A 107,955-nucleotide genomic window follows, 5' to 3' on the forward strand; every position below is an offset into this window, starting at 1 on the left:
ATCTTTCTAGATAAAAAGTAGTCCCCTAACTGCTTTTTGTGGTGGTTGCAAATTTTGCTATCTCTTCCACAAATTTCTGAAGTTATAACTCTGATCTAACTGACTGTACGGGCTGACCTCAGGGTTGCCAGATGTAAAAAATAAAAAAAGCCAAACTCACTCTAAAAAAAGGCCAAAAAAAGCCAATCTACTACAAACTCTAACAAGCCTATGTTTTTCCTTAAATATATAAAAAATGCAATAAATGGTCATGCTGGTACATTGAAGTTCTCTTTTTGTGGCAAATTTTCTTAATTTTTTTCTCTTTTTGGAATTTTTTCTTGGCAATTTTTTTTTGTTTTCGCAATTTTTTCTTAGCAATTTTTCTCTTTTTGCGATATTTTTTGGAATTTTTTTCACTTTTTGTGTTAGTTTGATCTCTTCTTAACATAACACTCATGACATTTTGGAATAAAACGAAAAAAGCCTAAAAAAGCCAAATTTCATTTGGATTTTTTTTTTGAAAAAATAAAATCCAAAGAGGTTCAAAAAAAGCCTAAATTTTCAAATTTGGCCTTAAAAAATCTTAACTGGCAACCCTGGCTGACCTATGGCAAGTGTTTATAATATTCAACACCTGTGTTGCAAAACAATGTGTCAAGATGATGTCACAATGTAAATTGAAATCAAACAGTAAGCATTAAAGTACAGAAAACAATGAAAATCATGCTTCATGAAATTCAGCATGAGAACTTTCATTGCAATACTTCTAGAGGGGACTGCTTTAACTTTATCTACAAAATTACTAGGACCAAATCTTTAAAGTTTAAGTAAAATCAAAAGGTCATATTTTATGACCTAAAACAGCGAATATGACCGTAAACCTTCTTACATGAAGCTCATAACAATATTTATTTGATTTTACACCAAAAAAGTATGACTTTTACTGCCTCTAGTTATCAGTTATAACTTTTTAGTGTTTTAAATTTTTTTTAACTAACACAAATTTAAAACATAAAAACCAATTACTAATTGCAAATAACCAAGAATCACTTTAAAAATTCCAAATACTATGATGTCTCAAGATTATTTTTCCAGCATAAAAATTGAAAAAAAATTGCAGAGAGCTTCGGAAAAGTCTTCGGAAGTCAGAAAACTTTAAATGTAAATTACATGTAGAAGAATTCATCACATATAGTTTTAATCATCATTTTTGAAATTAGCAACCCCATAAATGGTGGAATAGAATTTTACTGCAGGCTTCTACTGCAAAATTAAGCCACAACAGAGCAAAAAGTGCTCAAGCGGAACCATAAAATACCCATTTCCACCTAGTGGTAAAATATTTTAAACTGTCATATCTTCGAAACCGCTTATCACAGAACGCTCAGATTTTTTGCATTCTTATTTTTTAAAAGAGATCTTCAATTGTACTAAGTTTAAAGAAAATCTAAGAACATGGGTTCCGGGCCTTTAAATTAAGGATGGAATGACCCCATAATAGAATACATTGAAACATTCAATTTCTGATGAGCCCAATACATTTAATAATTAGCTGTAACTTTCAAAAACTACTTTTTTAAAGAACGTTTAGGCCAGCTTAGATTCAATAGAGGCTATTTGCCCCAAAGTCAGTAAACGGCTATAGAACTAGTTTGTAACTAAGTACCTTCTTGTACTATATGCTATGACAACGTTGCAACGATTAATTTAAAGCAACACTATTGTTTGGAATAGGGTGTCGGTTAGTGTTTGGGTGGGTCAAGTCAGTATGGCAGAATGCTGGCGACTTGGCGACTATGTCGGCCGAAGAATTAGCCAGAAAACCGAAGAAATTGGTGTAAAAAAATTCAAGTAAAAAAAAAAAATTATTTTTTTTTCAAAACATTTTTTTTGAAAGTTTTTTTCCAACATCCAATTTACAAAATACCTTGTGGTTGTTTCCACACATATATAATCGCATCTATTTTTGAACAGCGGAAATATGTAATAACATTACATACTACAATTGGCAGAAATTAATTTTGATTTGTGTCATTTTGAAAAAAGTTATGGTAGTGTGAAGTACATTGTTTGGTGAGAAAAAGCCAGTGTAAGGCATATAAGACTGTTTATTATTTTAAAAAGTACACATTTTTGATCATACTATTGTTATGTGTTGGCAGTTTTACTTTGAATTGGCAAGTACTTTTATATCATGGGTTTTCAACCTTTTTTTGCTCATGGCCCACTAAATTAGAAAAAAATGGCGTTGGCCCATCATTAACTTTTAATGAAAAACACAACTTTCAACAACACAATAAATTATTAAAGCTTTACATTATTTTAAATGTGTTACGTCCCCAATACTTAAATGGCGAGCGCCATGCGAGTAGCTCAATAAATGAAGTGGGGAAGAAAATATCAAGGGCAGCCATTAGAAAAGGAGCAGTCCATAATAAAATGCGCCGAACGCGCCGAAAATTTTATGTATTACATTCCTATATCTTCTGATTTTGCGGTTTTACAGATTTTCTGAAAACTTTAAAGCCAGTCAAAGTCCTAAAAATTGTACATTTCTCGCGTTAATTCGACTGATTAAAAAGTAAAAAATGAAACACAAGTCACACGGCACACCGGTTGCATAGCAGTGGGAGCACTGTCCTAAACCAGGCAAAATTACTGCTCGCAAACAAAACAATAAACGTAACAAAGAATAATACGTAAGCAAGGCGCTTGCTACGTTTGAACAACCTTCCCGGCATCCGACCACACTTTGGGTGGCGAGAAACCTAACATATTGCAAAAATAAATGATGTCACAAAGATAACAATATGTCAAGGTGTTTGGTATTTATCTTTTGTGTTCATAGTGACATGATTTCTGATATCACTTTATGCTAAGCTCTGTGGCCCACTACTGGGCCATGGCCCATAGGTTGAAAACCTCTGTTCTATATTGAGTTGATTTCCTGTATATTAAGTTGAATTCCCCATTTCTGTTAAATGTACAGGTATAACATTTGCATCAGCATATTAAGGATGTAGCAGGCTATGCTTCTCCATCTAAGGCCTAAAGTATATTTTTGGTTGTTTAATTACGCAAATGCAAAAAATTTTTGCGCTCCGCGCGATCTTTACCCTGGTTTTGCTACGTTTATGTGTCTTTGTTTTCAACAAATCTATCCCAAAGGTAATATGCACACTATGTGGCATGTTGCACTATGACTGTGACCATTTCTATTAAATTTTATTATAAATATCATTATTTCGAGCAATATTAAATTAGAAATTTATCCAAAGAATATTTTTTCGTGCTTTTCAATCTGGTTTTGAGCAGCACGTTTTCACACAGGTTTGCCTGAAAACAGCTATCTATTTAACACTTTTAAAGCAAACATGTACGTACTTCCCCAGGCCCCAGGTTGTACCTTCACATGTTCCTTGTGTACTTGTTAATGACCTCATGTCACAAAAATTTTTGCACCTGCGGCGCTACATTTTGTTGTCTAATTTACTTATTAATAGCCTTGTTTATCGCCAAAACATGGCAAGGTTTATGGATTCGTCAAACACATCATTAAAGTTTAGGAAAGCCAAAAAGTCGAACAATTTTCGCCAAAAATGCTTGTCACCAGAAGGCTGGCAAGATTCTGCCAGCCTGGGTCAAGTATTATTACTTAATACTATTGTTTAACCTACCAAGTCCCAAACCCTCATTCTAAACCAATTATTGTTCAGCGTGGTAGTATTCCAAACCAGCAAAGTTATTGGCGCTCTTTCACTATTGTACGTAAAAATTGATAAAAAAAAAATTTTCTTCAAATGCCGTATACCACAACACATATTGTTTGGGTTAGGTTGCGGGTTAGCGTTTGGTTGAGGGTGGGTCAAGTTATTATTAATAATAAACATAATATTACTTGACCCACCTTCACCCAAACGCTAACCCGCACAACATGAGTTGTGGTATGCAGTATTATTACTATATTTTTTTGCATAACTTTTCACGTACAATAGTGAAAGAGCGCCTAGAATCCTACCACAAAGAAACACCATTTGGGTTAGGGTGCGGGTTAGCATTTGGGTTAAGGTGGGTCAAGTAATGCAATAGTGAAAGAGCGCCAAGTTATTTCCCAGCTGTTTACTGAACTTCGAAATTCGAACTACTGTAAGCGGCTTTAGCAATAAATCGTACAATAACTTTGTAGATCCGCGTACAGTAGTGTGAATTTTGAAGTTTGGCAAACAGGCGAGCCTGCAAATAGCCTCTTCGATAAATATGTTTAATCGCCCTAATTCTTTTGAAGGCCAAGCAGAGGTAGTGACAGGAGTCATAACCTTTCTATATTTATACATAATTAATAATTAGTTAATGCGGGTTTTAAGTTACGACGTTTGCTAGCTGAGTGTTATTAGAATAGAAATAATACACTGGACAAAACGTTTCCTTGCGTTCTAGAACTCCGTAAAGAAGGCTAAAGTAAATTCCAGTGCTAAATATTGACGAAAACCTCACCACATATTTGTGAAAAATTGTTGTTGAGTTCTACAACAAAATCGAAAACAAATGAAAATATAATGCCATTCAGTTCACCATAAACTAATTGTATGCTTACACTAAACAAGTAAGTAGCCAAACGACCTTAAGGCAAAGTAGGAAAAGCAAAACGACAACAAGCCTTCAGTAACCCTTGTTGTTTCGCTATTTATTACTGAGTCTTGCACGTCATCGTCTTGTCCAGGGTTGGTCTTCAGTGAAGCATAACGAAAAATCTAAAGGATGGTAGAAATAGAATTTTGACTGGTTGTGATCGGCATAATAGAATCTTTACCCAAATCCGATATTTCAAGTCAGGACGAAAAGCATAGTGATGTTGTTTGGTTTGTCTAAACTCAGGTGACCCTGCCCGAAGCTTTTTCGTTTTAAGGGGCATACATTTTTTTCATAGATGACTTAGCAACAGAGGTGCGTCATAACATCTAAACGAGATGCCACATAAACACCAAACAGTCGTTTATTTTATTCAAGATTTAGGCTGGACAGGCGTTACTTTCAATGCATAAGAAAGGCATCACGCTTTGGTGCTAAATCAACTTTATTATAATGGGCCAGGACCGGGTCATAACTAGCACCGGTTTACAGAGAGTGTTTGCGGGAAACGCAAAATATATGTACCTAGACCTATTGTGTTTATTTCTTGTTTTTTTAAAAAGATGTTAGACAGTTAGACTAAATGAAAATTGCATATACTACATAAGTCTAAACATTATAATTATAGCTTTGTGCAAAGTCGGCACTATAGCAAGTTGTCACATTACAAATGTGTAGGCCTACCTATAAGAGAAATAAATTTTATTGTTTATGAAAGTTAGCAAAACTAGTACCTTTATACTTATGATAGTATATGTGTGTTTTTTCTTCTATGGTAAGGGTGGTATGATGCCAAACCAAAGTGTAGCCTACAACTTAACTTTCTACCTGTAGGTCTACCCAGGGGCTGTTGAGTCGGAGTCGGATTAGGGACTCGACGGAGTCGGTTTGTTTTGCTGGAGTCGGATTCGGGACTCGAGTAAAACCACGTAAAACTATCCAAGACCCGAGTCCGACCTGCGCATACGCAGTAGCCTCCCAAAGTTTAAAACTGATCTTGCCGCTAACTGTTTAGCCTATAGTAAAGGCAGCATTGGTGGATATTTTCCAACCATGCATTGTGGGTGGGTGAGTTATATAACACCGGTTGACGCCCTATAAGTGGATTGCTGACAGTCGATCTTAATTTAGTTTCGTAAATCGGTGAAATGCAGGCTGTAAAGTCGCAGCCGGACTCGGGACTCGACTATCGCACATTTGGCTGGAGTCGGACTCGGGAGTTGCACTCTGATTTTTTTTATAGGCCGGGGTCGGACTCAGGACTCGGGTTATTTTTTTACTGTCTTTTAGCTTTAAATTACATTAAAATTGCATGCCAAAACATTTGATTGAGTACATCTTCATTAGAGCAGTATTTTTCACCCTTTTTGAGCCACGGAAAATTGTACCGGTATAGGCCTACACTAAAAACTATAGAAAGAAGGGTGAACCTTAATCAGCCCCGAACCTGTCAAAAAGCGGTTTACTCCAGCATGACATAACAACTAGTAATTTCAAAGAGTCAATTTATACCATATTGATATTTGATGCAGTTTGCAAAGTAGTCCATTTCATATTATAGGTTTAAATTCTCCGAAACCAGAACTAAACCGGTGTCGGCAGAAACTGAGAACTTGAACCAAAGCTGACGTGAAAAAAAAAACGCCTCGACTACGTGATAATCAACTTTATAAAATAAAACAAAAACTAACATGCAATATTAGGCCTATTCAAAATATTAAATTTCTTGTGGAAAACCATTGCATCAGCGCTCGTGCTTCAAAACTTTTTTTCTATAGTAGCGGCCACTAAAATCGCTCAAACAATTGTTCGGGAGACAGATAGGCTATAAAAAATATATTAATAAAGGAAGCCAATAGCAAAAGAGGCGTTTCATTTAAAAAAATGATGTATTACATTGCTTTTTAGTTCTTAACGGTTTCCTAAAATATCTTAAACCGGACACAGTCCTCAAAATTGCATTCCCTCAGAGGATCAAAGCACTTTAGTGGCATTCGAAAAGTAAAACCTTACACATGTGTATTGTAGCGCCTAACTGATTTTTGGAAACCGTCAGCAGGAAAGTTTAATTTATACAATGCGAATAGGGAAGAATAATATTACAGGGGTTCTAGTGTATTGGATTATTTCCTTTCCACTTTAAAACCATTGTTGCATACTTTAGACGTGCTACTCATGTGGTAGTTTTTAGTTTGTTGAAAAACTATTTCGAAACTGGACTTCATACGATCGAACATAGCATCATCGGCTGGATTATTGCATACGGTAAAACTGCCGGCCTAGCTGTACAATTTTGTGTTAATTATTAAAAAGCTCCCTAAAAAAAAACACGTCGGGGAACATCGCGGCACACCGGAAGCAGAGTACTGCGTTGAATCAAATAATGCGGAATTACCCCTGTTGGCCGAAATTTTTGTGACCTTGATTCAAACAAGGGTTCCTACACACTGGTACGTGGACCATTAAGGGAGGCCTAATCGAAATATTGGTGTATATTTTGAATATTGGAATTAATTGGGTAAAAAGAAAAAATTGAAGAGAAAAAACAAACGCTTTGCGCCTTCTTGTAAGCGTTTAGACCTCATTTCACTTTCACATTTGTTGAAAAGAAAACAGTAGGTTTCTTTTAGGTTGTTTATAGAGAATCCGTGTTTAAAAAGTTTAGGAATACCTGGATTGAAGCAACAAAATAACTATTTTTATTCAACTTTTTATCTTAGGTATCCTGATTAATCTTCGGCAATACTTTCACTTATTGACTAAAAAGATTTTTCGGTCGAACTTAATAGTTCATCAGACCCACTTGGAGTGTAATCGCTAACGACATCATACATGCAACGCATCTGTAACATACCACAATATAACGGAAAGCGATAAGCGAAACGGGATGCCTGTTGTCAGTAATCTCGTCATTTTTCAGGGACGAAAAAGCAACCCATTTAAAATGTATCGCGATGTCACTAAATCGATAAAACTTTGAAGAGTATTTTCTGAAACCAAAAGTTGTAGGAATGGTCTGAAATAACGGTTTTGGTCAAAAGGCGAGTACGATTGACACATTCTTTTAGTATAGCGGTGTCTAACAATTAAACGGGTCGAGTTGCGCATTTCAATTAATCCAATCATTACTCAGGCTTATACAAAACCGAATTAAAAATGAATGCGCCAATTGGTGTTACCGTGACAAATTGTGTGTTTTTACAGCAACTAAAAACGCCTAAATAATAGCGGAACGCCAATGATTCTAAAAGCGAATTTTAAGAAAACGAGAGCTTGATTTTACAATATAAACTATAAAGTTTAAAACGCGAAATGCGTATAAATGAACAGAAAAGCACAACGTCGACTTACTCTTGAATGTGTTTTTTTTAAGCCGTGCGAAATTTTGCTAAACTGCGAACAATGCTGATCGCAAATCATCTGGTCGCAGTTTGCTCTAAAGTTAGAGTTTGCAAGAAAGGGGTGCGTTTCACTGTGTGAAGATATAACTATTGATAGACTGGCAGGTTTCACGCAAACAAAAGCTTGGTAGAAGATTCGAAGATTATTAACCGATTATAACCTGGCTCGTCAAGTTTTGTCCTAGAATTGAAGCATTCGACTTATCGCTAATTAAAGCAGTACGCTAATAAGAGAATACACTTTTACGCGGCAGTGATTGTGCGGCCTGGATATTGAAGTCAACTAGAAAGCAGCTTGCAAAAAAAAATTGCCAACTTCTATTAAAAATGCTTCAAGTAAATATTGGATTATTTTTTAATTTAAGAAACGGGCGATGGGGGGACTGCAGGCTGATAAAATTATGTGTTGAAAATGATTGCCAAAAATTTGCGTCTTTTGTGAGCGTGCATATTGGCAACTGCGTACGACTGTATAGTGTATACGTGTCAAACGAGGTGCTGTCTTTGTGTTTTCCGCCGCTCAAGAAGTCAAAGTCAATCGCCCCGTTTCGGAACTCGCTAATCGGAACGCAATTACAACAAAGTCGGTCGACGATCGGCCGTCGCATCTGAGTCTTTTCACGTCGCGCGGGGCGACACCTATCGACGAGGATTGGCGGCAAAGCTGGCCAGTGACCGTCTCGTCACTCTTCTATCATCTGCGAGCAATGCCCGGGGTTGCCGGTGCTGGTAATGGCCACTTCGATGCCGTGCGATTGCAGCATCTGTCGGAGGATGTTGTTCTCCTGCTTCTTTTCTTCGAGCTGTCAAGGCGAAATAAACGACGAAAGTTACTAATAGCGCCAGAAAAAGTCGTGTATTTTTGGGGGTGGTACAGAAAGGTATAAAGCTGTCAACAATAAAAGAATTACGTTGTTATAAGCCCTATTTAATAATTAATAAAGTCATAAAAAGTTAATTTTCTGTGATAGGTCATAGAATATGACTTTTCATTTTTAATTTAAAAGACAAAGATTGAGCTTTAGTAAATTCGTAAATGTAGTTTAAGCATTTTCAATACAAATATTAAAGCCTTTATAATCGACAAAATCGACATTCAGCAAAATGTTGATTTTATCGAATATAATGGCTTTTAAGATTTCTGTGTATTGTGCTCCATAGTTTAAGCAGCTCCTGAAGACAATTCAATTATAATAATTTGTGGATGACCATCACAAGAAACAAGATAGTTTTTAAGATAACGTTTAGATAAATGTGATTCTTGGTTAACGGAATTTCATTTCGCTAAAATTGGGATATAAATAAATCAAATATGGCACCATATTCTATTGTTGTTCAACAGGAAATAACGCACACGAGACAGTTTTATTAGCCAGACTTTGGACAGTAGGTTATAAGGGCTTGAGTTGTTTTGTGCAGCAAGCTAGAAATAATCTAATCACAGGTTGTCGAACGAAGCAAATGATTTTCTAGTATAAAACAACAACATCATACTTGTAGTCGAAGCACTTCATGGTCCAATTGAATTCTTTCAAATTCTTTTAGATTGTCAGAAAAACGTTGATTGGCTGTTTGAAGGTCCAAAATGTAGTCACACGTCTTTGCAAGAATTCCACCTTTGCTCTACAATGTGTTTAAGAGAGAACATGAAACAAAACTTTAATTAACTTCGTACAATAAAATCAGTTCCCGCGTGTTACACGGTAGTTTAAAACGTCAGTTATTCACACTATAACAAAACTCTATTGTATATACAAGATTTCGTACAGAATTGAGGTATTCGTTATTCATATTAAACGTAAGAAAAGAACAACAATACATTTACAGGATTGCTGCACAAATTTATAAAAACAGTCAAAGACTTTTCAAAGAATATTTTCTAGGATTTCAAATACCTCAAAAAATTGGATCGTTTAACGTTTTTTTAATTCAATTCAAAAACAAATCAGAATAAATGCCTAGGTCAACTAACAGTTTTTTAAGTTGTCTTTTTTCTGGCACATGACTTAAGTTGCACATAAAAGATTTTTATTTAAAGACACTTTATTTCAATACGTAAATCAATTTAAAGACTTTGTGGCAACACTGATTCAATGTTTGTTTAACAATTAAAAAACAGGTACACAGGTCCAATAAATACTATTGTGGCACTTTACTGAAAGTACAAGGCCTGATTTAAGCACTTGTACAATTTACCTGTCCTTGCTTGGTGTGGTCGCTCATGCAGTCAGGAACTAACTTGGAGAGCTTCGTAATCCAATTGTTGATTTTATCTCGGCGTCTTCTTTCCACTAAAAAGTTAAATACGATAAGTTTGGACTAGCATTCCAGACCTAAGAGAATCAAAAGCTCTTTGTACAAACGTAATAGTTCTTCTAATTTAAAGCATACAAAGGCAACATCACAAACAAATTAATGATAAGCGATTCTACTGAATACAAGGTGAGTTTTATAACACCTATTTTTTTATGTTTTAGTATTAACCATTTTATTACCTTCATTGTGCTGTATTCTTCGAGTACTGTCCCTTACCACAACACCACCGGTCCCAGCAGTAGAACTAATCTTCCTAAGAAACAGTATTAAGTTTGTAAAAATGTTATCTATTTTTAGGCACAATACTGGTTATAGTAGGGGTTGGGAACCTATGGCTCGCGAGCCATATATGGCTTTTTTCATGATTTAATCTTTCACGCAGAGACACATCTTCCCAATCATAATAAAACTGCAATGTTTGACAAATTTAGCCAGTGATTTTTTTAGCGGTTACAGTGCTGTCTTTTTAAAGGGCAAAATTTGAATTATTATTTTTGCCAACCTAAAGTATAGATATTAAAAAAATATATAATATGGCTCTCATGGAAATACAACCAAAAACATCCAATTATTATGGCTCAATAAGCTGCAAAGGTTCCCGACCCCTGATTATAGTTTGTTCCATATAATTAAAACCAAACCTACTTTTGATAAAACTAATATATATATAGGTTTTTGTTGTCTAGTTTTATGCATTTAATTAAATAGAAGTAGAAATTTATTTAAACAGTTTCAGGATGTCTTAAAATAAATAGTTTTCAAGCATTTTGCAAGGCAACCACTTCAGGGGACAACATCACACCAGCAAGTACCATTACATTCGAAGTACCCTTTTGTTGAAAACAAAACTTCGACTTACTGGCCAAACTGGTCCCTTGGTACAAGAGATCTGTTGCCGTGGGGTTGGATCATGTCCTGTGGCGACATCATAAAATACACTTGGCCTGTTTAGAAAGCAAGAATACAGCTATTATGAGAATATAATGTTATATAGTTGAATAGGATTAAACCGAGCTAAAAAACGAAAACAACTGTTCTTGTTTTTAAAGAAAACAGATGCTTTTGATAAAGATAATTTAACAGAAAATGTACCGAAGTTTTAAGAGTCATATGACACTACATGCCATTGTGTGCATAGCACTTTTGGGCAGACAAAAACGTAGTAAAATAGAGGTAATGGTTTGGTGGCCCAGAACCCGGCCATGTTTTTAAAAACTTGCTGTGTTATGTAAGTAATAAAACCAAAAGTGTTATAACATTATGGGCTGCATTAAAAGGTTGGCAGGCCAGACGCTGTGCAGGCCTGTTTCAAACAAATCACCTTTGAAGCTAAAAAAGCATGGTACCAGAAGTGAACATTTTGAAAGTGCAATAGAATCCCTATTTATAGTTCATTTACAAATGTTACTATAATTAAAATGGGCAAAACTAATGCAACATTGAGTAAACATGTGCTGAACAGATAGAAAGTACAAATAATTTCCAAAAACAAATTGGGAGACTGACTGTCAAAGTGCATATGAAAACAGCATACCAGCGGAAACATTCTGTTGGTCTCCGTTGTCATTAGATACGTTCAAGTCCGTACTCTCGCCAGTGCTGGTAGCAGTTGAGGGAAAATAAGAGAACTTTGTATTTTGTCCGGCTGCTACTGTGTTTGACGAAGACGCCTCGCCCTCCCCACTAAAAGGATTGCTAACCAAAGCAACCTAAGAAACGGCATAAAAAATACTTCACTAATAGTGCATTCTCAGTATTTGGTTTAAAAAAAATATTAATTGCTAAATAATTGACACTGATACACAGGGTTAAGATTTTGCACTTGCAAATAATTAGCTTTAAGTATTGAGTAACAGCCGTTAGGAAATATTAGTTGTTGGTATTAAACAGGCAGTTTTGGTTTGGTATTGACCAAATGCATTACATATGGTAAAAGTCCAATGATGCAATCAGTATTTCTAGAAACAATGAGGTGGTCTCCAGTTGCTTAGGAAATAGGTATTTTGCCAAGCATACAATTTGTTTTGACTGAGCTAGGAAGGAAATTGACATATGACATGCCAACATTTTTGGCAAGCATTAGTTCTTTCAGTCGAGTGATGATTTAAAAAGTTTACCATAAAATGACGAAAATTACTAATACTGATATATCTGTCAACCATTTTTGCAATTGCTTTTAAATTTGCATTAGCTTTTAAGTGGCTTAACTGAAGTACATTAAAAAATCATTGCCCCTTCAGACAGTGAGTTGAACCCTGACAGAAACTAACAAAAAAATATTGACACTTAAAAAGAGGAGGGTTCCTACCCCCAATCCCCTGGATAGCATAGCACATATAAACTTTTTACTAATAGTTTTATCTTGTTTCTAACCTGTTGTTGCCCTGTGGTATTTCCCCCGGTTGGAGACAATATGTTTGGGATGCCATTTGTTGTAACAATGCTTAAAGTTGCCTGCTGGTTGTCCTCAGAACCTCCCACCTGGACCACTCTGTAAGTTACCTTGAAAAAAAGTATTGCAATGGGTGGCACATTATGATCTAAATCTTATATATATATATATATAGTGCTTTATTGTGATGTTTAAAATAAAATATTGGATCCGTATGATTAGAATCTTGTTGTAGTATTTAAATACAAATTTTCTATTTAAAAAAATGTAATTCAATAAGCTTTAAAATAGCTTTTAATTGTATTTTTCAATGCAGAAGGTGGACTCTGATTTTTAAGGAGTGGATAGTTTAAACAGGTTCCTATTGGTGTGGTGAAATATTTATAATGCCTGCTTAAATATGGCCAGTTAGTGATACAGATGGACGCCAATGTAAGGGTCTGCGTAGGAACTTGGGGTGCTCACCTCTTAAATAATGGGGAATATAAAAAATATATTCTGTATTTATGTTGACTCACCATGTACTGGGGTTCATAAAAACAGTTTTAAGTTTTTCCTGTCTTATGCTTGATGTTCCTAATATCCTACCATTTCGTTACTTGTTCAGCCAAAATTTTTCCGCTTATTGTCAACTATTGATGTTCTTAGAGACCACCAAATGTTTATAAAGTCTGACGAATATATTTTAATTAAAACAGAAAATCTTATCTAGTTGTTTTTGTATTCCATGCGTTGAAAGGCCACTCGTGTTTGAGATTGAGTAATGTGGTGAGTTTTTACAAGCATATCATGTTTAACATTTTTTTTTAAGGTTGAGCACCATTGGCATTACTGGTTTGTTTTAAAGATGTCTGGAGAACAACAAAATGCGCAAACTGTAAAACATTTGTGGCTTTAATTTAAGTCATTCCACAGACATATGAATATTTAGCAAACTGCAAGATTGTAGAAAGATTAAGTAGTCTCTAAACATATTTTTGATAGACAGCATAAAAGGTCTAAATCGCATGAACACTAAAAATTGCTGAAATTTCATTTAAAACTGCAAAACTTCAATCATGTGATGTGATGCATTGGGCACATAACAGAGATTTGCATATTGCTTGCACTTATAGCCTAACTAAACAGAAATTGCACTTTATAGAGTTTATAATGTCAGTCATCTGGTGCAACATGGTATGATGGAGCTTTTGAGGTGAAAAGTTTCCTTGAAACCAATAAAAACGTATTAATATTTCAAACAGAAGTAGTAAACTGAAAATTGTCTTAAATTGTGGGCGTCATCAGGCAACCATAAAATGTTGTGCAGGCCGGATTTAAGAGTTTAATATCCAACCATACAAAAAAAGAGCCATAAAAAACTTAATATACTAAGATTCAATATTCTGGATTTGTCATTTTAGAATCAAAATGTACTATTCTAAACAACCTAGGGATTAAAATTCAGCTTGTCCTATGGGAAAAATTTGAGGGCTAATAATACAAATGTTAACAGACAACACAGAAATACTCCTACATTCCTTAAGCCTCTTACAGACCAGGAAACTGCTTTGCTTAACACTTACATTGGTAGAAGGACAACGGGGGTTTCTAAATAAAAGACAACAGGGGTTTCTAAAGGCAATGAGTAAATGGAAACTCACATTTGCTTTGTTATCTTTTGTGCAACAACCAAGATCAATTCGTGCAATGTAAACTGATGTGATGACAATAAAGCCAAAAATATTAAGGACAAAGCAAAAATAGTGTTTCAATAAAGCATAGATTGACATTTTGTTTGGTTTTGAAGCTGCATAACCTTTGCAAATAGAAGAAACCCTGCTTACTTGGCCGTTGTCACCAGATCGAAACTGGTAAGTCTGTATTCCTGACTGCTGCCCATCTCCTGACATGGCTGCCTGATCATCGGGACCAAGGTCTTCATTGACATTTACATCTATATATATATGAAAAAATATGAATAGTGAAAGATACATACACATATGTGTATAACCATTGTGACCTGGCCCTTCGAAAGTCGATTTTTGATCAATGACAATGGCTTATGCAATCAGTATTATAGCACACTGCAAGACTTTCATAAACTAACCAAATCAATTGATTTAAATGATTTTCATTCAAACAAAACAAGTTTTGCAAACAACCAGCCTGTGGTGAGGTTTGAACCCACAACCTCAGCCTAACCGGTATGAAACCATAATTTTTATTTTCATATTGCTTCTATAAATAGTTTAATAAGCACAGTAAAACAACTACTGTACTTTAAAACACTTTGGTTAAAACAATTATATGTAGTTAATTAGAAAAAAACAAAAACATGTTTTGCTTTTGTATTCGAGTAACAGTTATGCCTTTCAGAGGGATTCAAACTTCACTCCAACAGAGAGTACAACTGCATACAATCCCTGCAGTCCAAAATTTCAATCAGGGTGTGCAGCAACAAAATTTTGTGTATGCACTTTAAGTGTGCTCTTTTAACAGGGCAAAAATATTTAAGCGTGCAGTTTTGTAAAAACAGGTGTTAACACAAATTACATTTTCAAAAACTTGAGTACCTGACAGACAATTCAGCTGAGCCAGTGATAATGTGAAGTTACAATGGTTTCAATACTAACCGTGCATTAGGTCTGTTGATGTTTCCTCATCAAGGCTGTCCCTGTGTTTTTCACTGTACAAAAAGGATTGCAATACTCGTGAAAAAGGAGAATGAAACTAAACTGCTAATTAGCAATTCAACATTACAAAAATATGTATGTCATTATCTTACCTATTTTACTCTGATTTTAAAACAAACCAGCTTGTGTATCTGGTTAAAAAAATTGGCGCTGGTCTAGAATCCTACCACAACGAAACACCATTTGGGTTAGGGTACAGGTTAGCGTTTGGGTTAAGGTAGGTCAAGTATTATTATTAAATTTGGAACATAATAATACTTGACCCACCCACACCCAAACGCTAACCCGCATGCTAACTCAAATTTTGTGCATTGATTTTAGAACTGTGGTAGGATTCTAGACCAGCGCCAAAAGACTTACAAACAAGACAGAAAGAAACATAAATTAGGTAGGTTGAAGCCTTTTTTAAGAGTGCAAGTGTTAACTAGGTCATTTGGTAAAGAGTGTGGCAACTTCTTTAGCAACTGTAGTTTCGAATCATAAACAACCAATCCCCAAACTTAACTTAACTATTTGTTAACAAATTTACCTGTTTTCCAAGGCTTGGTCCAAAGAAATGTCCATTACAGCGCTTTGGACATTTAAATTGCACGCAAAAAATCACGAGTTTAGGTCACGGGAACAAACAAGATCATGTGATTTCTTGCTAAGGGAGTAGTAACGTTCGCTCAAAACGATCTTTACATATTCATCCGCCAATAAATTATTGGTAAAACATGCAAAGTAATACTAAACGGCGGTTACAAAAATTAAATTATGATATAGATAAATTTTTGGAATTTATTTATATTTTTTCGACAAAATTACTTTTTTTAATAAAAAAATTACACAAATTTAATATATCATACATGTTTGTAGGACAACCTATTTGAAGTCAAGGTAGGTGCATTTATTTTTCCTGTCCTGCATATAAATGTTTTTAACCAAGGAATTGTGTGCATTAAACCGCACATTATATGGCAATGTCAATGATTCTGAACTTGTTGAAATTTTACGCTGTTTGCAATTTGAACTTTTTTTTTCTAATTCGACGAGCACCTTTTCGAAGAGAATATTATTTTGGCGGATCGTATAATTTTGCTGCCAGCTGTGAAGATTACTGACCAACGCTACAACGTTAAAGAAAATTCAGAAAATTTTAGTTTAAACGCATTGCTTCGTGAATTACTTCAATCTGGTTCGTATAAACACGGCTCAAGCAACGTAAAAATCCTACCTGCTGATTTTGTGACATAAACAAACAAATAATTGTCCAGAAAGATTGAAAAATGTAACTCACCGTTTCGGATCTTTGCAAAACTAGTATAAAGAATTAAGAAACTTTTGGTTCGTTAATTGAACAAAAAACAAACAAACAAGTCATAAATGTATTACTCGATACCCCAGTGGTCCTCAAACTTTTATTTTCGAATTCCTCAATTACAAACCCGAATAATGTTAATTCCTCCCCAGGAAAAACACAAGGTATTCTATTGTTACTATGATGTGATTTGGACGCGCTAATCGTCGAAAAATTCTGTTTGTTTGATCGTATAACGTAGGTATTTATGTTAGACCTATATATTGCCTGCAGTGGTGTACATTGTTTTAAAGGCTGTAATTGTGAAGAAACAATAGACTAATTATGTAACTGTGAAGAAACAATAGACTAATATGTAACTGTGAATAAACAATAGACTTAGATAATGGGCTTAATAGACTTTTTACAACACCAACAATTACAGTTAAATATGTATTTCATTGCTTTAACTGATTAAATAACCTCCCCAATTTCTCCCTGGAACAAATTTCCTCCCCAAATTTAAAAGTTCCAACCTAAGAAAGATAAGTGGCTAACTTTGAGGACCACTGGTATACCCAATAATACTCTGACATCGTGTTTCGTTTGGTCTGCCAAAATTTCATAAAACTGCAGATGAGAATTAATTTTTTTTACACAAACTTAATCTTACGTAGCCTATATAAATTGTCAGACATCACATTTAAAAAAATAGCTTCTTTGGTAGTTATGTTTGTTATAGGGCTACCATATTTTCAATACCAAAAAAGAGGACATTTTTTTGCCTGAAAGTAGAACGACAGTAGAATTACGTTTGACAAAATCGTGCCATATTCACAAGTAATGCATTCAGCTTCGAAATTAATACATACCTTTCTGAAACAAGGATACTTCTGGCGTAGCACATCAGTAAACAGAGTTTTCCTCTTCGGCATTATAATTTACAGCTTTTTTTGCTTTATGGTTGTCTATATTTAAAGAATAATGGAAGCATCTGCTGAAAACCACCTAGTAATTCTTAACCTTTTTCAGCTGCGCCCTCATTTGGTAATTTTCCTATGCCTTGCGCTTCCCCTCCCCCATGTGAACCTACGAAAAGCAATTTGGCATTTTCAATTAAACATTACTGAGAAAAATTGAAAATAGTGAAGTTTGTTGTCGGTCGCGCTAAGCGAAAAAATGAGTTTAAAATGGTTGAATTGACGCTAAACTGTAAATTCATGAGGCTTTTTGCATTGGGCAAACAACAAATTGCTCGTGCACGAGCTAATTTTGACAAACGTGTTGTGAGAGTATATTTACTCCACAATTGTAAGGCTGTGATGTCGAGAGCAAATAAAAATGTTAAACGCAAAAATTAAGCATTGCGTTATCGTGTTTCAAAATATGTGATGAGTGACGACACACAATACAACGGAAATATTGCAAAAACATTATCGATTCGCGCAAAAAAGTTCAAGTCCCCCAGTTGCTATAGTCTGTTCTCATATATAAAATATGGATAAAAATAGTTCGAACGGTGGATGAGTTTTATCGTTTATCTATAAGTTAGCAAAAAATTAAATATGGCCGTTATACCTTCGATGATATGAAAACATGCAATGGCACTTAAAGAGACTTTGTGCTAAAAAAGTTAATAAACGTAAAAAACACAAGATTCGCGCGGAGCAGGAATTTTCTTTGCAGTTTCAATATTAAAGTTGGTAAAAAGAGTTTGTACAGCGCTAAAAAGAGTTTGTACGAGTGGTGTACAACCCAAACGAAACCATAGAATCATTACATAAAATTTAACTAGAGCTCACGGCCCCTAAGAATTGCTTGGCGCCCCCCGGTTAAGAACCGCTGTTATAGACTAATTAGACAAGCTTCAGTAAGAAATAAGAACATAGCCTAACACACAGTAACACTGATAATATAGGATAGGCTAAGCCTACAAAATTTCATAACTTTTATTAATGGGCGTTTTTAGATGTGAGGTTCTGTTGCCATTTTTCTGGTGCAATGTTTGCAATAACAATTAAGAAGGTAGGGCAATTTGTTGGAAAACCTATTTTAAACCAGCAATTCGGCATATTTCATGGCTACAGTATATTTTTTGAATTAAATACAACGTCTCGCCTAAAAGTCTTGTTAAAAGTAAGTACCGAAAATGCGAAAAAAAAGTAACTCGAAATGCGAAAATTTTTTTTACATTTTTGAGCGTCCTCGGAGGACCATTCAGTTTTTTTGAGAAAAGAGGACTAATCCTCCTAAAAGAGAAAATATGGTAGGCCTAGATGGTTATCTAACTTTTTGACCACCTATACCCGTTTCCTGTAGTTAGGTTTTCGTGTTATAACCGGCGCTCACTAAAATCAATATGGTTGGCTTGGTGTTTAGCCTGGCCTGAAGGCGCGTACTTTTATGCGTTGTTGTTGGCACTACGCTTTGGTGTTCCTTTCATACTTGAATGACCCTTCCAGTTCCGATATAGACTAACATACAATCGGAAGAGGGAATTGAATACACAGTGTTAAATTGGGCCTTTAATTTCGTTCATATTTAAAAGACACAACATAATTTAGCGCGAAAAAAAAAAACATCTGCTAAATTGGCAAAACTTTGGCTACAGAGTGCCATGATGTTAAATGGGATAAAATACGCAAAAATATAGCTAGGATTGGCGCGAAGCGCTTAAAGACACTATTACGTGATTCTAATATTAGAAAATCATCATTTTGAAGTTATATTCTTGCAATCATGCTCGGAAAAATAGCATAGGTTTATCTATGAGGTAAATTGCCTAATTTTAATAGTCAAAAGGAGTCATGAAAATACCCCAATATGGCTAGCGAGACATCAGTTCCCGACCGCTGTTTCAGGGAAAAGGTTGCTTCAAATCAGTGGTTGGAAATTTTTTTGTCGGGCCCAAAATATAGCCTACTCACTAAAGAGCTTTTGAAGGCCCATTACGTAAAACACTGCGAGACCTTGGGCTGATCAAGTATGTTTGCTTGGGGTTGCCATAAAAATGAGGTTCTTATTTCCTGGAAGTTTCTTGCATACTACAGTCGAAAGTTGACAAGCAGCCCTTTGGTTATTCTACGCTTTATCGCAAAATACAAGTGAGCACTCTACGTTTTTGCGGCCACAAAGCTCAGTGAGGCATGTTTTGAGATCTCAGTGAGATATGTTTCGAGCAGCTAGTGCTTTCTGAACTTTAACGGGCCTTGGCGTCCTGATTACATGGGGTTTATAAGGTAAATCCAACAAATGTGCAGTTATATGCTGAACTGATTGATGGACTCGGGACAATGCGTTGTCGGAGTCAAACTCGGGACTTGAGGAAAACTATACAGAATAGTCCCGAGCCCGCAATAACAAATTCGAAACCCCCAAATGGTAAACTGTAAATTGCAAAAGTGAAATGGCGTAAAATGCTGGGAAATCGTTAACACACGTGTTTTAGGTGTCTAAGTTATACAGCCAAACACCCCTAGAACTGAATTGATTACATATCCATCTACAAAACTGAATTGATTAAATATCAATCGACAAAACAAAAACCTGAAGCAATAAGAACTGTTTTATGATATGACAGAGTTCGTAAAATATAGCAATCTCCCAGTGTGGGCCAAATGGACACAGACATAACGGTTTTCAAATGCGCGTAATACTATTGAAATTTCTGCTGAATAAACTTTATTTGCTTTTAAGAACTGTGGTGTGTTTAAGCAGCATTTTTTGTAAATGAACGTTCCGGCCGTTATCCTCGTTTTTCTGAACGCTCTTCGCTTGTTTTCCGTCTTTGTTTCCCGAGAATCATTTGTAAAAACAATGGCAGTTTTTAAAGATGGCTAGAAAGTAAGTCTTTACACATCAACTGAGCCTTTGTATGTGGAAAAGGAGCCTTGGCAAAACCTTTTTTTCCGGTTACAGGGTCCTTGTAGTTTGCGTAGACAACCTCCTTTAAACAAGTGAATCCTGCATCTGAAAAGACTTTTACGGTGTAAGCCGATGAGCATTCGGCAAAGTAATACTTGCAATTCGCTTCTCTTGCCATGTCCCATGATCTTTAGAGAAAACAAAGAGGTTTATTATCCTGTTCAATCAAGTAACGATCATAACTAAATTAATACAATTTGTCTTTATACAGTGCCACCTGATTTCTCTAACTAAATTAAGAATCTCAGTGACGTTTTCTCTGTATAAAAAGTTAATCAGATAAAATTAAGTTACCCTGTCAAAAACAAACAATCGTGTGTTGGATTTAAAATCAGGGCTGCGGAGACGAAGTCTGATTCGGAACTTGACGGAGTCGGTTTGCTTGGCAGGAGTCGTACTAGTGATTCGAGTAAGACTATAAGACTATATACCCGAGTCCTGAGTCCGACGTGCACAGTATCACATTTCGCTGTGCACAGTATCAGAGGGCGCAAACTGTTTATTGTAAAGGAGGAATAGCGAATGATGGAATATTTCCCCATCGTTTTGTGGATGGATGAATTATATGAGACCATTATGAGTGGAATGCTAATTATCCACCTTGTTTTAGTAAACAAAATGGGTGAAATACAGGCTGTAAAGTCGGAGCCTTCAGACTCGACGACATCGCGCATTTGACCTGAGTCGGTAAGGAACTCAGGTTTGTTTTTGTTGGGCGGAGTCAGACTCGGGAGTCAGACTCTGGTTATTTTTGAACCGATTCCGAAACCCTGTTTACAACATTATAAGAGCTAAAACTTTATTAATAGTAACAGCAAACTATAGGCGCACAATCACAGTCATATACTTATGTATGAGAGCTTTTGCAATCCCCAAACGAAGGTATTGGCGACGGATGCAGGCGAGTTCCCCTCTCATGTACTTGTGACCACCGGCTTTGGCTGCCAATGCGTTGTCCGGGCCGTTGGAAAGAGACTGAAGAAGCTGTCAATATCAAATGCAAACAAAGTGTACATTAGAAACAGGACAAGTGGTCGCCTTTGATTTAATGGTACTTAGTACTGAATACATATCATGTTTGGGTGTAAAATTACAGTTTTTTTTTATAGAGAAAAACATTTAACATGCATTTAAAGGGCGCACTGTAAATCGTAAAGGTGGAAATTATTGCCCTTACAGGTGGTTCACCAATTCTAACCCTAGGGCATGTTTTATGATTTCCACCCCGGGGTAGAAGTGTTTGTTCTAACCTAATGGGTTAAAAATCTGTTTTCCACCCTTTACATACCACCCTCTCAGAGGTTCTTTTCTATTAATTCCACCCAATCTAAGCTTTTCCACCCTTCACATTTCACTCCTCCTAGAGGTGCTATTCTATTAATTCCACCCAATCTAAGCTTTTCCACCCTTCACATTCCACCCCTCCTAGAGGTGCTATTCTATTAGTTACACCCAATCTTGGCTTTTCCACCTGTCACATTCCACCCCTCATCAAAGGTGGAATTAAATTCATTCCTGTCAAGCTTTACTGCACCTACAAATATACTACCCTAGTAATATTTTTTTCACCCTGAATAGAACAATTCAATTCATGCAAAGTAGATTCTGCAAATTTCTTGTACAGCATTAACAAAAGGGTTGCCTGCACAATAAGGGAGCATAAATGCACAATAAAAATTGAACAGTAATTGAAATTAGTATCCACAAGTTTGTATTAGTCATGAGCATGCAATAATAACAAATACCAAAAATATGAGCTTGTGCTAAAAATCAGGTAGGGGGCATTTTTCTCAATTACAAATTGAAGAGGTTTTACACACAAGACTATGTTATAAAAGCAAAAACGAAAGAATCGCAAACTTCTGATTCTAGTGACCACAAAAATGCTGTTCCTTGGATATTATGACAAATCATATTAAATGTTAAAGTTTCATTAATAAAATAAGCACAATATTTGAATAAATATCCGTTAGTTAAATGACATGATGAGAACATAATATGTTATGCTTGTTTAAATAAACTTATTCTAATGGTTTATACTTCGTTTACACCAGAAGAGCGTTTTGTATCTATTGATATGTTGCCTGGTGGAGCTAACTCTACTTTTAAACTTATTCTAATGCCTGAAAAATACTTTTCTATGATGTCATGGGAATAACTTAACCACTCATAGTAACAACATTAAACAGAAAATTAACGAATAACAACTAACATGAAAGTATCTGATAAGTATAAATAGTTGGTAAAAAAAAAACTAATTCAAGAAAAAGTGCATGCATTTTCCACCCGATCCGTTAGAAATTAGTGCATTTCTAAGCAAAAAGGTCTACGACAATTAGTGCATCCAAAGCAGGGGCGAGCAACGTACTGCCCGCGGGCCGGAGGAATGTTGAGCGGCCCGCAGACAGTTCCGGCCTTAAATGATATTGTGGCCGGCGGCCACATTTAGCCATATTTCGCTACTAAAATCATTATACTTATGATGCTTATCTTATAACATCAAATTCCAAACAAACTGATTTTGGGTTTACTAAGTTTTGCACTTAGTTTATTCTTCAAGTCGGGAAGTAATCAGTATGTTTAATGTGCAATGTTATTGTGGCTGTGTTTAAATAATACAACTTTAGCCGCAATTATGCGACAAAACATGCAAGATTTGGCAGTACTTAATCCGGCCCGCCAAGTACTTCATTTTCCCATATCTGGCCCGCCAACCGGAGAAGTTGCCTGCCCCTGATCCAAAGGATCATAAAGTCCGACTTTTAGACTTTGAGGTCTCTGACAATGCACTAATTTGATTTAACAATGTGCTTAAGATTAAGTTTAATAATACTTGACCCACCTAAACCCAAACGCTAACCAGCACCCTAACCAAAATAATGTGCGCTGAATTAATAATTATATAATAGCTTTAGGCAATTTTGAGCGAATATTTTCAATTTATCTACGCCGGGAGTTTACCTAAAGGTCCAAATTAGTGCATTGCCATGACCTCAAGGTCTAAAAGTCTAGACTTTTCTGCCATTGGATGCCCTAATTGTCGTAGATCTTTTTGCTTAGAAATGCACTAATTTCTAACGGATCGGGTGCATTCTCTTATTACCTCATTTTTGAACAAACAATGTATGCCTAAATGGGTTTTAAGTTTTCTTTGAGGTAAATTTTTTAACCACCAATTTATACTTGTCGGACATAGCATTACATATCAAATGCAATTTACAGGCTATTAATAACACAAAGAACACTATTTTCAATTTTGACATCTTTTAACCTTAGTATGTATCCACATAAAAAAGATAGAGTGCGAGAACATTCTGGTGGTATTACAATATTAAATACCCAATAAGCAGCAATAAGTGTTGCAATGGCATGAATAAAATTACAACCTACAGAAATGTAGCTTCCGTCAACATGTATCTCAATAATTTTTTTGATTTTATCAACTTTAATGACAGGATATGGTGATGTTACTTCCTACAAAAGTACAATTATACAGGTTAACCAAAATTGTTTAATTTATTAAAAATCTCTTAGAAATGAAAAATTAACATAACTATGCACTTCAAGACATTTGCATCGATGATTATTGTAAGTTTAAAACAACAATTTATTAAATTCTTTGCAAAACTGTAAATCTTACCTTATCAACCAAAAAAAAATGATGAAGTTTTTCCTTAAAGACCAAGGGTACAAGTAAAATCCATGCAGAGTCATGTAGGTCTACAACAAAAACATTTGTACATTATTTTGTTATTTAGTCATGTTAATCCTAAATATTCAGTTAACTCATGAATAGGGATGTTCATTACTTGCTGGTGACCTTTGCCTAGTCGTTATCTAGTATAAACCGTGCATGCTTCTGGCATAAACCCAAACATTCTTGCAAAATTTAAAACATTCTTTTGTAAAAGATAAAGTTTGTTAAAACCAAGTTACTGGAAATAAATCAGACTAGCATATGATCCCACAAAATATATTTTGTTAACTTTTTTTTGAGAAATAAAGACAAGTTTACATTTATCCAGAGTACTGTTAGAGTGCAGTGTCATTTTAGTAACTGAGTAAAAACTAAAAGGATTCTTTCCAAATGTAATAAAACAAACTTAAAAGCCAAAAATTACAATTGACTAGACAATGTAAAATTAAAAAATAGATTTACCGGCAATACTCTCATATGATGCTGGAACTTTGTTCCAAGGAACACGTCCCTTTAAGTTTAGTAATTTTTGTTCCAATATCAACTGGTTTTGTACATTTTGTGGTTTCATCAATCATAAATAACTAACAACTTTTTTAATTCTACAGGGTATATTGCATTTCAATAAGGGTTATATTTAGAGTTAACATTAGCCCACTACTTATTTTAAGTCGCAAATTCACGCTTGTGCAACTGGTACAACGAATTAACAAGCACATCACACACGGTAAACCCTACGCATTTAATATACGGCTTCAAAGTCCTATTTAATATTGAGGCAAACCGTGGTCTCTATAATGGTTAGAGGAATAGGTGTTTTGCTAAGCATTGAATTTCTTTAATATATTTCTTATGGGAGATGTTTCGCTGTAGATATGTCATAACAAAAATCACTATTAAGTGGTTTATATGGGCCAATTAAAGTGGATAAAAAATCTAACCACATAACATGCCTTGCAAAACATTAGTGTGATAAAGATGTCTCTCTATAACTTTTTGTTTTTGCCCCTTTTTATTTTTAGAGTTAGATTACCATAGCAGAGTATAAATTGCTTAATGTACGCAGTTAGAGGGACCAATCTGTTTTTTTAGCGAATTGCTTAACATGCGATTTTCCGATAAAATGACTTAAGAAAATAGCAATGGAAATTCACAGACAGCATGCAGGCATTTTTGACAAGTGCAAATTTTAATCTTGGCCAACCCTGTGATTGCTATATAGTTGGGAATTCAACCATAATATAACATTTAGTAATAAAACAGCAATAGATGGCAAAACAATTTGCTAACATTTTCAACACAAATGACTGTTTGAAGGAATTAAATGCAAAAATGATCCTACTTTCAACATCTCAAACTATTATAAGGTATTATTCCAATTATAATTAAAATATAAAAAAAATAACGATATATCGGTTTACCGATATCGGCCAATATTTGACTTCTAACGATATCGGTAAATTTAGGCCGAGCGGTGATTAGGCGGTTGCGGCAATAAGCACCAACGTGTTTTTAATGCCAGGTGAAATGTTGCCTATGTAACATTGCAGGAAATCACGCTATTCGTTTTATGATATTTGTTTACTGAGATTTCGAAGGGGGGGTGTCAAGACTTCTAGATCCCCCCCCCCCCCCACGCTACGCCCCTGAGTACAAGAATATGATACAATTTTTCCTGTAGAACAAACAACTTACCCATTTTTGGATTAAAAAATTGGGTTTTAGCATCACGCCAAGTTAATATGCAAAATGATAGTTTATTAATCAATAAATATATATATATAAACTAAAACATTATTTGGATTTTATTTTTAAATAATTCAAGTTTTGAACATTTCCCCGGTATATAAAAAAATCGGTATCATTATCGGCTATCGGTTGATAAAAATTGTTAAAAATTAAGTATCGGTCAAAAAAGTGATATCAGTCTATTTCTATTAAAATACACCTAGAACAAAAAACACAACTAATAAATAGGCAGAAAACCCTTTTTACATACCCATTTTGAAATCCTCAGGATAGGAAAAGTTTGTAGAACTTCATTAAGTGTAGATCTAACAATAAAATTTCTCCTCCATTGTTTTGTGCGCTCCAGCCTGTCTTTAATTAGTTCCTCGTCCAGGTTTGATTTGTTTACTTCTTTCTTGATAGCGGCAATGTGAATTTTAATGCTATCATCATCTTCAAAAACTTCCACCTATAAAATAAACATTTAAAGCTTTATTTAAAGTCTTGTAGAACAATGAACAATCATAATCTAATTCCCTCTGTCACCAACATTTTTTCATCAAGGGCCGGATACTACGGATAGCTGTAATGCCTGATACTCACTGGCCAGATAACTGAAGGAATACACTTGTGTGCCGGATATAAAGTTTAATGACAAACTTTGTGAACTTGATTATTGTAAAAAAGGCAAAAAAACTAACTGTTTAACAAAAGCTAAGTGAAACCCTGAAAAATTACAAATAAAATTGAAATTGTTAAATGTAACTCTGACAAAATAAATAAGATTTACATCTGTGGTCTGAGAAGTTTTCATTCTTTTAATTTCTTTATTTTCAGTGCTGTCAGCCTTTCTTTTTGTTGGATGTCCATATTTCTTCCTCATCTCCATAACATAGTCATTTTCGGCTAAACTTCTGTGACTATCTTTAAATCTAGTTCTGAGTTTTTTTAGCCATGTCGTCTATAAAAAGTAGTCATGTTATCACACAAACATTTGTGTTTAATAATGATTTTAAACTTACAAAATAGCACCCTGTGGTTGAAAACCTGTCTGCTAAGACAGGATATTCTCTAATAAGAGTTTGGCATACTTCCCTATACTGGTTTGGCATAGGATATCTAAACAAATAAACAATGTGGTTAGTATAATAAACTTAATTAATTGTAAAACTGATTTAAAAAACATTCCTTAATGCATACACAAAAACCTTTGCCTATTGAAATCTGGATTAAGAATTGAACTCACCTTGTAAATTGGCTCATGTCCTCAAATAATACAGTTACAATGCTTCGTCTAATTTTATCACCAACGTAGGGTAATGACCCCTGTTCAACAGCAGTTAATTCTTGCTTTATGATGTTTGGCAAATTAGGCATCTTGTAAATAGTTGGCCATTTTTTATTTGTTTCTGGAGTGGATGTTTCATCAGATAGTGAGAGTGTCTCACTATGGTCCAGATCAGAACTATCAATAATTTCAACAGTGTCACTCTCACTATCTGATTTTGCAGACGTTGAAGGCATGTCCTCATCGTGGGTTTCGGGTTTTGTCGAAATAATTTTTAGCTTTCCAGATGTAATGTTGCTATTAAAGTCAACCCAATCATCAAAATCCTTTACATAATATTGAATAGTAAAATGCTGTATATTAAAGGAGTGCGAAATTTCCCAGTAGATGTCTTCAGGTGTTTCCACAGTTAAAATTTTCTTAGAAAGGTTATGTGTCAAATGGTATACACATTTACCTAGATAATCCATACTGTCAACTGTAGAATCCATTTAACCTATGTTACGACGCCTTAAATATTCCAAAATATTTTTTTAGCAGTTAGAAACAATATTTAGCAAGCAAATAAAGTAATTTAAAATGATCAATGCAATATATAATGCCTATAAATATTACACAATAATTTTTTAGGGCGCTGGTCTAGAATCTTACCACAGTTCTAAAATCAACGCACAAAATTTGAGTTAGGATGCGGGTTAGCGATTGGGTGTGGGTGGGTCAAGTATTATTATATTCTTTATTTAATAATAATACTTGACCCGCCCGAACCCAAACGTCAACCCGCACTTTAACCCAAATAATGTCCGTTGTGGCAGGATTCTAGACCAGTGCTTTTTTTGGCAGTCGGGAACATCAATTAGCAAGCGCACAAACCAATTTAAGATGAGCATTTTAATCTATAATGGCTATCAATAGTACACAATAAATTTCTTGGCAGTTAGGAACATTAGTTAGCAGGCAAATAAACCAATTTAACATAAGCAGTGCCACTAATTCTGTACATATCAATCGGACTACACAGTTCATCTCTAACCTAAGAAAAATGAAATGTATGTAAAGATTCAAAAACTTTGTGGCAACCCTGATGACTAAACTAATTTATTTCGACCCTTGCAAATTAACCGGCACTGGTCTAGAATGCTACCTCATATAGACGAACCTGTCCAAACGCCAAGTTGTCATTAATTTCAAACATTATGTGATATACAGTTTGGTATAACATCCAGCCAAATTATAACATACCAAAACTAAAACGACGACACAAAAATGTGTTTTCACTGTTGAACTACGCCAATTGCCCCTGAATTTCAGCATTGCTGTTCCCATTTCCCAGCCGTTCAAGTATATTCATTGAAAACTTACCATTTAACAAAATAAAAAATATTAGGGCAATTGTACTACCAACCGTTATGTTGTAATAATATTCAAGAAGTTTTTATAACTTACTACTAAAACCTAATTTAAAACATTTTTTGATAAAAAAACTTATCATTTAAAAGAGTTAAAATAATTATCTTAAATTCTATAACGAAACCGATTTAATGCAAAAGTGTCAAGTATATTAATAAACGAACGCCTGTGTTTATATTACGAATAAAAATTATTTAACACTTGTAAACAAATACATTCGTACCATTTTCCAAACACGGCAACTTATACAATATACAAGGGTGGAATATGTTGTAGGGGTGTTTAAAACAAAACACCTTTAGTGAGGCATTAATGGTATATTCCACCCTGTCGTGCAACTATGGAGGGGTGTAAAATGCCTTAATCCGCCATTATGGGCAGAACGTACAAGTAAACACCCGCCGAAGATGGGTGGAAAATAATCCACCCCATGCTATTCCACCTTTACGATTTACAGTGCGCACCCGTTTTTGTAGTTAGTTTTATGTTGGTCTTTCAATTTAAAATAGTTCGAAGGTTAACTTGTTTTTTGAACACTAAAAACTTATACCGTTAGAACAGCGAGTTTATAATCAGAATGTGGTGTCCAATGCAAAAAACAAAACTATAAACATGTTGAAAAAATACAACAAGCATCTTGAAACTTCTCCACAGATTCACAATCCGAACAATACAATACAAAAACGAAAACAACGTCCAACCTCATATACGTCACAACTTATAACCATTACAAACGTTAATACAGCAGAGCTTACCCGAAATATAGGAGCCATCATGGGGGGCAAAGTATGTTTCCGTTTCTTCGGTATACTTGCTCCAAAATGGGGCCCCGATGCAAGAAGAAATGCACATATCTTTTTTGTCTCACTGTCATATGCGCATATGCAGTTGCCGTCTTCCATGTAGATCTGTGATATATCACCGGTTTGTACATGATTAAATTACAACGTGTCGACATTTTGAAATGACTTAAGTGGAAGTTAAACCATTGGCAAAATACCCAAAGTTTAAATCAAGTAATTTTCAACAAATAGCATGTTAACTCTAAGTCACAGCATTGGCATCAAACATTAACTTTAAACTTTTACAATCGGTGAACACATTTCATTTCGAAAAATATTTATCATGGAAAACATAAAAATTGTAATCAAAGAGTAAGTAAACAATTATTAAATGTAATGATTTGGCGTGAACAACCCATTTTTTACACAAACATGTATTCAATTGCAACACAGAAATTTAGATCAGGCCAGTTGGGAAAGTCTATAAGGCAGTGGTTCTCAAACTTAAAAAAAAAATAACGCAGCGGTCTTCCAGCAATTTTTTTAATTGCTCACGGTCTCTTAAAAATATACAATACACAAATAAACACAAAATAACACGTTGTTTTCAATGGTAACAATGGGGGTGCACTTGCTTCTTTGCTATGAGCTCGGCTATGTTAACCTTAGTCTAACGAATCACTTTTTTTGAGTAAAGCAATCACGAACAGTTTTAAAACCGCTACCGTACAGTCCACAGTGTCCGCACAGCATGCTTTAAAAACCTTATCCTCATTAGCACAGCGTAACACTATGACGTCACAATGGACAAAACAACTTAAAGCGTGCAATAACGTTAATGAATAACTAATCAGTTTGGTTTGGAAAAGTAAGTTGGCTGAAAATTTTATTACACAAAATATTTTTTTCTTCAGGAGTGTCGTGTTGATTTTTTGTTAGGTGCTTCGCGGTCCCAGAAAATTATCTCTCAAACCCCAAAAGGACCGCGGACCCCAGTTTGAAAACCACTGCTATAAGGCAAGTCATTTGTCTAAATAACTCACTGCACAACTGTCGTACAAAATTTGAAATAAATGCAACCTAAAATAAATACAAAATATCAATTGTGCAATTGAAACAATGCCTGGCAGTAACAGTATATTCAATCTATATATATAGGTCAGGTACAGAGAGGTCTCATTCCGAACTCTAAGAACTGGAATCCCCGTTATTGACCAATATTTAAGGTTAGGATTTTTGTCCGTTCTAATGAAACTCAGTTGTCCGACTTCGATATGAATAATGTTGTAACGTAATACCTGTAGGACGTAGAATACCGTGCAGAACAGTACGGTTTTTATGTTCCTCCTCGAACAATTCATAGGTTTTTGAAAGCGCGATTTTCCTTGCCACGCCGCGGAGTCGCATTACGTATCGGGAAACGTGGCTGGCGGAGATTAGGAGATGTTAACAACGTTTGACCCCCGGCGCATGGCGACATATAAAATGGCAAAATCGGCACAAGAATGTGCTATATTTATTACATATTCATTACCATGTAGCGTTAAAAATATGTCGTAAAATACGCTACACGAGGAAATTTCGGGAGTACGCGAACAAGTTCATTTTAGTGGAAATGTTACGATTTTTAACATCTTAATCTTATTATATATATAAAAGAGAAGATTTGTGAGATGTCTGTAATATGTTCGCCCGGTCTGTCGCTGGCAGAGCAACGGCGTCGTCGACAAACAAAAGGAGCGGCGACTCCCTGTTGTGTGCTCGCCTCTCCCCGGGCGCGCGCGCGACAAATCGTAAACCTCTTAACGTAACCGCGCACAACTTTTTTTAAGCGCAATTACCCGCGTTGACATAAAAACAAGTTAGCTATATTGCCCTTATCACAAACTAGTTTTAATGTTTTTCAACTTAAAATATGTTTGACGTGCTTAGCCGCTTAGCATTAGTACTTAGAAGTATGGTACCGGGATTACGTAAAAAGCACATCACATGTTATAATTCATGTTAACAAACGTATGCAACTATCCGAGTAAAGACTTAGGTTTAACAATGCCATTTTTCAACGGGTTACGGGTTTGTCTGACGTTGGACGCAGCTTAATTCGGCGTTTAGTGCAAAGGTTTAGCAATTTTCACTTTTATAAACATACTTTGAATCAACATCAGGAAACCTACACGGATATCGTACAACAAACCTTTCCAACAATATTGTGACAGTGATTGAGGCCAAAGCCTAATGGCTTCTTACAATGTGTTTATCAAAGCAATACTTATATTTGCAGCGTTTTTTGCAGCAGTTTAACAGTAAGCATTTTTTTCAATGAGAATTTTCTTAAGCTTGACGCAGTTAAGCACCGGGATTACGTATTTGCTTAAATATCACGTTATCAAGCAGGTCTAAACAATTGCCTCTTACGAAGTTCTTACGCTATCCGTAACATCACTTTTTGGGTATATTCTGGTTACAACATTTATCTTCCATATTCATGGTATATATAACATGAGGCCAGCAGTTCAACATGTAACAACGTAACATGCAATAGTGATAAAGACCTCACAGTAAGTTGGATTGTCTCATTTTGTTTAACCAGACAGAATTCAGGTAGACTTCGTACATTATGGTGATTGTTGTGGTGTAATTTACTCTTAACCAGTTAAAATAACTGGTAAATATTCTATATAACCTGGGCAACGCCGGGTATTTCGTCTAGTGGATTGATAAAGCGGTTGCTAACGTTGATGTTACGATCAAGATAAAAATTTAGGCTTATTAATCAACAATTACTGTTAATGGAATGCAAATGAGCTTTTACATAGCTTTTTGATGTTTCTCACCACTACTACTACTACATAACTTTAGTGAATTTAATTTCAGGGTAATTCGGCAATTACCCCCTAATAGGCTGTAATTTTATTTTTGGCTAAAATTTATACTTTTATTGTAGATAGACAAAAGTTATACCTTCCAACCAAAAATATGTTTTTGTGTGTTTTCAATTCATAAATATATTTTTTTTTAATTATGTTTTTAGGAGGTAGGCTACGCCAAACCCAATATATCGAAAAGGTACCCAGCTGAAAAAAGTCTTTGAACCCCTGCGTTAAACGGTCAATTTATGAACAGTTTGATAAAAAACAGTGTTCCCAGTGCTTTGAAAAATATGTACCAGTGATTTCGGAGTGAAGTATATTGTTCCGAAGGGGTGAAAAAGATTTTAAGTAAAATTCAAAACCGTATTTTATAAACGCAATAAATAATTACTTTCAACAAAGCAAACGAGACAAAACTTGGCCAACGTTTTACTATGAATCCAGCTCGCTCCTACCACACATGGTTTGACGTTAAACAACCCGCAGGCATGTAATTAGAATGCGAGACCGACAGCACAACAGGGCTCGGTCAGTTTTCGCGATAGACAATTGATCAATCATTGACAACAACTAGTTTTACAATCTCCGTAGCCTTAGTGAAAAGTGCTGCTTGCTTTTATTGCTTACTTTACAGTTTTCGACAGTCCATGATGTTGCATCTTCTTTTGATACATGTAATGTAGCACAGAGTGGTTCGTTTTCTATCCACTCATGAAGAACTATATCCTTCACTTCTTCGAAATCGTTTGCCGTTAGCATTCTCCAGTTAATTTTAAGATTCGCTTTTGTTGACACTAGTAGGTTGGCCATTCTCATCAATGTTTCAAGTTAAGGCGAATTTCATAAAAATCCCACACGTACTCAAAATAGTAATATAGAATAGGACTTCCGTCAAGTTATACCTTGCACAAGAGTGTAACATTTATATAAACCGTACTTTTTCAAACTTCCAATGAGCAAATCTCAAAAACAAAAGTCATACAAAACTTCAAAATTATCGTGCAAAAGCAAGCAACAAAATTTAAGTATCACTATGAAGGATGGCGAACAAGCATTGCCGGAACACATATCTAATATCAACCTTAATTCTGTTGCAAATATCACGCACCCATTAACTAGAAATCGTTCATTATTAAAATTGCATGTTGTAAGGCGACTGCTAACATGCCTATTGCCCTTGTACGCTTAATCACTTATGCTACACACAACACAATAGACTGAATTTTGTGCTGTGTTCATAACTGTAGTAGCGCCGTCGAACATAAACAAGAGATGAGTAGGATTGACCACACGTCATGCTTGGGTGATTTTTTTAGTAGAGGCAATGGACTGTAGTGAGCAACAAGTCTATAGAAATCAGAAGTTGTGCAATACAGAATCGTGCGCGTTTCCCGACTTGCATTAGTAAAAAATGGGCGTTTTTAGCCTTACTGGCAAATTTGTCGATTGCGATGAGCAAATATACAAGTGTATGTGCATACTGCACAAAATTAAGTCACAAATTGCTTTGGAACTAGCCGAAATACCTGGCTGTGATTAGGTTAAAAAGGGTATTTACGAGTTTTAATATTATGTCGAATTAAACCTGGTATGAAAAAATGCAACTTGGTTCATTGGCGTTATCCCGGTAATGTAAAGTCAATGTTGTAATGGCTTAAGTCAATGACTCAATGATTTGACTTAAATGTGTATATTTTAACAGGTTGACGTGCACTACAGACACCGTTTTCAAATAACTTGACTCGAATTCGGTCGTTTTTTTCTTGACTTCGACTTATTTGTCATTGAGTCAAATGACTTGGGTTGAAATTAAATGTTTTCATTTTAGATTTTATTATAAAATTTGGCGAGTTATCTTAATTTTGCACGTGAAACGATTAGATGGTACATACTGTTTTTCTGACAGTTTTTAGCTGAGGTATCGCTCATAATCGAAAGAGTTCAGCATTTTTTATAGTTTATTATTTTTCTATATCAATTTATTGACTTGAAGTAAATATGCTCGAGTTATGAATTGTACCGGGCAATAAGGAATTGGACTGCGATTAGACATGTGTAATTATGTATTTTGTTGAACTATAGAATTAGCTATTTAGAATGTAGTACTTGCTGACAATAACGCTTCTATAGTACTTTTTACTAAACTGATTTAGCTACTAAGGCTAGGCTTTTGGTGATCTAGTGCAACTAGGAGAAAGGTTGCATCAAACCAAACCAATAACGTTGGAACCTTTTATTAGACGCTGGTCGATTATTTTTGTGTAAAGTTAACCATGAAATTCCACTTTAAAACGTTGTTGTAATCGCCAGGCATCCAAACAGGCAGTAAAATTAAGTCCTCAATTTTGGCGTAACACTGATGAATCAGGCAGGAACTGGACCCAAAAAAACGCCGCGCATAGGGTGAAAATATGCTTCATATAATTCAAATCGTTTTAATTTTTCAGTTGGTTGATGTTATTATTGTAATCCAAGTTAAAAAAATGAAACAAAGTTATATGAAAATTCTTCCGTCTTTTAAAAGCGACACACTATAGATACACCCAATTATTCTAAGAGTAAGAAAAAACTTCTCGGAAAACTTCTGTGTGGATCTAAACAAAAATAGAGTTTGCAAACTTTCACTAGACGAAAGATCATCCACATAAATTAATTGCTGTCATAATGACTTCTTGTCGTCCAAAAAAATTGTCCATGACCTCTTACCATGCGTTATACACATTCGCGGTGGTTTACTGTCTTTTTAGCTTTTCAAAAAATCTGCACAACAAAAAAACATTGGCGTGCAAACAAAATTAGGACGTTTAAAAACAAAAATGATCAAGGTTGCGACTACTACAGGTAATCACGTTCTAACAGCCCTGCATCCGGCAGTTGTTTAGATGTTAGAGGATAGCAAGTCTTTGAGCATTAACTTTGCCTTGGTGTGCGGATATGGTGCGTTGGCAAATACTTTTTCTCCTGTTACAGGGTCTTCATAATCGGCATAGACGACCTCCTTCAGACAGACGAACCCAATGCTCTCGCACATCTTCGCAGAATAGGCCGAAGTACACTCCGTAAAGAAGTACCTGTAACTCTGCTCCCTTGCAAACTCGAAATGCCTGTCATTAAACGAAAAAAAAACATGTTTTCCGAGTAAAAATGCCTTTTGCAGCGCATGGACACCTTCTAGCAAATTAAAGATAGGAAGCCAACACACTAAAATTGAGTGCTGTAAAAATAAGTCATTTCGTGCAAGGCGAGTCATTTGCTGAATTCTTTAAGTATAAGTCGAATCGCATCTTTAACAAATACCAGGTCAAGTACAAGGCATTGCCATTGTAAATCAAGTTTAAGCTAAGTCATTGACATAAACAATCAATAGAAAACTACTAAAATTAGAAAGTCTTTTAAAAAACAACCGGTCAGTTTTGGTATTTATTATCGGGGTTATAGTGCATAAACATCGGGCTTCCAAAACTTAAGTTTGTTTTACATTTAAATGTGTACTGAAAATAGTTTTCAAAGATGTTGCAGTCTATTTAAAACTGTTAGACCGACTGCCAATTACTTTAGAGTTGTAACATCGACATTTGTTTAACTGAAGCAGATTTTTAAAAGGAGGTATAATAGTGACTGTCGTGCGCGTTTCAAAGTCTTCATTTTTAAGTAATGATGGTTAACGCAAAATTATGCTCTTTAAGCATACTCTAAGAACACGTGCTAAGTGTGCAATGGACACAACTTATTTCCCCTCAACCGCAGCTTGTAATTTAGCTGACTTGGCACACAGTTCGGCGCAGATATTGCGCTAATCGTGGCATAATAACACCCGGAAAAAACGATCTTCGTTTAGTATTGCAGGTGGTGAAACACGTGCTTGCAATTTAGCGCTCGTTCAGTTCATGGAACTTGAAAACTGCGCTGCTGACAGTCGAATTATGTGTGATTCTACCACAATTAATCACACATATTTCACGGTCGTAGTTTGTTTTTTTTGCCTGAAGTTAACGATTGCACACCGTGATTTCGCAGCTGGCGCCTGACATGATTGTTAACGACGCACGTGGTCGCTTTTGCTGGACGTATTCGTCTGTTTCTGATTAGTTTTTTTATCACGTCTTGCAATCACCATTCTATGACGTCATACTGTCACTGTTTTATGACGTCATTATTCATTAACGTCAGACGAAAAATAGGGGAATTCCCTAAGTTGAAAATTCAGGCCCCCCTTTTTGATTTTCTGGTTACGCCCCTGGTTGACCCCCCCTGGAAAATTTTCTGCGGGCGCCCCTGCATGTTGCATACTTGAGGGAAAGAGCTGTTGCTATTCCAAACTGCTGGTAGTCGCGGTGAATGCACATTCGCTCTCCTCGTATACACTTTTCAACACCAATCTTGGCCTGCAGTACGTCATCTGGGCCGTTCGTAAGAAACTGCAGGAACTGCCATATAACGTTTTTTATAATGTTTAAAAAGCCAAGAGCGGTTTACATTTGTTGAACTAGTAAACAAAATGCGGCATGTTTATGACTGTTAAAGGTAAAACACATTATTTTAAATTTGTGGATTTTAATTTAAAACTTGCGCAAGGAAATGCCAAGAACAAAAAGGCTGAAATAAAATGTATACTGGTAAAGACAAATAAGGTGTAGATAAACGTGTACAATACAGGAAAGAATTTACTTATTAACGTATATCACTAGGTTTTATCGAGGTTTTTTTAACCATTTATTTTGACTTACTCGAAATATTTTTGCTTTTTTCGGGGGTAATTCATGTTGTTCTGCTTGAGCGGTCTTCATTCCGTTGTGGTAAATTGACGCCAGAGCTAACGCGCATATATTTCCTGTTTTTCCGTCATATGCGCAAATAGATTGTTTGTTTTCGATCAATCTCTGCGTAACAAAACTGAAATAAAATTTATTAAGAAACAATAACATATACAAACAACGAATATTGTTGCTGCCAGGTATTGTGTTAATTTAAAAATTTTTCGTTCGACTTATATATTTTCATGAAATGTGCCAACATTTCTATGAACCTTTCGGGTATAATCTTTATCAGGGGAAAAAAAAACTTGCAAACTGGCAAAATCAAATAAATTTCGCTTACTTACAAGTTCAGTCTTCAAGACTTTAATAAAAAAGCACATTTAATAAAAACAACGTTGATACGTATATTGTACTGTTCCACAAATTGCAGAACACGGATGTTTAATTTTTTTAACGCGGACCCCTAAAATTGTTTGGGTTCGCATGGATTAGGGTAGGCATATTTTTTTCAGAGATGACGTCATTAATTAAAGTCATAAAACAAAAAGACATAAGAAACCTGCTGTTTTTGGTTGACCAAATATGAAACTGGAAAAAAATCTAAATGAATTCAAGGAGGTGCACGTTGACAAACGATTTGTTCTGTTAGACTCTGTTCTTTTAAAATTCAAATTCAAATAATACACTAAGATAATAACTTGGCACTCATGGAGCCCCGAGGAATCCACGGATCCCTGTCTAAGAACCTTGGCAGTTGCTAAATCGCAGTAGCATATTTAAACCAGGGCTGCGGAGTCGGTTAAAAACAACCCGAGTTCGGCTCCGGCCAAAAAAATACACCGGAGTCCGACTCCGGCCAAATGCAAGATTTGTCGAGTCCCGAGTCCAGCTCTGACTCTACAACCAGTATTTTACCCACCTTAACTAAATTAAGGTGGATTTTCTGCAATCCATTCATATTGGTGTCATAATTGATCCACCCGCATTACATGGTTGAAAAATATTTCACCATTTGCTATTACACTTTTACAACTTACATTTTGCCGCCTTAACAGTTTTACAATTTGATACTGCGCATGCGCACGTCGGACTCGGGACTCGGGTAGTTTTACGCGGTCTTACTCGAGTCCTGAGTCCCGAGTCCCGAGTCCGGAGTCCGACTCCGACTCCGCAACCTTGATTTAAACACAACAGATTCTCAAAATGTGTTTTGCATTATTTGCTTACATATTAGTACATATGTGGCGAGATTAAACCGCAGGCTCGCAAAACGCATGCGGCTTTTCGATATGTATTTTATATGTATTTAGCTTTTCTGTTCGAAGGGTAATACCCCCAAAAAAAGGTGTACTTTACATTTAGAGTATGTTTCGTTTCCTAATGTTTTTCAATCTGACAAAACTAGTTTACTAGCTCGAAATTAGTTTAACCTGTGATAACAGCTCAGTATTTCTGCAATAAAGAAACAAACCATGTCAAGAATTTATAATATTTATCATTTGTTTCCATGTTTTCAAAAAGAATGGTGTAGTTCACAAAGCCCACTCTCATGTAATGGTGCAATAATTAATTTTAATCAGTTTTAGCAACTTTATCCATATTTTATGCGACTTTTGAAACTCTTGAATTTTAGATTGCCGCTCGCGTTGCTCAAAAGTTTGCCCACCACTGAATTAGTAAATAATTAACCATCTTTGATAAACAACCTCTATCTAGCCTACTAACAGTAAATAGCCTACTGATGCTTAATTGCTTAGGTTGGTACAAAGTGTTACGTTCCGCATAAAATAATTTTTGTAATGTCTTACTCTACAATCTTCGAGAATCCAGGAAGTTGCATCTTCTTTTAACACTTGTAGTGTTGAACACAAAATTTCTCTTGTAATCCATTGCTCTAGGATAATTTTTATTACTTCTTCACAGTCGCTTGCTTCCAATTTTCTCCAAAAAACTTGTAGGCCTGAAGCCTCATTTGATAATAAAAGTTTGGACATATTTTAGACAATTTATGTCATTTTAGCCTACTACTTAGTTAAACCCTGTACAAGCAGTGAGCTAAACAAATAACTTTTTCGTACCTCATATTTAGCAAAAAAGGTACACCGTTTCTAATGCTAGCTTTAATCAAATGCTCACTTTCTGCCGGTCTAAATTAAACAATGCCTCTGTCGTAGTGCGACCAGGTTAGCCAAGTAATAAAGGCTGTTAAAGCTCATTGCTTGTCTGGCGATAAACCATGGCCCACGAAAAAAGGCATGTCGTTTACGGAAACCTAAGTTGTTTTCTAAGATTTTTGTCCTTTTTTGATGATGCAACGTCTCCTCTAATTAAAATGTTTGGCAGTTCTAAGCTAATAAACGCAAAACTTTTCGTGCTTTGCGCAAACGCTTTTCTTCCTTGTATTAGTACTCGATTATATAGGGTTCCATCAAAACAAGATCCGCGATCGGTCCCTTATCAAGTACATTGCTATATATGAGGTAAAATAAGTTATTAACAGATTGTAAAACATATAGAACAGTAAAAAAGGTTGTAGAACACTGGTCTAATAGAAGCGTAACCAATGCTGAATGTTACTGGAGTAACGTAATGTAAAAAAGCCAATGACGACACCAAGAAACGACATAATAAGATAAAGTGAAAAATATCAATTACTACAACAACGTAGGACGTATTGGTTAAAAGAGATGCAGCCTAAGCATGACAATGGTTTGCGAGCAGCTAAATGAGTTATAACGTGGGCCAAGGGCTGATCCATGGAAGGGTTTGGCCATTCACCAAATCCCTGAACCGCATTTTTGCGTATTTTAACTAGGAATGCAATTTATTGTTTTACATATGCAAGCAGAATGTGAAATTAAGTATGTTTCCAGTATGTTTTAACCCATTTCCAATTTTATAAAATAATTATAGCCCAATCGCATCCTCGAAAATGAAAGTTGTCGAAACATACATCCTTATAAAGTAGCTTCCTGGTGAATTTAGCACATCTCCAACCTAAAATCTTAACAATATAAACTATAACTGTGTGATGTTCTTGAAGTAACTGCTTCATGGCGACACGTTTTGACGTAATTTACTGACGTTATAATTGATATTTCAAAGGGAATAACTATGAGATACTATGTTTAAACACTGACAAAATAAAGTATCAAACTTTCGATAGTTTAAATCGTTAATCGTCATTTAAAGCAGACTTGCAGAATGTTGTGTATTGGAAAATAGTATTTGAATAATACTGCAATGGTTTCACAGCCGGTTCCTTTGGACGAACTGATGGAGTACCCGGTGATGTACGAGGAGTCGATGGACAATATCATCGTGCAGGAAATCATAAGGTTGTGACATAAATTGTTTGTATTTGCGGCTGATACACTTTGTGAAAAGTTTGTGATATCCGCGAAACATTTTTAAATTAATTTACCGTTAAATTTTAAAGCAGAAGCGTTTTGTTGTACCTTAAGAAACAGGGCTCACAAAACTTTTTTATAAAGGGCTGGATATCGCCGGAATTGACAATCGTTAAACGATTTCAATATAAATAACTCTGCAACAAATAACAGGAAAACCCCCAAAAAGTAAAAGCTGAATTGTTCCATAAATTTTTTGATAAACGGCTCCAATCCTGGCTTATAGTATTCCTATTTTTCACTTTCTCTTGGAAAAAATTAGAAACAAGTGTTTCTCAATGGATTTGTATTAGTTCGGGTCTACACATCAACCCAAAAAAAGTTCCAGCTCATCCGGCCTGGGGAAAGTCCCCATTTTGCATTTTCAAAATGGCCGCCATAAAATACAGGTTTTTGCTCATATATCAGCTTCTACATCATCTATGAAAGAGATTATGGTGTTAAAGTATATGTTTTAAGGGTTAAGGAACCGAAATAGAGCATTAAGAAGTACAATCAGTGGTCGCCATTGTGTGTTTTCACGTTTTTGAACATTTCTGCTATTTATTTTGAAGGGTGTAAGAATAACAAATACATCATTTCTAAAAAAATATTTCAACAAACGGCCATGCAGTCACTGGATTAATATTATACAGCATCGACAATTTAGAGTAATTTCTAAATTTCGGTCAACTAACACCAAAGGGTAATACACTCACTAATAAACAAAGCCTTAAAGCCAGTTAATTTTACAATTATATTAAGTCCGATCAACTGAACAATCCTCATCACTCTCGTAGGTCTCTTTACTGTTGGAAAAGTTACCACTGCAATAGCCACATACAGTAACGCATGGTATAAAGTATTTTCTGCAATTAAATTTGTTATGGCTACATTGGCTTTGCATTTACAGCATATTGATTTTAATAGGGCTACCATATTTTCAGCACCCAAAAAGAGGACATTTTGCTACGAAGAGAGTTATAAGTGACGATTTAAAATCCTAAGTTTTAAAGTGAATAGTCACACACGCTTTAATAATTGGCCTTTTTACATGTGAGGTTCGGTTGCAATTTTTCTGGCGCAATGTTTGCAACAACAATGAAAAAGGTAGAACTTATAAGGCAATTTCAGCATGTTTCGTGGTTGGGCATTTTTGAGCGTCATCGGAGGACCATTTACTTTTCTTGAGAAAAGAGGACAAATCCAGATAATTAAAGAAAGGCAACTGCCAGTAGTCGTCGGACTCGGAGGATTTCATCTCCTAAAGAGCTTTTTTGGTTGTATTGGACTTATAATGGCGGGTTAAGGTTTGGAAGATGTGGCCCACTTGACCTTTTATATGGCCCGCATACTGTCACTCATATTTAAAGGGAGCTGCATATTCAAAATCTCTCCGAGTCCATTTTGTTTAGCAAATGCAGCTGTTAATCATACAATGATGACACGAGACGAAAATGTTAGTCTTAGTATATCGATACAGTAAATAGAACAATCGAGAAAATCAAGCAAGTATCAAGAAAATCAAAGCTCTGGGCTTTATATATCATGATACGTTATCACTTGTTAGGCAATACCTATAGCCGCAGGACCATTAAGACCACCTTCAGACAGTAGCATCTATATGCGACGATTTGTTACTGCGATTGAGAAGGAATTCCTCTAGTTGTTTCACGATACGTGAAGTAAAAACCAACCACCGTCTATAATAGGGTTCGGCAACCTACGGCCCGCGGGCCCGATCCGGCATGCCAATGTAATTCATTACGCCTCTTTGACAAACTAAGCACAAGTGTCCATTTAAAATACTTTTTGACTATGCGAAAAACTTTCGCGCTTTGCGCTAACAGACCTTCTACATCCGGTTTGTTTACGTTTTGATGCTGTCTTTTGAAGTTTTGAACTAGATCAGCGCTTCTTTACCGTTGCGCCATTTTCTGTGCGGCTCGCAGAGATCTTTCTGGGGTTGGTTTTGGCCCGCGACTAGAAAAGGTTGCCGACCCCTGGTCTATAACGTGAACATTTGACCAAATTTAGATTTTTCTGTTTTTCTCATTAACTTGTCCATCCTAAACAAAGCTAATGGAACAGGTGTCATCTCATATTTAAATGCTGTTTCGATGTCTCTATCTCTTTCAGCAAGAACAAAAAAGTCGGTTAAAGAGAACTGTTTTTTTTTCAACGTAAACCTTTTTAGGTCAAACTTTTATATGTTTTTCAGGAGAACTTGGTGGTTTACTTTTATAGAAGTTTTAATAGGTTCGAGGTGAGTAGCATGGTCCAAAATTACTATAATTTGACCAATATGCCATGCTCGTTCACAATTAACAGAATTTGTGTCGGTTGTAGTCAGTCCTGTTGAGAGTGAAGAATTGTGATACGTAAACCATTCAACCATCGTAGTGAAACATTCATAGTCTTTCTGTAGACGTATTTTTGCCAAATCTTTGTAACTTTGGTTGTATCTTTTGAAATCGACCCTTTCATCCATCAGCCTCTCAAGATGCTTTAAATGTGATAAGCTAGAAACCCAAACTTTTACTGAGTTTGTATGGCGAAGCCTGCCGTCTGTGAGACTACCTTTGTATTTGGTTTTCCGCATAAGAGTCTTCTCTGTTGTCATGTCGGAAAACTGTTCATCACTGTTACGAGTTGTGTGAAATCCATTCGTCCGAAACATCTCGTATGTATGTGGAAATTTGTCTTTTAGTCAAACATTTCTAGTAGATATAGCCTTCCACTTTTGACATAATGGCCATCACTGGCTGCTGCAAATATGTAAAGCATAGATGCTACTGCCTGAAGGTGGTGTCAATCGTCCTGCGGCTGGTATTGCCTAACAATTCATTATATGTCCAATACAACCCAAAAAGCTCTTCAGGAGATGAAATTCTCCGAGTCTGACGACAACTGACAGTTGCCTTTCTTTAACTATCTGTATTGCTTTAATCCACAATGGCTGATCGAAGTTTATTATTACGGGAATATCATGTGAACAGCTAGATATACATTTTCTGGGTGTAGTAAAAACTGTTGACATCATTTTGGGATCATTTGGATCATTAAGAATGATCGGCAGAAACTCGATCGTCGACTTCTCCACCAAACCGGTATGATACTTGTGCATAAATCCAGACCAGTTAGGATGACTTATGTTGGTCTCAAGTGCATTAGGTAATCATACATTCAGCCATATAAGATCTATTGTTTTAAATGAAATCTCCGTTTTCATATCTATAAGTTGTTTGATTGGAATATACCTCCTAACTGAAAGTAGGCCATGTTTCGCAGCCATATTTAAAGCATAATGAAGGTCAAGCGAAACAACACGTGCATAAAAATACATACTTGTACTGATAATAGTAAATTGAAAACAAATTTGGCCTAAATAGCTGGTTTTAAATACAAATATTACAAACACTGACGATCTGAAATCTAAATATATAAATAAATATTGAATTCCACCCGATGGTGAATTCCCGCACCCCCACACCCCGTCTATAGTCTTCACGACTAACTAAGGTTTAAAATGCTCTATTTGGTTCCTTAACCCTCAAACCATTTGCTTTAACCCCATAATCTCTTTCATAAATGATGTAGAAGCTGAGACATGAGCAAAAACCTGTATTTTATGGCGGCCATTTTGAAAATCCAAAATGGGGACTTTCCCCAGGCCGGATGAGCTGGAACTTTTTTTGGTTGATATGTAGACCCCAAAAGATACAAATCCGTTAAGAAACAATTGTTTCTAATTTTTTTTTTTTTTTTGCATTAAAATTTATCCCAAGTTTTGCCCATTAAACTCTTTTATTGCTGTTTATTGCCTTTGTGTTATTTCTAATCGGACGAGTTTACCAATTTTAATAGTTCAACAGTTTACTTTATGTCAATGACATGACTTGCTGTAAATATGACTTGACTGGTACGTGTCTTGTTATTTTTGCAGAAGACTTACTTAAGTTATTTTTCAAATGACTTGACTGGGGATAAAGTCATTTTAAAATGACTTGTTTACAACACTGTGCCCTTGTCATAAAAAAATAAACGTTAATCTATTGGAATTCTAACTCGTACGATTGTAAGCAATAACTAAACTAAAAGATAAGAAAAAATCAACAAATAGCAAGCAAATTATTTTATGTGCAAAATTGGAATTAATAGCTTAAGGAAAACACCTAATTTTAACCAAAGTAGTCAAGTCATTTTTGCCCAAAAAGTCAAGTTATTTGAAAACAGTCACTTAAGTTCAGTTAAGTCAACTCATTAAATTAAGTCATAAAACACTGATATTATGTCAATTGTAAATCAGTTAATTTACTTAGTTTTCCAATAGTAAACTGCAGGGCAAAAGAACTTTTAACAGTTTTTTTGCCTAAACTTACTTTCCATAAAATTGGCTAGCTCTTGTGTGGCGTAATGCAGGCCTACAAAAACTTGTAGTTCAAAAGGTAAAACTTTCAAAAATGAAGTTTATTAGAAAAACAACAGCTGAAATGTAAAAGAAATAGACAGCATGCTTCGAAAGAAAATTTGAAGAATATACGGTTTGCGGTTTTTGGTGCTGCTTAAATGAGCAGAACGCATCACAATCGCTTGTGGGCAAAGGCAAGTTTAATTGCGAACGTACAATTGCTGTTATTCATCACACGATAGTACGCCTTGCAAAAAACAAAACAAAACAACGCAGGGTTCAAAACAAATGGTTCATATGCCCGGAGCTCCACAACTAAGAGATGTGTTTGGCTATTTTATATATCTCAAGAAGTGGTGTCAACTTTTGGTATGTCTACCACTAGTGATCTTCTACCTAGACCTGATGAAGCACGGTTGTGCGAAAGCTTGTCGAGAATACAATACAATTTGTCCTTTTATAGTGCCCCCTGATTACCCTACCACTAGTGGTACGTGAAGGCGCTTTAAGTGTTAGGCCATACGTGGAATTTAACAAGCTGGCGTCGATAGGTTTAACAGCACAAGTTTTGACACGCTTTGGGAAAATTTTGAAAATTTCAAAGCCACTTAAACTAGCAGCAGGCGTGATTTGAGATCGCGTAAAAATATTTTGAAAGAGAGCAGCATTGCAACGCGACAATGGCGAATAAATAAAGAAAAGCGCGGTGGGGAACAAACCCAAGCGCGAATTCGGTCGTCGCGAAAAAGCGTTCGGCGTGCATCATCTGAACAGAGGTATACGAGCGGTACGCGCAACAACACAAGAACCTTGTTGAGAAAGAGAGAAAACCGAACAACAATTTTTTTTCGTCTTCACAGAACCGTCTCAGTGCTGCTTCCGACCAAGCGCTGATGCGTGTGTCCGTTCGCGTCACGAAAATAGCGCACTTTCTGCAGCGCGCGCTTTCCCGGAAGCAGAGGCGATTCGACGACCCCCATTTTGGCAACGGGGGCCGGAAAAACGTCGGGGTTGGGCACCCAGCAGCGCGCGGGCGCCCCAGGGTCAGCTGTCCCCCGGATGCGCGCCGAAGACGAGGCGTCCGAGGTCTGACTAGAACGCGCCAGGCTGTCCGAGCCGGAGGAGCATACGTAGCCGTGAAAAAAGTCCGGCTCCGACTGGATGCCAGAGTCCTTGGACGTGGAAGACTCGCACGAGTTGGAAAGCTTGGCGCCGATTTGGGCGTTCGCGTCCGGCTCGCCTCCACGCTGCCAGGGCAACGGAGGTAGTCTCTCCTTGGACACGTCCACATGTAGGTTGTTGCCGCCTGGTTTGCGTCGCGCACGCTGAAGAGGCAGAGGCGGTGGCGGCTTGGGCACCTCTTCGCGCCACACGCGACCGTCGCCATCCACGTAACATTCCACGTCCTTGCTGGTGGAAGGCAGCGCCGAGTAGAGGTACTTGGCACCGGGCGGTAGCTGGGAAGGTCCGAACGTCGCTTCGCCGCCGCTTGGATATCCCTGGTAGCGGTACACCGGGTACAGTTGGCGCCAGTCGGGGTGCCGTTGCGTTGGGACACACCTTTGAGGCTGGTGCTGTGAAGCTGGATGGACGACGTACTGTCTCTGCGGCGCTCGCAGCTGCATTTCTGGTGGATAGATCACTTGTTTGCCAAAGGTCGGGATTGCGTTGCTCTCGTGCAGGCCCATGTCCATTTCGGCTTCGAGCTCTGGTTTCACCGCCTCGTCGATTTGAAAACGCCCGCGTTTGTGCTGCGCCGCGAATTCGTCCTGTAAATGACGGCGGCCCTCGTCTATATCTTCCACCTCCGGTGAACTGGCGCGTCGAAAGGGCTTGAGGATCTTGACGGCGAGGCGTTGAACGTCCTGGCGAAAGCCGGCGTTAAAGGCAACGTACAGGATCGGGTTCAACATCAGGCGAAGGGAGATAAACAGAAGGACGAGCATGAGCAATAGATCGAGGTTCAGCTCGCGACTGATGTACTCGGCGGCGTCAAAGTCGTCGCGCGGCGTGCCCACAAACGGTTCGGCCAGCGACGGATAGGTGGCGACGGCCGAGGCCAGCAGGCCGACCAGCGCCAAAGGCAGAATGAAAAGCACGTTACAGGCCACTATAAGCGCAATCTGAGTGCGGGTGTGCTTGCGCGCGCTCAGCCACGATTGCTTGCGGCGCGCGCAGAACATGAGCACACACACGACCGCTACCGCACAACAGGCGACCAGATGACCGCCGATGAGCACGGCCACGTACGGGAAGTCGGTGGACCAGGGCAGACATGTGGCGCCGTTGTAGGGGGGTAGGTTGGCCCCGGCGCCCTCGTCGTACCACTGTGCGCCGCTGAAGAGCGTCACGATGGCGGTGGCGACTGAGACAACCCAGGCAGCGCTTAGAGTCAGGCCGATCACTGCCTTGCCAATGTGCTTTTCCGGCTTGAGCGGGAACATTGTGGATAAATAGCGCTCAACAGCTGCTACCAGCACTGTGAAGAAACCAAGCTGAACGCCCATCACTAGAAAAAAGCCGGCCGCACGACAAGGCGTCGACTGCTGCCACCAGGCGCCGTACTCGGCAAAGTCGCTGCGTGTCATCGCGTCGTAGGTAGCGATCACAGCCACGTATACAGTGGCAAGCAGGTCGGCCAGCGCCAAATGACACAGCGCCAGTTCGGAAGCCTCTACCGGGTCCACCGGCGTATCTTCAACCTGTCCTCCATATCTGGAAGCCCCTTCACCGGCGGCTGGAGCTACGACCGCGTGCTTAGAGCGTCGTATGACGTACACGCACTGCCGGGCCAGGCTTGAGAAGATGATTACGAGGTTAAGGACAAAGGACACGATGAGCGCCAGCCAGAGGATTGCACGAGCCAGCACTGAGGGGAGCAGGTCGATGCAAGGAGTCAAGGGGCCTGGGTCCGGGAAGCATTCGGCCGTGTGGGGCTGGAGGTCTTCCGGCGATTGGTCGTGGTGCGCTTTCTGCCACTGCAATAAAAAGTAAAGGCGCCGGTTTATTTAGAGCAGTCGAGCAATTTTTAGGTGTTATGAAGAGTTTAGAAACGTTAGCGTAAATGTCATATTATTTCGGATGCCACATTCCCTCTGTACCGCATTAAATTGGCCTATAACCAAAACAAGCCACTATAATAGAAACGATGTCTGTTTAAATACATGTTTTGGCTTAAACATAAATAGGTAAATTTTGAATTTTTTTGCAAACCCATTTGCAAACTACATCCAAGCTGGAAGCTGAAAATGTTCAAGGTCATGAGTTGGAATTTCAACGCTATAGCTTTTTAATTGACAATACCTCGCGTGTACATAAATACTTTTCGTCAACTGATTTTGGTGTCTATCTGGGTAACCCGGAGTTGTAAATACAGAACGGTTATCGTTATCCAGGCAACAAAACGCCTAATTCCTAATATAATTATTCAGAAAGCACATGTGTATATGAGCTTCAACGAATGACACCGCATTTAATTTCGTGCGGAATGCCTTTACCTCGGATCGTACTTGACAACAATGATAGGAGAAGGCGGCGTTAAGGAACTGCAGTTTGCCGAGCAGTTGTATAGGGGGAAGGTACAGCATGTTGTTCACTCCGGTCAGGTTTAAGTGGGTAAGCTGACGAAGGCCTCGCACAGGAAGATATGTGAAATAGTTGAAAGCCAGGTTCCTGCAACAACAGATAATTACAATCAGCGTTTAAGTTTAGCAAGCATGATATTAGACGTCAAGCGTTGAAAATGTTTAATTGAATCAAAAACTTTTTGGTGCGCATTTGAGTTGTTTTTATTGAATCTCAAAATAAATGTATTTGATTCAAGCAAGGTGTCAGACATATGGCAGTTACATGTTCAAACAACGGCATAGGCCTATATGGATTTTTCTATTTTTCCAACAACAAATGAAAAGTTAAGCTGTTATTCTCCAAAGCAGAAGTTATTGTAATAGGTGTAGTCGGAAATCTGGCATATTTGAAAAGATGAAATGGAATACTGAAGCGAAAAAACTGGATTTTCAATAAGATTTTTCGATGTACGCCGCCGATAAATATCAATTTTTGGAGATCAGGAAGCTTTTAGGTACAAAACTGTGGTACATAACGGTTATACACATGGAAAAATATTAAATAACCTCCAACTTACAGCTTTCGAATGGGGTTGTTTTCGAAGACGTCATCGTCGAGAGACGAAATCAAGTTGTGACTCAGATCCCTGTCGAGAAAAACATGCAGCATGTTAGCGTTGTGTGTTTTAAAACCTTGACTAGAATATACCATTACACAAAATGAAATATACATCAAAATATGGTTTCTATTAATTGAACTGGTCGATTAATTGTAAGCTACAACTTTGAATGCAACATCGTGCGGTGACGATTGTTGTTAAGCTGTTCACTTGTGAGCGCTAAAGAGTTTGTGTAAATTTCATGATTGTGTATGATAGATCAACCTGATTTTCGCTCGATTATTTAATATAATAGATTAAACCAGATTTTTACTTAAGTAAATGGACAACAGTATATTGCCATCTTTCTATTCCGTGCGCTGTTATCGGTATCTAGAAAAACGTAGAAACATGATATACAAGAAATAATGAACCCATTTATCGGGCTGTAGCGCTTTTTAAGGGGTCGCGACAATTCACAGGATGCCAATTGGGCTTACAAGTTCTCCAGCTTCGTGAGGTTGGCGATTTCGTCCGCGCGCAGGCTTTTCATCGAATTCCGACTGGCGTCAAGACACTGAAGACGCGTGCATTGCTCCAATCCGCTTAAGTTGCTCAATCTGTTGCCAGCCACCGATAAAAACTGAAGAGACGGGATTTCTTCGCACAGATTGGAAGGTAGAGAGGCGATGCGACCGCCCGTAACAGACCTGTCAAACATAACGAAGTTAAAATTAGGCAATAAGATATATAGTACTGGATACAAAAGGCAGAAGAACAAATTTGTAATTCTTAAATGTGTTATAATGAAGAAGTGCAAAGCAAAAAAGGTCAAGTAGATCGACACCATTGTGATTGAGACGTTTCGATACGAGCTTGTGTCATCTTCAGTCAGTGAACGATACAAGCTCGCATCGAAACATCTTGATCAAGATGATGTCGAACTACTCGACCTTTTTGACTTTGCAATTCTTTATCAAGCAACATTACAGATCCGTGTATAAGTGATAAAGTGTACCCGACCCATGTTATAACACAATTCTAAAAGAATGGCACCAATCATTCACTCTCTTGCATCTACAACTCCTATCTACCTATCCAGAGGTCGAATTGGTCGACGTTAACGGATCACATATAATAGTACACGGGAAGCCTTTAGAGAAGCCAGTCGTGTTTGCAAGGCCACGTGTGAGCATAACCAACGACCTCGGTAATTTTGGGTCGTTTTGCAAACTGTGCTGCACATGCTCGGTTAGCCCATCTGTTACTTTCGAGGTATTGCTATGAGCCACTCTTGCATTGACTTTAGATAGTGACTTGACTTATGTAGTAAAGTTGCTGTTTTTTAAATGACTTGGTATTTGTTGAAAATTACTTTTAGTTTACGAAAAAATTTTCTAGGATTCAAGTCATTTCAAAATGACATATTTACAACACTGCCATGAACCATTTAGAAACTAACCTTGTTTCTTAATACCAAATGCACAACAAGCCAAGGATCTAACACTTGTTTGAATCGTTATCGAACCCGTTTTATCGAAAAATGTCATTAATAAAAAACACAACTTGTTATAAGTTGTGTATGTCCCATGAATATTCGCTTTAAATTTCTATAAATGCTGTAATGTTTCTAGCAGACAATCTGTTATTTTGAAATAAAAGTCATTTTTAAATAAATGATAAAAATCTCTTAAAAGTTTCATGTATCGGTTTCTAAACAGACAAAATGACACTTACAGATCTTGCAGTGCTTCACAGCCCGTAAAGTCTGGGAATTCCTTTTGATCTTTAACATGGTCGATATGTCTAAAAATAAAAATAAATATATGTTTATAACGTTTTTCAAGAGACATTGTAGGAATCCAATAAAATCCGTAAATAGGATGTTAATCAGTAAAAACATTGGCCTGTTTATAATATTTGCGTCCTCCTATGTCTTTTATACACTGAAACTAAATTTTTCCCTCAAATCGCTAATATTTTATGGATCATTACAATTTATCTTTTTATTCTTTTTGTTTTGGTCAACAAACTGTATAAACTCCATGCTACATATTTCTCAAATAGGTATATAATATTAAGTAAAACCTATTAACTCACATTGAGGTAACGAGGTGCAAGTTGGTGAATGCAGATGTTGCCACCGACTTCAAAGGGTTGTTGCTCAACATTCTATAAGAAAGACGAAAATGATTTTTAATAGATCGAAATTAAATATAAAATTAGTCAAGCTCAACTCGCAAGCGGAAAATCTTTTTTACATGGGTTAAAATAATAACACAAACTTTCAGTAGGTTAATCTACATTTTCTAAAGCTTTAGCGAAAATCGACAATTTGTTTTACTTACAACGTTTTTAGTTTACTCATTTTGCTGAATGCGTTTTGAGGTATGTACTGGATCAGATTGTCATGTAGTTTTCTGTAAAAAACACACACCTTGTTTATTACGTGAACTCCAGTCTAGGAGAAGCAAAGAACATTTCTTCAATAGACTGTTATAAACAAAGTAAAAGGACTTACAGCTCGACAAGTTCTTCCAAGTGGATAAGGCTGGTTGGAAATTCGCTGATAAAGTTGTACTCCAGACTTCTGTACGTAAATATTGTGGGAATTAAACGAGGTAAAACTAACATTAAAAGTAACAGGAAAGCGAAATAGTTGCCACCCACATAAAGAAGGCAAAGCATTTAATGTTTAGGTTTTCGGTTCTTTGGAAAACGAATTGAACCAGAGTCATGTCCACAACGTTAATATGTTTTCATGGCCAATTACCAAACTAACCGCTCGAGCTGTTGAGAAACGTGTCATCTGTATACAAAACGAGAAGGGCGAACATAATTTGAATGAGAAAAGCGCAACGTGTTTTACGGCAACTTGCATTTTGCTAAACAAACGTGTGTGTTCGACGTATCGCAAAATTGTAGCAGCACACAAACAGGAATAACCTCGTACGAACTGCAGCCATCACGATGCTTCTTGGCTTTTCTGAACGATAGTTATACTATTATGGTCAATTGTGCAGTGTATTACTGCGGCAATTTAGCTTAAAATCTAAGCAGTGGTCCTTGACATCTGCTGCACTTTTACCACTCTAGTACGTGAGCTGTAACTCGATCTTAGGCGCATTTTTTGTAATAAAAGTACAAACATATACGGTCTTCATACAAGATGTTTTTTAAAACATCCGATCAACATATAAATGTTACATAGGATTTGAAGAAAGTGTTGTTTTTTAATCTAACAAACCCTTTAACTTATTGCTTCTTGTAGACAAAGCGTAGCTTGAGATGTATATTGTTGTGTGCGTTACGAATCAGGTTAATTTGATTAAACATTTTCTTTGCAACGTGGAGGTACGCAGTGGTGGTAATAAAAGACTGGGTGGCGCGCGGCGAGTTTGACAACTACTCCTCGAAAGTAAACAGTCGTAAACGCAGCCAAAAAGCAAAAGTGTGCATAAAATATGTCCAAAATACCGCGGCAAAGAACACAAGCCGTGTGCGCATTTCACGAACTTAGCGGGACCGCAAAGCCACTTGTACGAGCACCGCAAAAACAGCAACAAACAACGAGGCAATGCTTGACAGATGAGATGACGACTTTGGAAGCGACGGCTCCCCGTTTTCCCGCATTTGCCACGACCGGGTTTGCGACAAAACAAATCTTCGAAGGGGTGTGGGAAAAATAAAACCACAAGGGACGTTATTGGAAAACGGAGCATTCGAGCAGACAAGTGGATTTGAGCGGTTTGAGAGAAGAACAGGATATTCACGTGGCTTAGGCGAAAAGCGGTAAGCCTCTGCAAAAGACTATATTTTTCGACTTCTTACATTTTAAAGAGAAAATACCGTTAAAAACGGTCAATAACGCCTTTTTGAAAAAAAGATGTTGAAGCGATTTTTGAACTGCGTATTAATCACAAAAAGCTCCTTTGGTAACTATAATTCTGGTAATTAGAGGTGCTATGAGGAGTTATTTTAAGTTAATATTTTGCCTTGTATAGCACCAGGTTATAAATGCAGGTCTATAAAATTAAATTTAAACCAATAAAACATACACACATATGTGGGCTTAACAACTGTTCTAGCCCTTCTAAAGCTGCTTTTTGGACAACGATTATGGCTATCAATAGTACACCAAAAGCTATCGCAGACTAACCGAATCTGTCAATCAATGATGATGCATGCTTGAGGTCGTGAGTTTGAACCTCAGGGAGTTTGAGATGGCTTTCGATGTAACATTTAAACCAATTTCGTATTATGTTCAAAATTAGAAAAAAAACATGAAATCTAAATTTGGACCGGCCGATTTTGAAGTGGCCAAGTAAGGTGGCCTAAGTGGACCGCCCGCAGGCTCGGCCGGGCCAAGGACCAGCGGGCGCCCTTCGGAGAGACCCCCCTGAGCCTGCCGGGCCCTTCCCACAAGTTAGGAGCGCCTTTATGGGAACCAGCGTGCGCAAAAATAATAAGGCAGTCAAGCGCGACATCAAAGGAATATGGCAGCGGTGCTATGCCAGTGACGAATGTTTGTCGTTTTTCTTGCTTTCAGGGCGCGTCAGAAGGAGATTAAAAATTCCGCGCCCGCGCCAAGGTGGCGAATTTGCCATAAAACAACAAGTCGGGCCCCCATATAGTAATTGTTAGGCACATTCCTGTATAAAGTTGATTTAAATTTTCCGTTGTTTTTAAATAACAAACAAGGGACAGGTAAGTCTTTGAGAAACAGTGCAGTCCTTATTTCCATATAGTAAAAAAAAATAAAGTTGTGTACCCGAATTTGACTTGAATGCAAACTTCAGCACGTGTTAAATTTATTTAAACATATCGTATTTTTCATTAAACAGCACCTTAAACATAAAACAGAGTGGTTCAAATGAAAGGTGTATTCTTCGTAGTGTTTATTTTTTGATTAAACAGGTCAAGTGCTAAATAAAGTCATTAAAATACAAAATCACTTCTCATTAAAATGAATAAAAACCTTTATTTTCATTTAAACCAGAGTGCCAGGCACTCCTAATCAATTTGACCTACTTTGATTATTTTAAATACCACGTCAAGTTCAACCTAAGAGGAATCGTTTGACGTAAACCCTGAACAAGGTGAACGAACGTTCCAATATTCACTTAGTTTGTTTCAAAAAACGTTTATTTCACACTATACCCACGTTTTAAAGTACTATCTCAAGTTTAAGGCGGATAATAAGATCAACTTACAAGATATTCAAATTAGAAAGTCCGGCGAATCCCAGCTCACCCACCGAAGATATATGGTTTTCGCGAAGAATTCTAAAAAAGTTAAAAGGATTTACATTAATCTGATTGCATTAAGTTTCAATGTGAATAACAAGGTTAAATAGTATGATAAAATCGACACCATCTTAACGAAGACGTTTCGTTACGTATACTTATTATTATTTTAAAACAGTTAGATTTATACTGTGATGCATCCTCTTTGTGATAAGAATTGCCTTCCAAATCTTGCGAGTGAAATTTAATGCATCGCAGCGAATTTTTACCGACCATGATACACTCAAGATGATGTCGATCTACTTGACGTATTTGGTCTTATTTTTCAATATTAAGCTTCTTGCCGTGCAATACGTACCCTTGTATACAGCTATTTAAACAAAGTTAACAATCTTACAATATGTCAATATACTTTTATGTTAGTGCTGATAAAACAGTAACAAATCTCCTGGTTGTTATCAATGTAAAATAAATATATTTACAATATATATCTAATGAGTTAGGAATAAATATAATGAAGCTAAATGCGTTGTTTGATAACTGATGTTGTTTACAAAAAAGTAATGAAATAGTAAGCAAATAGACAAAAACTTTTCTGTTTTTTATTGGATTGAAAAAAAAAGGAAACCTGTAATTATGTTCTTACAAAACACATGACACGTTTCCATTGTGATTAAACAATAATTAAAAGGTATGTCGAACTTATACGCATAACTTACAAAACACGGAGATTTCGTAATCTCTGGAATGCTCCATCCGGAATATCTTCAATGCTGTTTACGGCCAAATCACTGCAAAGAAAATAACAATATTTTTTGACACGAAATTTATACATAATAAAAAGCGGTCTTGATTAAATCCTTATATGTTAATGGTTTTCTAAAATTACATAGAAAAAAAGATGTTTCTATGTGTTCCTGTAAAAGCATATATGTGGCCTAATTTTTCAGATTTGAATATCATACTACTGTTGTCGAAAAACTTTGATTAGTTGCATTTTTTCCAATCGAGGTAGAAATTTTGTTAATCCAATCGTGATTCGAAATTTGGAAATACAAACGATAAATATTACAGTTAACAACTTTTCGTTATTTTCCAAAGGGTCTAAACTCTAAAAGGGTGCACCTAGTGATCTTGTAAAACTTTGACAAACACAAAAAGTACACTTTTGTAGTTTGTAGCGTGAACTAATGCGCCAGTTGCTTATCTACAAACGCAACACACCCGTTACTCGAACGAGTTATATACAATTAAGAGACTTGAATACCCATAGTACTCACATTGTCTCCAAGTTACTTGTGTCCATAAGAGCTTTGGTTGGCACCTGCCTTATCCGATTGTCGTCCAACTTGAGGCTGATGAGGTTCTTTAATCCGTAAAAGGTACCGTACTCCAGATTGTTCATGTAATTTGCTCCCAGGTTTCTGCCAAAAACAAACAATGGAGGAAGAGATTAGTACCGCAATAAAGATCTAGGTAGTGTTACTCCGATGAACAAAGACAGATATCAGGTTCACGTCGTTTTTTGTAGATGCTTGTCACAGGGCGGCCATAGTCACCTCAAAATGAGGCTCCAGTGTTGCAAACAAGTCACTTGAGTCCCAGTCAAGTCATTTGAAAAATAACTCAATTCTAAGTCAATTTGTTTGCAAAACTAACAAGTCAAGTCCCAGTTCAAGTCATCGGTTGCCCAAGTCAAGTACCGGTCAAGCCATAGTGAGAGCAAGTCATTTTCAAGTCATGTCATTGGCATATAAGTAAACAGTTAAACTATTACAATTGGTAAACTCGTCCAAAACAAGCAAAAAATGACAAACGTAATATACAGCAATAAAAGTGTTCAATGTGCAAAACTTGAGATAAACTTTAATAAAAAAAATTAATTTAATCTCAAGTTATGACAAAATGACTTAAAGTCCAAGTCTAGTCATTTGTCCAAAATACTTAAGTCAAGTCAAGTAATTTGAAAACAGTGACCTAAGTGCACGTAGTCGTAAGTCAAGTCAATGACTTAAGTCATTACAACAATGTAAGGCTCTGTGCAGTTACCAATCATCGAATTTAAATACAGTTTTTGGAAAAAACAAATCTTTTTTGGTCAGAATGAGGACCCAGATTATTTATTCGCGTGTACTGAAACGAAACCTCTATCAATAAAATGTGATCGGCCGCAAATGACCCTCGCGCGTGCTGAATACGTTGTTATTAGATATTCCAGTTCAGTGGCAGGTGCTTTGGGAATCGCCTTACTCGCCGTGATTCAATTTGGCCGCATTGTGTCCTTGCGATAAATCGCTGCAAATTCGATAAGGCACGAGTTTGTTTACACCGATATGCCCGCGACCCGCCTATAGGAAGGACTGGGGTTTGTTTCCATTTAAGGTAAAATTGGATTAGAGTCGTGCAACTACAAAGGGGAAAGAGTCATTATTTATGTGTTTGATATTGAAAACAAAAACAATAGTTTGTAACTGCTATGTTGAAAACGATTAAAAACTATAGTTTGTAACTGCTATGTTGAAAACGATTAAAGAGTGATTCGAAACGTTCAAAATGCCACCTACTTGTGTATGGGCTTTGATATTCTTACTACTACAACCACCAACCATTATGCTCCAAAGTTTGCAATTTATTTTCGCTTTTTAATATTGATCGTTACATCAAAGCGAACTTTTTCCTGGATTGAACATTGCTGTTTTGATAGGTTTCGGTATAGTTGGTAAATAAAAACAGTTCAGGAATACGGTCGAAAGGCTAAATATGAGAAAACATTTTGTTTCAGTGTTGTGTTTAAAGTACAGAATGTGAATTGTAAAGCTAAAATTATAAAGGTGATTTGATTAATTAGTTAATTTTTTTTCGTTAGAAATTTTTTTCTTAGTCTGCTGCCTTGAATTTTTGTCTTGCCTAGCAAATTGATAATTTGGCCGAATCAAACCACTATGTTGCGATTCTACATTCAAAAGTAAAACTTTCAATATTATTAGGTTGTCAACTATAGATGGAACAGTAAACTTCTTAATGTTAATGCAAATTTTGTGCTTATAACCTTGACACATTACCTTTGAACGTTTAAATTAATCTATTATACTTTGAGCGTGGTAGTCATGTAACTTGTTATCGGATCGGATCGCGATAGTTTTTGTCCAAAACATCGGGAATCGGTATCGGAATAAAATGTCAAGTACCTCCTACTTATATGAGGTGTTGGAATGCATGACAAGCTAAAAAGGTTAGACATAAAATCGTGTATTGTTCAAGTAAAAAGTAATTAATTTCCAAGAAATGTTTCAATCGTTGTTTCTAAAATTGAACCCGCGTGATTATACGCGACAGATGCGCGCGTATTCTTCACTTAACGTTATAGTGACTCTACCAGTGTTGTAACCAATCATTTCGAAATGACTTAAGTCCCAGACGAGTCATTTGAAGAATAACTTAAGCCCAAGTCAATTCTTTTGCGCAAATAACAAGTTAAGTCCAAGTCATCGGTTGTCCAAGTCAAATCCCAGTCAAGTTATTAGGAGAGCAAGACAATTTTAATATACTGTTAAACTATTAAAATTGGTAAACTCGTCCTAAGCAACAGTTTAACTAAAAAAACACAAACGCAATATACAGCAATTAAAAAAGTGTTTAATGTGCAAAAGATAAATTTTAATGAAAAACACTTAAATTAATCCCAAGTTATTTGACAAAATGACTCAAGTCCAAGTCAAGTCATTTGTCCAGAAGACTTAAGTCCAGTCATTTTAGTCAAAAGACTTAAGTCAAGTCAAGTCATTTGAAAACAGTGACTCAAGTGCAATTAAGTCAAGTCAATGACTTATTACAACACTGGTGACTGCGATGCTACCATACTTACAGCGATCGTAGGTTGGTGGCTTCTACGAAGAGCTGCGGTTCAATGTTTTCGAGGCGGTTGGTGTGAAGCGTTCTGTGGAGCAGAAGTATAAGATTTGCAAAGAATCGTGGGGCGTTAAAAGCTTTTGAATCACAGGGGGTGAGCCAGTAGAAATGCGAACCCTGACCCTGGAGGTCGAATGCTTGACCGCATGGGATAAGCCATCTCTCCGGCAGAAAGATTTTGTGATGTTGGCGTGAATATGGTTCTCTGCTTTGTTTACAAGTAGTTTTGTATTTCGGAAAGATTTAAAATAAGGAATGAACTGCGTTAGGTTTATACTGCTATACTGTATACATTAACCAACGCACATTTTATTCATAAGAGTTGATAAACGGCCTAGAAAAAAATAACCTCAACGAAAAATAATTATTATTTAATCACAATCACAGACCGTGGTCAAATAAAGGAAATCCAGCAGCTTTAAAACAATTTTTCTAAGCCAGGTTCTCGGCTAACCAAATACTACAAAAGCAATAAAGTTTTGTTGACCCATTTATCTAAACGGATTTTAATAAAGCGAGCAAAACATAAGAATTCAGCAAAAAATACGGCAAGTTACTTTTCCAAACACCAAATCACACTTCAACGTAATTTTATCATAATTATTTTTCGCGTATCGTTTATACCAAGTTTTTAACCGAATCGAACAAGTAGAGAACACTTTTGCGATTTAAACAAGAACACTTTTGCCTTACGATATACCTTAGCGTATTTAAATTTGTGATCCCTCTTTATCCTTGTACTCCCTCAATAAGTCCGAATTAATAGGAAAGAAAAAGCTTTAACCCTTCTGAACCGCGAGCAGGTTCAAAGATGCTTAGAGCCTTTGCGGTGGTTTTACGGCCTAAACCGGTTTACGGTTCAACGTTTTATGACCGTGAAACGAGCTCGCGGTCGCATAAACTTTATTGATGACATCATAAAAAACGCGCTGGTCAAAAAGGGCGCGAAGCCACACGTGGCGCCAACACAGACGAAGCTTGACGGGCAGGGCACCAGTCGAAGTGTTTGTGCTTTTTGCAATTAAAACGTTTAAACAATTTCTTGTGTGTTTTTCTTTTGTGAACATGTTGCAAAGTTTAGGGAATACGTCACAGCCTGAATTTCATTCAAACTTTTTTATATCCCTACAACAAGCCATTCCAGTAACTGCATTGTTTCGTACTGTAAATGAGAATGATTTGCTAAACTGTTTACTGATTTGTGCTCGCTTTATGATTTATCGATGTTAATACGCCAAAACTTTGCTTTCATTAATAATATTCGAGAACATGGTAAAACAAATACCATATTGCGCTAGGAAATAAGAATCTCGCAGCATTTCGAGTGAAATGTACCAGTCTTTCAACATATATCTGTCGCTTCTTATTGGGTGGTGCCATCTATCTTTTATCTCTCGACTCTCGTGAGTATTTTTCTTCGGCCGTGTAACTTAAATTATCGCGCGATAAAAAAAGGTTTCTGCGAAAAAAAGTCGAAGCGTTTGAGCACCGGCAGCTCGACGGCGTTCGGTCGATCAATATTGCTGGCAAAGAAAACAGCGGCTTTGTTTCGGAAAGTCGCCGAAACAACAACGCGCCTGCGTCATTTCATTTCCACAAAAACAGACGACCCCGTAGCTTTGGGGGTGTTGAGACGTGCACGCCCCTCTTCCCCCTACACAGGCGCTATGGCATGCTCTTGTTGTTTCAGCACGCGGCTAAATCGGGATAAGACGAAGTAATATGCACCAGCAGGGAACGGCTGAGCCCAGCATCTATTCTTCTCCATTTTCTGGCTGTTTTTTCGGAAGGTAAGAAGGGTTGGAACCGCTCGAAAGTGAGCAACGTGTTTATATAGCAGAAAACTTGTTTGTTTTTTCCATGAAAACAAACCGGGTGGCCATTCGCCTTTATAGAATTTAAAATTGCCTTGCTTTATTCCTGAAGAATTGCGTAAATGGGTAATTATCCTCGATTACATCATTACACCATTGCAAGATAACAAGAAGGTTTAGCTCGGGAAAGTTTAGTCAAAAATAAAAATAGCCTCTTTCGATATGGCCTTGATATAAAGCGGCGCGCCCTATAGAAAATAATCAAGGTTCACGAACGGCCAACACAGAACGGCAAGCCACTTTCCAAGCGCAAAACGAACGCGATTTGGTCAGGCGGCATATGTTTATGGCAAATACTGGGGGAAAGCGACAGAAAGCACACATGGGCGGCTGTTACGCACATCCGTCAACGCCATTCGCGTCATATTCGTAACCGAGGCCAAAGACTGAGATAAGAGAGAAATATAGAAGGGCGGATTGTAATGATCTAAAGCGGAAAGTGACTTTGCTTCCGCGCGGTTTCGCACAAGTGAAGATATAAGACCGCGTCAATCAGGTGAACATATCGCAAGAGGGAAGTGAAAAAACATTTATCGCACACATCATCATTGAAAACTAAGTTTTTATCAGTGTACAGAAATTTATTAATACACAAAGGCTTATCAAGTGGATTCATATCTTAATTCGAGTGGGCACAATTTTTTTTTTTGAAACAGAAATAGCATCAGTGTAAATTAAACATCATCACTAAAAACTTTGAAGTAACGCACAATATTAGCTCCTACCGCGACAATTAAGATGGTAACACCACTACATTGTCAAGGCATCATGTGCTCTTTACCGTATGACCGCAAGTAATAGAATGCTTACACAATTAAATATGTCATAAAGGACTCATCAAAATGCGCTTTGGCAAACTCACTGTTAATCTTAATATTTGTCACCGGCAAGATTGCCCGCAACAAAACGAATGGGCGCAAGGCAATTTCCGCATTCCCGGAAAAACGGCGTCCTGAGTATAAGCGCCCCCTTCGCAAATGTGTGTGGTCCCCGGCACGATATTGGGGTCGAATTCGACGGGGTTCTTTGAAAACCGACACCTGGGGCCGACGGGCGGGGTGCCCTTTTACCCACGACTCGCGCGCATAAGTCGCTCCCCCGATTGTTGCTTTTGCGTGAACCTGGCGAAGCCGCATAGTGGCACATTAACACTTTCGCCCGAAAACTTGGCGCTCGCTTCAACCGCAAAACTATATTGCTTACGAAAGGGGCACTTGCGCCTAAAAGCCCGCGCCACGAACTGGTGAGGGCGTAAGTTGCGACCCGAGAGTTACCAACATTCCTTTCCGTTTAATTTGTTGTGAGCACTCTGCCATTTTCACTCATTTGGAAATCGAAATTCGCGGTTCCGTATTTCGATAATAAGCCGCTCCAAACCAAACCGCGAGCAAAACGAACGTTTGTAAGATTTACAATTAAAATAAAATGTGGTCCAAAATGGTTGGAGGTTGCAGTAAGGCGTAGTAAGAATATCAAAGCCCATACAGAAGTAGGTATCATTTTGAACGTTTGGATTAACGCTTTAATCATTTTCAACACCATGTAAAATCTGTTTAACCGAAAGCCCTCGAAGCAGAAGATCGCAATCTGAAAACAAGCAATCGATTAGGCAAATTTCGTCGGCGGCCAAGACAACTGGAAACGCGTTATGGCTACACAGCACGAAATCAAAACAAGCAGGCCGAACATCAAAGTGGGACGCCATGCTTGCTTGTCCGACTGGCCACCGCTTGTTGAACGAAAAATAGCCGCTAGCCCCGTGTTTAGGGGTCGCTGCGAAACGCGATATCACCCCACACCGGCCAGCAGCGCCCTTCGCGCTTATAAGAGCCCAGGCAAGTCGCGCAAGAGGCGCTGTCACAAAGCCGCTAACCCAATTAGGCAGCCGATAAGATAGCGGCAGGTGAGTTATACAGCAGGGCTGTTGTATGCGGAAGCGTCGGCCCGGGAATGTAGCGCTTATCTGGCCGCAAAGACAGCGACAAGACGCCGCCGCCGCCGCTGCTCGATCAATGTAGAAGGTCCCTGACAGGTTCGATCATTCACTCTTGACGTCGGCGACGGAGGTTTGTGTTCCGAGGGCTTCGCGGAACGCGACTCGTTACCCTCCGCTGGGCACAACGCGTGCCGAGAAGCGACCCCAGAAAAATCGGGTGAAAATTAATTTATATAAACCAGTGGTTGCATTGGTTTTGTTATATTGGATATTACCGTGACCCTTGAATATCGAACTCAATTCCTGATCAGTAACAGCAGAATAATAGTCTAGCAAATCTAGTAATTCAGGTCTGACACTTTATATACATGTGGACAGTTTTTTTATGTATATTTCACCAATGAAGGAGTTATCGGTATTTCTGTCTTGAATAACTAGCTTTGCCAGTCAATTCTGCTGACAAACCGGTGGTTTGTAACCGTTTTCCAATCCCCTTTTTGTAATTGCCCCGTGCCTTGCGCCCAACCAGATACAATAAACAATTGGGGCATAACAAACAACTAGATTTCAAGCGTGATAAAACTTTATAAATTGACAGACAATAGTCTTTTTTAACATTTAGCCTATTCTGCCTAACAGTAGCCTTAATGTGATTAAAAATATGTTAATCCAAAGTAAGACAAATTGGTTGTAAACAATAGGAAATCAAGTTTAAAGTACCACAATCAAAATAAAACAGCAACCCCAGAGCCCGGAAATTCATAAATCACAAAACCATTTATAGTAAAGCACGTGCCCCATTGAGAATTGATTGACGACCTTTAGAACCACTGGTAACTGTCGATGTTGGAGGTGATATCAACGTAATAGAACTCTTCGGTAAATAACGATTTGTGTCTGGACCCGATGCAACAAAAATGTGTGTTTTTCTGCGTTGTCTGGTCGCTCTTTGAGTTGCAGGATACAAGCGAATACCGCGTTTTTACAAAGACCCCCGATATGAAACTACAAACAGAATGACGTTCCTTCAAGTTTTAATGCGATTATACTCTGCTATTAAATCGTAAAGCACTTAGTTTTTGACGCCTGCCAAATATGACGCTACACAGGTATGACGTACGATGCTACACACACCCGTTTAATTTACACAAATTATAACCCCTTAAGGGCTTAAAATTTGGCGTGTTGTTGTCGTATACATGTCCTAATGTCATGAACGTTTCAGTGAAACGGATCCAGAACGAGCGTGAACAAAACAAACGCACGAAAGAGTCGCCAACTTTGAGCCTCGCGCCAACATCAGTCCGAATTAAAAACTCACGAAAGATCAAAACTCCCCTCTAAACAGCGGCCTGCGGATCGGCGCGGAAACCAAAGGGCCGACCGTTGGAGGTATACGGTCACCAAAGTGCCGGCTCATATCGTGACAACTGTCCCCCGGCGACTTTGCCGAGCGTCGCTTTCTCCCGTGGCTCCGGGGAGCGCGACTTTATTAACCCCCGCCTTTAATGTTCCTGGACCGCGAGCACTTGGCGAGCCCGCGCGTTATTGCGCCCATATAGTTAACCAACGTGTTTGGTTGCCCTTTACTGGCCAAGCGTTCTTCGGCGTCAGTTTTCCCAAGCTTCAGGTAACCTGACGGCGAAGAGCGGTCAGAAGGTTGGTCAAGGGGTGACCAAATGCCGAAAACGCTCTTGGAAAACGCGATACTTTCACTGCCCACCCTATAGCGATGTGATTCTCAAACTGTATGCCGCGGCACATCATTGTATGTACCTCGAGAGATTCACAAGTGGAAATGGTTGTAATTTACAAAACTAACCTATTGAAATTTCAAACAGGCGTTAAGGCAAGCATGCAATAGTTGAATAAGCAACATTCATTAGATAACTAATAATGTAGCGTTATTAACCGTTTACCATGTCTTGTCGTAATCATGAAATTTGAAGGATCAATTTTTTTAAGCAACTTTCGTTAAAATTGTGTCCTGAATTTCCTTTAAATATGCCACTAGCGTAATAAGTTTGAACACCACTTCCCTGCTGTAATCATAAAGTTAAAATACCCCCCTCCCCCGGAAAAAAGCGGAAAAAGAACAGTTAGGCAACTTTAAACAGGCCTGAAACTCGCGATCGCCGATTTCGACTTTTGCGCATTTTTATGACAAATGACAAAAGAGGATAACTTACAGCGACTGAAGCTCGACCAGGCCTTGGAACGAGGTCGGGTGGAGAGTCGTCATGAAGTTGTTCGCCAGGTCCCTGGAGATGCAACAAAAGAGCTTCAACGTAACGTAATGGACACGACTGCCATGATGGCATAGATTGGTGAATGGGTATAACTCGTTTTCGTAAAACGGAACGAGTTTCGAGCAAGATTAGATTTAAGGTAGGCCTGTACTACTCAAAATAGTAAGAGGGGCGCGACTTAAGGTCCATGTAACCATCATAACGCGCATACAATTCAGTATAACCTATGAGATATGGCCTTAAAAAAAAAACATTTTTAAGGCATCAAAATATTATATCACACGGTGGGCAAAATTCAGCAGTTAAACTAAAAGTTATGCATGCCATAATATAAAGGAGTGTCTGTTGTATGACATTCTTAACGAGTTACCTACATGGCCATAACGGCCAAATCGCAGTTTTTAAGTAAGCAAGGCAGACAGTCAGTAAGAATGCCAAAATAGTCAATATCGATATACTGTAAAATGGTTGCGTTTCGAAACAATATTAATCCACATTATCCACATTGTCATGGTTTTACCAAAAAACTCATTAGGCATAGAGTCGTAGTAATTGTTAACTAAATAGATATTTTAGTAGTCTTATTAAAGGGTTCATTGGATCAATGTTTAGTGACACTAAAATCATAGGTTTTTTGATGTTTTTTAGGTATACTAAATGCTACTCGCGTATGACGAGTTTTGCGGAAGACACTTCAAAAAAAGGCATGTTGCCTGTATCAATCGCGCTCTGGAGGCAGTTATATAAGCTTGTTTATAATTTTATGCCGTCGCTTCATAAGCAGACAATCCCTTTATTGTCAACCCAGTTCCTCGTAAATTTCGCACATATAGTTTAGTGATAGGCGCCAGTCTGTGGCTATGCATACTTGCCTAGAAATGTCAATAACTGGCCGACGTTCCGCAAAAGCACGGCGGTACCTTGCGGTTTCTTATGCGGGCGTGGAAGCGTATTCGATCGGAAATAGCGAACTGATTGTAATCCGACGTGTACAGGATGGCGTGGCCAAACCGCGACGGGATTTGTACAAGCTTAGTAAGCAGGGAAAACACGATTTGCTTGCGTTTAATTGAAAAGCGGATTTTCAGGCCCGTGCATTTGTCAGAAGTGACCAAGTCGTCACGACTTATCCGGGATGACACTTCGATCGTGATTTAAAGTCGAAACTGAAAAATCTGTGACGGGCGAAAAAGCTGATCGGAGTTTACCAAGTTAGGAAATGGTACCGTGCAAAATGCAATTGACGCCACTCTGTGTGTAACAGAATACGTGTTAAATGCCATATGAAGCTTGTGTTGCCATTATCGTGACTGCTGGAAATTTTATTTTTGAAAAAAGGGTCAATCGTGATGGTCAAATAAGTATTTTCTTACAAAATCACAAAAGAAACTACTCTATAATATAGTGATTTAATCCCATGTAACTCCTTGTTTTTTTATCCTTAAACAGTCTGCAATTGCGGACATCTGTTTATCACGATCAAGGTGCACAACTTTTCAGCTATTGACAAACGCATAAACCGATTTGAAGGCGATACCTGATGTAATAGTAGCCGTATTCTCCCGATACTAGGTTGGTATCGGCCGCGATCCAATAACAAAATAATAAAACTATTTGGGCCATAAATATATTCAAAATCACCGGTTTCTCCCTTTAAAGGCAATTTAAAAATATATATATATATTAGGTTAACAAATATCGGTAACTAAACTTTGCCAACGCTAAAGCGATTTTTGCCTCAACCTGGATCCTAAAAAACGTGCTGTTTTTGAACGAACTGCTTTGCAATTATTAAGTCGGATAGGTGTTTCTCACGTTCACGATGAAAGCATTAAATTTACCAACGTTAAGAATTAAGTTTACCAACTCCAAATGTCAAGCGCTGTATCAAACCACTGTGTCCATCTTTCAATGCAGAACTATAACGACATGTGTTTTTAGCAGTCTGAACGTTCGGTTTTACAAGTCTTCAGCAACCTAAGCAAAGTTTTCCAAACAAACCACTTTTACTGCTAGTCGCTTATTGGCTAGCAAACAAAATATCATAAAAAAAATCTTAAATGCTTTATGTCACGCAGGCATTTGTTATCAGAAACGAAATAGCATTACTGAAATACTTAAACAGGATGCGGCAGGCATCAAGTACACAACTTTGTGCAAGGCAAACGACATGTTTGTATTACTATAAATTGCCATTAATCAACAAAGCAAAAATATAATGTGAAATTTAATTATCGTCGATGCTGCGACGGCAAATAAATTTGCCACATTGACAAGAGTTAAAATTGACGAACCTCAGTAAATTTAAAGAATGTGTAAATCAACAAATGCGATTTGGTGTTTATTTTAAAGTTAGAAGGTAACTACAATTTTGTTCAACTTAAATAACACATAGGATTTATTATTTTATATTTTCGTGTAACGCCTATATACGTGAGAAAGACCAACAAGTATGATGTGATCCTGCTTAGATTTCTCAAATAAGCAATTAGTTGATTGCGTTTGAACCACGTTGGGTATTTACTTTAGGAATTAAGATTTAAGCAAGATTCAGAAGTGTAAAGGTGAGGTTCTGTCATCTGTAAACGCGTCTCGATGTACCAAATGTTGTTTTATCTGCGTGACCTATACTAGATTATGAAACTATAGCTTCTGTTCGCTATTGTATTAAAAAGATCCGCGATGGAACCAGAGAATCGCACATTAACTTAGATTTCACGCCGGGCGCTATAATAGATTAAATGGCTGCCCTGAAGATATGCCCTGAAGAAGACAACCTGGATAGGTTATCGAAACGTCGGCACAGAATAAATAATTGTCGAAAGAACCCTCTTTATAATTGAAATAATGCCTGGCAGCAACAGTATATTCATTAAATGGCTATCACTAAATTTATTTGGGGAGTAGGTTCCCTACGAAAATGTGAAAATCTTTGACAATAGGTCATTACGAAATCTTTGATCCCACGACGAAAATGTTAGAAAATCGATTTACGAAGGAATTAAATATGCTGTTTCTAACGGATACAATAAATAAGAAACCGGATAAGTTACGAAGAAATTGTCGCTGACGCGCAGGTTTCAAGACTTCTCTAGGCCAAAAGGCTCGGGATCCAAAAATAGATTAATGTGGCAAACGCAACTTGGCGGCACGCATATATGGATTCGCGGCATCATTATATAGTGGCAGCAAATGCCGAGTTAGAACAGCGCGGCCTTGAAATGTAAATGGCCGAAGGAAGTAATCCGATATCTATCCCGAAGTGTATGGGAATGAGGTGGCCTGCTGGCACGCCGGTCACCGTCAACCATTCCTCCCAGGCGAATACAGTGATTAAGCGTTGAACGAAACGAAAGAACGCGCAGCTACAACTGGATACCGACTGCGAGCCTGCTGGATAAATAACACGGCGCGTTTTGAAATGAAAATGAAGTCTGACCGGTTAGTTGTCTTTGCTGTTTGGCAGGCAACGCTGGGATACCGACTTCCGCCGCGAAATGTGCACCTTGGGACGTGTTCCTATTTACAATTGCTCGCCATTGCGGCGTCCGATTTCTATTCCGGCTAACCTTGTTTCCTCAATGAGTTAACATAAAAACTTATAAAAATTCGACTGAGTTAATTCCCAAATGATGGACACTCAGGTCTCTCTTGCCACATATTCCCACGTTTACGGGCTAAGTGACCAGCGATGGATAACGCAGGCCTAGCAAGGCTGCCGCCAGTCTTGTGTATACGATCGTCGGCTGCAGTAAAGTGCGGCATATGGTTAATGCCGTGAAATCGTATTAGCTTTTCCACCTTTTGCATAAGGGGACCCGCGACGCTTCTCCGATTCTTACAGGCGCATACCGCTAAATGAATGACGAGATAGATCGATAGCCGAAACGCAATTAAGCTCGAATCATGCCGCCTACGTTCTATAGTTGCAAAATCACGACAAACACCAAGCACTGCTATTCTATTTTCAGACGAGCTTGCAACATAACATCTCTCCCCACGTTCACATTGCAGCTTTCAAGTGGCGAGTAAACCGGCGATTCAAAATGTAGTTACAGTGTTAAAAACCTCCCTAAAATGCTGCCAACTCTCCTGTTTTACTTTAATCAGATTCACCTTAAGCCATTATAGGTATACGCGACTACATTGGAATATAAGTGACTGTTTTGTGGCATCGTACAAAAGTTATTAATGACACGCAAAATGGTGTGCGTGTTTATACAATTTACAAACTAATCCATTAAAAAAGAATACGAAAAATGTTTATAATTACTGACCGGAAAATAAACACTAGCAGCGTTACACTTAATAACAATCCATCAGTCAGAAATATACGTTTTAACTATTGCATAACGAAATATTCGCTGCATGAGTTATTTGTCACTAATTTGGATTTTCGCTCTAGAGCAGTGGTTTCTCAAACTGGGATAAAGCGATTCGTTAGAGGTTAACATAGCCGAGCTGATAGCAAAGAAGAAATTGCACCCGTCGCATTGACACCTTTAAAAACAACGTGTTATTTTGTGTTTATTTGTGTATATTTTTAAGGAGACCGCATCAGCTATTTAAAAAATTGCTAAGGGACCGTTGTGTAATTTTTTTAGAAAAGGTTTGACAACCACTGCTCTAGAGGCTTAGTTTTACGATACGTCATTGTCAATTTTTAAGTTGCAAAACATTCATCCTATACCTTTCTGATTTGCAAAAAGTTTGACATCGTTGGACTAGCAAGTCCGCTTGAGGAACTTTGTGAGCTTGATGTTTATACTTTTCGGACCCTATATTGGATATTGCCTTTTACATCTTTATTTAGTTATTTTTCAGCCATGATGCATGTTAGGGTGAAGGAAACATAAGGGTTTCACATTGATTTTCGTTATAGTGTCCCAATCCTAATTTAGTTGTGAAACAACTTTTAAACTTACAAATCTTCAAGGAAATGTAGATGATTGAAGGCCTTGGGAGGAATTACGCTGATGTTGTTGATGCTCAGGTCTCTGAAATTAAAAAGTACGGTTAGTTTCTTGCTGGCGGCCATACGCGTAATACAGGTGTAACAAAATGTCAAAGACGTGTTCTTCCGCCTGTAGCATTTAGAGATATCTTTATCTTCCCATCGCAACACATACTTGGCGTCACTATCACACCTCATGTGTTATTGTTAGACGTAGGAAGGTCTACCAACACTCCTATCATCGCGACCGTTGTGGAAACAAGATGAAATCTTTGTGAAAAACGACCCAATTAAAGTGTGGTGGGCAACCCGTGAAGTCTGCAATTGTTTGTGTGCGACATGGCTGTAACAGCCTGGAAGTTTCAGTGTTTGGTGAATCAACACAACACCTGTCTGATCAAAGCTCGTGTAGCATCAACAACAAACATGTTTAACCTTTCGCATTAGTGACTTTTTGTGATGACACAGCTAGTATTTTGCAACTGTCGTACGCGATTTATGCCTATAGCACAAACTATATTAGAAATGGTATTATCTTAAGTTATATTATAATCCACGCTGTCAATATTAAGATATCTAAAAAAGCATAAAAATGCAAAGCGCTATCACTGAAATTCAAGCAAAATTTATATAATAATATGTAAAACCTTGACACTACGACGAATTTAAGTTTTTAGGAATGTATATGGTGTAAATAATAATACGCGAAAGGTCCGCTTTTCGAACATAATTATAGACAAACTAAGTTGGTTACCTATGAAAAGTATGATACAAAGATAAATTGTGCGTGACGTTAAAAAATCTGTTTTAGATTGGAGTTCGAAAACACAAAGGTTCAACAATGTTGAAAAAAACAAGTTTGATTTGGCGTCAACCAGTGAACTGAGAATGATTCTATACACTGTTCCAGACAAAAGCGAAGATATTTACTGAAACGTAGCTACCACGGTGTGAATGCTTCCATTTAGGAGCGACAGGTACCAGATGTGTTTCGCGACTTCGTCACGCCGCTGACACCATCGCGTCACAACGGCTCATTCCTCCAAGTCACCCCTGTCGCGAAGCGATAAACAAAAACGACGCGTCGGGGGGTAAAAGGCGACGGAAAAGCGCCCGGGGGCCGCGGCGATCGTCGACCGGTAATCGTGTAAATGATTGCAAGGCAAGACCAAACAAGAGGCGATTTGTTTGGATACGTGAGCTAGCGGCGTTTCGCACGCGACAAAATGCGATAGTCGACCGGCCAAGCGTGCTTTCCGGCCCACGAGATGATTCCGTCGACCACCTTACATGACAAACGCGTACGACGTATTACGAGGAAGCTTGTGGAGGAAGCACAAAGCGATTTTTGTACACGATTGCGACAGAAACATTTTGCGACCTTAGAATGTTCAAGAACGTGTGGGTTGGCACAGCGATCTTTTTCAGAGCCAAAGTTGTAAAAAAGTTTGTGTTCAAGTGTATATAATTTTGTGTGTGCGTGTGGCGGGAAGTGGGGATTTAGGTTTGAATGTGTGCGTATGTGTTTAAGAAGTACAAAATGTATTTCCAAACATATGTTAACTGTCGCTTTTTACAAGATCATAAAAAGCGAAACTTCATAATGTTAAAACGATAACAATCAAAACCACCGATACATTGTTGGCTACATAAAAGGGAACAAAAAAGCGAACTCCCTCGATTACAGGTCTGTTTGATATTGCGGAAACATACGCTGCGGTTTATTAAAAAAAAAACAATTCAAGAGAGAAGAAACAAACAACCCCCCCTCGCACACTTGCGGGCGCCCACAGTCATCCAACCCTAAACGAATGAGCGATTCGCTCCCCGCACCTAAATGTACGAAAAAACGAACATTTTTCAACACCACACCAGAGTGTATAGGGTTGTCAACACCCCGAAAGAAAGTGCAGCATCGAATGTCGCACAAACACGAGACCCGGGTATGGCCATCAGTCATCTCCCGCCAAACATGCCGGGATTTAAAGGATTAGCAGCACCCAGACCGTGTCGCCCCACCGGCGATATTGCGACCCCTACGCGGCACAAAGGCCAAGTTTGGGGCGGGATTTCGCAATCTGCAAACCAACATTAGCTGTGTAGGATACCCTGTGGGTCGCGCTCCCAGCGACATGGTCTAAACACAGCGGAAATCCCTTAGGGTATGAAGTTCACGGGTAGACCGGCGATGAACGCCATTTTCAACACCCTGGGCTTGTATTCGATATCAAACGCCTCTTAGATTATTTTTTTTGCCCGCTCGCTGCACGTAGCAGTAATCCAGATAGGGATTTCATGAAGGCCCCAGTTATGCGGCAGACGTTGAAAGATCAAGAGCAACCTAACTTCATCCAGTGTCGTCTAATATATTGAGAAAATGTCGGTCGGCGAACGCGATCGCTATGCTGGATAAACATCAATGCTGAAACTATAAGGTTGTTCAACAGAATCGTGATAACCCCTATTGCTTTCGCATACGTGATAAATTAACTTTGGAGCATAATGGTTGAAGGTTGTAGTAAGACGTCAACGTCGCTAAAATTGAATAAAGAATAATTCGAAACGTTTAAAATGATACCTATTTCTGTATGCTTTGATATTCCTATTGCGTGATAAAATAACCTTGGCTGGTTTACTAAACACCCTCTTAAAGCTCATAGTAACATAGAAGTGATCTTTCTACGAAAAAATGACCGATGTATAAGAAAAAGCTCGATCCATGACGTAATTGATAATACGCAAACGATTTTTACCGAATGCTTATACAAACAAAAGTGAACGAGGGTTGTGAGCGGGGGCGGGGTTAAAAGGTGCGAATAGAGTGGCCGCATAGCTGGGGAAGCAGTCGGGCCCTCGCTTATATATGTATACATACAACAACGAGTCATGCGCCAAGTCAGGCGGCCCAGATGTTCCGGGTACCATTTGCGAGGTGAATGCATTTCGGTCGCTCGCTTCGTTTGCGCCGCTTTTCAATAAAATGACAACAACGAATTGTCGGCTGTCCGTAAAGATTTCGGATGAAAGAGCTTGTCCGAGTCAGAGCCATGGGAACTAAATGACCCGCTGTCACTTGAGTTGCATAAACGTGACGCGATTAATGTGATTCATTTCAGGACGGCATTTTTAGTCTTATGAAGGAGTGTTCTGGTTTTCGTAGAATGATGTAAGATCTCTTTTTGTTATCGAAAGAGACTATTTTGTTTTATTGTAGTTCACGCTATTTACTCAAAAGCTGCAACACTACTCTCTTGTAATAAAAACTGACTTTCCAAAAATAAAAATCACGGGGTTTAAAATGTTGCTATCAAATGCTACAAGTGCATTATTGAGGCTGTCGCAAGTCATTGAAATTGTGTACAATCAGCATCGATACAATCTTCAATCTATATAAAATCGTCGTTTTAACGCCCATGATGCCTGCGATGATTTTGTAGAAATCACCTCACCTAACGTAAGTGTCTCGACCCGAGTTGGTTCTTACTTTTAAGTTTCAGTAATTTCACGGCGATTGTATTGGTGCTATTTTAGGGATTTAACATGGCAGGGAACAACAAGTATAGTCACATGCATGTTTTACAACAACAACGGCAACAACTATTTTAGGAATCTTTGTATATGGCCGTATTTGTCCTAATTACAGTGCCACCTGATTTCTCTATTTTAGGAATGTGCATCTCAAAACTCGTACTTTGCAACACTTGCCAATTCACCAATTTGGTTCAGGTTACCGTCGTAAAAACAAGATACGAAATCGAGGACATGTTGGCGTAATCGATTTAAAACAGATAAGAGCCGCTTATCAACATTACACAAACGTTACCCTCTTTCAGCTGTCGCCATTTGTTACAAAGAAACGGACGCTGAATTGGGCTGAAACGACGATATGGAAAGCTCGTAAATTGTCGAGTTAGTTGCGGGTACAGCACAAACAAATCGCTAATCCGGCACGGAAGAGTAAATATATTAAGCGCGGGATTATCGACTTCGCAGACCTCCGAGATAATATTTTGCGTGCGGTTCATACGAACAGGAAGTCGCCACGCAAATTGTGGGCCAGTGTTTTTTAACTGTTGCCTTCGTAACCCTTGTGGGTTACACTTGCAAGCGCATATATTTTTAATTATTATCTAGTCAGTTTAAACTCAGACCTGTGACTTTTGTTGTAACCTCAGATATCTTCTCATTTGTTTGAAACGTGGGGGCAAGAAACTGTTGGGAGCTCGTGTAATGGAGTCCAGCCATTGTAAAAGGTTAAGAATCACTGCTTAAAGGCTAACCAGTAGACAACCTTGAACGTGTTTTGGTGTTCCTTAGCGTACCACATTTTTGCAGAAGACACAAAAAAAGTCTAATTGTCGATTGGGTTATACAGTACACGTTAAAATATGCCGTTCATCTAAACTTGCCCAATATTACTCGTTTAATTCTTTGTTAAGTGCATGTGATCAACTGAAAAATTAACACATGTATCGTTTTGGTTGTTTTGTGAAAAGTTTTCACATAAATATATTTTCTAAAAAATAATCGTAATATCGCGATGATTACAGAAGGGTTGATACTTTTCCGTTAATTTTCATTAAAGTCAACGTTCTTTATGTGGAACGCAACCCGATTTTCTGAAAGACAACGTGATTTATCTGAATGAAAAACAAACGATCACCGAAACTATAGCCGAGACATCGGAAAGTATTGCAAGAAAGCTCAACGAGGTCAGCCAAAAATTGTTGAGAAAACAATCACAGCAAAATTCTTGCGCCTATCACTCATTTTTAATAGAGCGTCAGTGATGCATAGCTCGGTGCGATTCAATTAAGTTGGATTTCCAACGCCTAAGGTAAGCTATTTCTTTATGCTTAACTACTACACTATGAGGAATCTAATGAGTTTTCGTTATGCCCGTTCGCAAGTTTTTGGTGTGTTTTAATTTCGTACACGGCTATATTGTCACGCGTGTGCGCGCGAATGGGACTCACCGCAATAAAAAAATTGCTCTTTGGCGGCCAGTTGAGATTCCAAACTTATTGGATGTTTTTTCTCAGTGTCCACGTAACTTGACCTTTTTATTAATTGAAAATCTGTTACTGTTTATGGACTTCATGCACCGATAAATCAAAAATCAACATAATTATATTTGAACTCGGGTTTCATCTAAGTAAAATTAGGAACGCTTTCGAAGTTAATATCAGTGGACAGGTCTAACTTTAATTATTAAGTCAAACTTTCTCGAATTCTGTGTTAAACTTAAAAATAATCAATGAATGGTGGGTATTGTATATCAGTTTGAAAAATGAATGAGATAAATAACGCAAATTTTTACGAAAACCTTTGGGATGTTTGTGTTTTGCAATTCTAACATTCTTCCTATTAAAGAGGGTTGTTCTATTGTACATGTACGCCATGATGGAGGCTATGCATGACGGATCACAATAGATTCATATCCTGTAGAAAATAATAAAAAGATGACCCCAAAAAGCAGTGCTTGGAAAAGTTAGCATTACGAGGCTATTTAGCCATGTGCTTCACCAACAACGGTCTCCGTTACGAGCATTTTTAAAAATGGAACGCTAATCCACTTATGAAATTCGTATTAAAAGCCAGCTGGTTGGTTGGCAACACTACACATTAGGCTGAAACCCAACAGTTTACAAAGGCTAGTAAAAATGGGTTGGCTCACGCCTCGTGTTATTTTCGCACTGCTAAGTTCAACTTAGCAGCCTGACAACAGTAAAAGAAAGGATACAGGGTAGAAAATAGGGCGCGACAAGACCCTTGTGTTTTTCGACCAGCGGTCTTCGCTATAAACTGGTCGGCCGAAATTGTTGCACACCTTCCCAACTCAAATAAGCGTTTTATTCTATTTTTTACCAACTAAAATAAAAAAAAAAGTAAAATAAGTGGTGAACGTGTAGTGGCTTTTTCTTCCCATTGGCCAAAAGTAGGCCGGGAATGGCTGATATGTCAGTAATGTTCAGACCCAGTCCTCAGGACATCCATTCTCCGATAAGGAAACGGTGCCGCCACTTGGAGGTACGTCCAGAGTTGAACTGCGCATCGCAAGAAAGTTAACGTTTTTACTTTTTTGTTTATGGTGTAGCGTGTAGGTAATAATATAAGTGTCGGTGTAAGTAATAATTTTAGAAGTGTACTGCCCCCCAAAAACCCGGTGTTACCCAGGAAAAATGGAAGGATACTGCCCTTAAGGAATCCTGTTAAAGACCCCCGTCAGGTAAGTACTCGAATAAGCGGGCGCGGTGCGTATGTTGTGAAGGCGACAGACAACAGCCGTTCTCGTTTATACAGGCGCTGGTACGCTGCGGTGCCATCACGTGACGCGGAAACCACAGCGGTGCTGCGCCCGCGGACCGAAATAGCATCGCATTAATAAGCGCAAGGAGTGGGACTCGCAGGCTGCCATCAGGGGTTGGTATACACTCTCATTGGTATAGTAAGCGACGCACGGTCACTTTATGTACGAATTCGCCAGTAAATAAGCACAGCGTCCCAACGGAGCAGCAGCAACGCAGCGCGCTATGCTTGTGTCAGCCAGGGCACTGGTTAGGTACCAACAACTGCTTCGACATTATTTAATTAGGCTACAGCGCGCGCCCATCTAGCGTTTAGCATATGCACGGGCTGCGGCCGAGCGATATTGCAAGGGGGTGAACGCTGATTGATATTTCGCCGTCGCGTGCCGCCCAATGTGACCCGATCTCACTTGGCATACCGCCGCTGCCACAGAATCATCGCAGTACGGCACAGCTGGCGCCTTACTTTCCGCTTTTCGTGCACGGCGCGGTTCATAACTGCCTGCCTGCGTTTGTCGTGGGTATTTCCCTATTTTAACGTTTCCAAACTTGTTTAAGTATACGAAATCGGAGCGTCTTAAGAGGGTTCACATCGCAGATACATTAAATGACTTGTACGCCTACGAAAAGTCTCTTATTCTTGCTTTAATCTTCTACCGCGAACCGTAAAATGCAGTCAGCTAAAGCCTAAAGGCGAAGCGTTTTCGATTTTACCTTTTTTCGATTTTTATTTTACCGTTTCCAAACTTGTCAAAGCATACCAAATCGGGGCGACTTGAAAAAGTTCACATCGCAGAAAATCGAATGGTTTGTGATCCTTCGGAAAATCCCTTGCTCTTGTCTTCAGCTTTCTAGGGCAAACCATAAATCGCCAGCAGCTAAAAGCGCCGTTCAACTTGTATCGATGCAACAACTACGCTTGGCGTGAATCGTCGCCCCGACGAAGCCTATTCACTATTTGTCTCATGTTTTTTTAAAAGGAATACACAAGCCAAATACACAACGCATTACTTTCGTTTCGAGGCGGTATTTATCAGCGTTTGTCTTTCTGCCATGCTACATGTGGAGAATAGCGTCACATTCCAAATATTTTGCAAGAGAAAAATAATTTAAAAAACTTAGGGTTCCCCACAGCGGTTTTCACACAAATATTCCACTACGGTATTTCAGCGATATAATCATAATACGTTCGTTCAAGCAACTTTTTTCTTTCACAAAATCAAAGTTGATGCGATAAAACTACTGAAAGACTACTGCCAATAAACTACATTATCGTACGAAAACCAATAATTGGATTTACCAATAACAAATAAAGAACGTTTTTGAGAATATTTGCAACCAAATATCCAACAGGCTAACCAACAACCCTATTTTTCTGGGCTGTTCGATTTTACGCCAATTTTAAGACTTCAGGAGCATGGACGTGGACACACCTTATTCGAGAACAACTTCACGCCAAACATCTCAAAATACATGGGCAGCCTATGTGTTTAAAATGGGTCATGGCCCAGCAAAGCTAACATGAAGACCTGTAAAACCAAACAAGTAGGAATGTATATCGCACTGCGACTCTTTGAAGTCCGTCCGGGCATAAGCAACGGGCACATAATCCGCAATCTCTACTCACTTCTAGTTCGGCTGTTTGTCAGCGTAAACACGAAATTCTACTCGCGATGAAAGTCAAATTGAGCGGCTTGCCGAGTTTGGACACGATGAAAAATGACGGCCACGCAGAAGGGTCATCACTCAGCCGAATGCCACCCGCGCTGATCAAGCTAATACCAAAGCACGGCGGCTCTCAGAACTCTGAAGCGCTATACTTAACACGCTTGAGAGAGGATTAGGTAGCGTTTGATCGAACGGGATTTGGCACCTTGGTTTTACGACCAAGAAAGCAACACCATCGCCACATACATGTTGAATAGCATAGTACAGCATAGTCGATGGCGACTCTTAATTAGTATGCATATACAGAGTGGGCCAAAAGTAGGCTTACAGTTATAAAAAGTAGGGTTTGGGTCTAAAAGTAAATTTATTGTTTTGGGGTTCTGCTCATACACCTTGTCCTTTACAACACCCCAAAACCTAAAACTATTGGTGTCAGGTCAGGTGAGCGTGGTGGCCATTCAATATACCCCTTCTTCCAAGCCTACGCTGTCGAAAACCTGTAAGCCTACTTTTGGCCCACCCTGTACATAAACATGAATATGATGTTGTGAGTCAGAAATAAAATAAACGCTCTTATAGTGTAAATAAAGTATTGCGTGTCGCACAATCCATTGTAAGATCGCCTATATTTTGCTCTAAATTCCATCAGCGCATTTTTGTAGCAATAATTACTGCCATAAACTGGTCCCGCAAACACTAGGCGCCGAAGAGATTTTAATGATCGATCATACCAAAAACAAAGACGTTAATCCGTTTTTCAAAGAAGCTAATTCGTGTGGATATCATCAGGTGGGCAAAGGAAAAAAAGTTACACGCTTTGTGGGCAGCGCTCGCCTTTTCGCGATTAACGCCAGCTTCGGGGCTGTGCAAATTCGCCGAGGGGTTTGAGCAAATAGGGCGACGCCGCGCGGGCGCTGACCCATTTAGGACCTCAAAACCAGGTTCAGTCGCACGGCGAAGGTCGCTCTTGGCTCTGAAAGCACCCGACGGTCATCGGATAGCCGATCGCCCCCCGATGGTAATCCGGTGGAGCCACAATCAACAAGCCTTGTTGCGAGCTGCAACACGCGTGCTGTTTGCCCAGTATTGCGTTCCCTAGACTTGGAGCGTGCCAAAGAAACCGAAAAGCAACTTGACTAATATATATATATGTCGGGCGGACCTTCGACAGTCGTAATCTCCCAGCGTTTTTTCTCCCTTTTCGAAACCCAAGTCCGTCTCGTTTGTTTGTAGGTTATACGCTTTTCTGGCTGTGCTCGTTCCCTTGAGACTCGCTTATTAAAACTAGGACGAAACGGGCGACATGTGGTGCTCAGATGCGCTTAACCTGTGTACAATTGCCAGCTCTTGAGGCAAAGGATATTACGATATATTAGAATGCCAGTTTTTTACGATACCTTACGATCTGGTACGATACGTAACGATACCAGTCTAGTTTATATACAATACAGGTGCCACACATGTTGCGTGGTACATATGTTACTCTGCCTGGTTAACAAACGATACTCGCATCTCGTGAATAGATTACGGTATAGTACATTACGATCCGTTACGATTTAAAAGAGCCCCACACAAGCTAACGATATCAGTGTTACGCCGCGCACAAATCACAAATATGCTGACCAACACTTTAGGTACCATCTCGTCAGAGTGATACACATAACGGTCGTTAAGAGCTATTCACAACCAGGCGCCCACATAGAATAGTAGGAGAAGCGCAAAACGGGCTCCGTCTCCACAGTACATCGGCGTCCAATGCACGCCCGTTGCTTGATTACGATAGAGCTGCTGCTATTAAATTAACATTCCACATGGGGCTGTTGTCACCGCCTTTCGGCGACTTCAGGCAACGTTGCCTATTTAGTATTATTCAAAATACTTCCTTATTTTTGTATCACTTCTAACCTGTTGTTAATTAATTACCCGAAAAGACTAATTTGACAATCCCAGGAGGTAATTGGCGGTTCAGCAAAAAATATCCAGTCGTTTAGAAGCATTCAATTTTAATGCACCTAAAGGCAAAGTATATGATCTTTGTAGTTTTGCTTTATGAAAGAAAAAGGGAACGTTGATTAAGTCCTACTGGGAGGTAACAAATATGAAAAGGTTAATAAACGCTAATTTAGAGTGACGTTGGTGCATCGATGTCCGTTCGTTCACCAAGAGCCTTCGAACTTAACCGCGGTCTGGCGGCGTTCCAAGTCAAGACGCAAATCGAAATCCAATAATGCGTCGCTCTGAGGCCTTACCGCCTTTCCCTGACGAGCTGCGTGTGGCATTTTACGATGGCTCATAACGCTTTGCGCAAAAGGGCGGCGAAATAGATTAAGGCCTTCGGCTTTTTGCGTTTGTCCATAGATTTTGGCAAAATATCGCCGGTTGAAACATCGGCGCAAAGGGCATTGGGCGCATTTACTGGGAAAAGCGCAAACGCGGTGGAATAAAGTGTGTGTGAAGGCGGCGGCGCGGTGACCGTTTTAAGGATAATCCGACGCTTTTCAATCCACTTTATGTTCAGGGTCGCCTTTCCTCTTCACTTATAACACGAACCAACGCATAGTTCGACAAGACAATAACTTATGCAACACTTAGATGTGACACGGTCAGTGAAACACTCGGTCGCTAACACAACTCAAGGAATTTGGTTAATCAGATAAGTTTGGCAACAACCTCTCTGGATGACAGAATTCAATCATTGTAAAAAGCCGAAAGGCATTTAGTTTATTTTTTCGAACAAAATGGAAGACGTTTTTTTTTTTATCATTTTCCTTTTTAATTTGTTGTTTTGACATAATTATATATCGCTTGAAAAGCTCAAACTTTTTTCGCGACTGTCCTGAAATAATGGCGGACCCATAACTTTTAAAGCGAGGAATATAGAAAAATGTCGTACAATCAATTAAAATCAGTAATCATTCAAACTGCTACTGTATATAAACTCTTCAATTATATACGCAAACTACGTTGCGCGGACTCCTGATAATTTCCACGCGGGCTCCCGTTTGAGAGCGATTAGCTAATAGCTTTCATTCTATGCTTTGTTTTTTATTAAATTGAAAAAAAGTTGAAACAAATGTTTCGTGTGTACACTGCGTAGTTCCACCCTTTGCTCATTGATCAAACAACGCCTTCGCAAAGTGTCGAATGACATGTCAGTCAAAAGTAACGAATAGACAGCCAGATGCGCACGTGTCGAGACGAAAAAAATCCCCTTTGTTTCCCTGGCGCGGGGGCGGTGGGTGCGACCCATAGGGGCGGAAATCCTGGCTCGAACCTTCTGTCATCAGCTGCCGGCCACCGAGGATTAGTTCAGAGCGGCCTTTCGTCGCTTCTTTACACCTGTTGATGGCGACGCGGGTTTCCTTGCGAACTTTAGGCTCACATTGGAAACCTGGGCGAACTTGGCGCAAGAGATTGTTTTTGGGCAATAACTCCGAATGTTGTTACGATACAGAGTTGAAATTTTTGCACAATTCTTATATTGATTACACCTTTCCAGCTGACACACTTTAGCCAAATACTATACTTAGCCATATTAACACCTAATTGTTGAGCTTTTTAAGCAATTCATAATTGCTTAAGTTCGACATATGGCTTTTCGAGTTCAAATGCCCAAGATAGCATCTAACATTCACGTTAGAAAACTGGAAGGCTATGGAGGAAAAAATGCAACTCCATGGATAATCTATACGCACCATGTTGCTTAATTTACGCCAGACCTCCGGGTAGTATTTTTTCGTAACCAAAATGTTACCTTTCTACCATATTGTTAGGTTTTAAGCTTTCATGTGCGCGTTTGAATCTAACGTTGTAAGCATCACGCCGCAGAGCAACGATTTATCAACTGGTTTTATAGCAAGTAGCAAACCACACATCAATTAAAAAATTGTCTAAAAAACGCCTTATATGGTTATCAGAAGTGTCCAGACATATGTAAAATCTCTTCATGTGTAATACTTTTTATTTTGTTTTGCTTTAATAACAAAAAAGGGTAAAAAAATCAAAAAAACGACAGGCCTTAATATAGTCTACAGTACAACAGGCAATATAATTGTTGTGTCACCAGGGAAATAACAGCTCCGCAAACGCTCAAGTTCGCTTTATCAACGTCGTACAAATTACAGTTTTCGTTTCCAGAGTTTCTGAGAATTTCAAGTTTTACGCCCCAGTGAAGAATCGGCGATCTCGCATTGAGCGTAACGGGATCGGGCTCTACTACAATTTATATCCCGCTGTGCAAAACCACAAAGCCAGAAAGGCGAATTGACGTCAAGTAAGTATTTTGGGATATCCTCCCTAAGTTGGGATATGCAATACAAATGGCATAGATTTCGCGTCTTTCAAACACAACAAAACACATTCGAATTTTCACGTTTTAACGCTGTTCTCAAATTTTACTACCAGCGCATATAAGAACTCTGAGATTTGGCTTGTGGCAATCGATTGATTTAGGTGTTTTATGCGTTAATAAACACTTTACACTGTACAGTATCATTTGAGTCTTTCAGAGCTGAATTATTTAGCAAACATACATTTTTAACTCTCACTTTTTCACGGTAAATCGCTTTGTCTCATTTTTTGACACAAAAACCCTAAACGAATAATGACGTCTAAGAAACACCCGAGCAAAATTACTTGACATTGTTTTCAACTTTCCTAGTTATTTATTTCATTCCTTTTTAACATAGTATAGTGATAGCACTGAAACTAGATCTAGTCAGTAAGAATGCCTCTAACACCAGGTTAGAAAAACAAACAACATTTATGATGAACCTTCACACAACGTGACATACCAATTGCTTATAGATTTTTTTAACTAATTACAACCAAGAACTTAATCTAGTGGTTCCCAACCGGGGTGCCATTTGTAACGCTCAAGGGTGCCGAGATATATTTCAAATTCTTTAGGATTCCAGTTTTTGTTTTGGTAAGCTTTTCGACACACTTTTTTGTGTACGATAAAAGTGTCAAAAATTAAAAAGGTTTTATCAACCTTGTTGGACAGTAAATTATGTTCAGTTTTAATTTCGATTTTTGTAACGTATATTTAATCACTCAGCAAAAATACGAGCAAGGGTGCCGCAAAATATTTATAATTTCTGTAGGGTGCCGCAAGCCAAACCGGTTGAGAACCACTGAGTTGGTTGATAGAGGACTTACAGTGTACTTGTCACATGGTGCAGGCCACTTGGCACGTGGACCAGGTTCCGCGACGAGCAGTCCACGTCCATCAACTGATTACGTCGCGCATCCTTCTCACAAGAACATTCTAAACAAAATGCAAAACGTCTCATTAGCAAAACTACAAATGGTCAGCCAAAATAAAGGGATCTATCGTTAACGTTGTATACAAATGGCGTTGCCTTACACAGGGGTCGACAAACCTGTGGCATTACGTTTACGTTTTTTGGTCAGATGGGGGGTTACAGTGTCGATTTCGTTAATTTTATTCATTAATACTTGCACGTTCTGACTTAGATTCTAATACCGTTTGAGTATAAAGTCGATATAGCTTGATAATAAATTGCAAAGCCAAAAAGGTCGAGTAGACCGACACCATCTTGATTAAGACGTTTTCCACACATTCACAGTAGATCAGGGTTTCCCAAACTTTATTGGACCACGGACTGCTATTTGTGAATCTGTTTTTTCGCGGACCGCAATATGAATCAAAAACGAATGAACCCGAATTTTATTTATTTACAAAACTGACAATATTAATGGGATGGAAACTTTTGTGTAGGCACCAACTTTTGCGTAGGCAAACGCTTGGAATGATCTCAACAAAACCGCAAATTCTGAATGGCGATAAGTATATCATTACGTCATAGACGAGGGATGCGTAAACAACATTTTGACTAAAACGAAGGCGCAACAAGTGAGAATTACGATACTGGATAGCAGAAGCTTTCAAAATCATTAAGTTGTGCATAACTGTAGCAATCATCTTTAAAGGGTATGTACTGTACAACAGATCTGTGTGACTTTTAAATTTCTTGCCATACCGCCACGGACCACCTGTGCAGTCGTCGCGGACCACCAATGGTCCGCGGACCACAGTTTGGACCTTTTTTGCTTTGCAATTCATTATTGAGCTACATTACAGATTCGTGTATAGTGTACCAAAAGTCAATATATATATATATATATATATATACATACATAGTTACAAGTTTTTACATCGTGAAAGTTTTTAACTAATCTTCTATTAGGAATAACAATTAGACGAATGGTGGGTAACTTTTGAAATGACTCTAGCTGAGCAAGCGCACATGTTTAGGTAAAAAACATGGCGGTTTCTTCGCATGTATTCGGCGTATTGACTGTTTGCGGTTAATACAGGAAGTTTGTATAACAAGTGTTCCTCTCGATGGCCGAATGGTTGACCACTCCTTGCCTTTGTGGTAAAAGGCCGTAAATTGTTGCATACATTACTGAACTTGTTGGTGATGGTTGTTTTGCCTCCGAAGCCAATCATATTTATAATGAAAGCCTAAAAGTTCTTATTCGGTCATGACCCCCTTACTGTGTACCAAAGCAAACCGCATTGTTTTTAATGTTGCGATAACCTTAACAAATGTGCCGCAATGGTCCCGTCGAAACAACTTTCCAGGCCCGATAAGACGCGATACAAGCAATTCCCTTTTCGGCGGCCCGTGAAACTTCCACGTCGGCATTTAAAGTACCGCTATGACATTCAGAAACAGAAATATCGCCGTGTGTATTTGCGTGTACGCGCGGGGAAGAGTTAGACAAACCGTTTTCGGTTGCTATATCGCGGATATAAATCATCAAATTGACAAAAGGGGAAATTTCCTGAATGATAGGTCGGTAAAGCGCAGAAATTTCGATTGGGGTAAAGCCCAATCCGGCGAAATTATGGTCGGCAACAACAGATTTTTTTTTGTATCATATCCAAATTTATTTTAAGTAGTATCGGTATTTATCCGATATTTGCGTGCTATCGGTATCGACATGATATCAAACTCGCATTTTAGCCATGCTTGATATTTTTAGGAAATAATTTATTAATATCTAAAGGTAATATGTTACAAACGAATCTTCCTTATTTCATATTGATGCAGTTATCCATTTAACTTCTTTAGGTATGGCTCGGTTGGCCGAACTTTTAAGACATCGGATATCGCCCATTGCAATATACACGAGAAAGAACAACGAAAGGTGTTCATTTGAGTTTTAGGTTCGACTGTCGTCAAACGGTTTTAGAACACTCCTGCACTCCCGTCGTGTATCCACAAAAAAGTGTGTAAGAAAGCAATAGGCGTCTCGACAAACTGCGCTTTCCTGATAAGCATCGCGGCGCATTGTACGAGCGCACGACCTTTCGGATATCCATTGTGGCTGTTTACAAACAAACAAATTAGCGCGCGCGACGTCTATGGACCCTACCTTGGGGGCAGCGACTGGCCGCGATCTGGTCCCGCTGGCCGTCGGTCGCCGGGTCCGCGGCGTCCAGGGCCAAGACGGTCCGATTCGCACAAACCAAGAAAATCAGCGCGAGACCTTTGACGATAGACAGATGCATATTATCCGATCCACGTGAAGTACAAGTGTGCCTGTCCTATACTCGCGCGTGCTTGTGTTCTTGTATGTGGGGGTTGGGTTGGCGACGTCTTAGGTTCGCGTTACGGATGGCATCGTATACACAGCTATACCAGGATGTTTAACGGGGTATTGTTTACAGTTTTGTTTTGCGTATCGCGGTCTGATATCTGCTGACGAAAAACAGAGTTATTTGCGATTAAACTTTTCACGAGTAAATTCGGCAAAGTAAAGCAACAGAACATGCCACGACAATGCGTTAAACGTTATTGTCGCTAATACATGCATAACTGCGGTAATCACAAAGGGTTATACGGGTTTGTCACAAATGAAGGAACATTTTTCCCGTAATTAATACAGTTTTGCTTTTACTTTTTTCCCGACGCCAATTTGCCTAACATGATTTTGGCTTTGAATAAAAAAAAATGTTTGGGTTAAACTTGAGCAACTGCGGCTAATGGCATGACCCATCTTAACGTGAGCATCAACAGTTGTCGTCCCCCCTTGCCGTAACCGTCATGCTTTGGAATTTCCGATTCGAACGGCAAGGGAAGACGGCGGATACAATTTCAACGGGTCCTTGTTGGTTTTTACAGTTTTAGGCTCTCGTAAACTCAAGATAATTAAATGTTTACATACATTTGCGGAAGAACAGAATATGAATTCTCTAAATACTTTGACTTAGTTCTGCAATTGACCTTGGCCGACTATCAGTTTAGAGCAGACAACGCATTTAAATCATCACGCTTTCCCAACATATTTCTGGTCTAGAAATGACTCGATAATTTCCAAACCTTAAAGTGAAAAGCTAAAACTTTGCTTAGATAATAATCAACCAACGCTTTTATGCATATTGTTTTCTTCATTGCAATTCTACTTTAATGGCGAAAGACCTAAGCTTTACAACCCCCTAACACTGAAACTGAAGTAAAAACGGATGTCTCGTTTCTGTCCCGTGACGACCTTGGCTACCCTTGTTAAGTTCAGAAACGACGCGGTGCGACATTTCGACCTCCAACGTGGACAGAGACTGGCAATGATAGCGTTCCCTGGCAAAGCAACACTCCACAAGAAAATGTATACAGTTCGACACATACCAAACACGGCGCGCCACAGAAAGCAAGATAACACAGCCTGTTTGGAAGTTTAGCTTACATGTTTTCACCAGACTGTCGGGTATCTATCAAACACATTTTAGCTGCTATCAGCTGACGTACAAATCTTGGCCTGCCCGTCTGTTGGTTCCAAACGCCTTGACCTTTGGTGTGACACTTCCCGACCTAAACGCGAACCTTGAAAGATCCCATAGGACGCAGCTTTTAACTTAAGTACTACTATATAGTTCTAGTCTGGTGTGCAAGTACACGGCGCCGATTTGAATCCTTCTCCGCAAAGCTGAACGCAAATAAATCGGTCTAAACTGATTAAAGAGCAAGCACTAAACACCCAAAAGCAAACTACAGGCTCACAAAACTAAACAAGGTCGCGGCGACGCCATTTTTATTTGCGAGAAAGCCTCTCTCATATAGTATCCTCCGCGCGGAAGCCTACGCCGCTCTGAAATTAAACCATGAGCGGCGACGTCGCTGCGCAAAACCCAAGGGGCCGATATCGCGAACGCGCTCTCAACTTTTTTCCCTTTTCAGTCGCGCTGCTGACGTCACGTGCGTCCGGCTTTCTGGGATTGTCGCGGCGTTTTTGTCGCCTTTTGCGTGTCGCGCGAACACCGCTTCCGCTGCGCGCGACAAACGACACGGCGGTTAAGTAACGAGTGTAAAGATTTGCAAACAACAATGCCTTTGTTAAACTTGAAGTTTGATCTATTTTGATGAGTTCAAAGTTGCCACAGACGTGGGCTGAATTCCTCTTGGGACGGTCGCTAAAATCCGACCGCGGAAGACTATTTGCAAGACACGGGAAGTGGACAATTGATAACACCCGGATTTTTATTATACATTTCCCCTCAATAAGCGCCTTTCAAACTGAATTGGCAACATTGCCTTAAAGTGCTTCACACAGCGGATGCTCTGAAGGCAAGATTGCGCTTATTTAGACGGCACAAAACAAACACGCGTGATGCGCCAACTCTAGCGTTGTATAGTTATTACGCATCAGAGCTTATTAGATGTCCAAAAGAGTTTTTTGGCATTTTATGGACACGGCATTGAGGCAGATTCTGTAAATAAAACATGCAGCAACCGCTGGGACCTGTTCTTGTTTTTCTGCAACTTTGATAACCCTCTGTTTAACTGTCAACGCAGCAGTCACAGCTATCGCAGCGCTGTCGTGGCGCGGTGATAAAGGTGTGTGTAACGATTGAGAGCCGCTACACGCGCACACTGGTTGTTGGAAGGGGGACAGGGGTCTTCGAAACTGTTTGTTTGCCCTCCAGCTCGAGGCATTTGCCCTCCACGGAAGGCCGACGTGTGGATAAGGCGCTTAGCAATCGTTGCTTATCGAGTAGGCGACGTGCGCCGAGCTGACAAGTGTTTACCCTCGCCCGCCTCGACAAATGTTGTTCGAATAAATCGACAACGACCACGATTGCGTTCGCCGCTCCTAACGTTGGCGGGCCGACGGCGAACCCCCGTCGCACCTGTGGCATTCTTGCGGGCTGCGCTGACAAAATCGACATGCCCTGTACACATCACCGACTGATGCCCTGCCGCAGAACGCGAACTCGTTATTGATTTATGTGTGTACGCGCTGTTTTTTTGTTGTTGACCGAGCGGATCAATTGTCCCACTGACTTGCGCCACGCCGCAACTTGGTTGGCGTATTTTTTCGAACTGTTACTGCGTATAAAATAGCGAACCTACAGTAGGCCTACGTCGGCGTTTGTAACACTGGCTTTTGAGTAATCAAATTGTCACGCAATGCTTTCCACAATCTTTAGAGAAGGTTTGCAAGGTATAAAAAAGCGGGATACACAAATATTATATTTTAAAGGATGTAAAGCATTAACATCTAGGGGTGTCTTCTGGACAAGGTTGTAGTCAGCCCGAATTCGACTAACGCCATGTGGTGATTTAAATAAAGTAACAGACACGTTTCAGAACATTAAAAACCTCTTGCGACCAACCATTAATTGACACGACGAAAACTTTCAAGTTTGTAAAACCGGAACGGCCCTGCCTGTTGAACTATTTCGTAAAGGTATACATAAGACCGTTTCGGAGAATTAGCTTTCATTTAGTTGGCGTAAATGCTTTTAATTATGGCTAACTAAACGCATATCATTTTTGCCCGGATATATTTAAACACTTTCTAATAATCATCCTATATTGGTAATATCGAGGTTTGTTTATTGGTGAGTATAACGACCAGACGTGTAAGTGATACGAAAGGCCCTGGGGTAGCCGACCTGAAGGACATCCAATCAGCACAAATAACGTTTCACATATTACGAAAGAAATATGTCTGGCCGCAAGTAGGCTTGATTAGTTTAGTTTAAACTGCGAATCCATTCAAAACGTTTCTTGACGAGGAGTATATAATAAATAGAAAGTGTCAAAGCCAGTACCATTCAATAAACTTTAACTATAAACACCGGTTTGAAACACTGCATTCCGTATATCTTACCACAGACTTCACAACAATCATTAGTGTTTCTTACTTCATAAAATACACCTAACTATTTTAGGTTCCAAAGCTTTTTTGAAACCCACATACGCATATATTAATTTACACTATCTTACTTCATAAAATAAACCTTACAGTTCAAGGTTCCGAAACTTTTTTGAAACCTATGTACGCTCATGTTAATTTGCGCTTCCTTAATACATAAAACATACGCTATTGACTTCTTAAAATACACCTTACTGTTCAAGGTTCCGAAGCTTATTTGAAACCTATTTACGCTTATGTTAATTTGCGCTCATAACAACACACCAGCAAAGAGCCTGGAATGTCTTTCTGGCCTACTATCGTTTCGTCCCACTTCGACGGCGGGTTTACGAGAGTCCAGCTACAGAGCCCTGATGTTTGGTCGTTCAACAAGTAGTCACCGGTGCCGCTGGCTGACAAACAGAGCGGACTCACCACTGGCAATAATTAACTCGCAGGCAACGTGGGAATAATTAGGTGCCGATAAATCCTTGTTAGGTTATGCGCCGCGCCGCGGACCAATTTATTTCCTGCGTTCCCGGCAAGTGTTTTAATCTGTGCGTGTATCCGTACACTCTGTATGCATAATTGGTAAACACATTCTGCCAACACATCACGCGGCTTTGATTTATCAAAAATGCTTGACACTAAACAAATTTTAATAGAACAACACGTGGTTGACCGTATTTCTATGTAGACTCACGTTAAGTTACGAATACATTGATGAGTAAATTGTGATCACCACTGTACCTTCGCCAGGTTGTCTATAAAAACGATGTTATTATTTGTAAATCCTAAACACGTTTTGTTCTGATGTTGCATTCCGACAATTTTAACAAATGTTTAAACACCCTGATTATAACGTTTTTTTATGAATCACATCAGGTTATATCTACGATTGATTTCACCATATATGCACGATGCGGAACACTAATCATGATTTTCTTTCTACAAACCGGAATTATTTGTTTTCTATTTACTAATATTAAATGATCAAGTGGCAAACACACATTGCATCAGGATTTTTTTTAATTTGTAATCACATATTAAGTGTAATATAAAGTGAACATAACATTGTACATAGAAAAACATCCAACCGTAATATGCTTGTTGTTGAAAATATATAAATGTTCGGAAAACATTGGTCCTTTTTAGATGTCGATACTGCCCACCTTGCCTCACGCGCGAAATGTCATTCCTCAAAGTGTAACAGCGGCTGCTAGCGGATTTTCGTAAAAAAATACGGTCTTTTAAATATTATTGTAAAACCCAAACAACGGAGGTTGGCCTGGTAGCTGAAGTATATCATGCATCGATACAACAGACTGTCGATATCCCCAATTCTCAGTGTTTACAAAGCATGTATATAAAAAAGCATGAAGTTACACACCGTCACGCTTTAACAGGGGCAATCGTTTGTTACCCATGAAACATTTTTTTGATATGTGTTCCGATTTGCCACAAAAATTTTAACATGCTCCACTGACAATTTGTATTTTGATTTGAGTAAGAATTGTTCTCACGTGAACTCAAATCTAGCAATATGTTACTTAAGTTCCTGTTGTACTTTCTTCTGTAGCAATCGGTTACTATTGATTTACAAACAGGGGTACTTTTCCTTGTGTTATACTTGGGATTTAATTCGACACTTATATTGTTGTTGTTGCACGTAAAACGATTAGATTGCTACATGATGCTTCTGTTTGTTTGTTATTTTGTAGAGGGTATTACACATTTGTCGAACCAGTTAAGCAATTTCAACAGTTTATATTTTCTATTAGTGAGTTGCAGTTCACTTTCTCTAATAATAACTTTACTTGGGATACTAATGCGTGGATTGTGTTTTGACTTTAGTTTTTTAAAAGACTTGACATCTGGTGTTAGTCTATTTTACGAATAACTTGACTCACAATAAAAAGGCCCGTGATTTCCGCTTTGTTATAATTCGTGACTGAAATGCAACGCTTGTTTGTTGATGTTATTTTGCCAATACACCAGCAGGTCTGAATATCATTACGACTTGAAAGCCGCCCACAAAGCAGAGGAATGTGTGTAGTCTAAAAAAGCATTCCGTCAAATTAAAATTCATATAAGAAGACGCTTTTAGGATACTGTCCTTATAAAAGACAGTTTTCCATACAAGGCAAAATTAGGCTGAGAGGAGAAAAGTTTTGAAAAAAATTAACTTGAAATGAAACCAGAAAGGCGACTCAGCATATATACTATTTTTGTCATTTGTTTAGGTGCGATATATCTGACAAAGGGGCTTATTTCTGAAGCCCCGATGGGCTATTGTTTATTTTGACTGAGCCGCGTCGCGAGTCTCGAATTCTAGCATTATATTTTCGATTTTGTTTTGAAGATAGGTTTTGAAATACCGTGATAACTACCGTAGAAAAATAGTGCAGGTAGCCTTTACTTCGGGATTGTGTCTTGAATTGTGGGTGGAGCGACAATGTAAATGCTCAAACTGAAAGCACATCATTTTGGGATTTGTTAGCAAGTTGTTAGCTAATATGCAGTGTTGCAATTGCATAGCTATACTGTACTTAAGTCAATGTTTCAAATGACTTAACTTGACAGGCAAATGACGTATAGGATGGGCTAATTTTTAGTGTTTTAATTAAAAATATTTTTTGTAAATAAAAAATTAAGCTATAATTTAGATTAATTTTTTACTTAAAAAAATGCTTGCTGGTTTATCGTTTTTTTTGGGTTTGCGAAATATTTCTTAAATTGAGTGAATCGCTAATTTTAAAACTTAACATGAAATTGACTGGCAATGGAACTGGCTTGTAATTTACTGAAATTGACTTGCTTTTGGACTTAGTCTCGGTCTTCAGTCATGTTAAAACTCTTTCACAACACTTATAATTATATGTCTATTTCGCCGTACAAATTACTGCATCTCTTTGCTAAAAATTTGCTAGTTTTACGAGTGCCTGATCGGGAATTTAATGGAACACTGTTATCAAAGCAAATGTGTCAGGGCCATAAGAACTGGCAATCACCCGGATTATAATTATGGTTATTAGGCAAATCGCGCATTCCTCACAATGAAAATAGCACCCGCTACGACCATGACCCTGTATAGTTGTTTGTATACCCATTTAAAAAGATACGCCTTATTTCGATCCGTTTTGACTGTGATATACTTTATCAGTTTCAGCAGTTAAACATGTATAATGTTAAAGTGACAACTGTGTTATGCATTGTATGTTCGATCTACTGTGCAACTAGTCGAGGCGACGACGAACTTTTGCTATGCAAACCTGCCTCATCTGTGTGGAAACCAAATTGCTCCAATTCAACGGTTGTAGCAAGACCGGGAAAGCAAGGGCCCAAAGGAGAAAAGGGCGCAGAAGGTTTAAAGGGGCCCATTGGGCCTTCGGGATCAGTAAATACAAGTGAAATCGAACAACAGAATCAAAAGATTCAGAGCATGACAGGTAAAACGTAAAGTGTGTTTGTTATTCAAATATAGTACTGAATAGGTAAAGCACTTTATCTGTGTTCAGAGCAAACTGGATACAAAGCAAGAGTTAACATGAAAAATGTATACAGCGTTTAGTTTTCCACTTAAATTCTTGGAAAGAGGTCGTGAGTTCGAACCTCACGGCCGATTAGTTATTATTGCTTGCCTTGCTTGCATGATTAAACGAACCATTCGGTAAGTCTGCTAATTGAATGGATTTGGTATTTAAGATTCTCTTCAATATGAAGTTGTTTTGTTGTTTATTACAAAAGCATGTAGCAAGCATTGGTGCCACGGTTCCATCTTGACTCTTGGCCCTTTGAACGTGTGTATAGTTCAGTTGGTAAAGCGACGTTCCTTGTATGACCGAAGGTCGTTCGAAACTCACCGCAGTCTAAACTTTTATAGCCTGCCTTGCATGCATCTATGATCGACTAGTTGGTTTGTCTGTCGAAGGATTGAGGTGTACTACATTTGACATAGTCCCAATTTTCAGCTATAAGAGTGTCTGTTCCTTTTAGTGAAAATAAATTTTTAAGAAATAAAACAGCATGTTTACATAATGAAACAAACCTTAGCAGTGAAAATACCTTTAACGCCAATGTTTCTTTGTTAAGCTAAGCTCATGCGTTTTTTCCCTCATATGCAGTTGCTACGCTTTGTTGAAAGGTATGATTTTTGTCTTTCAGATCTTGTTATGGGAATGATATCTCGGCAATATCACGTCGATACCACAACAAGGTCATGGGCGGCGGCAAGAGCTTACTGCAAGTCGATCGGAGCCGATTTGGTGACACACGGATTAAGAAACCCAGTTATTCGCAAGTCAGTTGAATGTGTTTGGTACTTTAGGCCGTCGCACGTAATTGTCGCCTAAAATATCAGTTTCAACAATATATTATTACAATGTTTTTAAGGACTGTGAAGAAAAGAGTTTAGCTTCCTGATCATCACCATTGTTTGTGTTGAAACACAGGTATATCTTAGACAACTTGATCGACCCTTTGGGACCTTCGCAAAACTACTGGGTTGGACTGACGGACTCCGCCCAAGAAGGGACTTGGGTGTGGATCGACGGGGTCGCGGTGACCCCCGAAAACAGCTTCTTTAATACAGGGGAACCCAATGAACTCGGAGGCAGTGATTGCGCCCAGCTTTACGGCTGGAACCACAAGTTGGACGACTACATTTGTACAGAACTTCGCCGCGTCATTTGCGAATGGAAGTGCCCTTGTGGGGGTGTTTAAACAACGTACAGCCGAGACCTGTATGATTACCATTTCTAACTTATAGTAAATCATCGTCAACGATTTTAAACGAACAGCACACAACAGCCAGATGCCCTTTGGCGTTTTCCCATCATTTTGTCCACATACATTTTTCAAATCGGTATTTATCTGAAGTCTTACCCTTAAGCAGAGCTTAAAGTCTATTATTTGCCACGTAGCAACTGTGTGCAATTTTTTTCAGTTGTTGAACTACCTTTTCGCTGATTTGGAATTTCATTTTTTAAATTTCAAGACAATCCTTCATTTTTCATTTTCCCATTCATGCATACGCTGAAATGTATAGGTAAAGCGATTTGAGTTTTAAGCCTTCATAACAGTATACTATCCAGTTCGTTATCATCGTATACCTATTAAAACATTAAAAAATGGAAAGGTTTCGCCATTTGTCGCGTTCTGATAGAAACGGTATATAAGTTATTTTCTAAAAAAGAAAATTGCGTTTTCAGCTCCGAATGTTTTAAAAGAAAATCATAAACTAAATTTTTTCATGTTTGGTGTGAAAATCAAAAGAATAATTGGGACTCACAATCGCGCTCAACACAATTTCTTGTCATTTTTATTTTACAGGCAAGTATCGGTTAAATCCATGGTGGCTAACGTTTTTCAAGTCGCGAGAGAAAACAAACTCATAAAGGTACCTGATGCTGGCCGTTAAATTTTAACTGACAATTATGTTGTTAAAATTCGTAGTGTTTAAGCATTCTATTATAAAGACTTTTAAGTGTGTGCCTCGGTGCTTGAAATTGAAAATGGGTCAAACTAATTTTATGGAAAATTTAGGAAGGCGGCGAAAAAATTCGTTTACGCATGGTCACAATGAAAGATGAAATTAAATACATAAAGATACATGAACAAGAAATGTGCAAAGCGCAAAAAAATTACCTTTACGAATAGTTACAATGGCTAAAACATGAGAAACCGTCTCCTGCCCAGTTTGTAAAAGAGATTGTTGGCCGGACGATTTACACAGCAGAGCTGTATCCGGCTCGCGGGCCGTAGTATAACTAAACTTCTAAAAAATAAACCAAATTTAGGCGGAACAACTTGAAAAATTTATCTTTCAATGTTTAATTATCATAAGTTCTGCTGATTTGAACATGCTAATTTTGTAATTCGGTATCGTTTCACGAACGTTTTTGCCAAAAATGTGGGTATCGCTATCGAAATACAATACCAAATATCAGACATCCCTAATCAAGAGTTAAAAAGCGTAATCACAACTTTGCGAACCTATATTTTGTAAACGACAAAATTATCTGGCTTCTAAAAGTGTTCTCATTACTTTTTCGATTGGATCATGGGCTAACCTCGTAGACTCAAATTCTGCTAAACATATAGGTCTAGTGCAGGGGTGGGCATGCTTTTTGAACCACGGGCCAAATTGTTTTTTTATTTTTGATAAGCGGACCATGTGGCTAAATGAAAATACAATAGTGTTAAGCTAGAGTTCATTCGAAACATTATAGTTACAATATTTAACATGTTTCTGAAATTAAATGACACGATAAACAAAACACTGCAGTCTGAACAAAGTCATTAAGCAATATTTTTTGCTAAAGTATCGAAATTTGGGGTTAATTTGGTTGTTGCGATTGTCAGAACAGATTTTAGGTGTGAATCAGACAACTAAGATCTATACTTAGATTTGTTGAAATTCATCAGGCTGAAAGTCTGTTTACAAATGTATGTTGAGTCAAACAAAACCAACATTCTCTGCGCCATTTTTCGAATTTTTGGGAACCTGGCATCACTTAACGAAGAGTAGAAGTCATTCAGTTTCAGGGCTATGAACTTGTCTTTTAAAAGGTAGTCATTCTGAAGATCGATCAGTTCCAGTTGTAACTCTGGTCGTGCAGTCGTAGTAACTTGAGACAGGGGAGATAAGACGATTTTAAATGGTATTTTGAGTTTTTCAAAATCAAGAAATCTACGGCAGAATTCTTGGTGCAGATTATCCAGTAATTTGCTGTATTTATTCGCATGTTTAGGGGCTTCTTTCATCGTCGCTAGAGTAGGGAAATGCACAAAAGAATTGTTGAAAATCTGTTCTGAGAATAAAGTTAATTTAGATTTGAAAGCCTCAACATTTGTGTACATTTGGTGTGCGAAGAGATATTTTCCTTGCAGTCTTGTGTTCAACTCATTCATATGTGTTAATATGTCCACAGCAAAAGCAAAATCACATAGGGAAATGCACAAAAGAATTGTTGAAAATCTGTTCTGAGAATAAAGTTAATTTAGATTTGAAAGCCTCAACATTTGTGTACATTTAGTGGGCGAAGAGATATTTTCCTTGCAGTCTTGTGTTCAACTCATTCATATGTGTTAATATGTCCACAGCAAAAGCAAAATCACAAAGCCAATTTATGTCTTCTAGCTCAGGGAAGTCATCAGTTTTTCCGATTAAATTAAAAAATGAGCTAATGGCATCCTTCAGTTCCCAGACACGTTTACATGCTTTCCCTAGACTTAACCAGCGAACATGAGAATGGTAAAGCAAGTCTTGATGGTCAGAATCTATTTCTTTAAGAAACTTTATAAATTGTCGATGGTGAAGTCCCTTTTATGTAATTGATCAGTGGCACCACTGCCTTCACTACATGATTAAGCTGCAATACATAGTGCCTCTTGGTGGATGATGCACTGTAAAAAAGTTATATCCATCCCAGGGCTTTCCTCTTCCATCCTATCTTTAAGTCTTTTCAGCAGTCCAATAATTTTTACCGTCAGATTTGGTGATCCATCTGTGGTGACATTTGTAAGTTTGCTTCAAGGTAGCTTCAGTCTGTCAATCACACCAGACACTTTGATAAAAAGGTCCTCTCCTCGTGTTTTCCCCTTTAGCGATTCCATGGCTAAGAGTTCTTCTATTATCTCAAAATTGGTATTAATCCCTCTGACAAAAAACAAAAGCTGGGCGGTGTCCTTAACGTCATTACTTTCGTCCAATGCCAAGGAATAAAATATAAATGAATCTGCTTTTCCTTTTAACTCTCTGGCTAAGTGCTCGTCAATTTGTTCTACACGGTTCTTCGTGATAAACTGATTTGTTCGTATTTGCTTTTTGCATCTGGACACAAGATATCTGCTGTCTCTACCATGCACTGCTTAATAAACTCTCCATCAGAGAACGGCTTGCTTGCTTTTGCTATTCTAAAAGCCAGTAAAAAGCTTGCCTTGGTGATTGACTGATGAATGGCTCTTTGCTGGAAAAGAGTATTTTGTTAAATCCGAAAACTTGTTGTTAATCTTTGCGCAGTAGTTTCTCGTTGTTGAGTTGACTGGCCACTAAGATAGTTTGCGTGGTTGGTGTCAAATTGGCGCCGGATGTTGTATTCTTTTAAAACAGCAACTTTATTTTGGCATATAAGACATACCGCGGTTGATCCGACTTCTGTAAAAAAATATTTTGCTGTCCATTCCTTTTTGAATGTTCTGCGCTCACTATCCACTTTTCGCTTCTTTAATACACTCAGTGACAATTTATCTAGTTATCAACAAGTTTAAAAACAAATCTTATTTAGCTTTCACACTGAAACTGTTACGATACGTTAGCATAACTTGATTAATGTTATACTCACAAAGCTTCAAAAACTTTACTAAACGAGCTATCTTTAAATCTTTGAGTAGGCTAGCTCAGCAGATTAATTTGTTATTAAACAAAGTTTCAACAATTGAACTGTGGCGTAACAATGAACCAAATTAACAATAAACCAAATCAACAATAAATGTTTTTTCTGTGGGGTTAATGGATACGGTAATCAAAAAATAGTAATGAACTGGTTTAAGCCAATTGTCAGACGGGCCAGATTATGCAACCCAGCGGGCCGGATTTGGCCCGCGGGCCGTAGTTTGCCCATGTCTGGTCTAGTGTATAGTTAAAGCATTTCTTACCCCCTTACCTAACGCGAGTGCTTCTTAAACTATTTTAGTTTTGTTCGCCCCGGCATCTATCTCCAAGTTTCATTTATCCTAGTCTCATGATATTATAAAACTATTTAATCAATAAATAACAGCACAAAATGACTTAGGTTGTTTCGATTTTTGTTAAGATCAACTCAAGTTTTACCATTGCAAATCGACAATTTCTCGAGTCTAAAGATATAAAGCTACAAAACACAGTCATCAAATTTTTGTACATAGCCTATACACTCAAGTGCAAACCAACTTTACTAATATAATGAGCACAAAAAAACACCAAAAAACAACAGTTTAGTAGTCAATTTACTGCAGAGCTATCATCCATTTCTGACGGTTCACCCTTGTTCACCCCTTTTGGTTAGTTCACCCCTGCAAAAATTTTATTCAACTTGGGATGAACCATTCACCTGTTTAAGAAACACTGCCTTACGCGACTCTAAGTATTGTACCGCAAAACATGTGTGGTTTTGCGGTGGTACAAAAACTATGTTTTTCTACAGCCACAGAGCCTTTAAATGAATCAGCTCCAGAGTGACGTGCGGTGAGGTTCCTAGATGGTGAGGCGAAAATTTTTTCGAGTCACGTTTTTCTTTAACAATCACAAAAACGGTATCGTAATAATAAAAGTAAAAAAAGTTTGAACTCTTTTTGCTTAGCTTTTGGCATTGTATGAACTGCGTATCGAACACAAATAAATATGCTGGCAAACCGTTGTTTTAGCGCAAATACTCAAAAATTATTCAGAGAGCCAAAACAAAATGCTCAAAAAGTACAGTAGTAAAACCACATTAATATAGCAAACGTAATTATGACTACAACTTTTATGACGTAACACTGCATGACATTTGATGGCTTGGCATGCCTGTGATCGACTGGTGTGGTACTACTCATAAAAGCTACAAAACAAATTATTATTAAGAGTGAAATATTTATAAAATTTTGGGTGGCCATGGCCACCCTGGCTACGCCTATGACAGCCACACATCCACTCCTTTTTTACCAATCTCTTTGAAAGTTTCGTGTTATTTTTTTTGTCCAGTCGTCTGATGCAAAACTTTTAAATTTACAATAGGTCTGCCTTTATTTATGACTTCAACTTTAGAGCTTTACACTACATGGTCAATGTACACGCACGGTGCGGGCATTCAAGCTCGACAAAGAAAGGTTTTATAGTGTGTCTGTCACAATTGAGGCATGCCTCAAAAGGCTCAAATCACAGCTAAATCGTTCATAATGTTTTCCGAGAGAATTAGCGAAAGAAAAAGGCACGCATAATGCAGTGTTTGGCACTTTTGTAATCTGAAGAGAGGCACGGCTTGGCGTTTCCTCACTTTGCGTATTTCAATGATCTTGACCGCGTGAACGCTTGATAAGAATAACGCAACAGAAATAGAAGAAACTAAAATAAAGCACGCTTCAGGTATAGAAACGTAAAATTTGCATATTTGTATACATGAGCTGTTTTTGGCAAGTATATTTAATTTAACAAAAACAAAAACACGCGCTCGGTCTGGAATCCAACTGATTTAACCTATTAGTAAATGTTTTCACTTCCGCAAAAACCTTACGTAACCTGACTAGTTTGCAATATATGTGCGGATATGCCAATCTGATTTTTAATAGATTGCAGTAATTTCGGTGTGTTGACTGTAATAATAATACAGGTGTAAAATAGGGTGAAAAATGATAGCAGTTTAAATTGTTTTAAATAAAAAGCAAAGGCATAATCGGTTACGAACAGAGTTGCTATTAAGTTGGAATTTAGTTCTTACCGTGTAATAGCGCAGTTTTATTTTCTGCTAAAAGCAACCAATAATACAAACAACAGTTGGTAAAACATTTAAGAGAGTCGGTAACATATTAACAACTAACTCGTTAGGGCAAAAAAGTTGATTTAATTGTAAAATATTCACTTGTGAATTTATTTTAGTTTATATTAATGGCTTCAAGACTTAAACCATTGGTAATAAAGATTGTCAAATATATACAATTGTCAGAGAAGGGAATTTAGTTTTGGAGTGGGGACATGAAATATTGTTTTGAGTGATGACGTCAAAACGTTAGCAAGACATTTTCAGAGATGATGTCATAAATTGAGCTCACTTGCTGACTTCGTTCCAAAAAGTATGTTGGTGAAATGGAGTCGAAATACATTTAGTGATAAAAGGTTTGATTTCTAATCAACCTTTTTTTTGAAAAATTGATTTCTTTTTAAATATACACCAAACATTTCAGTTAGGCACATTTCAATTGGGCCTTAATTGACACCCCAAAACTAGTTCACGGACCCCATTTTATCCCCTGCGCTAAGGGCATAGAATTGTTTCATTACCGTTTACCTAAAATAGGCAAAAATGTTTTGCAGCGGATATGGCCACGTGCTTCACAGGATCCGACCTCACGCGATGTACTGTTTTACTAGATACCCGATAAATTAATATATTATGCAATTCTGCAAGTTGTTAGTTTCAGTTTTCTTATTTGGGCAAGTTTCTGGTACAACTTGGCATCGGTTAGAGGTTAGACAACTTTGAGTATTACCTAAGTCCCAACTTTGCAACGAACTACACTGGAGTATTAACTGCCTGCACCGTAATAGGTGCAACTCTGGCCAAAGTCGATTCGGGGAAAATTCAACAATTTCTACAATATTTATTAGGTTTGCTGACTTTTTATCTAGTTTAGGCGCATATAATATCTAAATTAAACATAGCGCTGCTGTTTGCAGTGCCATATCATTGCTTCTTTATCGGCTTGAAGTTTGACAGATCTAGCAATGTCTTCCAATGGCTGGACGGTTCCCATGTGACCGTGTCCCAGTGGTTTCGAGGGCAACCGAATGATCATTTTGGTACCGACGATTGTGTGAGTATGGGCTGGAAACACTCCTACAGTTTGCTGTGGTTCGACATTAGCTGTGAAATTGACTCAGCGGGATACATATGCCAGAAACTTAAAGGTAAGAGCGAAGTTAAGGCGCCATCTTGTAAAAGAAAAACAACATTATTCTAAACAACGAGCACTATTATAAACCAGTACAGGACATATGTGCCACTCAAAACAAATTTACACTGCTATCCATAACTTCCTTTCTGCTAACGCGGTTGAAATTCATACTGCGTGGTTGTTATACAGCAACACGGAATCCCTAGGAAATTTCGCACAAATAAGTTTATGTAAAATTGCATGTGTAACATATTGTTTATTTTTTCGCACTGTGGTTAAAACAAGATTGATGACTTTTGCAACGATTTATTGCAGGAAATATGGCAAAACAAACGTTTCTTCACATTGTCGAAATACCGATATTAACAACACTTTCTCTTCTAACGTTCAACAGAATTTGCCGTCCTACATCCGCATGTAATTACAAATATCCAGCTGGTTTAGTGAACTGAAACCATTTTGTGTAATGTAGCCTTTATCAAGTATTACGTACTACATCGCAATGCACGTGATGTGAGTCCACTGACGTGTGACCAAGGCGCGGGCGAGTGGGATTGGTGCTTCGCGAATTCTTTTTATACCTAATGCTATTCGATACTATAGCGGCTTGAATCGTTATCGCGTGTACTGAGATTTGTGAATATAGTCAACCAGCAATGTCAACTGAGTGAAGTGACTCTGTCTAGGATAAGAAGTTAAGGACAGGTATTTTAGCGGCCTGCTCCTTGAAGTCATGTGTATAACAAGAAACGAGTATAATATTTAAGCAGCCGTCGGCCCTCGCCTTAAAGGAAGCGCCTTTTACTTACCCGTAGCAACATTCCCATACCTACCGCTAAACGTTAAAGTAAAAAAACATGTGTTTTAGAAGATTCAATCGTTAAACCAAGAAATTAAAACTTCAACATGATCAAAAAATCTTTTTTTATTATTGTAGTTTGATTATATGCACCTCAAAAGATATTCAAATGTATTGCTGAACTCTTAAAAAATAGCTCTTTGTGTAGAAGTCATGCAGCCAATCACGCGAGACTTAAATGCACACTATATCTATTAAATAAGTGGTCTTCTATGAAACATGCCATATTTTATTTACGATTGATTTTACCATATATTCATTTACTAATATCAAACTATCAAGTGTCAAACACGCATTGCATCAGGATATTTTTTAAATTGTAATCACATATTAAGTGTAATATAATGTGAACATAACATTGTACATAGAAAAACATCCAGCCGTGATGGGCTTGTTGTTGAAAATATCTAAATGTTCGGAAAACATTGGTCCTATTTTAGATTTTGATACTGCCCACCTTGCCTCACGCGCGAAATGTCATTTCCTCAAAGTGTAACAGCGACTGCTAGCGGATTTTTGTAAAAAATACGATCTTTTAAATATCATTGTAATTCCCACACAACGGAGGTTGGCCTGGTAGCTGAAGTATGTCATGCATCGATACAACAGACTGTCGATATCCCCAATTCTCAGTGTTTACAAAGCATGTACATAGAAAACATGTTGTAACACACTGACACACTTTAACAGTGGCGATCGTTTGTTACCCATGAAACATAAACATTTTTTTGATATGTGTTCAGATGTGCCACACAAATTTTAACCTTTGTTGCACTAACAATTAATATTTTGATTTCAGAAAGAATTCTTCTTCTTCTATACAAATCGGTTACTATTCATTTACAAACAGGGGTACTTTTCCTTGTGTTATACTTGGGATTTAATTCGAAACTTATATTAGTGCTGCTGCACGTAAAACGATTAGATTGCTGCATCAGGGGTCGGCAACCTTTTTTGCACTGCGGACCGGTTTAAACTAAAATTTTGTCGCGGACCGGCCTTGAAAAACAACAAATTCTCAGGAAAGTAAATTTTTTACAAACCACGGGCGGCATAGGCAAACAATTTAATTTAACCAAACCAGCGGCTCATTTAAATAAAACTTTTATGCCTTGTTTTTTCTTAAATTACACTTGTATAACATTATTGCCAATTCCCATATTCTTACCAGCTTGTCAAAATAAGGATATTTAAAGCATTCTTTCAAAAGAAGTCACACTTTTGTATAACATATAATAATGTATGATCCTATTTTTGACCAGGCCCTACACGACACTTTCAATAGTTTGCCTACGTAATATAAAAACGAAAACAAAATATCGGCAATATGAAAAAGTATACGAACCACAGACCGACACCTTAAAAGTATAGGATGGACATACGTACAAGGCTTGCCAGAATGGCTTTTTTGACAACAAAAATCTTTCTTTAACGTGGTTGATGCCAGAAAAATCATAAGGCTTTTTAGCCTAATTTTTTTGGTCATTTTTATAGTCGAAAACAGTGGTCGGCAAACTGTGGGCCGCAGAGCCATTTTTAGTGGGCCGCGAGTTACTTTTAAATAGCTTAGTGTTAACATGTAGTTATGGGCCGCGTGATGGCCATACAGTCATTGCACTTTATTTTAAAAGTTCGAGTGGCTAAGAATTTTTATATTGTCTCATCGTGGTTTAGGCCCACGTGCCAAATATGGTCCTGAGAGCCTGTCGAACTATATATTTGCCAACTTAAATTATTTGTAAACGCAAAATTTTCGCGCTTCGCGCGTACATTCTTCTTTTGTAGTAGGTTTTCTAGGCGCCGTAATAATTCACCTTAAAATAAAATATCCTGAATTCACCACTGTTTTCGTATGCTTTTACGTAGTGGGCCTTTCATAGCTCTGAAAAGCGTGCTTTGGGACGCGACCAAAAAAGTTTGCCGACCACTGGTCTAAAACTATAGAGCAGTGGTTCCCCAAAAATTTTCGCTCGCGGCACACTAAAAATATCTCAAATATTTCGCGACACACTTTTAACACAACAACAATATAGTCGTTTTACAATCGCCCTGACAAACTATATTAAATGTCTCAATTTGAATTTTTTGTAATGGGTAGAGTGCGTATTCAAGTCTAAAATGCTTGCGCGTATGCCTATATTTGTAAAACAAATACTCTATTTTCCGAAATTACAAAAAGTTTCGCGGCGCACTTGACTATTTTTCGAGGCACACTAGTGTGCCGCGGCACACAGTTTGGGAATCACTGCTATAGAGGCTAAAACCAATTAATATACATACGTTTTTTCGAAGCCTTTCCTGCCTAAATATCAAAATAATAAATTATTACATTATGAGAAGTTTATAAACATTGTTTGCATGAAATTCTATTGCACTTTATAAGGTGAGCACGCTTAAAATTGAAACACATTGTATTTTAGCCCATTTTTCGATATATTGTAATACTAGAAGTTAGATTTTGTAATAAAATTATGCATTATGGATGTTGTGAACGTGCTACAACGAAGGTAAATGTGTTTTAAATATTAAAATATATTTACTTATTTTTGACTTTTTACAAGGTTTTTACGTACAGTTTGTGTTTAAACAAAATTTTAATCTGGCAACCCTGCTACGGACCGGTAACCAACTCCTCGCGGACCGGCGTTTGCCGACCACCGTGCTACATGATGCTTCTGTTTGTTCGTTATTTTTTGGAAGGTACTGCACATTTATCGAACGAGTTAAGCAATTTCAACAGTTTATATTTTCTATTAGTGATTTGCAGTTCACTTTCTTTAATAATGACTTTACTTGGGATACTAATGCGTGTTGTGTTTTGACTTTAGTTTTTTAACAGACTTGACATCTGGAGTTAGTTTATTTTACAAACAACTTGAGTGGGACTTAAGTCATTTCAAAATGACGTGTTTACAGCAGTGGGTTTACACAACAAACAATTAATCAAAAGGTCCGTGATTTCCGCTTTCTTGTAATTCGTGACTGAAATGCAACGCTGGTTTGTTGATGTTTTTTTGCCAATACACCAGCAGGTCTGAATATTATTACGACTTGAAAGCCGCCCACAAAGCAGAGGAATGTGTCTAAGTCTAAAAAGGCATGCCGTCAAATTAAAATTCATATAAGAAGACGCTTTTAGGATACTATGTCCCTATAATAGACAGTTTTCCATACAAGGCAAAATTAGGATGAGAGAAGAAAATTTCTGAAAAAACATTAACATAAAATAAAACAAGACAGGCGACTCAGTATTATATAACATTTTTTGTCATTTGTTTATGTGCAATATATGACACAGGGGTCTATGGTATTATAATTTGGTTAGGATTTGTGAAGCCCCGATGGGCTATTGTTTATTTAGGCTGAGGCACGAGTTTCGAATTCTAGCATTACATTTTCGATTTTCTTTCGGCGATTGGTTTCGAAATCCCGCGAAAACTACTGTAGCAAAATAGTGCAGTTATATTCGGGATTATGTCTTGAATTGTGAGTGGAGCGACAATGTACATGCCAAAACTGAAAGCACACCATTTTGTGATTTGTTAGCAACTTGTTAGTCAATATGCAGTGATGCAATTACATACCTATACTGTACTTAAGTCGAGTTTCAAATGACTTAACTTGACAAAATTTATTTACGCAAATGACGTATAGCCTGCGCTAATTTTTAGTGTTTTGAATAAAAATATTTTGCTATAATTTAGCTCAATCTTTTACTTAAAAAAATGCTTGCTGGTTTATCATTTTTTTTTTGGTTTGCGAAATATTTCTTAAATTGAATGAATCGCTAATGTTAAAACTTAACATTAAATTGATTTGCAATGGAATTTACTATAAGGAAAGTAACTTGCTTTAGACTTGACTTATTTACAAGTGACTTGTCTCGGTCTTCAGTCATGTTGAAAATCGTTTTACGGCACCTATAATAATATGTCTTATTTTACACAAACGTTTCTATTTGCTAACATTTTGCGAGTTTAACGAGTGCCTGATGGAAAATTTAATGTAACACTGTTAACAAAGCAAATGTGTCAGGGCTATAGCAACTGGCAATAACCAGATTATGATTATTAAGCAAATCGCGCATTCCTTACATTAAAAGTAGAACTCGCTGCAACCATGACCCTTTAAGTTGTTTGTATACCAATTTAAAAAGATACTTCTTTCGTCCCGTTTAAACTGTGATATATACCTTATCAGTTTCAGCAATTAAACATGTACAACTTTAAAGTGATAGCTGTGTTATGCACTGTATGTTCGATCTGCTGTGCAACTAGTCGCGGCGATGATGAACTTTTGCTATGCAAACCTGCCTCATCCGTGTGGAAACCCAATTGCTCCAATTCAACCGTTGTAGCAAGACCAGGAAAGCAAGGACCCAAAGGAGAAAGGGGCTCAGATGGTTTAAGGGGGCCCATTGGGCCTTCGGGGTCACTAAATGCAAGTGAAATCGAACAGCAGAATCAGAAGATTCAGAGCATGACAGGTAAAACGTAAAGTGTAGGTGTTCTTCAAATGTAGTGCTGTATACGTAAAGCACTTTATCTGTGTTAGAGCAAACTGGTTACAAGCGAGAGTTAACATGAAAAATGTATACGGCGTTTGGTTTCCCACTTAAATTCATATATATGACTGTTTTTCGGCTAGCTCTCCTTTAAAATTGTGACTCAGTTGGTAGAGCGATGATCCCATAAGACTGGATCGTGAGTTCGAACCTCACCGCAGGCTGATTTTTCTAGCTTGCCTTGCTCATATCATTAAACGAACAATTCTGTAAGTCTTTTAATTGAATGGATTTGCTATTGTAGATTCTCTTCAATAGAAAGTTGTTTTATTGTTTGTTACAACAGCATGTAGCAAGCATCGGTGCTATCGTTCCATCTTAACTCGTGGCCCTTGCGTGTGTAGTTTAGTTGATAAAGAAACGTTCCTGGTATGACCGAAGGTCGTGATTTCGAACCTCACAGCAGTCTATAGCTAATTTTATAGCCTGTCTTCTTTGCATCATTGATCGACTGGTTGGTTTGTCGGTCGAAGGCTTTTGGTGTCCTACATTTGACAGTCACAATTTTCAGTGTAAATAAAATATCTGATGAGGGCAAGTGGTTCACAACGCATTTCAATTTAGAATTTTATATATAAAACTTATATTTTATCTAACACGTGTAAATAATTAGACCTGGTTATGGGAATGATATCTCGGCAGTATCACGTCGATACTACAACAAGAACTTGGTCGGCGTCAAGAGCTTACTGCAAGTCGATCGGAGCCGATTTGGTGACACACGGATTGAGAAACCCGATTATACGCAAGTACGTTGCATGTGTTTTGGCACTTTAGTCCAGTGCTTCTTAATTTTTTTAGTTTTGCTCACCCCTAGCATCAATTTCCAGATTTCATCCACCCTTGTCTCGATATGATAAACTATCTCCTCTAAATGTAACAGCACACCCGTAATATCAGCCCTGTTCGAAAGGCATCATCCATTTCTGACGGTTCACCCTTATTAAACCCTTTTGGTTGATTCACCCCTCCAAAAATTTTATTCATCCTAGGATGAACCACTCACCTGATTAAGAAACACTGCTTTAGGCCGTCGCACGTATAATTGTCGCCTAAAATATAAGTTGCAACAATTCATTATTACAATTTCTTTGAGGACTGTGAAAAAGAGAGCAGACCATCATCATTGTTTGTGTTGAAACAGGTACATCTTGGACAACTTGATTGCACCCTTGGGACGTTCGAACGATTACTGGGTCGGACTGACAGACTCCGCCAAAGAAGGGACCTGGATGTGGATCGACGGGGTCGCGGTGACCCCCGAAAACAGCTTCTTTTATCCAGGGGAGCCAAACAACATTGGCGGCACTGGTGGAACGGTCGATTGTGGCCAGCTTTACGGCTATCACCACAAGTTGGACGACTTCAGTTGTTCAGGACTCCGCCGCGTCATTTGCGAATGGAAGTGCCCTTGTGGAGGTGCTTGATGAACGTGCAGCCGAGACTAGTCTGATTTCAATTTCTACATTATGTTAACTTGTCGCCTATCATTTATTTAATCAAACAATTAAAGGGCCAGATGCCCTTTGGGCGCTTCTATAGTTTTTTCCACATCCCATTTTCGACTCGGCTTTTAGATGTAAACCATACCCTTAAGAAGAGTTTAAAGTGTGTTGTCTACAACGCAGCTATTGTGTGCAAATCAGTTTTTTAATTAAAAATGATGTTGAAAAATGAATAAAGACTTATTCGAAACGTTCATAATCATACCTACTTCAGTAACCTATGGGCTTTGATAATCTTATTACGTCTAACTACAACCTCCAACCATTATGCTTCACAGTTTTTTAATTGTTTAACTACCGGTAGGCCTACTGTTTCGCTCATTTGTTATTGCATTTTTCCAATTGTAAGACAATATCCTTTATTTTTCAATTTGCCATCCATGTATACGGTGAAATGCATAAGCCAAGCGATTTGAGTTTTAACCTCCACAACATTATGTTATCCAGTTTGTTATCATCACATCCTTATTACAACATTAAAAATGTAAAGGTTGCGCGTTTTGCTTGCGTTCTGACAGAAAGGATATAGGTTATTTCTTAAAAAAGAAAAATAGCGTTTTCAGCTCCGAATGTTTTAAAAGGAAATCATAGATTAAATTATTTAAGTTAGGTGTGAAAATTAGAGGAATAATTAAGACCCATAATCGTGCTCAACACGATTTCTTGACATTTGCGTTCACAGCCAAGTATCGGTTAAACCAGGATTAACGACCTTTTCCAAGTCGAGGGCAAAATCTAAACTCTGAACAGTATTTGTTGGCCTTAAATTTTAACTGTCAATTATGTTGTTAAAATGCCTAGTGTTTATTCATTCTAATACAGAGGTTCTCAACCAATGGGCCATGTCTCACTGGTGGGCCATAAGAACATTTGAGGGGGGCCACAAACCAATTTAAAAAAGCTAGACTTAGTTTTATTTGTGTCACTATATTTAAATTTACAGGAATAATGGCTTGGGGAGGAATTAAAAAGGAATGTAAATTTATTG

The 107,955-nt window shown here is 38.1% G+C and overlaps 7 protein-coding genes across 7 annotated transcripts; 2 read left to right on the forward strand and 5 right to left on the reverse strand.

Moving 5' to 3' along the window:
- Positions 1–8,304: 8,304 nt before the first annotated feature.
- LOC146140860 (upstream stimulatory factor-like) lies at positions 8,305–16,023 on the reverse strand. The gene is made up of 10 exons (XM_083391980.1): positions 15,925–16,023; positions 15,336–15,388; positions 14,547–14,656; positions 12,702–12,830; positions 11,863–12,037; positions 11,188–11,272; positions 10,508–10,581; positions 10,209–10,303; positions 9,507–9,635; positions 8,305–8,815 (listed from the first exon to the last, which is right to left on the reverse strand). The coding sequence occupies exons 1-10, from the start codon at positions 15,957–15,959 to the stop codon at positions 8,696–8,698; spliced, it is 1,005 nt and encodes a 334-aa protein (XP_083248106.1). The 5' UTR covers positions 15,960–16,023; the 3' UTR covers positions 8,305–8,695.
- Positions 16,024–20,226: 4,203 nt separating this feature from the next.
- On the reverse strand, positions 20,227–30,524 carry LOC146140861 (uncharacterized). Its single transcript, XM_083392352.1, has 3 exons — positions 29,477–30,524; positions 21,446–21,582; positions 20,227–20,726 (listed from the first exon to the last, which is right to left on the reverse strand). Exons 1-3 carry the CDS (start codon positions 29,621–29,623, stop codon positions 20,501–20,503), a joined length of 510 nt encoding a protein of 169 aa, XP_083248478.1. The 5' UTR covers positions 29,624–30,524; the 3' UTR covers positions 20,227–20,500.
- LOC146140862 (uncharacterized) lies at positions 23,815–27,781 on the reverse strand. The gene is made up of 5 exons (XM_083391544.1): positions 27,270–27,781; positions 27,046–27,142; positions 26,814–26,984; positions 26,295–26,492; positions 23,815–24,072 (listed from the first exon to the last, which is right to left on the reverse strand). The coding sequence occupies exons 1-5, from the start codon at positions 27,779–27,781 to the stop codon at positions 23,815–23,817; spliced, it is 1,236 nt and encodes a 411-aa protein (XP_083247670.1).
- Positions 30,525–35,251: 4,727 nt separating the features above from the next.
- LOC146140863 (arylalkylamine N-acetyltransferase 1-like) lies at positions 35,252–37,160 on the reverse strand. The gene is made up of 3 exons (XM_083392724.1): positions 37,101–37,160; positions 36,664–36,800; positions 35,252–35,477 (listed from the first exon to the last, which is right to left on the reverse strand). The coding sequence occupies exons 1-3, from the start codon at positions 37,158–37,160 to the stop codon at positions 35,252–35,254; spliced, it is 423 nt and encodes a 140-aa protein (XP_083248850.1).
- A 7,958-nt stretch (positions 37,161–45,118) lies between these two features.
- Positions 45,119–84,918, reverse strand: LOC146140864 (uncharacterized). The gene is made up of 16 exons (XM_083391686.1): positions 84,650–84,918; positions 82,400–82,508; positions 69,235–69,306; positions 64,250–64,321; positions 58,207–58,278; positions 55,622–55,765; positions 55,061–55,132; positions 54,309–54,380; positions 51,617–51,685; positions 51,444–51,515; positions 51,196–51,267; positions 50,833–50,901; positions 49,596–49,805; positions 49,075–49,143; positions 48,428–48,602; positions 45,119–47,908 (listed from the first exon to the last, which is right to left on the reverse strand). Exons 1-16 carry the CDS (start codon positions 84,783–84,785, stop codon positions 45,785–45,787), a joined length of 3,609 nt encoding a protein of 1,202 aa, XP_083247812.1. The 5' UTR covers positions 84,786–84,918; the 3' UTR covers positions 45,119–45,784.
- Positions 84,919–91,579: 6,661 nt separating this feature from the next.
- Positions 91,580–93,247, forward strand: LOC146140865 (CD209 antigen-like protein D). The gene is made up of 3 exons (XM_083392725.1): positions 91,580–91,857; positions 92,573–92,708; positions 92,860–93,247. Exons 1-3 carry the CDS (start codon positions 91,587–91,589, stop codon positions 93,128–93,130), a joined length of 678 nt encoding a protein of 225 aa, XP_083248851.1. The 5' UTR covers positions 91,580–91,586; the 3' UTR covers positions 93,131–93,247.
- Positions 93,248–105,113: 11,866 nt separating this feature from the next.
- On the forward strand, positions 105,114–107,384 carry LOC146140866 (hepatic lectin-like). The gene is made up of 3 exons (XM_083392726.1): positions 105,114–105,384; positions 106,076–106,211; positions 106,607–107,384. Exons 1-3 carry the CDS (start codon positions 105,114–105,116, stop codon positions 106,887–106,889), a joined length of 690 nt encoding a protein of 229 aa, XP_083248852.1. The 3' UTR covers positions 106,890–107,384.
- The last annotated feature ends 571 nt before the right edge of the window (positions 107,385–107,955 follow it).

The sequence above is a fragment of the Ascidiella aspersa genome, chromosome 6, assembly GCF_963924565.1.
Source record: "Ascidiella aspersa chromosome 6, kaAscAspe10.2, whole genome shotgun sequence".
Taxonomy (NCBI): Eukaryota; Metazoa; Chordata; class Ascidiacea; order Phlebobranchia; family Ascidiidae; genus Ascidiella; species Ascidiella aspersa.

What these genes read in the sequence shown, in the direction of transcription:
- LOC146140862 (XM_083391544.1), bottom strand. Translation starts at nt 27,781, where the DNA reads ATGGATTATCTAGGTAAATGTGTATACCATTTGACACATAACCTTTCT. An exon ending in CAACCACAGGGTGCTATTTT is followed by an intron (nt 26,985 to 27,045) that starts GTAAGTTTAAAA and finishes TACTTTTTATAG; the next exon opens with ACGACATGGCTAAAAAAACT. An exon ending in TCCTGAGGATTTCAAAATGG is followed by an intron (nt 24,073 to 26,294) that starts GTATGTAAAAAG and finishes GTACTTTTGTAG; the next exon opens with GAAGTAACATCACCATATCC.
- LOC146140860 (XM_083391980.1), bottom strand. Translation starts at nt 15,959, where the DNA reads ATGGACATTTCTTTGGACCAAGCCTTGGAAAACAG. An exon ending in GATCTGGTGACAACGGCCAA is followed by an intron (nt 12,831 to 14,546) that starts GTAAGCAGGGTT and finishes CTTTTTTTCAAG; the next exon opens with GTAACTTACAGAGTGGTCCA. An exon ending in ATACCACAGGGCAACAACAG is followed by an intron (nt 12,038 to 12,701) that starts GTTAGAAACAAG and finishes GCCGTTTCTTAG; the next exon opens with GTTGCTTTGGTTAGCAATCC.
- LOC146140863 (XM_083392724.1), bottom strand. Translation starts at nt 37,160, where the DNA reads ATGAAGACCGCTCAAGCAGAACAACATGAATTACCCCCGAAAAAAGCA. An exon ending in AAAAAGCAAAAATATTTCGA is followed by an intron (nt 36,801 to 37,100) that starts GTAAGTCAAAAT and finishes GTTATATGGCAG; the next exon opens with TTCCTGCAGTTTCTTACGAA. An exon ending in GCAACAGCTCTTTCCCTCAA is followed by an intron (nt 35,478 to 36,663) that starts GTATGCAACATG and finishes GTTTAATGACAG; the next exon opens with GCATTTCGAGTTTGCAAGGG.
- LOC146140865 (XM_083392725.1), top strand. Translation starts at nt 91,587, where the DNA reads ATGTATAATGTTAAAGTGACAACTGTGTTATGCATTGTATGTTCGATC. An exon ending in AAAGATTCAGAGCATGACAG is followed by an intron (nt 91,858 to 92,572) that starts GTAAAACGTAAA and finishes TTTGTCTTTCAG; the next exon opens with ATCTTGTTATGGGAATGATA. An exon ending in AGAAACCCAGTTATTCGCAA is followed by an intron (nt 92,709 to 92,859) that starts GTCAGTTGAATG and finishes GTTGAAACACAG; the next exon opens with GTATATCTTAGACAACTTGA.
- LOC146140864 (XM_083391686.1), bottom strand. Translation starts at nt 84,785, where the DNA reads ATGCATCTGTCTATCGTCAAAGGTCTCGCGCTGATTTTCTTGGTTTGT. An exon ending in GGCCAGTCGCTGCCCCCAAG is followed by an intron (nt 82,509 to 84,649) that starts GTAGGGTCCATA and finishes CATTTTGTTTAG; the next exon opens with AATGTTCTTGTGAGAAGGAT. An exon ending in TTGGAAGAACTTGTCGAGCT is followed by an intron (nt 51,516 to 51,616) that starts GTAAGTCCTTTT and finishes TGTTTTTTACAG; the next exon opens with AAAACTACATGACAATCTGA.
- LOC146140861 (XM_083392352.1), bottom strand. Translation starts at nt 29,623, where the DNA reads ATGGAAGACGGCAACTGCATATGCGCATATGACAGTGAGACAAAAAAG. An exon ending in TGATGGCTCCTATATTTCGG is followed by an intron (nt 21,583 to 29,476) that starts GTAAGCTCTGCT and finishes TGATATTGACAG; the next exon opens with CTTCTTCAGTCTCTTTCCAA. An exon ending in GCAAAAGCTCTCATACATAA is followed by an intron (nt 20,727 to 21,445) that starts GTATATGACTGT and finishes TTTTCTCTAAAG; the next exon opens with ATCATGGGACATGGCAAGAG.
- LOC146140866 (XM_083392726.1), top strand. Translation starts at nt 105,114, where the DNA reads ATGTACAACTTTAAAGTGATAGCTGTGTTATGCACTGTATGTTCGATC. An exon ending in GAAGATTCAGAGCATGACAG is followed by an intron (nt 105,385 to 106,075) that starts GTAAAACGTAAA and finishes GTAAATAATTAG; the next exon opens with ACCTGGTTATGGGAATGATA. An exon ending in AGAAACCCGATTATACGCAA is followed by an intron (nt 106,212 to 106,606) that starts GTACGTTGCATG and finishes GTGTTGAAACAG; the next exon opens with GTACATCTTGGACAACTTGA.